Genomic DNA, 137,579 nt, shown 5'->3' on the forward strand with positions numbered 1-137,579 from the left:
TTCTATCAATTGTTCTTATCGTTTACTCCCATGCTGCGTTGCACTGTAAGATGTATCAGTGATATTATCATCACGTTCTTCCTCACCACATCCCTCTCAACATAAGCACCCTGCTACCTTCAAACCAGGGACACTGGGCTATTTCAACAAACCGTGAGTAACTCTGGAAGACTGCCTAAACTATATGCTGATCTGAGATAACTAATATTTCATTTTGTATACATGTTGTGTCTTGACCCATGGGGTCTGAGCTTGATCTGAGCTTATGTTTTTAAGAGACTATTAAAAGGTATATTTTATATTTTTGGGAAGGTGTTCTGGAATTTTCATGCCTTTTGGTTTGTCCAATGCTCATGCGGTTTTTCAACACTTCATCAATGACATCTTTCATCATCTGGTGGGCAGGTTTGTGGTGGTTTATCTGGATGATATTTAAATTTATTCTGAGGAAGGGGTATAGTGGAAACCCCGAAACGCGTTTGGTAAGGACCTGCTATATTTACGGATGAGCAACTGTATACTTGTCTTTATCCACCGTCTTTTTTAAAGAATTCAGATTGAAAGATATCCCTCTGGAATCCTACCGACTCCCTGGTGTTGCCGGACACTGGCTGTATTATACACCTTGAGATTCCTGTAAACATCTGAACGTATTACTCATCACAAACCTGGTCAATTGAGGACCATATGAACGGGTTCGTTCACAAAGGACACTAACAGCAATAGAAGCCGTCCTGAAAGGTAAAAGGCGTTTTAGCCAGCGCGGTACAGTGGGACGCCACATATACACCGCAAACCCTTCTGCCATATCGCCTTATTTTATGACTGTTTTACAGATTATATATGACCGCTTCATATTTACCAATTTTTCCTGGAATAGTGTGGGTATATTCCTGCAGGTGGAGGAACACACCTGTCGATTAATCAAACTGAACTTGAGGTGTATACACACTCACCAATAAAACCTGAGTTGCAAACACACCAAACCTTGCTGATTCTACTACTTCATGTATTTAACCCCCTTCATGTGAGAAGATCAACTGATACCATATTGTAATATATCACCACATTTAATTGGATCCATTTTATGCAGAGTTTATTTTATGTCCGTATTTGCTATATATGTCAGTTTTATATTGCTTTTATCGTATATTCTGGGCAGAGAATAAATAATATTAATTTATGACTTTATATATGCAGTATTGCAGTATTTGAGTGCTCAGCCCAATCTTTAACTTTCATTAAGTTGAAAGTACCTTCTTGGAAGTTGGGGCCAAGAATTATTGGGCCATACAAGATCTCTGCCATTATTAATCCAGTTGCTTTTCGTCTTGAGCTTCCGCAGGCTATGAAGATTCGTAATGTGTTTCACAAGTCATTGCTGAAAAGATATGTTGAACCTGCTGAACCGTCCTCCCTGCCACCACCTCCTGTCATGGTGAATGGTAATCTTGAGTTTCAGATTGCCAGGATAGTGAACTCACGTATTCTTCATGAATCTCTTCAGTGCCTCGTGCACTAGAAGGGTTACGGTCCAGAGGAAAGAATGTGGGTTCCTGCGACCGAAGTGAATGCCCGTCGCCTTGTGAGGGCCTTTCACAGGGCGCATCCTGATAAAGTCGGTCCTGGGTGTCCGGAGGCCACCCGTAGAAGGGGGGGTACTGTCACGGTCCCTCCTGTGAGAGAGGTGAGAAGATAGTATAGACTTGCTGCACGTGAGGCTATCTGACAGGTCTCTCTGTTTTCTTCTATGTATATTGTTGTTTGGCAGAATCTCACCTCTCCTCAGGTGCCGCTCCTTATCAGTAATAAGGCTCTATTTATATCCGCCTCACACTGCTGACCATGCGGTTGATAGTTTCTGCTTGGAGTTTCTAGTGCTGGTTTGTCTTGGATCTCCTGCTTCTCCATACATCTCTAAGCTAAGTACCTGTTGCCTTTGCTGTTTCTTATTATCAGTAGTGTGTTGTTTCTAGGCCTCAGGGAGATGCAGGTTCCTTCATTCTAGAAGTAACCAGCTGTCTCATCCCCTACTACCTATTCTAGGGCTCATCAGTTTATTAGGGCTTTAGGAATCCGGTGTATGAGTATTTCCACCATCAGGATCTGCTCATATTGGCAGGTGTTAGGGAAAGGCCTAGAGATTCCTAGGCGGTCACCATCCCTTCTCCTTAGCTTTTGAGGCCTAGATTTTTGTCTATTCGTTGTGGTGTGTATTTGGTGTTTTGCCTTCCCCTTAACCTGTGACAATACGATTGCTGGGGAGGAACGCTCCCCAACTGCCCCCCAGCCCCGAAGGACAATCGCCTGGCTGATCTTTTAATGTAATCCATCCTTAACCTAACGGTTACTGATGAAACAGTACCGGTTCATTTCACTGAGGCCAGGCACCTCGGTGACACGTATCTATCATCCACTATGGCATCCTTCTCATAGAGGTTAGACAATTCCTTTAAATGGGTTGTCCAGGATTTTACTATCCTGTTTACTATTACTGTGCTGAGGAAAGACCATCAATATCTCGTTGGCAGGGGTCCAAAAGACCACACCCCCATGATTAGCATTTTTTGGGTAAATCCAGTTCCAGAAATCAGCACTGGACCTACATCCCTTGCCTTTGTCTAGCTGGTTACTGAAGAGCTGCATCCACATAAGTGAATGATAACCAACTCTATCTACGACACCATGGATGGAGCTGTGTAGTTCTGGAGATGACTTCCAGCACTAGAGCCAGGGCCGGTGCAAGGATTTTTGCCAACACAAGCGAAGCTACATTTTGACTCCTTCGGTGTATGAAATAAGGGGCCACAAGGGACGTAACACGTGGCCTACTGTATAGCGTTCTCACATGCGGACCCCTCACAGTCACTAATTATCTGACGACTGACGGGACCTCAAATGCATTACTGGGATTCTCCCCTGCAGGTGATGACTTACTGCGGTACTCAGCTCAGCTGCTTTCTTAATGAACCCAGGACGGTGAGCGCAAACACAACACAGACACAGCTTGCCTCACCTCTAGTCTCTGCTTCAATTTCTTGGTCCCTCACCTCTGATTCAATTTCTTGGCGGCTGCCTGTGTCTACTCACGCCCCCCCCTGTGCAGGTGACTTGTCAGTTGTCCCTAGTGGCAGCCAGAGCGGCGCGCTGAGCCAATGAATGAATATCTATCATTCATCTATCTATGATCATCTATCTCTGCCTAAGTGCCTAGCTAGCTATGTTGCCCTGACTACGAGTCCGGCTGGGCAGCGCGGCACACGCAGGCGCAGGCTGGGTGGGCGGGCGGGTGATATCTGTTGCCCTGAGTCCCTGACTACTCTAGACTAGCCGAGCGCCGCTTGGTCTGCCCTAAGGCGGCCGCTTGGTCTGCCTTATGGTAGCGCCGGCCCTGACTGGAGCAACTCTACAAACAGCTGATCGGTGGAGATGCGGGATGGCAGAGGATAGGCTATAAATATAGTTAACTCTTGGACAACCCCTTTAAAAGGGTCATCCGATATTAGAAGGAAAGTTTTTTCACTATTGCACACAGTCTAAAGTTGTTTCTGCAGCTTCAGTACCATACATAGTCGATAGACTAGAGTGGCACTCTTTCTAGGAGAAAGTAGACCTCCACCTTCTTAAAGGGAATAATAATCCACAGTTTTCAAACCAGCACCTGGATCTAATTTAATTTATTATAGCCACTGAGTGACAGATTAAAAATTATTCATGTAACACCACCTGCTATCTGTCCTTTTTCTAATTTCTGTGTTCACCTCACTGAAGTGGACGCACATGTTCAGTTCCATCCTTCAACTGCCACTAACTGCATAAGAAGGACATGGCACAGACATTTCGTTAGGCGAAATACAATAACAGGCGGAGGAGGAGAACACAGTCCAAAACAAGAGCAACAGGCATGTGGAATGGCAGCGGGCCAGTAAGTTAATCCAAGTTGGAAATTAAATCCAGCTGCACATATATCCAGACAGCAGTGCGTTCAGAACAGACTCAGGACTTCACTATGGCTTTTCTCACCTACTTTTTGACTAGAGCCGATGTGATAATATATTTTGCAGTTTGCATTGTTTTGCTTATCTACTGGTTAAATGGATCAAAGAAGAGCAGAGCAAAGATGCCTCCCGGACCTACCCCTCTGCCCTTCATTGGTAACCTCCACCAGTTGGACCTGAAAACCCCACACCAATCTTTGATGGAGGTAAGATTCCATATTTGCCCGGGGCATCCCCAGTATGATATATATGTGTATAATTAATGATGGAACATTGTAATTTATTATTTTGAAGTTGTTAGTGCCTTGCTTTAACATCAACTCATATAAGGTTTGCTCTTTAATGGTTAAAGATGACCTATCACCAAAAAATGCAATGCAATCTGACAGCACCATGTAATAGATCAGGAGAAGCTAAGCGGATTGATATACAGTGCCTTGAAAAAGTATTCATACCCCTTTAAATTTTCAAAATTTTTTCATGTTACACCCATAAACTTAAATGTATTTTATTAGGCTTGTATGTGATAGACCGACACAAAGTAGAAGGCACTATATGTGTGAAGTGAAAAGAAAATAATAAATGGTTTTCAAAATTTTTAATAAATACAAATCTGGTCAGAGTTGATGGGAAGATGGATGGAGCTAAATACAGGGCAAAACTGGAGGAAAACCTGGTAGAGGCTGCAAAAGACTTGAGACTGGAGCGTAGATTCACCTCCAGCAGGACAACAACCCTAAGCATCCAGCCAGAACGACAAGGGAATAGTTTAGATTAAAGCATATTAATGTGTTATAATGGCCCAGTCACAGTCCAGACCTAAAGTCCATTCAGATCTATGGCAAGACTTGATCATTGCTGTTCACAGACGTTCTCCATGTAATCTGATGGAGCTTGAGCTATTTTGCAAAGAAGAATAGGCAAGAATTTCAGCCTCTAGATGTGCAAACCTGGTAGAGACAGACCCCCAAAAAATTGCAGCTGTAATTACAGCAAAAAGTGATCCTACAAAGTATTGACTCAGGGAGGCTGAATACAAATGCACACCACACTTTCCAGATTTCTATTTACTAAAAATTGTGAAAACCTTGTATCATCTTCTTTTCACTTCTCACTTACCTGCTACTTTGTGTTGGTCGATGGCATTAAATCCCAATAAAATACATTTAAGTTTGTAGGTGTAACGTGAATTTTTTTTGGAAAAGTTCAAGGGGTATGAACACTTTTTCAAAGCACTGTATAGCTTTGTAGCAGAAGATTTAGTAAAACCTGTAATTTATACATTTATACCTTTGCTTTTTCTACCTTCTGTAAATACCTTTCATGTACAGGAGGGAGGAGTTATCAGTGACTGACAGCATTGTGTGTGTAAGTGTGTATACAGAGATAGGTGTCAGTCACTGGTAACCCCTCCCTCCTGAACTGAGATATAAATGTATAAATTACAGGTTTTACTGAGTCTTTTCCCACAAAACTACGTATCAGTCTGCTCAGCTCCTCCTGCTCTATAAAATACTGCCTGTATGATTGCACTGCACTTTTTGGTGACAGGTCCTTGTCGTAAAGCCTCCCTCATCACTTCCGTCACTCACCATTAAACTTCAACTTTTATATACCAGCTCTTTCTAGCCATGGGAATCATTTCTGCATTTCCTAATAGGTAATCTAGAAGAAAGTAGTGCAGTGTGGAATGGGATATATCGTCCAGCCCTTAAGTGGTATGCATGGGTGGCAGAAAGAAACAGTTGGACACAGGCCTACTGTGAACAAGACTCCAGTGGGGCAAGAAGCCTGGTGGCTACAATAGTCTTTCAAGATGCCACAGGCTTAGTGCTTACTGGTAATGGACCAACTTGTCTATGTCTGGTGGTTGTTTACATGTTTTCTATCATTAGGGAGAAAAGGAGTGCTGCATACTGCAAGAGTAGAGATGGGCAAATGGCGGCCCATGTAGCATCTCCAAGGCCCTCATATATTGTCAGAATAGGTGTCTCTTGTCCTTCTAAAAAGGGTAATAGGAAGGAGTCCTGGATGTGGACTGGCACCTAGCAGACATATACACTATCGTGATATGCATAAATATCTCAGATGGTAATAGCATTTTAAGTTTTATCGTGGACCATGGAAGTTAGTTCTATCTGGCAATGTGACCCTCAGTCTAGAAAAGATTGTGCAAATTGGAGAATTATTAACAGTTAACATCTGAAAGGTTGCTAAAGCAAAGAACACAGACGTTGGATAAGAATCCATAATTCATCATCATCATCATCCCTGTTTACACTCGTGACCTGAATTCAACTCTACAAGAATTGATCTGAAGCCAAAACCTCAGGGACTCTCCTGATTCATATTAAACTATCTTCACAAGCGTTAGTGAGTTTCATCAGACTGTTGATTATTTGCTGATTTGAAGATATATTTGCACTGGATCAGAGAACAGGCAGATAAGAACCCTGTGGGGTATGGAGTAGGGATCAATAGTTTATGTGATTATATGAAACTTTGCAATCATTGAACTTTGAACTTCCTCACCTTCCACAAGCTTCAGAACTGTTTTCCCACATCATTTCTCTGATATATTACAATAAATAGGAGACAGGGAGGAGGGGGATGCAGCTGCAGATTCTCCCTTGTCTTTCTCAGTAAACTGTATGTTGTAGAGAGAAAGAACTGGGAGGACTTCTTTTTGACTCACAGTTCTTTGTGCACCTGTATGGGATTGCTGAGCAACAGAAAACTCCAAATTAAAGGGAAACTGTTGCCAGCTTTATGTCGCCCTCTCTGAGAAGTTGACGCTGGACTTACACAGTTCTGTGCATTGTGCAGTGGACGGAGATGGTTACTGCACCACTGCTCCTATTCTCTTCAATGCAACCAGCTCTATCCACTGTACAAGGATCAGAACCGTAGAGATCCAGGGCCAGAGCTAATCAGCTGGGTGTTTGAACGATAAGCTAACTATAGTAAAATCCTAAAATAACCCTCTAAGCCAGATTCTGTAGGCTATAGAAATGGATGTGAATCTATAGTCAGACTATGTAGCAGTTTTGCGTATGTGCTGTATGGTGGTGTGAGTGCATCCTTATTGGCTTTGTTTTAGAGTCACTGGATTTGAGAATACAATTTCTCCCTAGTAGAAAACGATTGATATCAGTTACCATTTCACTGCCAATGATGATATTTTGCAGATGTCTGAGAAGTACGGGGACGTTTTTACTCTGCATTTTGGACCCAAGAGAGTAGTGGTCATTGCCGGATACAAGGCTGTGAAAGAAGCTCTTGTCACCCAAGGTGATGATTTTGTAGACAGATCAAGCTCTCCAATCTTCGACTTAACATCAAAGAACCATGGTAAGTATATTGGGCTTTCTATGAATCCTACAATTTCTCTGAACAAGCTTGCTAGTTGGGTAAAGTATTTTACAGTCCAGTCGTCCACCTATAGAGACTGTAGGGACTATTGCTGCTTTGGCTAATTGAAGAGTCACACACGTCAATGCCAAATCAATACATTGCCCTACATGGAAACATCCCCCAGATCTCATGTTCAGTAGGTTACATGTTGTAATCCTTGGTGCACACTAGCTTCAAAGAAAGCCAACCTAAACTGAAAATGTTGGCCACTCCAAACATCTGAACCAATTTTCATGTATTTATTTTACTCACTTATCTAGTGCTGACATATTCCACAGTGCTTTACAGATATTATCACTCACAACTCACAATCTAGATTCCCTATTAGTATGTCTTTAGAGTGTGGGAGAAAACCGGAGAACCTGGAGAAAACCGCAACAAACATGGGGAGAACATACAAACTTCATGCAGGTGGTCTTGTGTTATGTAATACATGCAGATAGAAACTAGTAGTGGCCATTGTGATCTTTCTTTCTTTCTTTCTTTCTTTCTTTCTTTCTTTCTTTCTTTCTTTCTTTCTTTCTTTCTTTCTATCTTCCTTATTTTCCTTTCCTTTCCTTTCCTTTCTTTCTTTCTTTCTTTCCTTCTTTCTCTCTTTCTTCACCATCATCTATGTCATGAACATTATCAACTTAATTTTACTACCTTCCCTCCCTTCCTCTGTTCTATCTTCTTCTTCCTCTTCTTTGTTATGCTCAGCGGAGTCAAACCTGCTGTCCCACGAGACCAATTTCCTTAGAGCGCGATGTCTAAGTGAACCCCTCGTTCTTCACAATACCTCTGATGGTAAGGATAGACTTTCCCAAGGGGTGTACCAATTGCTTACTCTGAGGGGGATTGGGACACAAGGGAACTGGGACTGATTTCCAGGTGGTACGGTGCACCCAGAGGCCCCTGGGAGGACAGAGGCTCATCAGACGGAAGCATAGTCAGGATACGAAGGCTGAAGTCAAGGCTGTGAACATAGTCCTATGTCACAGGCAGGAAGCAAATAGGCAAAGTCAGTTTAAACAAGAAGCAGGGACCAGTACACAGAAAAGCAGAATCACACTAAACACCTTCACACAATAGGGCTACACAAGCTAGTGACCAAGTTGCTAAGGCATCTTCCTGTAGAAGGAGGTTCCTTTAAATACAGCAGACCAGCCATAGTCTGGAGAAGATGGGGGGGGGTGCGTTCGGCCTCACATAAGGAAGAGAGACACACCCGCCGATACCCTATATGCACACAAAGAACTCTGAGCCAAAGCGCAAGCTACGCTCAGGGCCAGGAGGAGAATGCCTTCGGCAGGAGCGCAGACCACAGCTAAGAAGCCTAATGGCCATGCCTATCAACATGGCGAACAGCAGCGGGGAGGATTGAGGAAGCCTGGCGCCCGTGCCTAAGTGCGGGGACAGAATCGCAGGCACAGGGTACCAGGTTCACATTCTTCTTTTGCCTCTTCTTTTTTTTCTTCTTCTTCTCCTTCCTCTTCTGCGATTGTCATCATCGTTAATTTCATTCTACTTCCACTCAGAGTGGACACACATTTTCAGTATGAAAGATGTACAGTATATGCTTACAAGCTAAAGCAAAATATTTTTTGATGGAAGGGAGGGTAAGGTAAGATACTTTTTGGTGAAGGTTCAGTTGGGTGGGTAAGCCATATGGTATTAACCCCTTAAGGACCAGCGCCATACATGTACTGGGCAGTTGGCAGGGAGTTGTGGACCAGTGCCATACATGTAAGGCACACTGAATGGGCAGGCATAGGAATTGCGCTCGCGCAATCAGTAGCAGGGGTCCAGCTGTTACTGGCAGCTGGGCCCCCGCTGTGTGCGCTGGCATTGGTGAAAACTCTGGTGCCCGTAGATTAACTCTTTAGATGACACAGCCAATGCGGAACGCCGCATGTATAGGATTTGTAGAGTATGTGTGTTCCCTCTCGTACCCATCAGGTTGCAATGGCGGTATCCTGATGGTTGTCGCTGTCCCTGGAAGTCTTAAAAAGCTACAGAAGCCTATAAGGCCCAGCCACCGAACTGGATCTCATAGGCACACTGTCAGTGTAATCAGGCCCCAAAAGTTAAAGTCCCATAGTTGGTCAAAAACAAAACATATTAAGAAAAATATTAGCCCCTTCCTGATTTTCCTGGAGCCATAACTTTTTATTTTTGTCATTTACATAGCCGTGTGAGGGCTTGTTTTTTGTGGGACATGTTGGGACATGTTGTATGCCTGCCCATTCAGCGTGCCTTACATATATGGCACTGGTCCACAACTCCCTTGACAACTGCCCAGTACATGTATGGTGCTGGTCCTTAAGGGGTTAATACCCTATGCCTTACACACCTAACTGAACCTTCACAAAAAAGTATCTTACCTTACCCTCCCCTTCTAAAATTCCAAATGGGGTGGGATTGGAAAAAAAATCCCACAATTCTGCCACAGTTTTGTGGGTTTTGTTTTTACTGTGTTATTTTCAAATGGTCACTAGGACCAATAGTTGTCTCTTGGTTGACACGTGTGATAGTTGAAACTAAAATGTAACATTTATTATTTATTGTAGATAAAACATTACACTGAACTGACATTTAAAATTATCAGCTATGCCTGCATGTAAATCGTGAATTTTATTATCAGTTATGGAGCCCTGGGATAGATATGGAGGTGCTACTGGTCGCTCTGCTCCCTTATTCTGCTAGGCTGCTTAATATTTAGCAGCCAAACCAGCTAGATTCTATTGCCAGCTCTGTTAATGCACAGTGCTGGGTCTCACGCGATGACTGATGTGCACTCAACTCCACATATGCTGCCTATCTGGCTACCACTGTCTTAACAGTTATCAGTGTTGAAACGCAGGCATACTCTGTCTAAAATCACATGCTCTACAGGACACTGCCCTCAGACAAATTAACTTGGCGTCTTCAGGGATATCGGCACTATGTGGTAGAACTGACTTATGCTCTTAATCCTTTGGGTCAGTTATCGAGCAAAGCTTTGAAAAATTTGATTTGGCAGCTTCGCCAAAGTTCGCCAAGTAATTTGAATCGTTCCGAATTAATTTGTCACAAATGGCTATAAATCTGGCATACCCAGCCCAATCTGTCTAATCATACTTTTCCCATTTGGTGGCCCAATCTCGGTGTGAATGCTTGGAAGGTAAACTGCAGGGAGAGTGCAGGGAAAGTGTAACGCTGTGTACATCAGTGTGCAGTGCACCAAGATTCAGAGCTAATCCCTTCTGTTAGCTGTAGATTTAATGTGTTTCAATATTACAGGTCAATGTTACCATCAGGTCTAATTTATCGCCGTGGACTTAACTGTGCAGTGCACCAAGATTCAAGTAGTTATCAGCAGTGGCAGTAACAGTGTGCACCAAGATTCATAGCTAACCCCTTCTGTTAAACAAAAATAAAAGCATATAGCACCCTTCAGTTAAACAAAAAAAAGTGTGTGTGCCCCTGCAGGAGCTGCGTCCAAATAGCTCCTTAGTGGAACAAATAAAGAAAGGGAGGAAGCACCAATAAAGTAGTGGTGAAAAAAAAAGTTCTTTTAATCCATTTTATAGGAGTCCAAACACAAGCTTTTTAATCCCTTCTGTTAGCTGTCAAATTACTGTAAATCAGTATTACAGGTCAATGTAATTAGAACAGGGCGATTTCCCCGCTCTCCACTGGGTGAAAGTGTTCCTGCCCCGGAAGCACTTGCTTTTAGCCCTCTCAGACACAGTGGTCACAGTTAACCATGGCATCTGAGGGGTTGAATGTCCGCAGTTGGCATTTCTACCGATCGCAGACATTAGCCGCTGTTGTCTGCTGTATGAAAAAGAGTGGAGCCGAAGTGCTGGTCCGGGAGCCACACAGACTGAACCCAGCAGTGTGGACCAGGTGAATATCATCACCACTGTAGGTCAACCATGTCTGGAGGTCTGGTTAAGTCTCATATAACCCCTTTATCTTACATTTGATTTCTTGTTAATGTCATTTTAAGTCTACTTTATTCCACACATTTAAACAAAAAGTTAAAACATTCCTTCCTAAAATTGTATCATTTTATCTTAATATTCTAGCTATGCTCCTACAAGGCTACTTTCTGCCCAGTATGACTAATTGATCATCTCACGTATTTCCATGTTCACTGTATTTCAGGTTTAGTATTTTCCCATGGAGAAGAATGGAAATCTATGAGGAGGTTCACACTATCAACACTTCGAGACTTTGGAATGGGGAAAAAATCTCTAGAAGGCAAAATTCAAGATGAAATAATTGCCCTCATAGAAAGTTTTAAATGTTACAATGGTAAAAATTATCCTACATTTACCAAGAACTCTATAGCTGACATCTGTATTTCTATTTCTTGGGTAGTCTTTTCCATTGACTACACTTTTCAAATTCAAAGTTATCAAGTGAGTTTTGCTAGGGTTGTAGGACTGCACTAACGCACACATATCCCCCCACACATTTGCTGCAGATTATCTATGGAGGTTCTAGAAGTGCTCTTCTGTCTCCAGCTTGATTAAGTAGTCTTCTCTGACTCAATTGTGCCTAGAAATGACCTGTTGTAATATATAATTTTTTTTATCTTTTTGTTAAATTTTTATCATTTCTATTTTTTTTTTCTTCTAGGCAAACCATTCAATCCACACTTGATAGTAAACAGCGCTGTATCCAATGTCATCTGCTCCATTATCTTTGGGGACAGGTTTGAGTATGATGACCCAACATTTCAAAAATTAATCAAAATGATAGGTGAATATGCCAAAATGACGGGTGAACCCAAAGCACTGGTGAGAAAACTTCCAAATGTTATGTATCCAGTTCCAATCTCTTAGTGAGTTATATTAGTATAGGGTCTTCAGGGGGTCATTTATTAAGGCCGTGGTTTAGATTCCTGTCTTAATCTCCCTGCGCTTGCAGCAGATGCACCAAATTTTTTGTCGATTTGCAGGCCTATATATAACTTTGGCACTTGGTGCCACCGACTGTGCAGCATGATTTAAACTACACCAGGTCCCTTGCTGGCGTAGTTTAGGACCATTTTCCCTGCCATAAATTGGCATGGAAAATAATGAATGAGACGGGTCGGCTGACCCGCCCTCTTCCACGCCATGTCTCCTTTTTCCACCACCTCGGAAAACTGGCATGAGTGGGAAAAGTCGCAGACTTTGCCACAAAACCCCTTTGCGACAACATTTTACAAAAAAAAAAAGCCAAAACAATAATAAATTACCGTGGTAGGTTGTGGTGGCTCACTAGCAAGTAGTTAAGGTATGGTGCTGCAAGCTCATATAGAGGGAATCACCCCACCCTCTCTTAAAGGCAAATGTAGTAATAGGAATATGAGCGAGCACTCATACACTTGGCAACCAGATTGACATATGCAGAAAATATTTATTAAATCCCCATAAAATACAAGTAATAAAATTTATAAGAACAATGTAGCAATAATATACAACATTACAGTCACATATATTGTGGTAGATATGATCGACACTATATTCATATGACTCAATAGTGTCGATAAATTCAATAATATATATCTCACCAAAAAACTTCAAGTATATGCTGTTATTTGGAAAGAGGGGGTATTATCTTCTAGCGCTCTATCCCAATTTGGGAAACTGAATGTCACTGAAAATGTTGTAGGTGTATTCACTGGGAGCGCAATATGTTCATAAAGTGTCCACAGGAATCCTGATAATGTGAAAAGTCTCTTATAGCATATTCTTTTAGGCTCGATATGAGCTTTGGATTGAAGAAAACTTTAAATCGATGTTTGGCTTACCGTCTAGCGTCTGCTGTCTCCCTATTGCTTCAATGGAGCTTTAAATATTTGCCGGCTTATTCAGTCGCTCCATACAGCAAGCTGGTTTAAATTTCGCAGGAGTTCCAAAGATCGCAGGAGTTGTCACTCTGTTCCGCAATTTCCTTCGGTGCAGCTTTCGACTATAAGAATAGTTAATCCTTTACTGTAGAGATTTTCTTCTGTATGGCCATACAGTATTATCGAGGCTTTTCAATGCAGGTACATCACTTGCTTCACCAATGTTCCTGCATTGAAAAGCCTCCGATAATACTGTATGGCCATACAGAAGGAAATCTCTACAGTAAAGGATTAACTATTCCTATCGTCGAAAGCTGCACCAAAGGAAATTGCGGAACAGAGTGACAACTCCTGCGATCTTTGGAACTCCCGCGAAATTTAAACCAGCTTGCTGTATGGAGCGACTGAATAAGCCGGCAAATATTTAAATCTCCATTGAAGCAATAGGGAGACAGCAGACGCTAGACGGTAAGCCAAATATCGATTTAAAGTTTTCTTCAATCCAAAGCTCATATCGAGCCTAAAAGGATCTGCTATAAGAGACTTTTCACATTATCAGGATTTTTGCGGACACTTTATGAACATATTGCGCTCCCAGTGAATACACCTACAACATTTTCAGTGACATTCAGTTTCCCAAATTGGGATAGAGCGCTAGAAGATAATACCCCCTCTTCCCAAATAACAGCATATACTTGAAGTTTTTTGGTGAGATATATATTATTGAATTTATCGACACTATTGAGTCATATGAATATAGTGTCGATCATATCTACCACAATATATGTGACTGTAATGTTGTATATTATTGCTACATTGTTCTTATAAATTTTATTACTTGTATTTTATGGGGATTTAATAAATATTTTCTGCATATGTCAATCTGGTTGCCAAGTGTATGAGTGTTCGCTCATATTCCTATTACAATAATAAATTACCGCCTTTATGTGTGGAATAATGGTCTCTGTACTGTAAAGTATCACTTTGTAGTACTTCCTTGTAGGTCATATAACAGCAGTATAGGAAGCTTTGAAATTTACTTTTCCATCTTCAGGGGCCTTTCAAGCAGATCCCCCCATTTGGTCAGATCTGTGGAGGGAAGCATGCTTACCTTCTCCTCGACACTGGATTCCTGCATTCCCCACTGCCACTGCAGAGTTCTGGTCTCCACATGTTTACATCCAATTTGATGGCCGCTGCAGCCAGTCACTGGCCACATTGGTGCCACATGCCCCTTTTCATCATATCAATAGGTCACATAAGCCAATGGAGATGTGTCACTCAGGCCAGTGATTGCTTGCAGCAGCCGTCAAACCACATGTTGATATGTGGGGACCAGAGCTCTGTAATTGCAGTGGGGGAGCAAAGATGCCAGAATCCAGTGTCGGGGAGTAGGTAGCTAATATGCTTTTCTCAACAAGTCCAGCCATGTCAGGGTTCTGCCCGAAAAGCTCTTGAAGATAAAAGACTTTGTTAAAGATGTAGGTTAGGGGAAATGACTACATTATAATAAACAGCTAAGCTACAAAACCGGTCTCCTTTACTTCTAGAAAGGTGCAGTCTTGTCCTTGGGCCAGTTCTTTCCCAATAGCACTAGGACCTGTATACAGTACTACACCCAACAAGCAGTAGAAACCATTCTGCAATAATTTTTCTGATGATGCCGCAGTGCCCCCACGTAACGGCTGGTAGGACTTACAGAATCATTTATAACAGCATCTCTTGTTTGGCAATCTGTTGCAGCACTGGGATAAAAACATATTTCTCCAAACATGCTTATTATCAGTTTGATGCACTTAGGTCAGGCCGCTCCTTTCACCTTGTGATCGTCAGGGCCAGGCTTCTGAATCCAGAGTTTATATTCCTGCTCATTCTGAACTTTCAAGTCAAGGAGACGGTCCTATCAGTGATTCCCAGCCTGCCCACCGTGACTGTATATACAGCGATAGCTGTCAATCACTGATAGGACCGTCTCTTCAAAGCCCAGAATGAGCAGGAATATAAATGTATAAAATACAAGTTTTTTTCCCGTAAAACTGTATATCCAACTCTTCAGTTCCTCCTGCTCTATAGCATGCTGTGTGCAGCTCAGACTCCATGTTCAACGTGACAGGTTCCCTTTAACAGCATCTCCAGACAGTTGTAGCACGTAACCAGAGAATCCACAGGACCCAGAACCAGAACAGTCCATAATACACCCAGCTAAAACCATCCACACTACCACAAACTATAGCCAGATACAGTGCCTCCTCCATGCTCCATCTCTTCTATCCTCCTACAGCAGTATCCTGTGAGTGACCCTCCAGCATCCACCCACATGGGGCATACTTGTTCCATGCATGAGATTGGATCTAGCTATTATCAAACATTATGTATATTTAAAGAGGTTGTCTGGCTAGTAAATGGTAAAAAAGGTAAGAATGCCATAGAAAAGCAAAATAAGTCCTACCTGACCATTCACTCGCTGCCCTGGTTCCAGTGTTTCTGGGTCTCTAGTTACTGGTCCCTCCAAATACACAGGAAATGACCTCTCAGCTAATCTCTGGCCGAGGTGGGTGCGATGATTGGCTGAGCAGTCATTTCCATGTTGAAGGAGACCAGGAAATAAAGACTAGAAAGGATCCTGGAAGGAATAGGAGCGGGGCAGTGGGGGATGACAGAGATATAATTTTTTTGTTATTCTGACTTTTTTAGGGAAAAAAAAAACGGTCTTAGGCCTCTTTCACACGGGCGTCGTGTGTGAGGGCTGGACAAGATGCGGTGCGTTGCTGGAAAATGAGCGAGTGTAAAGCGTTTTAATGCGTTTTGCACGCACCGTGAGAAAAATCTGCATGTTTGGTACCCAGACCCGAACCCGAACTTCTTCACAAAAGTTCGGGTTTGGGATCGGTGTTGAGTAGATTTTATTATTTTCCCTTATAACATGGTTATAAGGGAAAATAATAGCATTCTTAATACAGAATGCTAAGTAAATTAGGGATGGAGGGGTTAAAAAATAAAAAAATAAAATTAAACTCACCTCATCCACTTGTTCACGTAGCCCGGCTCGTCTTCTTCCTACTTCTTTGAGGGCCTGGGAGGAAATTTGGTGACGCCACTGCGCTCATCACATGGTCCATCACCATGGTTTTCAAAGAAGAAGAAAGAAGACGAGCCGGGCTACGTGAACAAGTGGATGAGGTGAGATTAATAATTTATTTAATTTTTATTTTTTAACCCCTCCATCCCTAATTAACTTAGCATTCTGTATTAAGAATGCTATTATTTTTCCTTATAACCATGTTATAATAAAGGGTCCCCATCCCGATCGTCACCTAGCAACCATGCGTGAAAATCGCACCGCTACCGCACTTGCTTGCGGATTCTTGCGATTTTCACGTAGCCTCATTCACTTCTATGGGGCCTGTGTTGCGCGAAAAATGCACAATATAGAGTTTGCTGCGATTTTTACGCAACACACAAGTGATGCGTGAAAATCACCGCTCATGTGCACATCCCCATTGAAGTGAATAGGTCCGGATTCAGTGCGGGTGCAATGCGTTCACCTCGCGCAATTCACCCGCACGGAATTCTCGCCCATGTGAAAGCGGCCTTATTTTCTCTGTTGCTTATCTAGCACCACCAAGCACTGCAGCGCTGTACAAAGGTCTATCAGTCATATAATTTTCCTACCTCTCAACTAGAAACAATTGCATAGATCATAGATCATCCTATCCATATGGTTTTTGGAGTGTGAGAGAAAACCATAGATCCCAGTGGAAAGCCGGAAAATCACTGAGAGAGTGTACAAACCAATGCTAATGTTGCTCTTGACTGAATTTGAACCCAGGACCATAGTGCAAATGCCAACCACTGAGCCACCATGCTGCACTATTATCCATACTTTAATATAAAATCTGACATAGTAGAACTTTAAAAGTCATACTACCTATACAATAATCAAGTTAAAAAAAACGGCCACTACAGAGCCGGAGGCTACCTAAGCCATCGGTGACGTCCGGCTACTACAATCCATCTGTGTGTGTCTTAAGCTATCGCTCCCGATGAAAGGCTTTATCAGCATAAGAAACGCGCCGAGCGTATACATAAGCTAGCAACACGAGTATAGATGTTACAGCAGAACGATTTATGTAGCCAACTAGGCCTCATTATTTTGATCAGGGCACCGGAGCGTACTGCGAGTAGCCTTAGATCTACGAAAGAAGACAGATGAAGGCGCTGACATATGACTAAACTGTAGGTACTGATTGACCGTATGTTGGCAGCTTAGTATACAGCCGCCCTTTAGAATATAGCTCTGAAATATGGGAACTTATCCCATTACATGGGGGCGCAGTGCAGGGCTTTGAGTCTGTATATATGAGTGTGACCGTATTAACTGTGTGTTGATGAGACTATAGCACGTTATCATACTCTTCTATTGGGACATAGGCAGTGGAGTAGTCAAGATATATTTTCAAATTGCGCCCTTATGCCTCTGATGCCCAGTCTGATAAGGATTTTGTGAACTTCCACACATTTTTTTAACTTGATTATTGAATATTGAATTATTTTAGCGATATTTATTCAGGCAGTTAATCAGATTTCACCTCCCTAAATTCGCATATCATTAATCGCTGTATAGTAACCTCATACTACCTATACCCTCGATGTCTGAAGTTGGTAGACTTAGTGCTTGCTCCCACAGACATTAAACATGTCTGCGTTTTTCTTTTCTTCTCTTTTCTTTTTTTCAAGACAATCTAAATTGAAGTTATTTGTTTCTACAGCTGTTCAATTTTTATCCCTTCATTGGAACACTCTTGGGTCTACATAAGAAAATAATACAGAATATCGAAAATCTAATAGACTTAATAAAAAAAAATGTTAAGAAAAAAAGACTAGAGTTCAACGCCAATGACATCACCGGATATATCGATGCATATCTTTTGAAACAGGAACAGGTGAGTGTCTGTAACGGGTGAGATGCCAATATGATCTTGAAGATCTTGAAGAGGAGTGTCACATCACTTATATCTGGGCCATACTTCTGGTCTAGTCAAACATACAAAAAAGCAACAAGAGGTTTAAATTAGCTCCACGTTAGAATTCCAGGAATTGCCATCCAGGACAGAGGGGCACATCTACTTACTTTTCATGACCCTTGGAAATAAATTTTACCCTCTTGATTCCCAGTTATGTAGTCCCTCTAGAGACGGTACTCACTTCGTAATGAACAAACCACAAAGTAAAGTCAACTCGCCACTCCAAATTGTCTACAATGCAAATGAGAATGGCGCACGGAGAAAGTAAATCCAGGATCAACAGCCGTAACGAATGTAGGTTCAAAAAATGATGAAAGATCCTTCAGCCCATTGATAAAACTCCAAAATGTATTGGCACACTGCTTCATGCCTGCCTGAACCAAACCACAGATGGCAGGGCAAGGAGGGAGCAGGGAACTGATGGCTTCCTGCCTCACTATTCTGTTCAGCTTTATGAGTCATAAGGAAACAGATATTGTAGAAATCTGGATACAAAACAACCGTTCTGACAGTGCTGGACAAAGGACGAAATTTAGGACTGTCCCGCTGGATCCAGAATAGTTGGGGACACGGTTTAAGTGTCATCTGTTTGTGGGTCAGCTGCAAATTACAAGATGAATTTAGTTAAAAGGTTTGAAAAGGAGAGCACTCCTCGAAACCTGAGATCCTTTGTATGCCTTAATAATAGAATTTTTTTTTTTTTATGTCATTGTGAATAATAATTTTGGAGGTGAACACTCAAGAAGACTTTTTTTTATTTTTTATTATCTGTTGAACCCACAAAGGTCAGATAAAAGACAACATTAGTGGCTAGTCATTATTCTTATTACCCCTCAGTCAGTTACCTGTGCAAATTTTTTTACGGGTTCTACCATTCACACCAAGTTGCTGTGACGTATTACATACTGATGACATGACGCCTGACCATGATGCTCGAACGTGACCTGAATTGGTGACAAAGCAGAAGATCAATAGATGTCGCATACTATATTGCCTTAATCCTTTGCACTCAGACCAATAGAAACTTAAGATTATGCAAAAAACTTACTGTTTATTAGTGATAAGCGGCATAGGCAATATTCATTTTCACGATATTCTGCAGATTTTTTGCATAATATTCGCAATAAATTAATTCATCTAGTCATTATTTTCGCGATTGCGCTTATTTTTTGTGCAATACATGCAACTTCACATTTTATCAGGTCTGAGTAGATATTACTGATTGGTGCACTAAGTATTGTTGTGACATCCCAGCACTATGTCTGTAGCTGTATGTATGGACAGCAGAGAAACAGTAATTCCTATCACACTACCTAACACCCTGCACTGGAACCTATCAGCTACACTATATCACTATCTAATCTACACTGACTATCTCCCACTAACTATCTCTATTATAAATATGAGCTAACTAACTAATGTAATTGGATAAGGAATAGGATCCAGATGAAAGCACAGAGCACAGCAATGACACTGCTGTCTCTCTCAGAACTGCAAAAAAACTGCAGAAAATGGCTGCTGGGTAGGCTCTTATATAGTTGTTATTGGTTGTTAGGGATGCCGCTAAGCTCTGCCAAAGATATTGCAGCCTTCTCATTGGCCCTCAAGCAAGAAGGGAGGTTACTGATGGGAAAAAAAAAATAGAATGTTCGCGATTAGGAATATATAGCACTATATTCTACATCTTCGCGAGTTCTCGAAGTGCCGATATTCGCGATAACAATTCGCGATTAGAATATTCGCGATCAACTGTTTATGTGAAAAATGTCTAGAACAAGATGGAAAGATCCTATAAAAGCAGAGATTTTGAGTAATCGCGCTGAGACGAACTGGAAATGCATTGTGAGTAACCTGTGGAATTTCTCATATTATGTCATTTCAGGAGTCAACAAAACCTGAGACCTATTTTCATGATGAAAATCTGTACCATTCAGTCCTCGATCTCTTTGATGCTGGTACTGAAACTACATCTACAACAATCCGTTGGGGAATTTTGTTGATGATGAAGTATCCGGAAATTCAAAGTAATTGTTGCTAGCTAGTAATTGTTGATCATTGGTAATTACATTTAGGTGCATGTTTATTTCCAAAAGCTGCATAACGTAATGTGACTGTGAATGAACACCACTGAAAACTCTCCAAATGACAACCTTTGTGAGAAGTGCACCCCTATGTTCCATCATATTCTGTGTAAGTAGATTGACCATCTTCCTTGTGAGTAAAGTTGAGCGAACCCGAACTGTAAAGTTCGGGTTCGTACCGAACTTTAGCTTTTTTTGGACCCAGACCTGAACCCGAACATTTACATAAAAGTTCGGGTTCGATGTTCGGCGATTTTTAGGGCGCTTTTTGAAAGCGTTTAACTGTGTGCCCTTAGAAGCTATCACAGCCATGCCTACTATTGGCATGGCTGTGATTGGCCAACTGCAGCATGTGACCCAGCCCCTATATAAGGCTGAGTCACATAGCGCTGCACGTCACTCTGCTATTCTTAGTGTAGGGAGAGGATGCTGCTGCTGTCAGGGACAGATCAGGGATAAATACTAAGAAGAACTGCCTTATAACTCAGTGATCTCAATCCAAGTTTTTTTAAGTCTGCACTGAGCCAACTTCTGTTAAAAATGCATTTTTTTTTTACTTCAGTTTGTCACTATGAATACCTAATCAGCAGCCATTTTATGCAGACATGCTGGTGCAGCACTATCTATCTGCATGTCTGCTAGTCCAGAAATAGAGCTTTTTTGCTGACTGTGCTTAAATTTTTTTCTTTTCATATGCTGGTCATCTTTGATTACACGTGCATAAGTGACTGTCACATTTAGGCCACAAATACGGCCATTCGTTTACTGCGGTTAAAATAAACCGTGTGTTCATATACTGCTCATTTTGAATTTAACGTACATCGAATACAGTCACATTTAGGCCACAAATACCGCTGTCATATAGAGTTAAAAAAAAAAATTGTGCAATGCCCTACATCAGGGTTTATATTGGCAGTTAATAATTTTTTACATACTTAAACAATTTTTACTTTGCTTTGTGAATGTTAACTATAAGGCAAACATCTAATAAGGGACGCGGTCATGGTCGCGGTGGTGGTGTTGGTGGAGCCTCTGGTGCAGGGAGAGGACTTGGCTGTTCTGCCACAGCTACACGTCCTACTGAACCTACTACCTCAGGTTCCATTAGCTGCCAGAATCTACAGCAATATTTGGTCGGTCCTAATGCCGTTTTAAGGATGGTAAGGCCTGAGCAAGTACAGGCACTAGTCAATTGGGTGGCCGACAGTGGATCCAGCACGTTCACTATTTCTCCCACCCAGTCTTCTGCAGAAAGCTCACAGGTTGCGCATGAAACCCATGCCCATCAGTCTGTCACATCACCCCTGTGCATATCGGGGAACCTGTCTGAGCCTCAAGTCATGCAGCAGTCTCTTATGCTGTTTGAAGACTCTGCTGGCAGGGTTTCCCAAGGGCATCCACCTAGCCCTTCCCCATGGGTGGAAGACATAGAATGCACTGGCGCACAACCACTTATGTTTCCTGATGAGGACATGGGAATACCCCCTCAGCACGTCTCTGATCCTGACGAAACACAGGTGCCAACTGCTGCGTCTTTCTGCAGTGTGCAGACCGAAAAGGAGGTCAGGGAGGAAGACTAGATGGAAGACGATGCAGGGGACGATGAGGTCCTAGACCCCACATAGAATGCAGGTCATGCCACTGACTTTCAGAGTTCAGAGTTCAGAGGCAGTGGTGAGACCGAGCCAACAGCGTAGCAAAAGTGGGAGCAGGGTGCAAAAGCAGAGCAGCCGTCGCCAAAACAGTTCACCTGCTACTGGCCACCGTCAACAGGGACCGAGCACACCAAAGGCAGCATCGAAGAGTTCCCTCGCATGGCACTTCTTCACACAATGTGCTGACGACAAGACGCGAGTGGTTTGCACGCTGTGCCATCAGAGCCTGAAGCAAGGCATTAACGTTCTGAACCTTAGCACAACCTGCATGACCAGGCATCTACATGCAAGACACAGGCTGCAGTGGAGTAAGCACCTTCAAAACCAAGAAAGGGCTCCCTCTTCTGCTGCTGCCTCGGCCTCTTCCTCCACCTCTGGAGGAACGTTGGCACCTGACGCCCAGCAAACAGAGGATGTGCCACCAACAACACCACCTCCGTCACCAAGCATCTCCACCATGTCACACAGAAGCGTTCAGCTCTCCATCTCACAAACCTTTAAGAGAAAGCATAAATTACCAACTAGCCACCCTCGATCCCTTGCCCTGAATGCCAGCATTTCTAAAATGCTGGCCTTTGAAATGCTGTCATTCAGGCTGGTGGAGACGGACAGCTTCAAACAGCTCATGTCACTTGCTGTCCCACAGTACGTCGTTCCCAGCCGCCACTACTTCTCCAGGAGAGCCGTGCCCTCCCTGCACAACCAAGTATCGGATAAAATCATGTGTGCACTGCAAAACGCCATCTGTGGCTAGGTCCACCTAACCTCAAATACGTGGACCAGTAAGCACGGCCAGGGACGCTATATCTCCCTAACTGCACACTGGGTAAATGTAGTGGCGGCTGGGCCCCAGGCGGAGAGATGTTTGGCGCACGTCCTTCCGCCGCCAAGGATCGCAGGGCATCATTCTTTGCCTCCTGTTGCCTCCTCTTCCTACTCGGCTTCCTCCTCCTCTACTACCACCTCCTCATCCGGTCAGCAACAGACCTTCACCACCAACTTCAGCACAGCCAGGGGTAAATGTCAGCAGGCCATTCTGAAACTGATGTGTTTGGGGGACAGGCCCCACACCGCGCAGGAGTTGTGGCGGGGTATAGGATAACAGACCGACGAGTGGTTGCTGCCAGTGGGCCTCAAGCCCTGCCTGGTGGTGTGCGATAATGGGCGAAATCTCGTTGCAGCTCTGGGACTAGCCGGTTTGACGCACATCCCTTGCCTGGCGCATGTGTTGAATTTGGTGGTGCAGAAATTCATTCACAACTACCCCGACATGTCTGAGCTGCTGCATAAAGTGCGGGCCGTCTGTGCGCTTCCGGCGTTCTCATCCTGCCGCCGCTCGGCTGTCTGCTCTACACCGTAACTTCGGCCTTCCCGCTCACTGCCTTATATGCGACGTGCCCACCAGGTGGAACTCCACCTTGCATATGCTGGAGAGACTGTGCGAGCAGCAGCAGGCCATAGTGGAGTTTCAGCTGCAGCACTGCAGAACAGCACCACTTCACCACCAATGACTGGGCCTCCATGCGAGACCTGTGTGCCCTGTTGCGCTGTTTTGAATACTCCACCAACATGGCCAGTGGCGATGACGCCGTTATCAGCGTTACAATACCACTTCTATGTCTCCTTGAGAAAACACTTAGGGCGATAATGGAAGAGGTTGTGGCCCAGGACGAGGAGGAGGAAGAGGGGTCATCTCTAACACTTTCAGGCCAGTCTTTTAGAAGTGGCTCAGAAAGAGGATTTTTGCAACAGCAGAGGCCAGGTACAAACTTGGTCAGCCAGGGCCCACTACTGGAGGAGGATGAGGAGGAGGAGGAGGAGGATGGGGATGAAGCATGTTCACAGCGGGGTGGTATCTAACACAGCTCGGGCCCATCACTGGTGCGTGGCTGGGGGATACGGAGGATGCAGACGATACTCCTCCCACAGAGGACAGCTTGTCCTTACCTCTGGGCAGCCTGGCAGGCACACATGAGCGACTACATGCTGCAGTTCCTGCGCAACGACTGCAGAGTTGCCCACATTTTAACGTGTGCTGACTACTGGGTGGCCACCCTGCTGGATCCCCGTTGCAAAGACAATGTGCCGTCCTTAATTCCCTCACTGGAGCATGATCGGAAGATGCGCGACTACAGGCGCACGCTGGTAGACGCGCTCCTGAGAGAATTCCCGACTGATGCCTGGGGACAAGTGGAAGCACAAGGCGAAGGCAGGGGAGGAGGAAGAGTTCGCCAACGCAGCTGTGTCAGCGCCAGCACCTCAGAAGGCAGGGTTAGCATGGCCGACATGTGGAAAAGCTTTGTCACCTCGCCGCAACAACCGCCCCCAACTTCTGATATGGAGCGTGTTAGCAGGAGGTAGCATTTGAACAACATGGTGGAACAGTACCTGTGCACACGCCTACACGTACTGACTGATGGTTCTGCCCTATTCAACTTCTGGGTCTCCAAATTGTCCACATGGCCAGAGCTTGCCCTGTATGCCTTGGAGGTGCTGGCCTACCTGCAGCCAGTGTACTCTCTGAACGTGTATTTAGCACGGCAGGAGGCGTCATTACAGACAGACGCAGCCGCCTGTCCACAGCCAACGTGGACAAGCTCACGTTCATTAAAATGAACCAGGCTTGGATCCCAGAAGACTTGTCTGTACCTTGTGCAGAATAGACATTTATACCACCATCAAACATACATTCTTGTACTCAAGTCAAGTGCAATGATTCTTTGTTTTCTTTTTTTTTTATTTGTCCCAATATTCTGGGGGCTACCTACCCCAATAAAAAATAAAAAAAACATTGTTGGCTACCTCATCCTCCTCCATTGCTGCCTTAACCTACAACACCACATTCACCGCCTCCTCAACCTCCGACTCCATATCCACCTCCTTCTCTGAGTTGCAGGTTAATAATTTGTAATTTTTAGTTATTTCCCTATCCACATTTGTTTGTAGAGCAGTTGCCATGCTCTTAAGCACATTTTACTGCCTTAAACATGCCTCTAGCCGTTTCAAGGACTATTTTAGAGCCATTTTAATAAAAAGAAATATGCAAATTTTAGTGCCCTAAATTGAAAAAATTCTTATTTTCAATTGTCGGGTGACATTTTACCATTTTTGGCGTATACAAACCCCTGCTCTGCATTGCTGACAGGGGCCTAAATCTCTCAAAATCCTCTGTTGTATTGCTGGGTGACATGAACCCCCTTTTGCCGTGAATGAACCTCTGCTGTGCCTCGGTGAATGGGGCCTAAATCTCTCAAAATCCTCTGTTCTATTGCTGGGTGACATGAACCCCCTTTTGCCGTGAATAAACCCCTGCTCTGCATTGCTGACAGGGGCCTAAATCTCTCGAAATCCTCTGTTCTATTGCTGGGTGACATGAACCCCCTTTTGCCGTAAATGAACCCCTGCTGTTCCTGGGGCCTAAATCTCTCAAAATCCTCTGTTGTATTGCTGGGTGACATGATCCCCCTTTTGCCGTGAATGAACCCCTGCTCTGCATTGCTGACAGGGGCCTAAATCTCTCAAAATCCTCTGTTCTATTGCTGGGTGACATGAACCCCCTTTTGCCGTGAATGAACCCCTGCTGTGCCTGGGTGACAAGGGCTTAAATCTCTCATAATCCTCTGTTGTATTGCTGGGTGACATGACCCCCCTTTTGCCGTGAATGAACCCCTGCTCTGCATTGCTGACAGGGAACTAAATTTAGTGAAAACATCTGTTACTGATTGGAAGATGCGCGACTACAAGCGCGCACTGATGATAGCATTCCCACCTGACAGCGGGGGCACAGTGGAAGCACAAGGCGAAGGCAGAGGAGGAGGAAGAGGTCGCCAACACAGCTGGGGCACCACCAGCACCTGAGAAGGCAGGGTTAGCATGGCCAAAATGTGGAAAAGCTTTGTCAGCCTTGGAGGTGCGGACCTGCCCTGCAGCCAGTGTATAGTGTGAACGTGTGTTTAGCACGGCAGAGAGCATTATTACAGGCCGCAGCCAATGTGGACAAGCTTACGTTTATTAAAATGAACCAGGCATGGATCCCACAGGACTTGTCCGTAGATTGTGCAGAATAGACATTTATACCGGCCTCAACCATCCATTCTTGTACTCAAGTGCACTTATTCTTTGTTTTATTTTGTTATATGTTCCAATATTTTGGGGGATACCCCAATTTAAAAATAAAAAATAACACAAATCAGTGTTGGCTACCTATTCCTCCTTCACCGCCGCTTCCACCTACACCGCTACATCGACCCATCCACCGCCTCCTCAACCTCCTACTCCTAGATCCAGATTGTTATTTTTTTATTTTTCTGTATTTTATATTATTTTAAGTCATGCTCTTAACCACATTTTGATGCCTTTTGCAGCCCTCTAGCCCTTTCCAGGACTATTTTAGAGCCATTTTAGTGCCCAAAAGTTCGGGTCCTCATTGACTTCAATGGGGTTCGGGTTCGGGGTCAAGTTCGGGTCCCTCTACTTGTGAGGACCATCCCTCTGGAAGAAATTTTTTAATAGATTTCTGGTTTATCATCTCAAAGAGGTGTCACTGTATTTTCATGACCATTCACAAATGACTATTTGGGAAGAGGCCACAAAACAGTGCAGATTTTCCCCATTTGTTGTCAAATGTTCTAGGTCCTTACCATATATAGTGGAGATGTGTGTGTGTTTTTGGTGGAGCATTTGGCTCTTGGTGAATATACGTAGCTCGTAGTGATGGGCGACATAAGCAATATTCAAATTTGCCAATTTTTAACTAAATATTCGCCGTAAATTCGCAGAATCTGCCTTGTTTTTCAGCTGAAACACTATTTGCATATCTTTCCCATATGCCAAAGTTTATGCAAATGAGTTTACATGACAAAACTGTATAGAAAGGTTATTGAATATAATGTTAGGACAATTAGAAAACTGAAAATTTTTATGCAGCCCTCCTAAGCAGTAAAAGAAGAGTTAGCTGTCATCCAATTTTTTTTTACTATTTTTGTCACCCTAATGATAATAATCTAGGTGTGCAGGTCCCCCAAGCCATCCAACTCAAATCAGGCAACTTTGAGGCTTACTGGCTCTCATTCAGATGAGAGCTGGTTTTGTTTGTCTCATAATGCACAAGGCTGCCATTGAAGGTATGGCTTGCACATATCCGGCTTTTGGCAGAAACCCTTTGTGTAAATGTCTGTTATAAGTTGTTTATTGTGTGTTATAGGTAATGATTTATTTTAAAAATAATATAGCATCTCTAAAAAAGTTATTAATAATGGGAAGGAAAATGTTTATAATAAAAGTGTATTAATGATAGGTAAAAAAATAACTATATAAAATAAAAATAAGAAAGTACTGATGATAGATAGCATAATAAGAATTAAGAGAAGCGATATATAATAAGTGAGAAAAGATTATAGGTTTGTATAGTGATAAAAAGATAGATCTTTGCGAATTCTCGAAATGCCGATATTCATGATAAAAATTTGTGATTAGAATATTCGCGCTCAACACTAAATTAGCTCGTAAGGATAAAAAAAAAAGTCCATCTAGTTTTGCATTATTAACCTGAAACATTAATCCAGAAGAAAATGAATCCTTGTCGACTTCAAGCATTACAATCAGTATAAATATAGATTAACAACCCCTCTACAGAAGTCTAGTAACCATAACTTGAAATACTATGCTATGTTGAAGAACGATATTCCGGCACCTTTTTAAATTTTTTTGAACAGTGTGAAGGAAAAAGGCTATGTGGAATAAGATGTTCAAGAACATTAGGACTCCTTTCTACTGAGTGAAGTCCATGCTTGAACTGGTCAAAAGTTTTTATTTTTTTTTCAGTATTAAAATAAGAAAAACCATAAAAATATGGTATCAACATAGTCGTACTGACCTGGAAAATGAAGACTACATGTCAGTTTTACCATATAGTTAACACCGTAAAACAAAACCCATAAAACTGCATTTTTATCCCCAATTCCACCTCTTTTTGATTTTTTTTCCAGCTTCCCACTACACCCTATGCAATATTAAATGATGCCATTATAAACTGTCACATGTCCTGCAAAAAAAAAAATAAGACCTTAAACAGTTATGTGAACCGAAAAATAACAAAGGTATGGCTTCGGGAAGACAGGGAGTGAAAAACAAAAATGCTAAATTTCACTGATATTCTGTCAACTGAGTTGTATGGGCATGTTTGAGTTAGTTTATGCTGTAATCATTTTTTTTTCTTTTACTTTACAGAGAAAATGCAGGATGAAATTAAAACACATCTTAAACCAGGACAGTTGCCAGCAGTAGAGGATAGAAAAAAAATGCCTTATACTGATGCAGTAATACATGAAGTACAGAGATTTGCCAATATTCTTCCACTGAATGTGTCACATGCCCCTTCAACTGATGTGTATTTTCGGGGATACTGCATCCCAAAAGTGAGTTCAGTAAACAAGATTCTCATAACCAGGATATTTTTTTTCAAAACAAGTATGTATTTAAATGTTAATGATAGAGACCGCAATGGGGTCTACTGCCACACCAATAATCACATATGTTGAAATGTACAAGAAAGATTATTGATGATTTATTGTTCACAGGGTACAGAGGTTATTCCATTCCTGACATCAGTTCTCAATGACAAGACTCAATGGAAAACTCCTTATGATTTTAATCCCAATCACTTTTTGGATAAAGATGGAAAGTTTGTCCGAAATGATGCATTTATGCCTTTTTCAGCAGGTTGGTAATAAAAACCCTTAAATAACTAAAGCACATAATTCTACAAGTTAGTTAAAGGGGTATTCCAGTTTTTATTTTTTAATGTATTTGTTTATATCATTCTAATGTCTGTAAAACGCTGCAGAATACACCACACCACAATGAATTTGAAATGAAACGAACAAGATGTGCTTTACCTGCAGACTGTCAGCTTTAATTTGAGGGTATTTACATCCAAATCAGGTGAACTGTGCAGGAATTACAACAGTTTGCATATGTGCCTCCCACTTGTTAAGGGACCAAAAGTAATGGGACAGAATAATCATAAATTAAACTTTTACTTTTTAATACTTGGTTGCAAATCCTTTTCAGTCAATTACAGCCTGAAGTCTGGAACGCATAGACATCACCAGACGCTGGGTTTCATCCCTGGTGATGCTCTGCCAGGCCTCTACTGCAACTGTCTTCAGTTCCTGCTTGTTCTTGGGGCATTTCCCCTTCAGTTTTGTCTTCAGCAAGTGAAATGCATGCTCAATCGGATTCAGGTCAGGTGATTGACTTGGCCATTGCATAACATTCCACTTCTTTCCCTTAAAAAAAACTCTTTGGCTGCTTTTGCAGGATGCTTTGGGTCATTTTCCATCTGCACTGTGAAGCGCCGTCCAATGAGTTCTGAGCATTTGGGTGAATATGAGCAGATAATATTGGCCGAAATACTTCAGAATTCATCCTTCTGTCCTTTTGTCAGCAGTAGTGTTGAGCGAACTTCAGTTTTAAGTTCGGCGTCTAAAGTTTGGCTTCCGGTTAGCGGAGAATCCCGATATGGATTCCAAATTCCGTTGTGGTCCGTGGTAGCGGAATCAATAATCGGCCATTATTAATTCCGCTACCACGGACCACAACGGAATTCGGAATCCATATCGGGATTCTCCGCTAACCGGAAGCCGAACTTTAGACGCCGAACTTAAAACTGAAGTTCGCTCAACACTAGTCAGCAGTCAATCCTTTCGTCAGCAGTCACATCATCAATAAATACAAGAGAAGCAATTCCATTGGCAGCCATACATGCCCACGCCATGACACTACCACCACCATGCTTCACTGATGAGGTGGTATGCTTAGGATCATGAGCAGTTCCTTTCCTTCTCCATACTCCATACTTCTCCATGGTCTCATCTGTCCATAGGATGTTGTTCCAGAACTGTGAAGACTTTTTTAGATGCTGTTTGGCAAACTCTAATCTGGCGTTCAGATCGGGAGACCTTGGGGGCCATTCAACTGGCCCACAACGACCAATCCACTTTCCAGGAAACTGTTCATCTAGGAATGCTCGGACCTGACACCCATAATGTGGTGGTGCACCATCTTGCTGGAAAAACTCAGGGAACGTGCCAGCTTCAGTGCATAAAGAGGGAAAGTGGAATGGCCCCCAAGGTCTCCCGATCTGACCCCCTTAGACTTTTATCTTTGGGGTCATCTGAAGGCAATTGTCTATGCTGTGAAGATACGAGATGTGCAGCACCTGAAACTACGAATACTGGAAGCCTGTGCTAGCATTTCTCCTGCGGTGTTGCTATCAGTGTGTGAAGAGTGGGAGAAGAGGGTTGCATTGACAATCCAACACAATGGGCAGCACATTGAACACATTTTATAAGTGGTCAGAAACTTGTAAATAACTCATGAAAGAATAAAGTCACGTTAAAACCAAGCACACCATTGTTTTTCTTGTGAAATTCCCAATAAGTTTGATGTGTCACATGACCCTCTTCCTATTGGAAAAACAAAAGTTGGATTCAAAATGGCCGACTTCAAAATGGCCGCCATGGTCACCACCCATCTTGAAAAGTTTCCCCCCTCACATATACTAATGTGCCACAAACAGAAAGTTAATATCACCAACCATTCCCATTTTATTAAGGTGTATCCATATAAATGGGCCACCCTGTAGATTGTGGGTGGTAGGGAACATGGATTCCTATTCTGCTACTAGGGTTACCATGATCTCTTTTATGAGTTCACCAGTGAAATATATGCCCCTATTACCTTCTATGGTCTCTAGGATCCCATATCTACACCCTGTACAGAATTATTAGGCAAATGAGTATTTTGACCACATCATCCTCTTTATGCATGTTGTCTTACTCCAAGCTGTATAGGCTTGAAAGCCTACTACCAATTAAGCATATTAGGTGATGTGCATCTCTGTAATGAGAAGGGGTGTGGTCTAATGACATCAACACCCTATATCATGTGTGCATAATTATTAGACAACTTCCTTTCCTTTGGCAAAATGGGTCAAAAGAAGGACTTGACAGGCTCAGAAAAGTCAAAAATAGTGAGATATCTTGCAGAGGGATGCAGCACTCTTAAAATTGCAAAGCTTCTGAAGCGTGATCATCGAACAATCAAGCGTTTCATTCAAAATAGTCAACAGGGTCGCAAGAAGCGTGTGGAAAGGCGCAAAATAACTGCCCATGAACTGAGAAAAGTCAAGCGTGCAGCTGCCAAGATGCCACTTGCCACCAGTTTGGCCATATTTCAGAGCTGCAACATCATTGGAGTGCCCAAAAGCACAAGGTGTGCAATACTCAGAGACATGGCCAAGGTAAGAAAGGCTGAAAGACGACCACCACTGAACAAGAGACACAAGCTGAAACGTCAAGACTGGGCCAAGAAATATCTCAAGACTGATTTTTCTAAGGTTTTATGGACTGATGAAATGAGAGTGGGTCTTGATGGGCCAGATGGATGGGCCTGTGGCTGGATTGGTAAAGGGCAGAGAGCTCCAGTCCGACTCAGACGCCAGCAAGGTGGAGGTGGAGTACTGGTTTGGGCTGGTATCATCAAAGATGAGCTTGTGGGGCCTTTTCGGGTTGAGGATGGAGTCAAGCTCAACTCCCAGTCCTACTGCCAGTTTCTGGAAGACACCTTCTTCAAGCAGTGGTACAGGAAGATGTCTGCATCCTTCAAGAAAAACATGATTTTCATGCAGGACAATGCTCCATCACACGCGTCCAAGTACTCCACAGCGTGGCTGGCAAGAAAGGGTATAAAAGAAGAAAATCTAATGACATGGCCTCCTTGTTCACCTGATCTGAACCCCATTGAGAACCTGTGGTCCATCATCAAATGTGAGATTTACAAGGAGGGAAAACAGTACACCTCTCTGAACAGTGTCTGGGAGGCTGTGGTTGCTGCTGCACGCAATGTTGATGCTGAACAAATCAAAACACTGACAGAATCCATGGATGGCAGGCTTTTGAGTGTCCTTGCAAAGAAAGGTGGCTATATTGGTCACTGATTTGTTTTTGTTTTGTTTTTGAATGTCAGAAATGTATATTTGTGAATGTTGAGATGTTATATTGGTTTCACTGGTAAAAATAAATAATTGAAATGGGTATATGTATTAAGGCCGATTCATTGGCCTGCATTTGTGGGAGGGGCGCCCTGCCCTATATCTGGCACGCACCTCTCTCCTGGGGACGGACGGCAGCAGTGTTCCTGTTCCGGCCGTCGGCGTCAGCGTTTCCCAGACAACAGTGCGTCACTTCCGGCCAGCGCTTCTTCCCGTACTCCGGCGTCCTGTTCCTCCTCGTGCGGCGGGTAAGTAACTACTGCCTCACCGTACGTCGCCTCGTTAGTCCGGTCGGTGGGGTCGGTCTCTCTAAGGTAGGAGAGGGACATCCCCACACCAGAACTGCCGTCTGGCAGCACGCCCCGCTCCCACGTGACTGGCACGTAGGTAGCAGGAGTCAGCGGCACTCCGGTTCTCATTCATTTATTGTCAATGATGTTAGCTACATAGGGGAGTCTTGGAGTACCGGTAAAAGGGGGGAAGTAGTAGTGAGGACATGAATGCGGGGATTAAAAGGGGGGGAGTGGGGGCTATTTTGTTACAGCTCAGCAGTGGCGCACCAGTATCCTTTGCTCCAGGTGGCATGCCGGTTTCGGTGACGTCATCTGTGGCCCGGTGAGCCCAGAGGCACTGAGGGTAGTTCTGCTGAATCCAGGCTAAACTTGGTGTAGCCTCTTAATAGTACTTTGGCGGCAGGCCACGTTTTTGCTGCCGGAGGCGTGTTTCATGGGTTTAGCAGTTGTTACCTTTCAGCTTTAATTGTACTTCGCTGAGAGATAATGATGGCTGGGAACTGGTTATGAGGGGGTACACAGATAGTGTCTTTTGAGGGTCAAAGTCTGGCACGGGCCGCCGTGCTATCAGTTAGGTAGGGGGTAATGCCGTGCAGTGTGGTGGTGAGGAGTTGGTGGGGGTAGCCCCCACAGTAACAGGCGCCCCTAGGCCTGGCTAGTAGGGGCGCGCCAGACCCTTCACATTGCTTGGCATTTTTCTTCAGTTGCTTCTGTCTCAGGTGTGCAGTTTTCGCGTTGCCTATACACCTGTCGCAATTTGCTTGCTGCTTAGGTAGTTGTGTGTTTATTTGGGCGTTGGCCCGTCAGCCATTCAGCCAACTCCACGGCACCGCGGCAATCTGACTTTCGTGTCTCGTCGCCCAGCTTCGGGCCGCTTGAACGCAGGCGTGAGCGCTGTTTAAACAAAAAAAATATATTAAAAAAAAATAAAATTTATATATACTTATTCTGCTTAATTCGTGCGAACAGGTCTATTTCTACGGTTGATTCCTTGTGCTATTCTCATATCAGCATCGTGTCCGGTTCGGTAAGGTCCTCCTTCTTTGGCTCCAATTGTTTCACTGTCACGTCTCCTCTTTTTCCTTACCTCCGCTGTCAGGTGGTCACCAGGGTTGGTTACCTTTGCATGACGGTTTCTGCAGTGCCGGTGGTGGTGTCTAGGCACGGGTGTTAGTCAAATTGGTGCTAAACAGTGTTAGTGACGGTCCGTCGTTTTTGCTTGTTTTTCAGTCTGGTCATGTCTCTCGTGTCACATATCGTGGATGCTTCTGGCGAAGTTTTGGGTTCCAGGGCATCGGAATCCGGCAGTATTCCATCTCTGCGTAATTGGACTGTGCCCAAACTCATGTCTGAACTAAACAAAAGAGGCATTCCTTTTCCGGCCGCTGCCCGGAAGGCGGAGTTGTACAGGCTGCTGGGGTCCACCCCTGCAGAGCCAAGTCATCAAGGGGTCTCTATGGCCACGGTTCAGACCTCCCTGACGCAGCTCCACGTCATGCTGAATAGCCTCACCTCCTCTATGTCTGGTGTGCAATCCAGGTTGGAGTCAGTTGAGACTAGGGTCACTACCTTATCTTCACCCGCCACTCTGTTACCGGTAGCAACGGCACCTGTTGCCAGTACCTCAGGTAACTTTGTTTCAGTGCCTAATGTCACTCCAGCCCATTTCATCCCGGCAAATATCAAAAAGGACATCCTCGATGGCAGAGACGTGAACCTAGCCTCCCTCCTAATTGCCACTCGTGACCTGTCAGACAACAGGGTCATTGCATGCGGCGATGTTTCTGTTGTCCTGAAGGGACGCGATCTCAGGCTTAGCAGGAAATTAACAATTCCGGAGTTTGTACTCGCCTTTAGTCTCTACCGAGATATCATCTGTTCAGTACGGCCAGATAGGAGAGAGGAGTTGGACCTGTATCTGTTCAGGGTCACTGAGTTGGGCTACAAGTACCATTGCTCGTTCTCCGCAAAGGCGGCAGCAGTGCTCAGTCAGTTCCAGTTTACCACCAACTGGGCTAACATTGACACAGAAATTTTCTGTAGGCACTTCGCTGGCCTTAAAGCCCCAGCGTGTTCCTCGTGCCAATCTATCTATCACACAGGAGAATGGTGTCATAATGCCGCGAGTGCCCCGAGGTCCAATTCTTCTCCCCCTATCCCTGGTCCGTCGGCTGGCGTCCAGCAGAATCCTACGGTAGACAAACTCGGCCGCCCAATCAAGTACCTGGGCAGGTCACAAATTTGTAATAACTTTAATTTCGCTACTTGCAATTATAGTCAGTGCCGTCTGTTACACATTTGCGTTAACTGTTTCCGAGCCCACCCGAAGGTTGCGTGCTCATTAAAAACCGATAAACATTACATGAGTGTGGTAAATGTAGACCTCCTTGAACTTTACTTGCAGGGGCATGAGGATGCTTCCTTTCGCGACTTTCTTGTGTCAGGCTTCACTAATGGTTTTCATACAGGTCTTGTAGCATTACCGGACGACACCTATGAGTGTAGAAACCTGCAATCTGCATCACATAACCCAGGGTCCATAGATAGACTCCTCCAGTTGGAGTTAGACAAAGGGTACATCATCGGCCCCTTTTCGTCTTCCCCGTTCGAACGCTGGAGGGTCAGCCCCATAGGGGTAGTCACGGGAAAGTTCAGCCACAAAGAAAGGTTGATTTTCGATCTGTCAGCGCCCCATGGGTTAACTACACCCAGTCTGAATTCGCTCATTCCAGCCGAGGAGGTCAGCATGGTGTACGCCTCCATCGATCAGGCTATTGCACTCATCCTTGCCACAGGCCCTGGGGCGATCCTATCCAAAGCGGACATATCCGACGCTTTCAAGTTGATGCCGATCAGGCGAGAACTATGGCGGTGGCACGGGATCAAGTGGAATTCCCTTTATCATTTCGCAACTAAGTTGACTTTCGGGTCCCGTAGCAGCCCTTGGATTTTCGATCAGCTGGCGAAAGCCTTGCATTGGATCCTTGAGAACAGGTTTGGTTGCGAACATGTCATACATTACTTGGACGATTTTTTGCTGATCGAATCTCCACAGGGCTCGCGGCGCGATCTCCAGAGCCTGTTAGCATGCTTCGCTCAATTGGGGATCCTCGTTTCCCCCAAAAAAGTGGATGGTCCTGCGACCACCATCACCTTCCTGGGCATCGTGTTAGACACAGAGAGCATGTCAGCTACTGTAGGTTGCCGGAAGATAAGTTGGTTAGGGTCCGGGCAGTCATTCACGGTTTCGTCACTGGTAGGGTCACCACCAAGGTAGAACTGCAGTCTTTGTTAGGCATGTTGAATTTTGCCATGCGCGTCATCCCTCAGGGTAGGTCTTTTGTAGCCAGATTGTTACCACTTCTCTCAGCAGCCCCCTGTCAGGATAGTCCAGTGTTCCTGGACAGTCAAGCGCAAGCAGATTTGAGCATGTGGGACCATTTCTTGAGCCGTTGGAACGGCGTGTCCATGTTTGTCCCGGCGGTCTCGCATAGCTCCCCCATCATATTCTCCAGCAGCAGGGTTAGCACTGGTTTCGCTGCTATTTTTGGCTCCCATTGGCTGAATGGGGCGTGGCCGGAGGAGTTGTGCGAGGCCGCTGGAACTACCCAGGCAATGGAGGCTAGGGACTTGTATCCCGTGGTAGCAGCGGCGCAGGTTTGAGGTAGCCTTTGGTCAGGCCGTACCGTGGTCTTTGTCTCGGATAGCCCCTCCACCGTGGCTATCCTTGACAGTGGCAAATCCAGGTCTCAACTGGCCATGTCCTTGATGAGACGTCTGGTACAGTTGTCACTCCTACACAATTTCTTGTTCTGTGGCTCCCTCGTACATGGTGCGCAGGTAGTAGCAGTCGACGCACTAGCTAAGCAGAATTACTCTTTGTTTTCTCAGGTTTGCCCCGAAGCCGATACATCGAGAACCCTGTCTCCTCATCCGTCCGCGCTCATTCTCAGCTGAACAAATACTTAGCTACGGCTCATAGGCTGTTTGCCAGGTCACTCTCGGCTAATACCGCCAGGGCGTATAACACTGGCTGGCGGTTGTACTGCAAATTCCAGCAGGAACACCCTCGAGGTGGCCTTGACCATATTGATTTCATATTATCATTTATCGGGTACTGTCATGAGCATATGCACCTGTCTCACAGCACCGTCAAAACTTACCTGTCAGGGGTCCAACATCATTTGTCCCGCTCCCATCCAGGAAGAACATCGTTGTTTTCCAGTCACATGGTCAAGGCCACGCTGAGAGGTCTACAGAACTGTACCCCAGGTGTCAGCCCCCGTAGACAGCCCATTTCCGGCCCAGTGTTCCGAGGCATGTCCGATCTGTTAGATCTAAGCCCTTTCGGAGTTCTACAAAGCCTAGTGCTCAAAACTGCCATCTACCTTGCCTTTTACGGATTCATGAGGCCGGGAGAATTCACATCACTGTCACCTAGTGGCCCCTTCCTAGCCCGCCGTCAGCTGGTCCCTAGCCTGGAGGGCTTCATCTTGTCCTTGCCTGTGACCAAGACCTCCCAGTCAGGTCCCCCCATCCAAATCAAATTCTTCCCCACTTCTCATAAATGGTGTCCGGTCCACGTCCTGCAGGAGTTATCAGGGGCACTGGCCAATCGCGGCACGGACACCCCCTTGTTACCCTTCGGGACAGCAGCTTTGTCCACCTCCCAATTCATAGCGCACACGCGTATACTCGCGGCCAACCTAGGTCTGGACCCCCTCACGGTGTCAGGGCATTCGTTCAGGATAGGGGCAGCCTCGGCCGCTTCCAGGAATCATGTGCCTACGCACATCATACGTAAGTTGGGTCGGTGGCGCTCCTCTTGTTACAGCCGATATGTTCCAAACCCCGTTAGCGAGATTTCTTGTGCCTTTCAGAATTTGGTGTTGTGATATGTCAATAAACACGCTTTGTATTCTCATGCTGGGTTTTTGGCCTCTTTCAGGTGTACTCTCGACGGTAGCGGTTATGGCACAACTCAAGCCGCTGGTTCTGTTGGGACGTACCTCAGAGGGATAGGTTCTTTCCACATATAGCCCCGGCCACAAGTATTAAGGCCGATTCATTGGCCTGCATTTGTGGGAGGGGCGCCCTGCCCTATATCTGGCACGCACCTCTCTCCTGGGGACGGACGGCAGCAGTGTTCCCCTCCCAGCCCGCCCTTTTCCTTTTACTCTCCCATAGGGTATGCCCTCTTTCAGGTGTACTCTCGACGGTAGCAGTTATGGCACAACTCAAGCCGCTGGTTCTGTTGGGACGTACCTCAGAGGGATAGGTTCTTTCCACATATAGCCCAGGCCACAAATTTGTTTTTTGTTAAGTTGACTAATAATTATGCACAGTAATAGTCACCTGCACACACAGATATCCCCCTAAAATAGCTAAAACTAAAAACAAACTAAAAACTACTTCCAAAAATATTCAGCTTTGATATTAATGAGTTTTTTGGGTTCATTGAGAACATGGTTGTTGTTCAATAATAAAATTAATCCTCAAAAATACAACTTGCCTAATAATTCTGCACTCCCTGTACAGATCACTTAACTTTTTGACAGTGGTTTTAGCAGTTGCCTTGGCCACTGGCCATGCTTCAGGCTATCCCGCTAACAAGTCTACACAGACCAGGACATCCTCATAAGTACCCACCATAGGTAGCTGTATGTAGTCCACCTGCAATTCCTGGAACAGGTAATCTGGTCATTAGGTGCACTTCCTGGGTGCTTGGGTAGGATTACCAGGGTTATGCCTTGCAAATGTGCGCATCCCTACACACATTTTGCAGCCACATTTTGAAACCCTGAAGAAAACTAGTTCTGTAAAAGTATAGTACACGTTTCCTTGATGTTGTAGACCACTGACTGGGACAGGGCGGACATCATGGGAAACAAACAACGGGGCAGGCAGACCTTAGTGTGTATATGCCACAACCCTCCTTGTATGGCACCTCCTTCCATACATACCTTTTTCTTGTGAGGGGATGTCTGGTTCTGGAGGGTCCATAGCAGTTCTGTGTCTACTAAAGGCATGGGCGATGGGGCAGCCACCATCAAGGGGAATAATGCTGCCTTTCTGGCCACCTAATCTGCCGAAGTATTCCCCAGAGATTTAGGGGTCTGCTCTTAGGTGTGTGCTGACACCTTCACCATGGCTGCCCTTTTAGATAATATCAGTGAGTCCAATAGTTGCCTTAAAGCCTCAGCATTCTTACTATTTAGGTACCCATATAAAACTAACAGTTTTCTTTTTTTTTCCTCTATACGTGTTGCACATCCTCCTGAAAAGATAAGAATGCAGCTTTTGCCTGTGAAAAAAACTAAATAATTATTCTTCAATCCTTTTATAATCTGTATTAAACAAAATAAAAATGTTAATTCATAAAAATGGCAAACAACTTCAATTAATGAGTACTTACATTTGACATAAAAACTGGCGGGTATAACACCAATAAAATCATAAATCATTTAGTTGTAAGATAAGGTTAAAATGATTAGTCACATAAAATCCTTTACTCACTGTGCGATGTGCCGTACATGGAAAAGCTCACTAGATGGTATCAAAGCTCTGCATAAAAGGTGTATATAAGATATACAGTTGCAAGAAAAAGTATGTGAACCCTTTGGAATTATATGGATTTCTGTACAAATTGGTCATAAAATGTGATCTGATCTTCATCTAAGTCACAACAATAGACAATCACAGTCTGCTTAAACTAATAACACACAAAGAGTTAAATGTTACCATGTTTTTATTGAACACACCATGTAAACATTCACAGTGCAGGTGGAAAAAGTATGTGAACCCCTAGACTAATGACATCTCCAAGAGCTAATTGGAGTGAGGTGTCAGCCAACTGGAGTCCAATCAATGAGATGAGATTGGAGGTGTTGCTTACAGCTGTCCTGCCCTATAAAAAACACACACCAGTTCTAGGTTTGCTTTTCACAAGAAGCATTGCCTGATGCGAATGATGCCTGGCACAAAAGAGCTCTCAGAAGACCTACGATTAAGAATTGTTGACTTGCATAAAGCTGGAAAGGGTTATAAAAGTATCTCCAAAAGTCTTGCTGTTCATCAGTCCACGGTAAGGCAAATTGTCTATAAATGGAGAAAGTTCAGCACTGCTGCTACTCTCCCTAGGAGTGGCCGTCCTGTAAAGATGACTGCAAGAGCACAGCGCAGACTGCTCAATGAGGTGGAGAAGAATCCTAGAGTGTCAGCTAAAGACTTACAAAAGTCTCTGGCATATGCTAACATCCCTGTTAGCAAATCTACGATACGTAAAACACTAAACAAGAATGGATTTCATGGGAGGATACCACAGAGGAAGCCACTGCTGTCCAAAAAAAACATTGCTGCACGTTTACAGTTTGCACAAGAGCACCTGGATGTTCCACAGCAGTACTGGCAAAATATTCTGTGGACAGATGAAACCAAAGTTGAGTTGTTTGGAAGAAACACACAACACTATGTGTGGAGAAAAAGAGGCACAGCACACCAACATCAAAACCTTATCCCAACTGTGAAGTATGGTGGTGGGGGCATCATGGTTTGGGGCTGCTTTGCTGCATCAGGGCCTGGACGGATTACTATCATCGAAGGAAAAATGAATTCCCAAGTTTATCAAGACATTTTGCAGGAGAACTTAAGGCCATCTGTCCACCAGCTGAAGCTCAACAGAAGATGGGTGTTGCAACAGGACAACGACCCAAAGCATAGAAGTAAATCAACAGCAGAATGGATTAAACAGAAGAAAATCCGCCTTCTGGAGTGGCCCAGTCAGGGTCCTGACCTCAACCAGATTGAGATGCTGTGGCATGACCTCAAGGAAGCGATTCACACCAGACATCCCAAGACTATTGCTGAACTGAAACAGTTCTGTAAAGAGGAATGGTCAAGAATTACTCCTGACCGTTGTGCACGTCTGATCTGCAACTACAGGAAACGTTTGGTTGAAGTTATTGATGCCAAAGGAGGTTCAACCAGTTATTAAATTCAAGGGTTCACATACTTTTTCCAACTGCACTGTGAATGTTTACATGGTGTGTTCAATAAAAACATGGTAACATTTAATTCTTTGTGTGTTATTAGTTTAAGCAGACTGTGATTGTCTATTGTTGTGACTTAGATGAAGATCAGATCACATTTTATGACCAATTTGTGCAGAAATCTATATCATTCCAAAGGGTTCACATACTTTTTCTTGCAACTGTATTAGGTGTTTAAATAAAAAAGTTAAGATTTATTTAAAAAAAACTTATGTAAAATGAGTACCATAATAAATTAAATAAAAATTTATTAAATTTGACTGGCTGTAAGGGCATAAGATGTTCACCAAAGTTATAACAGGAATAAGGGTATGTAGGCTGCACCCACACTGGATGAGATAGACTACGTAATCTGTTTTACAGTTGAGGTGATATTTTATCTGGAAAGTCGTGCCGTAGGTGGTGGAGGAGAGGGATTGGTTGTGATGTTTAATGATACTGCAGCAAAGACATCTGGTCGTCCCACAATTGAAACTACCTGGATTACATATTAGAGGCAGATTGTTGTTGGTAGCTGGTTTATGTTGTTTTAGGCGGCTAGGAGCAAGAACGCTCTTGAGGGTGGGGGTTCTCCTAAAGGTGATAGATGGCTGTTTTGGTAGAATCTTTTCCAGGTGTGGATCTGCTAGTAGGACGTGCCAGTGTTTTTTGAGGATGTTGGGTACATTATGGTGGGATTTGGAGTAGGTTTTAATTAGGGATGAGCGTACAAAACTTTGCGAGTTTGGGTACCCTGATCCGTACCTGGACTTTTTCACTGAAGTCCAAGTTCGGCATCTGGGTCCATTTATTATTTTCCATTATAACAAGCATGCTCAACTTTCAGCCCTCCAGCTGTTGCAAAACTACAACTCCCAGCATGCCCGATCAGCCTACAGCAGGGCATTGTGGGAGTTGTAGTTTTACAACAGCTGGAAGGCTGCAGGTTTAACATGCCTGCGTTATAGCATGGTTATAATGGAAAGTAATAGCATTCTTAAGACAGAATATGGCCATTTAGGGGTTAAAAAAACTCACCTCATCCACTTGATCGAGCTGCAGCAGTCTCTTCTATCCTCATTCAGCAGGACCTGCCAAAGGACATGCGATGTGCGCGATGACGTCACCGCGCTCTCCCACGTGGTGAGTTCGGTGACATCATCGCGCACATCACAGGTTTTTTGGCAGGTCCTGCTGATTGATTATAGAAGAGACTGCAGCAGCTCGATCAAGTGTATGGGGTGAGTTAGGTTATTGTTGCTATTTTTAAACCAAACTTTTATGGATTCGCTCATCCCTAGTTGTGATAAAATTATTATGTTTAAAATTCTCCTCAGTTGTGGTGGCTTTAATGCGGGGATGTAGGCAACCATCTTGGCTGCGGGTTTTACTTTGCTCCAGGGCGTCCTTAATTAATAGTTTTGGGTATCCCTTTTCAAGAAACCAACCCTGCAGTTTTTTAGACTGTGTGAGGAATGTGGCATCAATAGTGATGAGCGAGCATGCTCGGCCGAATAACTGTTCAGCTCGAGCATCGCTATGCCTGGCACATGGCGGTACTCGGCTGAGTACCACATGTGCTTGGGCGCCATGCTCGAGTCTCCTCCCTGCACGTTTGGCGCCTGCTGAGCAGCCAATAAACGTGCAGGTAAGTATTGCCATCACTGTAATGCCGGTAGCCATGTTTTCTACTGGTATTACAGTGATTGGCTGGCCAGGACGCATCATCGGGTGCTATAAAGCACCCGGTCACGCAGGTTTCGGCTCATTGCGAGTCAGGGAGAGCTGCTGTTAGGAAGAGACAGAGAGTGTAGGGAGAATTTGATCGCAAATTACTCATTTTAAAGACGTTTCAAAGACCCAAAAGTCCTTTTAAGGACTATTGTGTGTGTTGGAAGCAATTTGAAAGTGCAAAGTTGTCTCTTGGACCTGGGAGTCCAAGATGCATCCAGAAATCATCACCATGCTGTTCCCGATCCATTTTGGTGGTGTTTCTGCCACTTTCTGACATTTTCCAATGGGCCAGGCACCCTCCCCTCTTCAGAGCAGGGGGTGCCTGGTTGTCTCCCATTGACTTCCATTATACTCGGGTGCTCGGCCGAGCGCACGAATATTGCAATGTGTTTGGGCCGAACACCCGAATACTTTGGTGCTTGCTCATCACTAGGTATCATCTGTGCAATTTTTCCAGATACATTAAATTTGGCTATAGGGGATGTTGTTGAGCCATTTTTTGTGCTGATTGAGGCTGTAATGTAAACAGTTGTTACTATTTACTGATTTAAAATATGTAGAAGTGATAAAATCTGTAATGCATAATGTTGATATCTACAAATGCAATACTTGTGATGTTAAACTCTAGTGACAGTGATACTCCTGAGTTGTTGCGATTGAGTGTACTGTGGAAGGGTTCTAGAGATGCTTGTCCCCTTTCCAGATAAAAATCAGGTCATCTATATAACGTTATAACTGTCTCACCACTAACATATTTATAATTTTATTGGTGTTATATCTGCCAATTTTTGTGTCAACTTTAAGTACTCATCAATTGAAGTCCTTTGCAATTTTTATCAATGAAAGTTGTAAATTCGCCCCCCCCTCCACCCACACACATTTCCTCAAATGTTACCAGTCAATGTGACCCACTCTTTGGTTTGATGAAGTGGCCTATCTGGCCGCAAAATACGTCAGTCATAAGAGTTAATAAAGAAAATCAATCTACTCCTGCTGTCCTGCCTGGTTGCGCCACTGATCTCGTTTGTCCTACTACTGCACCATATTCTGTACTGCCATGCTTGAAGGAATATGTGTGGTAGCGCCGGCGAGATAATAACCTACATGTTGTATTGGACGCCATAAGGTGAGCCTCTAAGTAGAAGCTTTAACTTATTCCTCCTTACAGTTCTACCTATGTGCACTGCTCTCTGTGCTCTCTATTAGCTCGAGGGAATGTCAGCATTGAACATCCTTTTTGCTGCTCCCGTCGGAGCTTTAAGCACAGCCAGACAAAAAACAAACTGAAACCAACTGCACAACCTACTATAACAAACACTTCTCAGCCTTCATCTACTAGCCACCTCCTACATTCTCTCCTAAAATTTCAAGATTCAGACATCCATCCTTGCACATTAGCTTTTTTTAAACAGTTTATCACATCCTTTTTAGAGTGTCCTTTCCTGTTCTCTCTGTTCTATTTTGATCCCTAGACTTACTGTGTGAGGTCTCCATGGTCTGCTTGGTCCAATTACAGGACTTTGGCCTGGCTCACAAGGCACCTTACACCCCAAGTCTTAAGTAAACAACTGGCCTCCCAGGCTTCCTTTAGGTCCTCCTACCTCAGGCAACAGTCCTACTGGTACACCTAGTCAAGATGTTTCCACAGACCACCCTGACCACACGCTAAAGTCTATGGCAGCCTTAACAATAGTTCATTCACTCATGCACCACCTGATGTGTCTATGGTGTATTCGGGATAAAGCCCCTTTCGGCACTCTACTTTGTGGAAGATTCTCTTATCAATTTCCAAAACCTTTACCACATCCCCATAATCCCACTGGTTATGTTTTTCACACACATTCCTTAAGCAGGACAGACTCTTCTTGCCACGTACAAGAAGTCACACCTACTGGAATCCCTCATCATTCAGGGATTCTCATCCTCATATTACCTTGCAACTTCTTAGGAGGGTCTGTCCTTCCTGGTGAGCGATCCTCATCGATCCGAGTCATCTCATGTGCATTTCAGTCCCTGTTCAAGCGCAAAGTTTTCTGTGAGCAACTTCTGCTCTACTAATGAGCTGATAGCGTCAAATCAAGGATTAAGTCCAGCAGCTCAGGAAGATCATCACACGGCTTCAACCTTTATTTCAGCAAGAGTGTATATATATTTACAGACAGCATATCAGAATGGCTCTAGGCTAGGGGTGTAACTACCATACCAGCAGATCATGTGACTGTTACCGGGCCCAGAGCAAGAGGGGGCCCAGTTGAGATCATCCCTTTTTTTACTAGGGGTGAAAACTTGGTCAGGACTCTAACTTCTAAAATAGCAACTTTTAGCAAATAAGGCAGTGGAAAAAAAAGGCCCAAGGTTCATTGAAAGGGGTTTAGGCAAAAACCCTTCTATCCAGTCAAGGGGTCCTAGTTTGATCCTTGCTATAGGACACTTACATCTCTATGTACACCACTGCTCTAGGCCAATAAGCAGTGAAACTCACAAAAGTGGAGACAAGCATTTGGCCTTGAATTTGTATATCTTGTCCAAGAGATGATGTAAAATTGCAAGCATCAGCATAAGAATAAAATAGCGCATAAGAATATGGCACTGTAAGAAGAAGGAGACAAGATGGAGTGTATATGATTTCCTTCACACATATGACACCCTACACATCATGTAATTTCTAACAACACATGGCATACATGTCCTGGGTCAGCACACAGGACTCATTCACATGAAAATTAAATGACTAGTGATGGAATAATGATTCTTATTCTAGTTATTACAGGAACGACATCACTGTGAGAATTTATATTAAGGTCTGTCTCTAGGTGATGTTGTAAAATGGTTGCTTTTTCTGTTGTCATGTTGTTAATAAAGTTTAGTGTAGCAGGAAAAAACACAACACACACATACCTGTATCTACACAGACACTGATGAGAAGCGGCTGCAGCAGTAATACTGTATATAGTGTTCATGTTCTGCTCCTCAGTACACTATTTTTCACTTGTTAGATACCTGGTTAGTTAACTGAAAGCCAGATCACATGATACTTGTGAGGGTCACGTGAAAGGTCACATGACTGACGCCATGTTTAGTCCTATCCAGCTCTTCAATGGAGGCATTTTACAGGACTAAAGTAGGCCGTACCATTTTACTGAGCGGGTGACTATAATCAAACAGGAAATAATATATTCAATTTGCATTGCTGATGTTATAACTAGAGATGAGTGAAGTTATGAAAAATTCAACATGGCTGCTTTACTGAATTTCACAAAGAAATTTGATTAGTGACAAATTAGTTTGTCCCAAACCACATTTTTTTGTATGTAGCGGGTGCAATGACGAGTAACGGTGATCACGCCGCCTGCTGTCATTGAACCCCTCAGATGTCGTGATAATCGCTGATTGCGGCATTTGAGGCTGACATTTAGGCCTTTTAGTGATCAATCAGGGTAAGAAATAAAAAAATAAATACTCATTTTATTCATTGGGTCGCGTAGAGGCCACAGCGACCATCTTGATTGAAGACACCATGCAAAATCTCACAATGTAACATGATGGCGTCACAACGTCAACCGGGCACAGTGACGTCATCACTGATCTCTTTGCGTGGTATCTTCAATCAAGATGGCCACAACGGCCTCTTCGTGGGCAAATGAATGATGTGAGTATGTTTTTTTTTTTTACTGCCATTTCAAAGAAAATTGAGCGCAAGGAAATTCATCTTTTTGGCGAGTCAAATTTTTCCTGAAATTTGAATCAAAGTCAATTCTAGATCAACACTAGTTACAACCTCTACTTTAAAAACTTTGTGCCATAGTCCTATAGAGAAGCATAGCTTGAATGGAGCGCCGACTCCTTTTCAAACAGTTGATCGGCGGGGTGATATTGATGACCTATCGTTACTAGAGGCCATCAATATATATGGCCGGACAGCCCCTTTAACATTATTCAGCAATGTAACATAGCCTAAAGTATATGGCTCAGAGTCTAGAGTATCTGTCTCAGGGTAAAAGTTTGCTACCTGTGTCTGAATACCCTGACTAAGTCAGAGTTGATATCCCCATTTCCAGGATACATGCTCACCTTCAAGTGGATCCCTTGATATTCCTTAACTTTTTACCAATATTTCAGTTCCCAATGACACACATGTCCTCAAATGCTGTAAGCTCATACCCACAGGCAGCCCTACACTTGAGGATAAGCATCACCACTGGAGAGATGTTCAGTTTTGCCAAGCCCAAATGGCTGAGCCATATCTGGAAAAAAGGAAGTGTAGTCACTATGCCTGCCTTCTTCAGGAGATGGTCCTGGAATTGGCAGCATTGTTGTAATACTCTGTTAATAAATTATCATTTTGGCGCCATTCTTTACACATTACATTCTATTTCGACAGGAAGAAGAGCTTGTGCTGGAGAAAGCTTGGCCAGAATGGAACTTTTCCTGTTCTTCACCGGACTTCTTCAAGCATTTACTTTCTATCCACCACCAGGAGTTTCCAGGGAAGATTTAACTCTCAAGCCCGATGTTGGATTCACATTAACCCCTGCAAAATATATGACATGTGCCAAACTGAACTAGTAGTATATTTTGGACACAATTAACAACACAGAAGCTAACGTTGGTGTTGATTATGTTTATAAGGGGTTTTCTGTGAAAAGTATTTCTGTATTGAAATACCATCTTAATTACACATCACACACCTGTAGAATAATTTTTACGCTTACTTCTGAAGTTTTCTGGATCAACCAGCCAGGAACCTTATCATGTGATGTTTATCTTCTTAAAATCCAGCTTCTGTTGAGATGACCTCTTTTTCCAGGTTTCCAACATGATAGAGATGTGGATAACATTCTTGATCAACTAAGATTGCCCCTATATACTCCAGATCTTAGCCTTATGTACTCGATTTGGGACCAAAGCACGAAGGTTTTGCCCCACCCAAGAGGACCCCCCTCCTTAATGTGTCATATCGTAAAATAATGCACAATGAGCAGATGCCAAGTATTATCTCTTTTCTTATTTTTTTATTTTAGCCAATGAAACAATGGCATGAGCATCAGTAGAGGAACACCCTCTCTGATAATATGAAAACTGCTTAACTTCCTGTAATAAATGAGAACTGCTTTGACCCTGCCTGGTGGTTTCTTCCATGCATGTAAAATCCTTGGATTAAGACAATTTGGAGCAGTAGAGCAAATACATTTGGCTCTGATTGAGAGCAGCTTTAACAAACATGGGCTATGGAAGGGATGTCATTTCCACTGTGGACAGAGTTAGAACTATTCCTCTCCCTGACGTATGTACAAACTCCTGTATCCACCTCATCTGCACACTCACCAGGGGGAGAAAACATTCTGTCTCCTTCCATAGTATGGTAAGTATATTACAAACTTTCACCTACAGGTACAGTATGTTCATTGCAATAGAGGTGGCAATGAGGGGCCTGCTGAGTCCCAGAAAGCCCATTTTATAGATTTAATTTTGGGCCTGGAATCAGCCATCTACACTCACTGGCAGCAGATCTGCCCATGTTAAAAGACCCAAAATCTTGTTTTGCCCGTAACACAGTAGGATCGATAGTTAGTCAGCAGATGTGTACCTATGAAGCTGGCTAATCTGTTATATGTGCGCTTGGCAGCTGAAGGCATCTGTGTTGGTCCCATGTTCATATGTGTTTTAGTATATGCAAATGAGCCTCTAGGAGCAACAGGGGCATTGCCGTTACATTTGGAGGCCCTGATCTCTCTCTGTAACAGTGAGTTGTACAGGCAAGAACCACCATAATATACCAAGATGTATTGATATCTTCAAGCTGACTTTACAATGGGACATAATAAGAGATGAGCGAATTTTGAAAAAATTTGATTCCATCGGTTCGCCGAATTTTCCGAAAAGATTCGATTCGATCCGAATTAATTTGTGCCGAATCATGTTAAAAAAACAGGTACTTCCTGGCTGCAGAGAGCCTGTATAGTAGTGTAGAACACTGTGACTTGCAGTAACACACATAGGGAGTCTGCTCTGGTAGTGAAATAATACTGTGAGTCAGTATGACATGCAGATGACAGGTATCGCTCTTAGAATCACTGCACACTTCACTTATTTGGGCAGTTACGGGGCCAAAACTGACCAAATAACTCACAAGTATGAACTCAGCCTTACAGGTCGATGTTAGCGTCAGGTATAAAGAACCGTTTAGAGGCCCAAGATCCTACTATAGCGTGAAAGAGCGCACTACTTTTACACTGTCATCAGCGGATTTCACATAGATGTCTACAGAACCTGTTCTGTTAAATGCTAGTAGAGCCCCCGACAGAGTGGAGAGGGTGTCAGCAGTAAGTTTGTGTTGACATCACTGATTATTTTGCCCTTCCTCTCTTACGTCAAAACAATAACCCCCAAAAAAACGGATCCTGTCTGTTGAGCATCCGCCTTCACTCGGTCAGCATTTGGTCCCATCAGTATTGCTAATGTCCAAAAAAACAGGAGTGGATACAAAATAGAGATGTGAATGGAATATTTGCATGTCTTCTGTGTTTTGTACCCACTCCTGCTTTTGGCTACCAAATCATAAGCCAATTCTTATTGAACCATACAGGCCTTACAGCTGCTACACAGACAGGATCCGTTGTGTGTCTCATTTCCTTCTGACAGATCAGAATAAGGGTTAAATAAATGATGATGTCAACCTGGCCAAAAAGGCAAAATAGTGGCCCAGTCATGATGTAGGGAGGGTGGGAACAGCATGAGAATTGTGGCCCAATGACATAGTGTTGAGGTGGCAGCAGCCTCAGCAGACCACAGAGTGGCAAGGTGACATAGTGTGGATGTAGCAGCAGCATCAGGAGATCACATAGTGGCACAATGACAGAGTTTGGAGGTGGCAGCAGCAGCATGAGAAGGCCACAGAGTATAAAGGTGACATAATGTTAAGGTAGAAGCAGCATCAGGAGACCACAAAGTGGCAAGGTGACATAGTAAGGAGGTAGCAGCAGCATCAGGAGACTACAGAGTGGCACAATGACAGAGGGTGGAGCTGGCAGGAGCAGCATGAGGAGGCCACATAGTGGCAAGGAGACTTAGTGTTGAGGTACTAGAAGCATCAGAAGACCACAGAATGGCAAGGTGACATAGTGTGGAGGTGGCAGCAGCATCAGGAGACTACAGAGTAGAAATGTGACATAGTGTGGAGGTAGCAGCAGCATCAGGAGAACACAGAGTGGCACAACCACAGAGTGTGGAGGTGGCAGCAGCAGCATAAAGAGGCCACAGAGTGGCAAGGTGACATAATGTGGAGGTAGCAGCAGCATCATGAGACCACAGAGTGGCAAGGTGACATAGTGTGGAGGTGGCAGCAGCATCCTTCCTTAACACTATGCTGCTACCTTAACACTATGTCACCTTTATACTCTGTGGCCTTCTCATGCTGCTGCTGCCACCTCCAAACTCTGTCATTGTGCCACTCTGTGATCTCCTGATGCTGCTGCTACGTCCACACTATGTCACCTAAGAGCTTGTGTGTTCACCCTGCTACATCTGTATGCCACAAAATCTGGGTAGTTATAATTAAAGGAAATATCTGGATTTCATTTTTCTGACATTTTACATTGTTTGAGGTCAGGGAGCCCTGAAATAAGCTATGACCAAATGATGACTTCCCCCTACGGTTGGGTGTTTGTCGCAGTTGACAGGCTGCCCACAACCTTGTGTCCCTTGGGGCTCACGCACACGGCTGTTGTTTTTGTCCTCATCTAATCCACATTTTTAGCATATTGGATGTGGAAACATTTACTTTATTGGGGCTGCAAATGATGCCAACAGCACACCGTGTGCTGTCCACATCAGTATGTCTGTTCCCCAGCAACCGTAAAAAAATAGAACATTTGCTATTTTTCTCCATATTACAGACAAGGATAGGACAGTCCTATAGAGGGCTTGATGTACCTTTCCGGTATCCCTGTTTTGCGAATTGACTAGCATTTCTATAGCTTCAAATAGTTGACTTTAGATTACACTAGATCATCGCTAATGAGCATTCATAGTAAGGCTCGATAATGATGATCTGCAGCTCATTCATTGGGCAATCCCAATCTTTCAACAGATTTAAAAATCATCCTTTCAGGTGAAAGATCGTGTTGAGTAATCAGTACTCTGCTGACGGCAAACAAGGATTCAGTATGGGGAAGAGCGATGGCATAACGATAGCTCTTTCGCAGACTGAGGAGGAGATCGCTGCTTGTATAGCGAGCATACGATTGCTGGGAAGGATCGCTTCCCAACTGCCCCCCAGCCCCCACGACAATCGCCTGGCTGATTTTTTAATGTAATACCTCCTTAACCTAAGGGTTACTGACGAAACAGTACCGGTTCATTTCACCGGGGCCAGGCACCTTGGTGACACGTATCTATCATCCACTATGGCACCTTGTTCCTTCTCATAAAGGTTAGACAATTCCTTTAAATGGGTTGTCCAGGAATATACTATCCTTTTTACTATTACTGTCCTGAGGAAAGGCCATCAATATCTCGTTGACCACACCCCCACGATCAGCATTATTTAGGTAACTCCAGTTCCAGAAATCATCACTGGACCTACACAGCCCTTGCCTTTATCTAGTTAAATCGTGAACAACCCCCTTAAAAGGGTCATCCGATATAGTGTTGCTCGCCAATATTCTAATCACGTTTTTTTATCGCGAATATCGGCACAGAATTCACAAGAAATCACGAAGATGTAGAATATATTCCTAATCGCGAATATTCAAGATTTCTTTTTTCATCAGTAACCTCCCTTCTTGCTTGTGGGCCAATGAGAAGGCTGCAATACCTTTGTCAGAGCTTAGCAACATCCCTAGCAACCAATAGGAAGGTTGCCTACCCCTTACTATATAACTATTACTATTGCAGTTCTGAGAGAGAGAGAGAGAGAGAGAGAGAGAGCAGGGACATTTCTGTGCTCTGTGCTTTCATCTGGATCCTATTCCTTATCCAATTACATTAGATAGTTAGTTAGCTCATATATATAATACAGATAGTTAGTGTAGGTTAGATAGTGATATAGTGTAGCTGATAGGTTCCAGTGCAGGGTGTTGGGTAGTGTGATAGGAATTACTGTTTCTCTGCTGTCTATACATACATGCTACAGACATAGTGCTGGGATGTCACAACAATACATAGTGCACCAATCACTTTCTTAGTGGCACTCTTTCTAGGAGAAAGTAGACCTCCACCTTCTTAAAGGGAATAATAATCCACCGTTTTCAAACCAGCACCTGGATCTAATTTAATTTATTATAGCCACTGAGTGACAGATTGAAAACTATTCATATAACACCACCTGCTATCTGTCCTTTTTCTAATTTCTGTGTTCACCTCACTGAAGTGGACGCACATGCTCAGTTCCATCCTTCAACTGCCACTAACTGCATAAGAAAGGACATGGCACAGACATTTTGTTAGGTGAAATACAATAACAGGAGGAGGAGGAGAACACAGTCCAAAACAAGAGCAACAGGCATGTGGAATGGCAGCGGGCCAGTAAGTTAATCCAAGTTGGAAACTAAATCCAGGTGCTCATATATCCAGACAGCAGTGCGTTCAGAACAGACTCAGGACTTCACTATGGCTTTTCTCACCTATTTTTTGACTAGATCCGATGTGATAATATATTTAGCAGTTTGCATTGTTTTGCTTATCTACTGGTTAAATGGATCAAAGAAGAGCAGAGCAAAGATGCCTCCCGGACCTACCCCTCTGCCCTTCATTGGAAACCTCCACCAGTTGGACCTTAAAAATACCCACCAATCACTGATGGAGGTAAGATTCCATATTTGCCAGGGGCATCCCCAGTATGATGTATATGTGTCTAATTAATGATGTAACATTGTAATTTATTATTTTTGGCACATTTTGAAGTTGTCAGTACCTTGCTTTAACATCGGCTCATACAAGGTTTGCTCTTTAATGGTTACAATGCAATGCAATCTGACAGCACCATGTTATAGATCAGAAGAAGATAGGCAGATTGATATACAGTGCCTTAAAAAAGTATTCATACCCATTTAATTTTTTCATGTTACACCCATAAACTTAAATGTATTTTATTAGGCTTTTATGTGATAGACCGACACAAAGTAGCAGGTACTATATGTGTGACGTGAAAAGAAAATAATAAATGGTTTTCAAAATTTTTAATAAACAAAAATCTGGTCAGAGTTGATGGGAAGATGGATGGAGCTAAATTCAGGGCAAACCTGGAGGAAAACCTGGTAGAGGCTGCAAAAGACTTGAGACTGGAGCGTAGATTCACCTCCAGCAGGACAACAACCCTAAGCATCCAGCCAGAACGACAAGGGAACAGTTTAGATTAAAGCATATTTATGTGTTATAATGGCCCAGTCACAGTCCAGACCTAAAGCCCATTCAGATCTATGGCAAGACTTGATCATTGCTGTTCATAGACGTTCTCCATCTAATCTGATGGAGCTTGAGCTATTTTGCAAAGAAGAATAGGCAATAATTTCAGCCTCTAGATGTGCAAACCTGGTAGAGACAGACCCCCAAAAAATTGCAGCTGTAATTACAGCGAAAACTGATCCTACAAAGTATTGACTGAGGGGGGCTGAATACAAATGCACACCACACTTTCCAGATTTCGATTTACAAAAAATTGTGAAAACCTTGTATCATCTTCTTTTCACTTCTCACACACCTCCTACTTTGTGTTGGTCGATGGCATTAAATCCCAATAAAATACATTTAAGTTTGTAGATGTAACGTGAAAAAATGTGGAACTGATCAAGGGGTATGAATACTTTTTCAAGGCGCTGTATAACTTTGTAGCAGAAGATTCAGTAAAACCTGTAATTTATACATTTATACCTTTGCTTTTTCTACCTTCTGTAATTACCTTCCATGTACAGGAGGGAGGAGTTATCAGTGACTGACAGCATCGTGTGTGTAAGTGTGTATACAGAGATAGGTGTCAGTCACTGGTAACCCCTCCCTCCTGAACTGAGATATAAATGTATAAATTACAGGTTTTACTGAGTCTTTTCCCACAAAACTACGTATCAGTCTGCTCAGCTCCTCCTGCTCTATCAAATACTGCCTGTATGATTGCACTGCACTTTTTGTGTGACAGGTCCTTGTCGTAAAGCCTCCCTCATCACTTCCGTCACTCACCATTAAACTTCAACTTTTATATACCAGCTCTTTCTAGCCATGGGAATCATTTCTGCATTTCCTAATAGGTAATCTAGAAGAAAGTAGTGCAGTGTGGAATGGGATATATCGTCCAGCCCTTGAGTGGTATGCATGGGTGGCAGAAAGAAGCGGTTGGACACAGGCCTAATGTGAACAAGACTCCCATGGGGCAAGAAGCCTGGTGGCTACAATAGTCTTTCAAGATGCCACAGGCTTAGTGCTTACTGGTAATGGACCAACTTGTCTATGTCTGGTGGTTGTTTACATGTTTTCTTCATACTGCAAGAGTAGAGATGGGCAAATGGCGGCCCATGTAGCATCTCCAAGGCCCTCATATATTGTCAGAATCGGTGTCTCTTGACCTTCTAAAAAGGGTAATAGGTAGGAGTCCTGGATGTGAACTGGCACCTATCAGACATATACACTATCGTGATATGCATAAATATCTCAGATGGTAATACCATCAAGTTTTATCGTGGACCATGGAGTTAGTTCTATCTGGCAATGTGACCCTCAGGCTAGAAAAGATTGTGCAAATTGGAGAATTATTAACAGTTAACATATGAAAGGTTGCAAAAGCAAAGAACACAGACGTTGGATAAGAATCCATAATTCTTCATCATCATACCTGTTTACACTCGTGACCTGAATTCAACTCTACAAGAATTGATCTGAAGCCAAAACCTCAGGGACTCTCCTGATTCATATTAAACTATCTTCACAAGCGTTAGTGAGTTTCATCAGACTGTTGATTATTTGCTGATTTGAAGATATATTTGCACTGGATCAGAGAACAGGCAGATAAGAACCCTGTGGGGTACGGAGTAGGGATCAATAGTTTATGTGATTATATGAAACTTTGCAATCAGTAAACTTTGAACTTCCTTACCTTCCACCAGCTTCAGAACTGTTTTCCCACCTCATTTCTCTGATATATTACAATAACTAGGAGACAGGGAGGAGGGGGATGCAGCTGCAGATTCTCCCTTGCCTTTTTCGTTAAACTGTATGTTGTGGACAGAAAGGTGCAGAACTGGGAGGACTTCTTATTGACTCACAGTTCTTTATGCACCTGTATGGGATTGGTGAGCAACAGCAAACTACAAATTAAAAGGAAACTGTTGCCAGCTTTATGTCGCCCTCTCTGAGAAGTTGGTGCTGGAGTTACACAGTTCTGTGCATTGTGCAGTGGACGGAGATGGTTACTTCACCACCGCTCCCATTCTTTTCAATGCAACCAGCTCTATCCACTTTACAATGATCAGAACTGTAGAGATCCAGGGCCAGAGATAATCAGCTGGGTGTTTGAACGATAAGCCAACTATAGTAAAATCCTGGAATAACCCTTTAAGCCAGATACTGTAGGCCAGTGGTGGCGAACCTATGGCACGGGTGCCAGAGGCGGCACTCAGAGCCCTCTCTGTGGGCACCAGCACCCCGGAAAAAGTCTATGGTGTACCAATATGCCTTAGAGTTTTCCTGCTATTCTTCAGCCCAGGACGCACTATGGACGGCACAGGCAGCGCATTGAATGTAGGGAGGATATTATAGCTATCACTGCTGTAGGCTTTAGAAATGGATGTGAATCTATAGTTGGACTATGTAGCAGTTTTGCGTATGTTCTGTATGGTGGTGTGAGTGCATCCTTATTGGCTTTGTTTTAGAGTCACTGGATTTGAGAATACAATTTCTCCCTAGTAGAAAACGATTGATATCAGTTACCATTTCACTGCCAATGATGATATTTTGCAGATGTCTGAGAAGTACGGGGACGTTTTTACTCTGCATTTTGGACCTAAGAGAGTAGTGGTCATTGCCGGATACAAGGCTGTGAAAGAAGCTCTTGTCACCCAGAGTGATGATTTTGTAAACAGATCAAGCCCTCCACTCTTCGACTTAATATCAAAGAACCATGGTAAGTATATTGGGCTTCCTATAAATCCTACAATTTCTCTAAACAAGCTTGCTAGTTTGGTAAAATATTTTATAGTCCAGTCGTCCACCTATAGAGACTGTAGGGACTATTGCTGCTTTGGCTAATTGAAGAGTCACCCACGTCAATGCCAAATCAATACATTGCCCTACATGGAAACATCCCCCAGATCTCATGTTCAGTAGGTTACATGTTGTAATCCTTGGTGCACACTAGCTTCAAAGAAAGCCAACCTAAACTGAAAATGTTGGCCACTCCAAACATCTGAACCAATTTTCATGTATTTATTTTACTCACTTATCTAGTGCTGACATATTCCACAGTGCTGTACAGATATTATCACTCACAACTCACAATCTAGATTGCCTATCAGTATGTCTTTAGAGTGTGGGAGGAAACCGGAGAACCTGGAGGAAACTGCCACAAACACGGGGAGAACATACAAACTTCATGCAGGTGGTCTGGTATTCTGTAATACATGCAGATAGAAACTAGTGGCCATTGGGATCTTTCTTTCTATCTTCCTTTTTTTCTTTTCTTTCCTTTTCTTTCTTTCTTTCTTCTCCATCATCTATGTCATGAACATTATCAACTTAATTTTACTACCTTCCCTCCCTTCCTCTTTTCTATCTTCTTCTTCTTCCTCTTCTTTGTTATGCTCAGCGGAGTCAAACCTGCTGTCCCACAAGACCAATTTCCTTAGAGCGTTATGTCTAAGTGAACCCCTCGTTCTTCACAATACCTCTGATGGTAAGGATAGACTTTCCCAAGGGGTCTACCAATTGCTTCCTCTGAGGGGGATTGGGACACAAGGGAACTGGGACTGATCTCCAGGTGGTACGGTACACCCAGAGGCCCCTGGGAGGACAGAGGCTCATCAGACGGAAGCACAGTCAGGATACGAAGGCTGAAGTCAAGGCTGTGAACATTTAAACAAGAAGCAGGGACCGGTACACAGAAAATCTGAATCACACTAAACACCTTCACACAATAGGGCTAGACAAGCTAGTGACCAAGTTGCTAAGGCATCTTCCTGTAGAAGGATGTGCCTATAAATACAGCATACCAGCCATAGGCTGGAGAAGATAGGGGGGGGTCTGCGTGTGGCCTCACATAAAGAGGAGAGACACACCCCCAGATACCCTATATGCACACAAAGAACTCTGAGTCAAAGCGCAAGCTCCGCTCAGGGCCAGGAGGGGAATGCCAGCGGCAGGAGTGCAGCCCACAGCTAAGAAGCCTAATGGCCATGCCTATCAACATGGCGAACAGCAGCGGAGAGGATTGAGGAAGCCTGGCACCCATGCCTAAATGCGGGGACAGAATCGCAGGCACTGGGTACCAGGTTCACATTCTTCTTTTGCCTCTTCTTCTTTTTTTTTCTTCTTCTTCTCTTCTGGGATTGTCATCATCGTCAATTTCATTCTACTTCCACTCAAAGTGGACACACATTTTCAGTATGAAAGATGTACAGTCGTGGCCAAAAGTTTGGAGAATGACAAAAATATTAGTTTTCACAAAGTTTGCTGCTAAACTGCTTTTAGATCTTTGTTTCAGTTGATTCTGTGATGTAGTGAAATATAATTACACGCACTTCATACGTTTCAAAGGCTTTTATCGACAATTACATGACATTTATGCAAAGAGTCAGTATTTGCAGTGTTGGCCCTTCTTTTTCAGGACCTCTGCAATACGACTGGGCATGCTCTCAATCAACTTCTGGGCCAATTCCTGACTGATAGCAACCCATTCTTTCATAATCACTTCTTGGAGTTTGTCAGAATTAGTGGGTTTTTGTTTGTCCACCCGCCTCTTGAGGATTGACCACAAGTTCTCAATGGGATTAAGATCTGGGGAGTTTCCAGGCCATGGACCCAAAATGTCAACGTTTTGGTCCCCGAGCCACTTAGTTATCACTTTTGCCTTATGGCACGGTGCTCCATCGTGCTGGAAAATGCATTGTTCTTCACCAAATAGTTTTTGGATTGTTGGAAGAAGTTGCTGTTGGAGGGTGTTTTGGTACCATTCTTTATTCATGGCTGTGTTTTTGGGCAAAATTGTGAGTGAGCCCACTCCCTTGGATGAGAAGCAACCCCACACATGAATGGTCTCAGGATGCTTTACTGTTGGCATGACACAGGACTGATGGTAGTGCTCACCTTTTCTTTTCTGGACAAGCCTTTTTCCAGATGCCCCAAACAATGGGAAAGAGGCTTCATCAGAGAATATGACTTTGCCCCAGTCCTCAGCAGTCTATTCACCATACTTTCTGCAGAAGATCAATCTGTCCCTGATGTTTTTTTTGGAGAGAAGTGGCTTCTTTGCTGCCCTTCTTGACACCAGACCATCTTCCAAAAGTCTTCGCCTCACTGTGCGTGCAGATGCGCTCGCACCTGCCTGCTGCTATTCCTGAGCAAGCTCTGCACTGGTGGCACTCCGATCCCTCAGCTGAATCCTCTTTAGGAGACGATCCTGGCTCTTGCTGGACTTTCTTGGACGCCCTGAAGCCTTCTTAACAAGAATTGAACCTCTTTCCTTGAAGTTCTTGATGATCCTATAAATTGTTGATTGAGGTGCAATCTTAGTAGCCACAATATCCTTGCCTGTGAAGCCATTTTTATGCAACGCAATGATGGCTGCACGCGTTTCTTTGCAGGTCACCATGGTTAACAATGGAAGAACAATGATTTCAAGCATCACCCTCCTTTTAACATGTCAAGTCTGCCATTTTAACCCAATCAGCCTGACATAATGATCTCCAGCCTTGTGCTCGTCAACATTCTCACCTGAGTTAACAAGACGATTACTGAAATGATCTCAGCAGGTCCTTTAATGACAGCAATGAAATGCAGTGGAAAAGTTTTTTTGGGATTAAGTTAATTTTCATGGCAAAGAAGGACTATGCAATTCATCTGATCACTCTTCATAACATTCTGGAGTATACGCAAATTGCTATTATAAAATGTTAAGCAGCAACTTTTCCAATTTCCAATATTTATCAAATTCTCAAAACTTTTGGCCACGACTGTACAGTGCTGCCCATAATTATTCATACCCCTTGCAAATTTAGACTTAAAGTTACTTTTATTCAACCAGCAAGTAATTTTTTGACGGGAAATTACATAGGTGTCTCCCAAAAGATAATAAGACGATGTACAAGAGACATTATTGTGGGGGAAAAAAACATTTCTCAGCTTTTATTTACATTTGAGCAAAAAGTGTCCAGTCCCAAATTATCCATACCCTTCTCAATAATCAATAGAAAAGCCTTTATTGGCTATTACAGCAATCAACGCTTCCTATAATTGCAGACCAGCTTTTTGAATGTCTCCACAGATATTATTGCCCATTCATCTTTAGCAATGAGCTCCAAACTTTTCAGGTTGGAGGGTCTTCTTGCCATCACCCTGATCTTTAGCTCCCTCCACAGATTCTCAATTGAATTCAAGTCTGGACTCTTGCTGGGCCACTCCAAAACGTTAATGTTGTTGTCTGCTAACCATTTCTTCACCACTTTTGCTGTGTGTTTTGGGTCATTGTCCTGCCGAAATGTCCACTGGTGCCCAAGGCCAAATTTCTCTGCAGACTGCCTGAATCCTCATGTACTGCTCTTTTTTCATGGTGCCGTTTACTGTGATTAGGTTCCCTGGTCTATTGGCTGAAAAACAGCCCCAAAGCATTAGGTTCCCACCACCATGTTTGAAGGCTTGAAGGCTTGGGTTGAAGGCTTCTCTTTTTTTACGCCAAATGAAGGAAACATCATTGTGACCAAACAATTCAATTTTTGTTTCATCTGTCCATAACACAGAAGACCAGAAGTCGTCTTCTTTGTCCAGATAAGCTTTTGCAAAGGCCAAGCTAGCTTTTGTGTGCCTTATTATTTGCTGGTTGAATAAAAGTAATTTTAAGTCAAAATTTGCCTGGGGTATGAATAATTATGGGCAGCACTGTATATGCTTACAAGCTGAAGCAAAAGATTTTTTGATGGAAGGGGAGGGTAAGGTAAGATACTTTTTTGTGAAGGTTCATTAGGGTGGGTAAGCCATATGGTATTAACCCCTTAAGGACCAGCACCATACATGTACTGGGCAGTTGGCAGGGAGTTGTGGACCAGTGCCATACATGTAAGGCACACTGAATGGGCGGGCATAGGAATTGCGCTCGCACAATCAGTAGCAGGGGTCTAGCTGTTACTGACAGCTGGGCCCCTGTTGTGTCTGCTGGCATTGGTGAAAACTCCCGTAGATAAACTCTTTAGATGCCAGAGCCAATGCGGAACGCTGCATGTATAGGATTTGTAGAGTATGTGTGTTCCTTCTCGTACCCCATCAGGTTGCAATGGCGGTATCCTGAGTCTACAGAAGCCTATAAGGCCCAGCCACCGAACTGGATCTCATAGGCACACTGTCAGTGTAATACTGTCAGTGTAATGCATTGTACACAGTTGGCATTTCTACCGATCGCAGACATTAGCCGCTGTTGTCTGCTGTATGAACAAGAGTGGAGCCGAAGTGCTTGTCCGGGAGCCACGCAGACTGAATCTAGCAGTGTGGACCAGGTGAATATCATCACCACTGTAGGTCAACCTTGTCTGAAGGTCTGGTTTAGTCTCAGATAACTCTTTAGATGCCACAGCCAATGCGGGATGCCGCATGTATAGGATTTGTAGAGTATGTGTGTTCCCTCTCGTACCCCATCAGGTTGCAATGGCGGACGGTATCCTGATGGTTGTCGCTGTCCCTGGAAGTCTTAAAAAGCTACAGAAGCCTATAAGGCCCAGCCACCGAACTGGATCTCATAGGCACACTGTCAGTGTAATACTGGCAGTATAATGCATTACAATACAGCATGTATTGTAATACATTGTAGAAGGCATCAGGCCCCCAAAAGTTAAAGTCCCATAGTTGGTCAAAAACAAAACGTAATAAAAAAAATATTAGCCCCTTCCTGATTTTCTTGGAGCCATAACTTTTTATTTTTGTCATTTACATAGCCGTGTGAGGGCTTGTTTTTTGTGGGACATGTTGTACGCCTGCCCATTCAGCGTGCCTTACATATATGGCACTGGTCCACAACTCCCTTGACAACTGTCCGGGTTAATACCATATGGCTTACACACCTAACTGAACCTTCACAAAAAAGTATCTTACCTTACCCTCCCCTTCTAAAATTCCAAATGGGGTTGAATTGTAAAAAAAATCCCACAATTCTGCCACAGTTTTGTTGGTTTTGTTTTCACGGCGTTCACTATGTGGTAGAACTGACTTATGCTCTTAATCCTTTGGGTCAGAAAACAAGCAAAGTTTTAAAAAAATTAATTTGGCAGCTTCGCCAAAGTTCGCCAAGAAATTTGAACCGTTCTGAATTAATTTGTCACAAATGGCTATAAATCTAGTATACCCAGCCCAATCTGCCTAATCATACTCTTCCCATTTGGTGGCCCAATCTCGGTGTGAAGGCTTGGAAGTTAAACTGCAGGGAGAGTGCAGGGAAAGTGTAACGCTGTGTACATCAGTGTGCAGTGCACCAAGATTCAGAGCTAATCCCTTCTGTTAGCTGTAGATTTAATGTGTGTCAATATTACAGGTCAATGTTACCATCAGGTCTAATTTATCGCCGTGGACTTAACTGTGCAGTGCACCAAGATTCAAGTAGTCAGCAGCAGTGGCAGTAACAGTGTGCACCAAGATTCATAGCTAACCCCTTCTGCTAAACAAAAAGAAAAGCATATAGCACCCTTCAGTAAAGCAAAAAAAATATGTGTGTGCCCCTGCAGGAGCTGTGTCCAAATTGCTCCTTAGTGGAACAAAATAAAGAAAGGGAGGCAGCACCAATAAAGTCGTTGTGAAAAAAAATGTTCTTTTAATCCATGTTATAGGAGTCCAAACACAAGCTTTTCAATCCCTTCTGTTAGCTGTCAAATTACTGTAAATCGGTATTACAGGTAAATGTAATTAGAACAGGGCGATTTCCCTGCTCTCCACCGGGTGAAAGTGTTCCTGCCCCGGAAGCACATGCTTTTAGCCCTCTCATATGCAGTGGTCACATTTGATCATGGCATCTGAGGGGTTAAATGTCCGTAGTTGGCATTTCTACCGATCGCAGACATTAGCCGCTGTTGTCTGCTGCATTAAAAAGAGTGGAGCCGAAGTGCTGGTCCGGGAGCCACACAGACTGAATCCAGCAGTGTGGACCAGGTGAATATCATCACCACTGTAGGTCAGCCATGTCTGGAGGTCTGGTTTAGTCTCAGATAACCCCTTTAACTTACATTTGATTACTTGTTGATGTCATTTTAAGTCTACTTTATTTCACACATTTAAACAAAAAGTTATAACATTCCTTCCTAAAATTGTATCATTTTATCTTAATATTCTAGTTATGTTCCTACAAGACTACTTTCTGCCCAGTATGACTAATTGATCATCTCAAGTATCTCCATGTTCACTGTATTTCAGGTATAATATTTTCCCATGGAGAAGAATGGAAATCTATGAGGAGATTCACACTATCAACTCTTCGAGACTTTGGAATGGGGAAAAAATCTCTAGAAGGCAGAATTCAAGATGAAATCATTGCCCTTATAGAAAGTTTTAAATGTTACAATGGTAAAAATTATCCTACATTTACCAAGAACCCTATAGCTGACATCTGTATTTCTATTTCTTGGGTAGTCTTTTCCATTGACTACACTTTCCAAATTCAAAGCACACATATCCCACCACACATTTGCTGCAGATTACCTATGGAGGGTCTAGCAGTGCTCTTCTGTCTCCAGCTTGATTAAGTAGTGTTTTCTGACTCAATTGTGCCTAGAAATGACCTGTTGTAATATATAATATTTTTTATCTTTTTGTTAAATTTTTATCATTTCTATTTTTTTTTTCTTCTAGGCAAACCATTCGATCCACACCTGATAGTAAACTGTGCAATATCCAATGTCATCTGCTCCATTATCTTTGGGAAGAGGTTTGAGTATGAAGACCCAACATTTCAAAAATTAATCAGAATGTTAGATGAATATGCCAAAGTGACGGGTGAACCCAAAGCACTGGTGAGAAAACTTCCAAACGTTATGTATCCAGTTCCATTCTCTTAGTGAGGTTCATTAGTATAGGGTCTTTAGGGGGTCATTTATTAAGGCCGGTGATTTAGATTCCTGTCTTAATTTTTTGTAGATTTGCAGGCCTATATATAACTTTGGCACTTGGTGCCTCCAACTGTGCAGCATGATTTAAACTACAACAGGTCCCTTGCTGGCGTAGTTTAGGACCATTTTCACTGCCATAAATTGGCATGGTAAATAATGAATGAGACGGGTCGGCTGACCCGCCCTCGCCCACGCCATGCCTCCTTTTTCCACCACCTCGGAAAACTGGCATGAGTGGGAAAAGTTGCAGTCTAAGCCACAAAACCCCTTTGCGACAAAATTTTACAACAAAAAAATGCCAAGACAATAATAAATTACCTCCGTTATGTGTGGAATAATGGTCTCTGTACTGTAAAGTATCACTTTGTAGTACTTCCTTGTAGGTCATATAACACCAGTATAAGAAGCTTTGTTATTAACTTTTCCATCTTCAGGGGCCTTTCAAGCAGATCCCCCCATTTGGTCAGACCTGTGGAGGGAAGCATGCTTACCTGCTCCTCGACACTAGATTACTGCATTCCCCACTGCCACTGCAGAGTTCTGGTCTCCCCATGTTTACAGCCAGTCATTGGCCACATTGGTGCCACATCCCCTTTTCATCATATCAATAGGTCACATAAGCCAATGGAGATGTGTCACTCTTCAGGCCAGTTATTGCTTGCAGCAGCCGTCAAACCGCATGTTGATATGTGGGGACCAGAGCTCTGTAATTGCAGTGGGGGAGCAAAGATGCCAGAATCCAGTGTCGGTGAATAGGTAGCTAATATGCTTTTCTCCACAAGTCCAGCCATGTTTGGGTTCTGCCTGAAAATCTCTTGATGATAAAAGACTTCTTTAAAGATGTAGGTTAGGGGAAATGACTACATTATAATAAACAGCTAAGCTACAAAACCGGTCTCCTTTTCTTCTAGAAAGGTGCAGTCTTGTCCTTGGGCCAGTTCTTTCCCAATAGCAATAGGTGCTAATAGCACTAGGACCTGTATACAGTACTACACCCAACAAGCAGTAGAAACCATTTGCAATAATTGCTCTGATGATGCCACAGTGCCCCCACGTAACGGCTGGTAGGGCTTTCAGAATCATTTATAACAGCATCTCTTGATGCACTTAGGTCAGGCCGCTCCTTTCACCTTGTGATCATCAGGGCCAGACTTCTGAATCCAGAGTTTATATTGCCGCTCATTCTGGACAATCAAGGAGACGGTCCTATCAGTGATTCACAGCCTGCCCTCTGTGACTGTGTATACAGCGATAGCTGTCAATCATTGATAGGACTGTCTCTTCAAAGCCCAGAATGAGCAGGAATATAAATGTATTTAATACAAGTTTTTTTGAAATAAAACTGTATATCCAACTCTTCAGTTCCTCCTGCTCTATAGCATGCTGTGTGCAGCTCAGACTCCATGTTCAACGTGACAGGTTCCCTTTAACAGTATCTCCAGACAGTTGTAGCACGTAACCAGAGAATCCACAGGACCCAGAACTAGAACAGTCTATAATACACCCAGCTAAAACCATCCACACTACCACAAACTATAGCCAGATACAGTGCCTCCTCCATGCTCCATCTCTTCTATCCTCCTACAGCAGTATCCTGTGAGTGACCCTCCAGCATCCACCCACATGGGGCATACTTGTTCCATGGAAGAGATTGGATCTAGCTATTATCAAACATTATGTATATTTAAAGAGGTTGTTTGGCTAGTAAATGGTAAAAAAGGTAAGAATGCCATAGAAAAGCAAAATAAGTCCTACCTCACCATTCACTCGCTGCCCTGGTTCCAGTGTTTTTGGGTCTCCTGTTCTCTAGTTTCTGGTCCCTCCAAATACACAGGAAATGACCTCTCAGCTAATCTCTGGCAGAGGTGGGTGCGGTGATCGGCTGAGCAGTCATTTCCTGGTTGTTGAAGCAGACCAGGAAATAAAGACCAGAAAGGATCCTGAAAGGAATGCGAACGGGGCAGTGGGGGATGACAGAGATATAATTTTTTGGTCATTCTGACTTTTTTAGGGGAAAAAAACTGTCTTAGGCCTCTTTCACATGGGCGTTGCGTGTGAGGGCTGGATAAGATGCGGGTGCGTTGCGGGAAAATGAGCGATTTTTCTGTACGAGTATAAAGCGTTTTAATGCGTTTTGCACGCCCGTGAGAAAAATCTGCATGTTTGGTACCCAAACCCGAACTTCTGTTGTGTAGATTTTATTATTTTCCCTTATAATATGGTTATAAGGGAAAATAAAAGCATTCTTAATACAGAATGCAAAGTAAATTAGGGATGGAGGGGTTAAAAACTAAAAAAATATAATTAAACTCACCTCATCCACTTGTTCGCGTAGCTCGGCTCGTCTTCTTTCTTTTTCTATGAGGACCTGGGAGGAAATTTGGTGATGTCACTGCGCTCATCACATGGTCCATCACCATGGGGAATGACCATGTGATGGACCATGTGAGGAGCGCAGTGACGTCACCAAAGGTCCTCTTCCTCCCAGGTCCTCAAAGAAGAAGAAAGAAGACGAGCCGGGCTACGTGAACAAGTGGATGAGGCGAGTTTAATTATTTATTTAATTTTTATTTTTCAACCCCTCCATCCCTAATTAACTTAGCATTCTGTATTAAGAATTCTATTATTTTCCCTTATAACCATGGACCTCTGATGAAGCTAGTTGGAGACTAGCGATACGCGTGAGGAATTTTCTTTCCTGCTTGTCCTACTGAAGGGTTGTTCATTATTATCTCTCCTCCTGTGTTACCACTGTGCTACCGGATAAGTATATTATTTTGGTCCTATGGATGTATTTTGTTCATGTTAGCACCATATTACTCATGGTATCCTTGGATGATGTTTGTCCCATTTTCATCATTTTCTCCCTCCAGTGGGATTAGGTTGTTATTGTCCATGGTTTTAAATTTTGTGTCTTCAATAAATTATCATTGATTCTTGGAGGTGCGGCTGTTATTGGTATTTCTCTCAGTTCAGTTCATGCTTATTTTTATACCAGGCCTGCACTCCTTCACTTCATTATCGGTGTGCCCCCCGCTATTTATCATCATATTCCCTTATAACCATGTTATAAGGGAAAATAATAAAGATCGGGTCCCCATCCGGATCGTCATCTAGCAACCATGCGTGAAAACCGCACCACTGCCGCACTTGCTTGCGGATTGTTGCGATTTTCACGCAGCCTCATTCACTTCTATGGGGCCTGCGTTACGCGAAAAATGCATAATATTGAGTTTGCTGCAATTTTCACGCAACACACAAGTGATGCGTGAAAATCACCACTCATGTGCACAGCCCCATTGAAGTGAACGGGTCCGGATTCAGTGCGGTGCAATGCGTTCACCTCATGCATTGCACCAGCGCGGAATACTCGCCCATGTGAAAGCGGCCTTATTTTCTCTGTTGCTTATCTAGCACCACCAAGCACTGCAGCGCTGTACAAAGGTCTATCAGTCATATAATTTTCCTACCTCTCAACCAGGAACAATTGCATAGATCATAGATCATCCTATCCATATGGTTTTTGGAGTGTGAGAGAAAACCATAGATCCCAGTGGAAAGCCACACAATCATTGAGAGAGTGTACAAACCAATGCTAATGGTGCTCTTGACTGAATTCGAACCCAGGACCATAGTGCAAATGCCAACCACTGAGCCACCATGCTACACTATTATCCATACTTTAATATAAAATCTGACATAGTAGAACTTTAAAAGTCATACTAGCGATACAATAATCAAGTTAAAAAAATGGCCACTACAGAGTCGGAGGCTACCTAAGCCATCGGTGACGTGCGGCTACTACAATCCATCTGTGTGTGTCTTAAGCTATCGCTCCCGATGAAAGGCTGATGTTTATCAGCATAAGAAATGCGCCGAGCGTATACATGAGCTAGCAACACAAGTATAGATATTACAGCAGAACGATTTATGTAGCCGACTAGGCATCACTATATTGATCAGGGCACCGGAGCGTACTGCGAGTAGCCTTAGATCTACGAAAGAAGGCAGATGAAGGCGCTGACATATGACTAAACTGTATGTACTGATTGACCGTATGTAGGCAGCTTAGTATACAGCCACCCTTTAGAATATAGCTCTGAAATATAGGAACTTTTCCCGTTACATGGGGGCGCAGTGCAGGGCTTTGAGTCTGTATATATGAGTGTGACCTTATTAACTGTGTGTTGATGAGACTATAGCACGTTATCATACTCTTCTATTGGGACATAGGCAGGGGAGTAGTCAAGATATATTTTCAAATTGCGCCCTTATGCCTCTGATGCCCAGTCTGAAAAGGATTTTGTGAACTTCCACACATTTTTTTAACTTGATTATTGAATAAAGTTTATTTTAGCGATATTTATTCAGGCAGTTAATCAGATTTCATCTCCTTAAATTTGCATATCATTAATCGTTGTATAGTAATCTCATACTACCTATACCCTCGATGTCTGAAGTTGGTAGACTTAGTGCTTGCTCCCATAGACATTAAACAAGTCTGCGTTTTTCTTTTCTTCTCTTTTCTTTTTTCAAGACAATCTAAATTGAAGTTATTTATTTCTACAGCTGTTCAATTTTTATCCCTTCATTGGAACACTCTTGGGTCTACATAAGAAAATAATGCAGAACATCGAAAATCTAATAGACTTTATAAAAAAAAATGTTAAGAAAAAAAGACTAGAGTTCAACGCCAATGACATCACCGGATATATCGATGCATATCTTTTGAAACAGGAACAGGTGAGTGTCTTTAACGGGTGAGATGCCAATATGATCTTGAAGATCTTGAAGAGGAGTGTGACATCACTTATATCTGGGCCATACTTCTGGTCTAGTCAAACATACAAAAAAGCAACAAGAGGTTTAAATTAGCTCCACGTTTGAATTCCAGGAATTGCCATCCAGGACAGAGGGACATATCTACTTACTTTTCATGACCCTTGGAAAAAAAAATTACCCTCTTGATTCCCAGTTATGTAGTCCCTCTAGAGACGGTACTCACTTCGTAATAAACAAACCACAAAGTAAAGTCAACTCGCCACTCCAAATTGTCTTCAATGCAAATGAGAATGGCGCACGGAGAAAGTAAATCCAGGATCAACAGCCGTAATGAATGTAGGTTCAAAAAATGATGAAAGATCCTTCATTCCATTGATAAAACTCCAAAATGTATTGGCACACTGCTCCATGCCTACCTGAACCAAACCACAGATGGCAGGGCAAGGAGGGAGCAGGGAACTGATGGCTTCTGGCCTCACTATTGTATTCAGCTATATGAGTCATAAGGAAGCAGATATTGTTGAAATCTGGACACAAAACAACCCTTCTGACAGTGCTGGACAAAGGACGAAATTTAGGACTGTCCCGCTGGCCCTCAAGCAAGAGGGGAGGTTACTGATGAAAAAAAATATAGAATGTTCGCGATTAGGAATATATAGCACTATATTCTACATCTTCGAGAATTCTCGAAGTGCCGATATTCGCAATAACAATTTGTGATTAGAATATTTGCAATTAACACTACTGTTTATTTGAAAAATGTCTAGAACAAGATGGAATGATCCTATAAAAGCAGAGATTTTGAGTAATCGTGCTGAGACGAACTGGCAATACATTGTGCGTAACCTGTGGAATTTCTCATATTATGTCATTTCAGGAGTCAACAAAACCTGAGACCTATTTTCATGATGAAAATCTGTACCATTCAGTCCTCGATCTCTTTGATGCTGGTACTGAAACTACATCTACAACAATCCGTTGGGGAATTTTGTTGATGATGAAGTATCCGGAAATTCAAAGTAATTGTTGCTAGCTAGTAATTGTTGTTTATTGGTAATTACATGTATGTTTATGTTTATTTCCAAAAGCTGCATAACGTAATGTGACTGAGAAGTGCACCCCTATGTTCCATCATATTCTGTGTAAGTAGATTGGCCATCTTCCTTGTGAGGACCATCCCTCTAGAAGACATCTTTAAATAGATTTCTGGTTTATCATCTCAAAGAGGTGTTACTGTATTTTCATGACCATTCACAAATGACTATTTGGGAAGAGGCCACAACAGTGCAGACTTTCCCCATTTGTTATCAAATGTTCTAGGTCCTCACCATATAGAGTGGAGATGTGTGTGTGTGTGTTTTTGGTGGAGCATTTGGCTTTTGGTGAATATACGTAGCTCATAGTGATGAGCGGCATATGCAATATTCGAATTCACAAATTCTTAACTAAATATTTGCCATAAATTTGCAGAATCTGCCTTGTTTTTCAGCTGAAACACTATTTGCATGTCTTTCCCATATGCCCAAATTTATGCAAATGAGTTTACATGTCAAAATAGTATGGAAAGGTTATGAATATAATGTTAGGACAATTAGAAAACTGAAAATTTTTATGCAGCCCTCCTAAGCAGTAAGAGAAGAGTTAGCAGGCATCCCAATTTTTTTTTTACAATTTTTGTCACCCTAATGATAATGATCTAGGTGTGCAGGTCCCCCAAGCCATCCAACTCAAATCAGGCAACTTTGAGGCTTACTGGATCTCAGTCAGATGAGAGCTGAATTTGAATGTCTCATAATGCACAAGGCTGCCATTGTAAGGTATGCTAATTGTTCCTGTCTTATGGATAGGTTGTTGGCTTGCACATATCTGGCTTTTCACAGACACCCTTTGTGTAAATGTCTGTTATAAGTTGTTTATTGTGTGTTATAGGTAATGATTTATTTTAAAAATAATATAGCATCTCTAAAAAGAAGTTATTAATAATAGGTAGGAAAATACTTATAATAAAAGTGTATTAATGATTGGTAAAATATTAACTATAAAGAATAAGAAAGTATGGATGATAGATAGCATAATAAGAATTAAGAGAAGCTATATATAATAAGTGAGAAAAGATTATAGGTTTATATAGTAATAAAAAAAATCTAGAATATTCGCTATTACGAACATATAGCATCATATTCTAGATCTTTGTGAATTCTCGAAGCGCCGATAGTCACGATAAAAATTAGCGATTAGAATATTCGCGTTCAAAACTAATAGCTCGTAAGGCTGAAAGAAGAAAAAAAAAAGTCCATCTAGTTTTGCTTTATTAACCCGCAACGCTGATCCGGAAGAAAATGAATCCTTGTCGACTTCAAGCATTACAATCAGTATAAATATAGATTAACAATCGATCTCCAGAAGTCTAGTAACCATAACTTGAAATACTATGCTATGCTAAAGAACGGTATTCAGGCACCTTTTTTTTTTTTTTTGAACAGTGTGAAGGAAGAAAGCTATGTGGAATAAGATGCTCAAGAACATTAGAACTCCTTTCTACTGAGTAAAGTCCATGCTTGAACTGGTCAAAAGATTTTTATTTTTTTCAGTATTAAAATAATAAAAACCATAAAAATATGGAACAACATAGTCGTACTGACCTGGACAATGAAGACTACATGTCAGTTTTACCATATAGGGAATACCGTAAAACAAGACCCATAAAACTGCATTTTTATCCCCAATTCCACCTCTTTTAGATTTTTTTTCCAGCTTCCCACTACCCTATGCAATATTAAATGATGCCATTAGAAAGTGCCACATGTCCTGCAAAACACGAAACAAGTCCTCAAACGGTTATGTGAACCGAAAAATAACAAAGTTATGTCTTCAGGAAGACAGAGACTGAAAAACAAAAATGCAAAAATTTAAAATTGCTCCGATAATCTGTCAAGTGAGTTGTATGAGCATGTTTGAGTTAGTTTATGCCGTAAAAATTTTTCATTTTTTTCTTTTACTTTACAGAGAAAATTCAGGATGAAATTAAAACACATCTTAAACCAGGACAGTTGCCAGCAGTAGAGGATAGAAAAAAAATGCCTTATACTGATGCAGTAATACATGAAGTACAGAGATTTGCCAATATTGTTCCAGTGAACCTGTCACATGCCCCTCCAACTGATGTGTATTTTCGGGGATACTGCATCCCAAAAGTGAGTAAACAAAATTCTCATAACCAGGAAAAAAAATATCCAAACAAGTATGTATTTAAATATTAATGATAGAGACCGCAATGGGGTCTACTGCCACTCCAATAATCACATATGTGGAAATGTACATAGTAAAGAAATATTATTGATGATTTTTTGTTCGCAGGATACAGAGGTTATTCCATTCCTGACATCAGTTCTCAATGACAAGACTCAATGGAAAACTCCCTATGATTTTAATCCCAATCACTTTTTGGATAAAGATGGGAAGTTTGTCCGAAATGATGCATTTATGCCTTTCTCTGCAGGTTAGTAATAAAAACCCTTAAATAACTAAAGCACATAATTCTACAAATTAGTTAAAGGGGTATTCCAGTTTTTATTTTTTAATGTATTTGTTTATATTATTCTAATGTCTGTAAAACTCTGCAGAATATAGTAGTGCTATATAAGTGCATAAAATAAATAAATAAAATAAATACCGTATATACTCGAGTATAAGCCGACCCGAGTATAAGCCGAGGCCCCTAATTTTACCCCCAAAAAAGGGAAAAATTGACTCGAGTATAAGACTAGGGTGGGAAATGCAGCTATAATGCAGAGTGTATGTGTATATAATGCACACACTCTACATTATATACACACATATGCAAGAGGGTGACTCAGATTGATGGGAGTCTGACTCTGACTCCCTGTATTTAATGCAGAGTGTGTGCATTATATACACACACACTCTGCATTAAATACAGGGAGCCATCCACAGATCTCCCCCCGAAACAGTGCCATCCACAGACCTCCCCCCTAAACAGTGCCATCCACAGATCCCCCCCTCCCCTAAACAGTGCCATCATGGGGGGGGGGGGATCTGTGGATGGCACTGTTTAGGGGCGATCTGTGGATGGCACTGTTTAGGGGGGAGATCTGTGGATGGCACTGTAGGGCGATCTGTGGATGGCACTGCCATCCACAGATCCCCCTACAGTGCCATCCACAGATCCCCCTCCCCGACGCTCACAGCAGTATATTTATAAACTAATCAGTACTTTAACTCTAATCATTGCTCATTGCTGAGCTCTTTACTCTGATTATTTGGATATCGATTCTTACTTTGTCTTAGCTCCGGTAATAGCAGGCAGTGCGGGGGGCGGCGCTCACTCACTGACGTCACGAGTATGCTCCTCTCACTAGGCGGCGCAGGCCCCCCGCACTGCCTGCTATTACCGGAGTTATTAGACAAAGTAAGATATCGAAATAAATAATCCAGGGCTTTACTCACTATCTCCTGGGGGGCCCCGTGACCGCTGCGACCCCTATAGCTACGCCACTGTTGGTCTGTATTATGGCAATGTAAGTTGCCATAATACAGACCTAGACTCGAGTATAAGACGAGGGGGCTTTTTGAGCACAAAAATATGTGCCAAAAAACTCGTCTTATACTCGAGTATATACGGTAATAGGAAATCATACAATTTTCTAATATATATTTTCTAGTATTTAAAATTCTGCATACATACCTTTCTTACTGTACATCAGACAGTTGACCCCTATATGCAGTAGAATGGTATAGCCCATGTATGAGTCCTGTGTAATGTATCCATGGTCCAATTGAAACAAGGCATCAGTCATATGTGAGCGAACTGTGACCCACGAGCAACTTGCAGTTGCTGGGGAAAATACAGTCCTGTCCTTGGGAAACTGCCCAAAAGTAATTCATATGGAGACAGTTTCTCCTTTCCTCTCAGGATGACTTAGACCAAGGACAAGGCAGTAGGTAGACAGCCCACCCAGGGCAACTAGTTTGTGTATGGTAGGGAACATGGATTCCTATTCTATTACTAGGGTTATCATGATCTCTTTCATGAGTTCACCATTGAACTATATGCCCCAATTACCTTCTATGGTCTCTAGGATTCCATATCTACAGATCACTTAACTTTTTGAAAGTAGTCTTAGCAGTTGCCTTGGCCACTTGCCATGCTTCAGGCTATCCTACTAACAAGTCTACACAGACCAGGACATCCTCATAAGTACCCACCATAGGTAGCTGTATGTAGTCCACTTGCAATCCCTGGAACAGGTAATCTGGTCATGAGTGGACTTCCTGGGTGCTTGGGTAGGATTACTAGGGTTATGCCTTGCAAATGTGCACATCCCTACACACATTTTACATCCACATTTTGAAACCCTGAAGAAAACTAGTTCTGTAAAAGTATGGTGCACATTCCCTTATTGTTGTAGACCACTGACTGGGACAGGGCAGACATCATGGGAAACAAACAACGGGGCAGGCAGACCTTAGTGTGTATATGCCACAACCCTCCTTCTCTTTGTATGGCACCTCCCTCTAACCATACCTTTTTCTTGTCTGGTTCTGGAGGATCCATAGCAGTTCTGTGTCTACTACAGGCATGGGCGATGGGGCAGTCACCATCAAGGGGAACAATGCTGCCTTTCTGGCCACCTAATCTGATGAAGTGTTCCCCAGAGATTTAGGAGTCTGCTCTTAGGTGTGTGATGACACCTTCACCATGGCTGCCCTTTAAGTAATATTAGTGAGTCCAATAGCTGTCTTAAAGCCTCAGCATTCTTACTATTTAGGTACACATACAGTCCTGATCAAAAGTTTAAGACCACTTGAAAAATGGCAAAAAATCTTATTTTACATTGTTGGATCTTAACAAGGTTCCAAGTAGAGCTTCAACATGCAGCAAGAAGAAATGAGAGTGAGACAAAACATTTTTTGAGCATTCAATTAATTGAAACTAACAATTAAACTGAAACAGGCTGTTTTTCAGCTGATCGAAATTTTAGGACCACATACCTTTAAAAGGCAAAATCTGTGCAAAGATGTGGATTCATTGTCATTTTCTGTCAGGTATTCACACGTTGTGATGGCAAAGGCAAAAAAACTCTCCCTTTTTGAACGTGGTCGGGTTGTTGAACTGCATAAGCAGGGTCTCTCACAGCGCGCCATCGCTGCTGAGGTGGGACGCAGTAAGACAGTCATTTGGAATTTCTTAAATGATCCTGAGGGTTATGGAACAAAAAAGTCAAGTGGAAAACCCAAAAAAAGTCATCAGCACTGAGCCAGAGGATCCAATTGGCTGTCCGTCAAGACACTGGACGATCCTCGACCCAAATTAAGGCCCTTCCTGGTGCTGACTGCAGCCCCATAACCATCAGACGGCATCTGAGACTGAAGGGCTTCAAAATCAAAAAATTTCTTCAAAGACCTCGTCTCCTTGAACGCCACAGAACTGCTTGTTTGGACTTTGCAAGAGAGCACCAAACATGGGACATTCAAAGGTGGAAGAAAGTTTTATTCTCTGATGAGAAAAAATGTAACCTTGATGGTCCTGATGGTTTCCAATGTTACTGGCATGGCAAGCAGATCCCACCTGAGATGTTTTCTACGCGCCACAGTGGAGGGGGAGTCATAATGGTCTGGGGTGCTTTTTCCTTCAGTGGAACAATGGAGCTTCAGAAAGTGCAGGAGCGTCAAACGGCCGCTGGCTATGTCCAGATGTTGCAGAGAGCATTCCTCATGACGGAGGGCCCTCGTCTGTGTGGTAACGACTGGGTTTTTCAACAGGACAACGCTACAGTATACAATGCCCGCAGGAGGAGATTAACATTACTCTTTTGGCCCATCCTGCGTGCTCCCCTGATCTAAATCCAAATGAGAACCTTTGGGGATGGATGGCAAGGGAAGTTTACAAAAATGGACAACAGTTCCAGACAGTAGATGGCCTTCGTGCGGCCGTCTTCACTACTTGGAGAAATGTTCCCACTCACCTCATGGAAACGCTTGCATCAAGCATGCCGAAACAATAACGGCGGAGCTACTCATTACTGAGTTCATGTTTGGAAGTTGGATTTCTGTTTTGGGGGGGGGGTTTTGGAGGTGTGGTCCTAAACTTTTAATCAGCTGAAAAACAGCCTGTTTCAGTTTATTCATTGTTTTCATTAAATTGAATGCTCAAAAAATGTTTTGTCTCACTCCCATTTCTTCTTGTTGCATGTTGAAGCTCTACTTGGAACCTTGTTAGGATCCAGCCATGCTAAATAGGATTTTTTGCCATTTTTCAAGTGGTCTTAAACTTTTGATCAGGACTGCATAAAACTAACACATCCTCCTGAAAATATAAGAATGTAGCTTTTTCCTGTGAAAAAAAAACTAAATAATTAATCTTTAATCTTTTAATTCTTGTGTATAATCTGTATTAAACAAAATAAAAATGTAAATTCATAAAAATGGCAAAGAACGTCAATTAATGAGTACATAAATGTAACATAAAAACTGGCAGGTATAACACCAATAAAATCATAAATCTGTTAATTCTAAGATAAGGTTAAAACTATTAGTCACATAAAATCCCGTTACGCACTGTGCGATGTGCCGTACATGGAAAAGTCCACTAGATGGTATCAAAGCTGTGCATAAAAGGTGTATATAAGATATGTTAGGTGTTTAAATAAAAAAGTTAAGATATATAAAAAAACTTATGTAAAATGAGTACCATAATAAATTAAATAAAAATTTACAAAATTTGACTGGCTGTTAGGGCATAAGATGTTCACCAAAGTTATAACAGGAATAAGGGTATGTAGGCTGCACCCACACTGGATGACATAGACTACGTAATCTGTTTTGCAGATGAGGTGATAATTTATCTGGAAAGTCGTGCCGTAGGTGGTGGAGGAGAGGGATTGGTTGCGATCTAAATGATACTGCAGCAAAGACATCTGGTCATCCCACATTTGAAACTACCTGGATTACATATTAGAGGCAGATTGTTGTTGATAGCTGGTTTATGTTGTTTTAGGCGGCTAGGAGCAAGAACCCTCTTGAGGGCGGGGGGCTTTCCTAAAGCTGGTATAGGGCTGTTTTGGTAGAATCTTTTCCAGGTGTGGATCTGCTAGTAGGACGTGCCAGTGTTTTTTGAGTATGTTGGGTACATTATGGTGGGATTTGGAGTAGGTTGTGATTAGGGATGAGCGTACAAATCTTTGCGAGTTTGGGTACCCGGATCCGAACCTAGACTTTTTCACTGAAGTCCGAGTTCGACATCCGGGTCATTTTATTATTTTCCGTTATAACAAGCATGCTCAACCTGCAGCCCTCCAGCTGTTGCAAAACTACAACTCCCAACATGCCCGAACAGCCTACAGCAGGGCATTGTGGGAGTTGTAGTTTTACAACAGCTGGAGGGCTGCAGGTTTAGCATGCCTGCATTATAACATGGTTATAATGGAAAATAATAGCATTCTTAAGACAGAATGCAAAAGAATATGGCCATTTAGGGGTTAAAAAAAACTTACCTCATCCACTTGATCGAGCTGCAGCAGTCTTTTCTATCCTCATTCAGCAGGACCTGCCGAAGGACATGCGATGTGCGCCATGACGTCACCGCTCTCTCCCACGTAGTGAGCTCGGTGACGTCATCGCGCACATCACAGGTCCTTTGGCAGGTCCTGCTGATTGAATATACAAGAGAATGCTGCAGCTTGTTCAAGTGTATGAGGTGAATTAGGTTTTTGTTGCTATTTTTAAACCCTAAATGGCCACTTTTGCATTCTGTTTTATGACTGCTATTATTTTCCGAACCAAAACTTTGACCTGAAGTTTGGCCGAACCCGGCGAACCTGAACTTTCACGGATTCGCTCATCCCTAGTTGTGATAAAATTATTGTGTTTAAAATTCTCCTCAGTTGTGGTGGCTTTAATGCGGGGATGTAGGCAATCATCTTGGCTGTGGGTTTTACTTTACTCCAGGGCGTCCTTAATTAATCATTTTGGGTATCCCTTTTCAAGAAACCTACCCTGTAGTTTTTTAGACTGTGTGAGGAATGTGGTATCATTAGTAATGAGCGAGCATGCTCGGCCGAATACCTGTTCAGCTGGAGCATCGCTATGCTCCGCAAGTACCACATGTGCTCGAGCGCCATGCTCGAGTCTCCTCTCCACACATTTGGCGCCTGCTAAGCAGCCAAAAAAAGTGCAGGTAAGTATTGCCATCACTGTAATGCCAGTAGCCATGTTTTTCTACAGTGATTGGCTGGCCGGGACGCGTCATCGGGTGCTATATAGCACCAGGTCACGCGGGTTCGGCTCATTGCGAGTCAGGGAGAGCTGCTGTTAGGAAGGGACAGAGAGTGTAGGGAGAATTTAATCGCAAATTACTCATTTTAAAGACTTTTCAAAGACCCAAAAGTCCTTTTAAGTACTATTGTGTGTGTTGGCAGCAATTTGAAAGTGCAAAGTTGCACTTTTTTTAAAATATAATTTACATATATTTCCCAGAATCTGACCACATTTTTGCTGTCTGCGGTTTAATCCGTTAATCTCAGTGCTCTGCATTTGAACACCGTCAGTGGTTGTTAGGGCCATATATTGGGAAAAGGTGGAAAAAAAAACTTATTTCCCAGAATCTGACCACATTTTTGCTGTCTGCGGTTTAATCCGTTAATCTCAGTGTTTTGTATTTGAATACCATCTGTGGTTTTCAGGGCCATATATTGGGGAAAAAGTTAAAAATATATACCTTATTTTTCGCTTTATAAGCGCTCACTAGTATGTATTAGGAGCATGGAGTGAAGCGCCGCAAGCGCAGGTAACATTTACCCTCCCTGGTCTGCGCCACGACTCCTCTTCAGCTGTCGCGCTCCCATCTTTCTGGCCTGCGCTGCACTGTCCTGACCCCGTACAGCGTCAGGACGTAGTGTGCGCACTATGACCTGACGCTGCACGCAGTCATGTCAGGCCGGGAAGATGGGAGCACGACAGCTGAAGAGGGGCCGCGGAGCAGGACAGGTTAGATGTACCTGATCTGAGGTCTGGGGTACTGATGGGCTATTCTGAGGTCTGGGGGTACTGATGGGCTATTCTGAGGTCTGGGGGTACTAATGGGCTAATCTGAGGTCTGGGGGTACTGATGGGCTAATCTGAGGTCTGGGGGTACTGATGGGCTAATCTGAGGTCTGGGGGTGCTGATGGGCTAATCTCAGGTCTGGTGGTACTGATGGGCTAATCTCAGGTCTGGGGGTTCTGATGGGCTAATCTCAGGTCTTATTGGGGGTACTGATGGGCTAATCTCAGGTCTTATAAGGCTCTGAGTGGGCTGATATGAGGTCTGATGAAAAATATTTTTTCTTATTTTTCTACTCTAAAATCTGGGGTGCGTGTTATCATCGAGTGCGTCTTATAAAGTGAAAAATACGGTACATATTTCTCAGAATCTGAGAATCTGGTTTTCAGGGCCATATATTGGGAAAAGGTGAAAAAAAAATATATATACATATTTCCCAGAATCTGACCACATTTTTGCTGTCTGCGGTTTAAGACGTTAATCTCAGTGCTCTGCATTTGAACACCGTCTGTAATTTTCAGGGCCATATATTGGGAAAGAGTGAGAAAAAAATATATATACATATTTTCCAGAATCTGAACACATTTTTGCTGTCTGTGGTTTAATCCGTTAATCTCACATGCTCTACATTTGAACACCGTCTGTGGTTTTCAGGGCCATATATTGGGAAAAAGTGAAAAAAAATATATATACATATTTCCCAGAATCTGACCACATTTTTGCTGTCTGCGGTTTAATCCATTAATCTCAGTGCTCTGCATTTGAACACCGTCAGTGGTTGTTAGGGCCATATATTGGGAATAATATAGTTATAAATATAAACAACATCATAAAACAGTGTCTATACTGCAGATTCAAATAATCTGTGGCTAAAATAGTGTCAAAAATCTGTGCTGTTCTTTGTCATATACTGTACTGCATCTGAGAACGGTGTCTTTTGTAGACAGCAAAAAAAACTGCGTCATAACCAGTAACAAATCCATAAATATGATGAAGGTGAGCACTAAGAGACGGGGAAGTGGGCATGATGCTGATGGTTCACGCAGAGGCCTTGGCACTGGGCACAATAAAACTGTGCCTGCTGCCAGTGCAGCATAAAAAAAATTAAGAAAACCGTACCCAACTTCATGTCCAACTTAACTGGGCAGCGCACGGCAACACTATCCAAGGCGGACCAGTGCGAACAGTTGGTCGGTTGAATTGCTGAAGATAATGCATCCAGTCGGTTAAGCACCACCCTCTCTTCCACCAAGTCCAGTCCCTGTAGCTAAGAGTCTGGTCAACCGAATCCTCATTCAGATCATCCTTCCTCCCACCATAGAGAGGCTTGCCAAGCGAGTGATCCCACACTCGGATATTCCGAGGAGCTCTTTCCAGCGCCACTATTACATTTGGCCCTCGCGCCCAGCACGCTTGAAGACGGACCTGAGATATTGTGCCCTGATTACCAACCTCTTGAGCCTTCACAGACTCAAGAAGATGACGGTGGTGAACGGCAATCATTTCGTTCGCGAGGTGGATGATAATGAGACACAGTTGTCAATCACTGAGGATGTGGTTAGGTCAAGACAGGAGGATGAGCAGAGTGAAGAAGTGGAAGAGGAGGTGGTGGACGATGAGGTCATTGACCCAACATGGGAAGGTGAAAAGCCGAGCAAGGACAGCAGTACAGAGGGGGAAGGATCTGCAGCACCGCAACAGGCTGGAAGGGGCAGTGGGGTTGCAAAAGGGAGAAGTTGGCCCACACAATACAGGCCCGCAACCGTTACACCGAGCACCCCCATGCGTAAATCAACCTTTCGAAGGCGTAGGTGTTCCGCAGTATGGCACTTTTTGGAGGAAAGTGCAGAGGACAAAAGAGTGGTAGTTTTCTGCCTGTGCCGTACCAAAATGAGCCGGGGCGTGAACACTAGCAACCTCACCACCACCAGCATGATCCGCCACATGGCATCCAAGCACCATAATAAGTGGGCCGAAAGCCTGGGTCCACAATCTGGGTCTGCAGTTCACACCACTGCCTCCTCTTCCCTTGTGTTACATGCTGTCCAATCTCCTGTCCAAGATGCAGGCCCGGATACCTCTCGCCCATTACCTGGACCTTTGCATGAGCCATCAGCAACAACATCCACATCCGTGTCCCAGCGCAGCATCCAAATGTCCATACCACAGTCATTTGAACGTAAGCGCAAATACCCACCCACAGGCCATAGCGCTAAACTGCCAACTTTCAAAATTAATGGCCCTTGAAATGTTGCCATTTAGGTTTGTGGATACTGAGGCCTTTCGCAGCCTGATGTCGGTGGCTGTCCTTCGGTACGCAGTCCCCAGCAGCCACTATTTTTCACTGTGCTGTGTCCGCCTTACACCAGCATGTGTCCCAGAACATCACCCATGCCATGATCAACGCAGTTACTGGGAAGGTCCACTTAACCACGGACACATGGACAAGTGCTGGTGGCCAGGGACCCTACATTTCCCTGATCGCACACTGGGTGAATGTTGTGGAAGCCGGGAGTGAGTCATACCCTGGGATGGCACAGGTGCTACCCACGCCCAGGATTGCAGGCCCTACGTCCATCAGGGTCTCCGCCAGCAGCTATGTTACTGTCTCCAACCCCCACTTCTCCTCCTCCGCCTCATCCTCCTCCACTTCCACCTCCAGCACCAGTCAGCCATCAGTCGCTATCTGGAAGCAGTGTAACATTGCTGTGGGTAAGCATCAACAGGCCGTGCTGAAGCTTATCTGCTTAGTGGACAAACAGCACACCGCCACAGAGCTTTGGCAGGGTATAAGGGACCAGACCGAGGTGTCTCTCGCCACTCAACCTACAACCAGGCATGGTTGTGTCTGACAATGGCCGTAACTTGGTGGCGGCTTTGGAGTTCGTCAAACTGACACACATCCCATGCCTAGCCCACATCTTAACTTAGTGGTTCAGCGGTTTATCAAAACATACCCCAATTTGCCAGAGCTACTAGTGAAGGCGCGCCGCATATGTGCCTATTTCCGCAAGTCATCCACAGCTTCAGCCGGTCTGTCAACGCTGCAGCAGCGCTTGTGTTTTCCAGCTCACCGACTGTTGTGCAACGTGAGCACGCGCCTGAACTCTACGTTCTACATGTTGGCCAGGTTTTGTGAGCAGCAGTGGGCAGTTGTGGAATACCAGCTGCAACATCGTCGTCGCCTTTCGAGTCAACTGCCACTATTCACAAGCGAGGAGTGGGCATTGATGTCAGACCTGTGTGAGGTTTTAAAAAACTTTGATGACTCCACACAGATGGTTAGTGGCAATAACTCTATTATCAGTGTAACCATCCCACTGCTGTGTCTACTCAAACAATCACTGCTCACAATTAAGGACGAAGCTCTGAATGTGGCAGACGAGGAAATGGGGGAGGACATCACACAGGGTAATACCCAGACCACCCACAGTTCGTCTTCTCAGCGCGAATTGGACCATGAAGAGGAGGAGGAGGAGCTGGAGACAGTTGCCTCTGCTACAGAGGGTAGTGGCATGGAACTATAATTCCATCTGTTCAGCGTGGATGGGCAGAAGAGAAGAAGAGGAGGAGGAGGAAGAGGAGATGGAGAGTCATCCTGATGTCGACATCGACATCTTGCCTGTTGGTACTCTGGCACACATGGCAGATTTCATGTTAGGCTGCCTTTCCCACGACCCTCGCTTTATGCGCATTTTAAATAAAATGGATTACTGGGTGTTCACCCTTCTCGGCCCCACTACAAAGAGAACTTCTCATCTCTCATTCCTGTGGTGGAGAGGACAAGAAAAATGGTGCAATACCAGAGAGATTGCTCTGGAATTTTCAATCTGACAATGCTGGTGGCAGAGTCCGTACTTCCTTAGGCAACCGGGGAAGGGAGACAATGGGAACACACAGCAGTTCCAACAAAGCCAGGGAAACACTCTTCAAGGCATGGGACACTATCATGACACCCCACCAGCAACCTCACTCTGAAGCGCGGCCTAGTGGTACAAGGAGGGAACAGTTTTGGAAGATGGTGAAGGAATACATAGCAGACCATGTCAGCGTCCTAAATGATCCCTCAGTGCCTTACAACTACTGGGTGTCCAAGCTGGACAAGTGGCACGAACTTGCGCTCTACGCCTTGGAGGTGCTGGCCTGCCCTGCCGCCAGCGTTTTGTCTGAGAGTGTATTTAGTGCTGCTGGTGGCATCATAACAGATAAGCGTATCCACTTGTCCACTAGCAATGCTGACAGGTTAACTCAGATAAAAATGAACAAGGCCTGGATTGCCCCTGATTTCTCAGCTCCACCAGAGAAGAGCTGAGCTGAGGATGAACATAAAGGCAATTTCAATCTATCATTTATAATGTACAGTCGTGGCCAAAAGTTTTGAGAATTACATAAATATTGGAAATTGGAAAAGTTGCTGCTTAAGTTTTTATAATAGCAATTTGCGTATACTCCAGAATGTTATGAAGAGTGATCAGATGAATTGCATAGTCCTTCTTTGCCATGAAAATTAACTTAATCCCAAAAAAAACCTTTCCACTGCATTTACATTGCTGTCATTAAAGGACCTGCTGAGATCATTTCAGTAATCGTCTTGTTAACTCAGGTGAGAATGTTGACGAGCACAAGGCTGGAGATCATTATGTCAGGCTGATTGGGTTAAAATGGCAGACTTGACCTGTTAAAAGGAGGGTGATGCTTGAAATCATTGTTCTTCCATTGTTAACCATGGTGACCTGCAAAGAAACGCGTGCAGCCATCATTGCGTTGCATGGGGTGAAAACTTGGTCAGGACTCTAACTTCTAAAAGAACAACTTTTAGCAAATGAGGCAGTAGAAAAAAAAGACCCAAGGGTCATTGAAAGGGGTTTAGGCAAAAACCCTTCTATCCAGTCTGGAGGGCCTGGTTTGATCCTTGCTATTGGACCCTTACAGCTCTATATACACCACTGCTCTAGGCCAAAAAGCTGTGAAACTCATGAAAGTGGAGACAAACATTTGGCCTTGAGTTTGTATATCTTGTCCAAGAGATTATGTAAAATTGCAAGCATCAGCATAGGAATAATGGCGCATGAGAATATAGCAGACAAGATGGAGTGTATATGATTTCCTTCACACATATGACACCCTACACATCATGTAATTTCTAACAACACAAGGCATACACGTCCTGGGTCCACACAGAGGACTCATCCACATAAGAATTAAATGACTAGTGATGGAATAATGATGTTTTTTTGTGGTTATTACAGGAACGACATCACTGTGTGAATTTATATTACAGTCTGTCTCTAGGTGATGTAAAACATTTGCTTTTTCTGTTGTCATGTTGTTAATAAAGTTTAGTGTAGCGGGAAAAAACACAACACACACATACCTGTATCTACACAGACACTGATGAGAAGCGGCTGCAGCAGTAATACTGTATATAGTGTTCAGGTTCCGCTCCTCAGTACACTATTTTTCACTTGTTAGATACCTGGTTAGTTAACTGAAAGCCAGATCACATGATACTTGTGAGGGTCACATGAAAGGTCACATGACTGACGCCATGTTTAGTCCTATCCAGCTCTTCTATGGAGATATTTTACAGGACTAAAGTAGGCCGTACCATTTTACTGAGCGGGTGACTATAATCAAAGTTGAAATAATATATTCAATTTGTGTTTCTGCTGTTATAACTAGAGATGAACAAAGTTATGAAAAATTCAACATGGCTGCTTCACCGAATTTCACAAAGAAATTTGATTAGTGACAAATTAGTTTGTCACAAACCACATTTTTTTGTATGTATCGGGTGCAATAACGAGTAACGGCGATCACGCCGCCTGCTGTCTTTAAACCCCTCAGATGTCGTGATAATCGCTGATTGCGGCATCTCAGGCTGACATTTAGGCCTTTCAGTGATCAATCAGGGTAGGAAATTTAAAAAAAATACTCATTTTATTCATGGGGTCACTTAGAGGCCATAGCGACCATCTTGATTGAAGACACCATGCAAAATATCGCAAAGTGACATGATGACGTCACAACGTCAACCGGGCGCAGTGACATCATCACCGATCACTTTGCGTGGTATCTTCAATCAAGATGGCCACAACTGCCTCTTCATGGGCAAATGGATGAGGTGAGTATGTTTTTTTTTTTAGTGCAAGGAAATTCAGCTTTTTGGCGAGTCAAATTTTTCCTGAGATTTGAATCGAAGTCAATTCTAGGTCAACACTAGTTACAACCTCTACTTTACAAACTTTGTGCCATAGTCCTATAGAGAAGCATAGCTTGCATGGAGCGCCGACTCCTCTTCAAACAGTTGATCGGCGGGGTGATATTGATGACCTATCGTGACTATAGGTTATCAATATATATGGCCAGACAACCCCTTTAACATTATTCAGCAATGTATCATAGCCTAAAGTATATGGCTCAGAGTCTAGAGTATCTGTCTCAGGGTAAAAGTTTGCTACCTGTGTCTAAATACCCCGACTAAGTCAGAGTTGATACCCCCATTACACTGAGTTTCCAGGGTACATGGTCACCTTCAAGTGGATCCCTTGATATTCCTTAACTTTTTACCAATATTTCAGTTCCCAATGACACACATGTCCTCAAATGCTGTGGGCTCATACCCACAGGCAGCCCTACACTTGAAGATAAGCATCACCACTAGAGAGATGTTCAGTTTTGCCAAGCCCAAATGGCTGAGCCATATCTGGAGAAAAGGAAGTGTAGTCACTATGTCAACCTTCTTCAGGAGCTGGTCATGGAATTGGCAGCATTATTGTAATAAAAGTATCATTTCGGCACCTTTAATTCTTTACACATTACATTCTATTTCTACAGGAAGAAGAGCTTGTGCTGGAGAAAGCTTGGCCAGAATGGAACTTTTCCTGTTCTTCACCGGACTTCTTCAAGCATTTACTTTCTATCCACCACCAGGAGTTTCCAAGGAAGATTTAATTCTCAAGCCCGATGTTGGATTCACATTAACCCCTGCAAAATATATGACATGTGCCAAACTGAACTAGTAGTATATTTTGGACACAATTGACAACACAGAGGCTAACGTTGGTGTTGATTATGTTTATAAGGGGTTTTCTGTGAAAAGTATTTCTGTATTGAAAAGCCATCTTAATTACACATGACACACCTGTAGAAAAAATGTTATGCTTACTTCTGAAGTTTTCTGGATCAACCAACCAGGAACCTTATCATGTGATGTTTATCTTCTTAAAATCCAGCTTCTGTTGAGATGACCTCTTTTTCCAGGTTTCCAACATGATAAAGATGTGGATATCATTCTTGATCAACTAAGATGGCCCCCATATACTCCAAATCTTAGACAACGCCTTATGTACTCGATTTGGGACCAAAGCACAAAGGTTTCGTTCTACCCAAGAGGACCCTCCTCCTTAATGTGTCATATATGACGTATGCTGTACTGATGTTAGTGTGAAGCCATTACGATATGGCGCTGGCACCAAGATATTTACATAGTTAACATACCAAAGTTAGTAAAATAATGCACAATGAGCAGATGCCAAGTATTATCTCTTTTCTTATTTTTTTATTTTAGCCAATGAAACAATGGCATGAGCATCAGTAGAGGAACGCCCTCTCTGATAATATAAAAACTGCTTAACTTCCTGTAATAAATGAGAACTGCTTTGACCATGCCTGGTGGTTTCTTCCATGCATGTAAAATCCTTGGATTAAGACAATTTGGAGCAGTGGAGCAAATACATTTGGCTCTGATTGAGAGCAGCTTTAACAAACATGGGCTATGGAAGGGAAGTCATTCCCACTGTGGACAGAGTTAGAACTATTCCTCTCCCTGACGTATGTACAAACTCCTGTATCCACCTCATCTGCACACTCACCAGGGGAAGAAAACATTCTGTCTCCTTCCATAGTATGGTAAATGTATTCCAAACTTTCACCTACAGGTACAGTGTATTCATTGCAATGGAGGTGGCAATGAGGGGCCTGCTGAGTCCCAGAAAGCCCATTTTATAGATTTAATTTTGTGCTTGTAATCAGCCATCTACACTCACTGGCAGCAGATCTGCCCATGTAAAAAGACCCAAAATCTTGTTTTTGCCCGTAACACAGTAGGATTGATAGTTAGTCAGCACATGTGTACCTATGAAGCTGGCTAATCTGTTATATGTGCGCTTGGCAGCTGAAGGCATCTGTGTTGGTCCCATGTTCATATGTGTTTTAGTATATGCAAATGAGCCTCTAGGAGCAACAGGGGCATTGCCGTTAGATTTGGAGGCCCTGATCTCTCTCTGTAACAGTAAGTTGTACAGGCAAGAACCACCATAATATACCAAGATGTATTGATGTCTTCAAGCTGACTTTACAATTGGACATAATTAGAGATGAGCGAATTTTTCAAAAATTTGATTCGGTCGGTTCGCCGAATTTTCCAAAAAGATTTGATTCGATCCGAATTAATTAGTGGCGAATCATGTTAAAAAACAGGTACTTCCTGGCTGCAGACAGCCTGTACAGTGGTGTAGAACACTGTGCCTTGCAGAAACACATATAGGGAGTCTGCTCTGGTAGTGAAATAATACTGTGAGTCGGTATGACATGCAGATGACAGGTATCACTCTTAGAATCACTGCACACTTCACTTATTAGGGCAGTTACGTGGCCAAAACTGACCAAATAACTCAAGTATGAACTCAGCCTTACAGATCGATGTTAGCGTCAGGTATAAAGAACTGTTCAGAGGACCAAGATACTACTATAGAGTGAAAAAGGGCACACCTTTTACACCGTCGTCAACTGATTCCACATACATGTCTACAGAACCTGTTCTGTTAAGCGCTTATACAAGTAGAGACAGAGTGGAGAGAGTGTCAGCAGAAGGTTTGTGTTGACATCACTGATTATTTTGCCCTTCCTCTCATCTGTCAAAACAATAACCCCCAAAAGAACGGATCCTGTCTGTTGAGCATCCGGCTTCACTCGGTCAGCATTTGGTTCCATCAGTATTGCTAATGCCAAAAAAAAACAGGAGTGAATCCAAAATAGAGATGACACGTAAATGGAATGTTTGCATATCTACTGTGTTTTGTACCCACTCCTGCTTTTGACTACCAAATCATAAGCCAATTCTTATGAGATCATACAGGCCTTACAGCTGCTACACAGACAGGATCCGTTGTGTGTCTCCTTTTTCCTTCCTTTTTGACAGATCAGAAGAAGGGTTAAATAAATGATGATGTCAACCTGGACAAAAAGGCAAAATAGTGGCCCAGTCATGATGTAGGGAGGGTGGGAACAGCATGAGAATTGTGGCCCAATGACATAGTGTGGAAGTAGCAGCAGCATCAGGAGACCACAGAGTGGTACAATGACAGAGTTTGGAGGTGGCAGCAGCAGCATGAGAAGGCTACAGAGTGGAAAGGTGACATAGTGTTGAGGCCTCAGGAGACCACAGAGTGGCAAGGTGACATAGTGTGGAGGTGGCAGCAGCATTAGGAGACCACAGAGTGGCAAAATGACATAGCGTGAAGCTGGCAGCAGCATCAGAAGACCAAAAAATGGCAAGGTGACATAGTGTGGAGGTGGCAGCAGCATCAGAAGACCACAGAGTGGCACAATGACAGAGTGTGGAGCTGGCACATGTCCTATTTTTGTCTATATTACGGACAAGGATTGGACAGTCCTATAGAGGGCTGGAAGTACCCTTCCGGTATCCCTGTTTTGTGAATTGACCAGCATTTCTATAGCTTCAAATAGTTGACTTTAGATTACACTGGCAGATTGTCTGCTAGATCATCGCTAATGAGCATTCATAGTAAGGCTCGATAATGATGATCTGCAGCTCGTTCATTGGGCAATCCCAATCTTTCAACAGATTTAAAAATCATCCTTTGCAGGTGACAGATCATGTTGAGTGATCAGTCCTCTGCTGCCGGCAAACAATGATTCAGTATGGGGAAGAGCGATGGCATAACGATAGCTCTTTCCCAGACTGAGGAGGAGATCGCTGCTTGTAGAGCGAGCAGACGATTGCTGGGAAGGAACGCTTCCCAACTGCCCCCCAGCCCCCACGACAATGGCCTGGCTGATCTTTTTATGTAATACATCCTTAACCTAAGGGTTACTGATTAAACATATCTATCATCCACTATGGCACCTTGTTCCTCCTCATAGAGGTTAGACAATTCCTTTAAATGGGTTGTCCAGGATTTTACTACCCTTTTTGCTATTACTGTCCTGAGGAAAGGCCATCAATATCTCGTTGGCAGGGGTCCAAAAGACCACACCCCCACGATCAGCATTTTTTGGGTAACTCCAGTTCCAGAAATCAGCACTGAACCTACACAGCCCTTGCCTTTGTCTAGCTGGTTACTGAAGAGCTGCACCCACCTAAGTGAATGATAGCCAACTCTATCTACGACACCATGGGTGGAGCTGTGTAGTTCTGGAGATGACTTCCAGCCCTGGAGCAACTCTACAAACAGGAGATGCGGGATGGCAGAGGATAGGCTATAAATATTTAAATCGTGGACAACCCCTTTAAAAGGGTCATCCGATATAGTGTTGCTCGCGAATATTCTTATTGCGTATTTTTATCGCAAATATCGGCACTTTGAGAATTCACGAGAATTCACGAAGATGTAGAATATATTCGCAATCACGAATATTCAAGATTTTTTTTTCCCATCAGTAACCTCCCTTCTTGCTTGTGGGCCAATGAGAAGGCTGCAATACCTTTGTCAGAGCTTAGCCACATCCCTAGAAACCAATAGGAAAGTTGCCTACCCCTTGCTATATAAGACACTCCCCAGCAGGCATTTTCTGCAGTTTTTTGCAGTTCTGAGAGAGAGAGCAGTGACATTGCTGTGCTCTGTGCTTTCATCTGGATCCCATTCCTTATCCAATTACATTAGATAGTTAGCTCATATATATATAATACAGATAGTTAGTGGGAGATAGTCAGTGTAGGTTAGATAGTGATAAAGTGTAGCTAATAGGTTCCAGTGCAGGGTGTTAGGTAGTGTGATAGGAATTACTGTTTCTCTGCTGTCCATACATACATGCTACACAAATAGTGCTGTGATGTCACAACAATACTTAGTGCACCAATCAGTAATATCTACTTAGACCTGATAAAATGTAAAGTTGCATGTATTGCGCCCAAAATATGAGCATCATTAGTGCTGATTTTCGCAATCGCAAATATATTGGAGCACAGTGCTGTAATGAAAAATCACGAAAGTTGCTGCCAACCATTTTCTCCAGTCTCAGGAAACTTCTAGGAACTTGAAAAAAAAGCAAACGTGAGGCACGCCTGTATTGCTTGCACAATATGAGCATATTACATTACCGATTTTCCCAATCAAGAATATAATGACTGGAGATCACAAATTGGTGAATTTGCAAATTCGTGGTGAATATTAGGTCAAAATTTCACAAAATATCTTGAATTCGAATATCGCCTATGCTGTTCATTACTAATCCGATATTAGAAGGAAAGATCGGCTTTTCCACTGTTGCACACAGTCTATAGTTGTTTCTGCAGATCATTCATATTTGAATGTGAATAAGGCTGAGCTTCAGTACCATACATAGTCGATAGACTAGAGTGGCAGTCTTTCTAGGAGAAAGTAGACCTCCACCTTCTTAAAGGGAATAATAATCCACAGTTTTCAAACCAGGACTTGAATCTAATTTAATTTATTATAGCCACTGAGTGACTGATTAAAAACTATTCATATAACACCACCTGCTATCTGTCCTTTTCTAATTTCTGTGTTCACCTCACTGAAGTGGACGCACATGCTCAGTTCCATCCTTCAACTGCCACTAACTGCATAAGAAAGGACATGCCACCAAACATTTCGTTAGGTGAAATAAAATAACAGGAGGAGGAGGAGAACACAGTCCAAAACAACAGCAACAGGTATGTGGAATGGCAGCGGGCCAGTAAGTTAATCCAAGTTGGAAATTAAATCCAGGTGCTCATATATCCAGACAGCAGTGCGTTCAGAACAGACTCAGGACTTCACTATGGCTTTTCTCACCTACTTTTTGACTAGAGCCGATGTGATAATATATTTTGCAGTTTGCATTGTTTTGCTTATCTACTGGTTAAATGGATCAAAGAAGAGCAGAGCAAAGATGCCTCCCGGACCTACCCCTCTGCCCTTCATTGGAAACCTCCACCAGTTGGACCTGAAAACCCCACACCAATCATTGATGGAGGTAAGATTTCATATTCGCCAGGGGCATCCCCAGTATGATGTATATGTGTCTAATTAATGATGTAACATTGTAATTTATTATTTTTGGCACATTTTGAAGTTGTTAGTACCTTGCTTTAACATCAGCTCATACAAGGTTTGCTCTTTAATGGTTAAAATGCAATCTGACAGCACCATGTTATAGATCAGGAGAAGCTAAGCGGATTGATATACAGTGCCTTGAAAAAGTTTTCATACCCCTTTAATTTTTTTCATGTTACACCCATAAACTCAAATGTATTTTATTAGGATTTTATGTGATAGACCGACACAAAGTAGCAGGTACTATATGTGTGAAGTGAAAAGAAAATAATAAATGGTTTTCAAAATTTTTAATAAACAAAAATTTGGTCAGAGTTGATGGGAAGATGGATGGAGCTAAATACAGGGCAAACCTGGAGGAAAACCTGGTAGAGGCTGCAAAAGACTTGAGACTGGAGCGTAGATTCACCTCCAGCAGGACAACAACCCTAAGCATCCAGCCAGAACGACAAGGGAACAGTTTAGATTAAAGCATATTTCAGACCTAAAGCCCATTCAGATCTATGGCAAGACTTGATCATTGCTGTTCATAGACGTTCTCCATCTAATCTAATGGAGCTTGAGCTATTTTGCAAAGAAGAATAGGCAATCATTTCAGCCTCTAGATGTGAAAACCTGGTAGAGACAGACCCCAAAAACCTGCAGCTGTAATTACAGCGAAAAGTGGTCCTACAAAGTATTGACTCAGGGAGGCTGAATACAAATGCACGCCACACTTTCCAGATTTCTATTTACTAAAAATTGTATTATCTGCTTTTCACTTCTCACATGCCTGCTACTTTGTGTTGATCGATGGAATCAATTCCCAATAAAATACACTTAAGTTTGTAGGTGTAACGTGAAAAAATGTGGAAAAGATTAAGGGGTATGAATACTTTTTCAAGGCACTGTATAGCTTTGTAGCAGAAGATTCAGTAAAACCTGTAATTTATACATTTATACCTTTGCTTTTTCTACCTTCTGTAATTACCTTTGCTCAGCTCTTCCTGCTCTATAAAATACTGCCTGCAGATTACACACCTCAGCACTTCCGTCACTCACCATTAAACTTCCATTTTATTTATACCAGTGGTTATATATTGTCAGAATGGGTATCTCTTGTTTTTCTAAAAAGGGTAATAGGTAGGAGTCCTGGATGTGGACTGGCACCTATCAGACATATACACTATCGTGATATGCATAAATATCTTAGATGGTAATACCATTTTAAGTTTTATTGTGGACCATGGAGTTAGTTCTATCTGGCAATGTGTCCCTCAGTCTAGAAAAGATTGTGCAAATTGGGGAATTATTAACAGTTAACATCTGAAAGGTTGCAAAAGCAAAGAACACAAACGTTGGATAAGAATCCATAATTGTTCATCACTATTATCCCACCATCCCTCTCGTGACCTGAATTCAACTCTACAAGAATTGATCTGAAGCCAAAACCTCAGGGACTCTCCGGATTCGTATTAAACTATCCTCACAAGCTTTAGTAAGTTTCATCAGACTGTTGATTATTTGCTGACTTGAAGATATATTTGCACTGGATCAAAGAGCAGGTAGATGAGAACCCTGTGGGATATGGACTAGGGATCAATAGTTTATGTGATTATATGAAACTTTGTAATCATTTAACTTTGAATTTCCTCACCTTCCACCAGCTTCAGAACTGTTTTTCTACATCTGTGTCCTCACAAAATGTATCCTTATGTATTACAATAAATAGGAGACAGGGAGGAGGGGGATGCAGCTGCAGATTCTCCCTTGCCTTTTCCATGAAACTGTATGTTGTGGACAGAAAGGTGCAGAACTGGGAGGACTTCTTATTGACTCACAGTTCTTTGTGCACCTGTATGGGATTGGTGAGCAACAGCAAACTACAAATTAAAAGGAAACTGTTGCCAGCTTTATGTCGCCCTCTCTGAGAAGTTGGCGCTGGAGTTACACAGTTCTGTGCATTGTGCAGTGGACGGAGCTGGTTACTGCACCACCGCTCCCATTCTCTTCAATGCAACCAGCTCTATCCACTTTACAATGATCAGAACTATAGAGTTCGAGGGCCAGAGATAATCAGCTGGGTGTTTGAACGATAAGCCAACTATACTAAAATCCTGGAATAACCCTTTAAGCCAGATACTGTAGGCTATAGAAATAGATGTGAATCTATAGTCGGACTATGTAGCAGTTTTGCGTATGTGCTGTATGGTGGTGTGAGTGCGTCCTTATTGGCTTTGTTTTAGAGTCACTAGATTTGAGAATACAATTTCTGCTTAGTAGAAAACGATTGATATCAGTTAACATTTCACAGCCAATGATGATATTTTGCAGATGTCTGAGAAGTACGGGGACGTTTTTACTCTGCATTTTGGACCCAAGAGAGTAGTGGTCATTGCCGGATACAAGGCTGTGAAGGAAGCTCTTGTCACCCAGGGTGATGATTTTGTAGACAGGCCAAGGTCTCCACTCTTCGACTTAACATCAAAGAACCATGGTAAGTATATTGGGCTTCCTATGAATCCTACAATTTCTCTAAACAAGCTTGCTAGTTTGGTAAAATATTTTACAGTCCAGTCGTCCATCTATAGAGACTGGAGGGACTATTGCTGCTTTGGCTAATTGAAGAGTCACACCCATCAATGCCAAATCAATACATTGCCCTACATGGAAACATCCCCCAGATCTCATGTTCAGTAGGTTACATGTTGTAATCCTTGGTGCACACTAGCTTCAAAGAAAGCCAACCTAAACTGAAAATGCTGGCCACTCCAAACATCTGAACCAATTTTCATGTAATTATTTTACTCACTTATCTAGTGCTGACATATTCCACAGTGCTGTACAGATATTATCACTCACAACTCACAATCTAGAGTCCCTATCGGTATGTGTTTAGAGTGTGGGAGGAAACCGGAGAACCTGGAGAAAACTGCCACAAACATGGGGAGAACATACAAACTTCATGCAGATGGTCTTGTATTATGTAATACATGCAGAAAGAAAGTAGTGGCCATTGTGATCTTCCTTTCTCTTTCTCTCTTTCTTTCTTCTCCATCATCTATGTCATGTACATTATCAACTTAATTGTACTACCTTCCCTCCCTTCCTCTTTTCTATCTTCTTCTTCCTCTTCTTTGTTATGTTCAGTGGATGCAAACCCGCTGTCCCACGAGACCAATTTCCTCAGAGGGCGATGTCTAAGTGAACCCCTCGAGGAGCGGACCAAGTGCTACCTCTGAGGGGGATTGGGACACGAGGGAACTGGGACTGACCTCCAGGTGGTACGGTACACCCAGAGGCCCCTGGGAGGACAGAGGCTCATCAGACGGAAGCGTAGTCAGGATACGAATGCTGAGGTCAAGGCTGGCAGCAATAAGGCGAACTCTGTGAACATAGTCCTATGTCACTAAACACCTTCACACAATAGGGCTACACAAGCTAGTGACCAAGTTGCTAAGGTGCCTTCCTGTAGAAGGAGGTGCCTTTAAATACATCCTGAAGACCAGCCATCGGCTGGAGAATATAGGCGGAGTGTGCGTGTGGCCTCACATAAGGAGGAGAGACACACCTGCATATACCCTATATGTACACAAGGAACTCTGAGCCAAAGCGCAAGCTCCGCCCACCGAACTGGTGGCACACTGTCAGTGTAATACTGGCAGTGTAATGAATTACAATACAGCATGTATTGTAATGCATTGTAGAGGGGATGAGGCCCCCAAAAGTTAAAGTCCCATAGTGGGTCATAAACAAAACGTAAAAAAAAAGGTTAACCCCTTCCTGATTTTCCTGGAACCATAACTTTTTATTTTTGTCATTTATATAGCCGAGGGGGGGGGCCTGTTTTTTGTGGGACAAGTTGTACTTTATAATTCTACCATTTATTATGGCAATGTAGAGGGAAGCTGGAAAAAAATTCCAAATGGGGTGGAATTGAAAAAAAAATTAAAAAACGATTCCGCCACAGTTTTATGGGTTTTGTTTTTACGGCGTTCACTATGCGGTAGAACTGACTTATGCTCTTCATCATTTGAGTCAGTACTAGAGACCAGGAAAGTTTTGAAAAATTTGATTTGGCAGCTTCACCAAAGTTCACCAAGAAATTTGAATCGTTCCGAATTAATTTGTCACAAATGGCTATAAATCTGGTATACCCAGCCCAATCGGTCTAATCATACTCTTCCCATTTGGTGGCCCAATCTCAGTGTGAAGGCTTGGAAGGTAAACTGCAGGGAGAGTGCAGGAAAAGTGTAACGCCGTGTACATCAGTGTGCAGTGCACCAAGATTCAGAGCTAATCCCTTCTATTAGCTGCAGATTTAATGTTTGTCAATATTACAGGTCAAAGTTACCATCAGGTCTAATTTATCGCCATGGATTTAACTGTGCAGTGCACCAAAATTCAAGTAGTCAGCAGCAGTGGCAGTAACAGTGTGCACCAAGATTCATAGCTAACCCCTTCTGTTAAACAAAAAGAAAAGCATATAGCACCCTTCAGTAAAGCAAACAAAAAAATGTGTGTGCCCCTGCAGGAGCTGTGTCCAAATGGCTCCTTAGTGGAACAAAATAAAGAAAGGGAGGCAGCACCAATAAAGTAGTGGTGAAAAAAAATGTTCTTTTAATCCATGTTATAGGAGTCCAAACACAAGCTTTTCAATCCCTTCTGTTAGCTGTCAAATTACTGTAAATCAGTATTACAGGTCAATGTAATTAGAACAGGGCGATTTCCCCGCTCTCCGTCGGGTGAAAGTGTTCCTGCTCCGGAAGCACATGCTTTTAGCCCTCTCAGACGCCGTGGTCACATTTGACCATAGCATCTGAGGGGTTAAATATCCGCAGTCAGCATTTTTACCGATCGCAGATATTAGCCGCTGTTGTCTGCTATATAAGGGGGGGGGCCGAAGTGCTGGTCTGGGAGCCACACAGACTGAATCCAGCAGTGTGGACCAGGTGAATATCATCACCACTGCAGTCAGCCATGTCTGGAGGTCTGGTTTAGTCTCAGATAACCCCTTTAACTTATTGATGTAATTTTAAATCTACTTTACTCCACACATTTAAACAAAAACTTAAAATATTCCTTCCTAAAATTGTATCATTGTATTCATTTAATATTCTAGCTATGTTCCTACAAGACTACTTTCTGCCCAGTATGACTAATTGATCATCTCACGTATTTCCATGTTCACTGTATTTCAGGTATAATATTTTCCCATGGAGAAGAATGGAAATCTATGAGGAGGTTCACACTATCAACACTTCGAGACTTTGGAATGGGGAAAAAATCTCTAGAAGGCAGAATTCAAGATGAAATCATTGCCCTTAGAGAAAGTTTTAAATGTTACAATGGTAAAAATTATCAGGGGCGTAGCTATAGGGGGTGCAGAGGTAGCTGTCGCTACCGGGCCCAGGAGCCTGAGGGGGCCCAAAAACCCTTGTGCCACATAAGACACTGACATTATAGAAAGTGCATGCTTTTCAATTTACACCTCTGGCTGGAGGGAAAGGGTTAGGTCAAGAATTTGGCATGAGGGGGTGCCCTTTCAATGTTTGCCTCTGGCAGCAGGAAGGCTATGTGCTCACCTGCCCCTTGCCAACAAGCACTAAAGGAATGGGGGCCCAAGCTGAACTCTTGCACCAGGGCCCGTGAGCCTTTAGCTACGCCCCTGAAAATTATCCTACATTTACCAAGAACCCTATACCTGACATCTGTATTTCTAGCTTTTCGGTAATCTTTTCCATTGACTACACTTTCCAAATACAAAGCCATCAAGTGAGTTTTGCTAGGATTCTAGGACTGGACTATGGAGGTTCTAGCAGTGCTCTTCTGTCTCCAGCTTGATTGAGTAGTGTTTTCTGACTCAATTGCGCCTAGAAATGACCAGTTGTAGTGTATCATATTTTTTTAAATCTTTTTGTTTAATATTTATCATTTCAATTTTTTTTCTTCTAGGCAAACCATTTAATCCACACTTGATAGTAAACAGCGCTGTATCCAATGTCATCTGCTCCATTATCTTTGGCAACAGGTTTGAGTATGATGACCCAACATTTCAAAAATTAATCAGAATGTTAGATGAAAATGCCAAAATGGCGGGTGAACCCAAAGCACTGGTGAGAAAACTTCCAAACGTTATGTATCCAGTTCCAGTCTCTTAGTGAGTTTCATTAGTATAGGGTCTTTAGGGGGTCATTTATTAAGGCAGGTGATTTAGATTCCTGTCTTAATCTCCCTGCGCTTTCAGCAGATGCGCTAACATTTTTGTAGTGGTGCAGGCCTATATGTAACTTTGGCACTTGGTGCCGCCGACTGTGCAGCATGGTTTAAACTGCACCAGGTCCCTTACTGGCGTAGTTTAAGACCATTTTACTTGACATAAATTGGCATGTAAAATGATAAATGAGACGGGTCGGCTGACCCGTTCTCGCCCACGCCATCCCTTCTTTTTTCACCAACTCAGAAAACTGGCGTGAGCAGGAAAAGTCGCAGACTTTGTGTCACTACCAGAGCTTTGAGACGGTCTCACAGCTCTGTTTCTCCACCCCTGTGATGATGTCACTACCAGAGCTTGGAGGAGTTCTCACTGCTCTGTTTCTCCGCCCCTGGGATGAGGTCATTACTTTCTGTTTCCCTCCTTCCAGCTGTTCCTCCTATGTTTGATTTCTCTGCCTTTAAATCACCCCTCCTTCTTTTGTAGAGTGTGGATTATATTTCTCATTTGAGTTGTAGCTCTTGCTTGAGTATCTTCACTTGTATGCTATCATTTCACTGGACCTTTGTTCTGCTGCAGCAAGTACTCCGGATATTGCCACCTGTCTTTGGATCCGTCTTCTCTGCTGCCGCAGCACCTTCAGCTAAGTGTGCAGACATTGTAGTGTATCTGTTTGTTTTCTGACCGGATCCGAGGCGACCACGGTTCCCTCCATATACTGAGCAGGGCACCGGTGGCCGTGCCCCTTCCACTATTGTAGGGGTTACAGTGGTCATCAGTTTTAGGTACGCGGGCATGCCTCGTTCCACCATTAGGATCCGGGTATGTGCTTAGCAGCATAGGGAAAGCTTTGACGGTCTGACAGGGGTCACCCTTTATCCTCCCTAGTTTGGGTCCGGTCAGTGGCTCTATTTTCTGTGTATGCTCTAGTTGCTCACTTACAGCCGTGACACTTTGCCACAAAACCCCTTTGCGACAAAATCTGCAACAAAAATATGCCAAAAACAATAATAAATTACCTCTTTTATGTGTGGAATAATGGTCTCTGTACTCTAAAGTATCACTTTGTCGTACTTCCTTGTAGGTCATATAACACCAGTATAAGAAGCTTTGTTATTAACTTTTCCATCTTCAGGGGCCTTTCAAGCAGATCCCCCCATTTGGTCAGACCTGTGGAGGGAAGCATGCTTACCTGCTCCTTCACACTGGATTCCTGCATTCCCCACTGTCACTGCAGAGTTCTGGTCTCCACATGTTTACAGCCAGTCATTGGCCACATTGGTGCCACATCCCCTTTTCATCATATCAATAGGTCACATAAGCCAATGGAGATGTGTCACTCTTCAGGCCAGTGATTGCTTGCAGCAGCCGTCAAACCACATGTTGATATGTGGGGACCAGAGCTCTGTAATTGCAGTGGGGGAGAAAAGATACCAGAATCCAGTGTCCGGGAGAAGGAAGCTAATATGCTTTTCTCCACAAGTCCAGTCATGTGGGGGTTTTGCCCGAAAAGCTCTTGATGATAGAAGACTTCTTTAAAGATGTAGGTTAGGGGAAATGACTACATTATAATAAACAGCTAAGCTACAAAAACAATCTCCTTTTCTTCTAGAAAGGTGCAGTCTTGTCCTTGGGCCAGTTCTTTCCAAATAGCAATAGGTGCTAATAGCACTAGGACCTGTATACAGTACTACACCCAACAAGCTGTAGAAACCATTCTGCAATAATTGATCTGATGATGCCACAGTGCCCCCACGTGACGGCTGGTAGGGCTTTCAGAATCATTTATAACAGCATCTCTTGTTTGGCAATCTGAGAAATCCATATTTGTCCAAACATGCTAATTATCAGTTTGATGGACTTAGGCTAGGCCGCTCCTTTCACCTTTTGACAGTCAGGGCCAGGCTTCTGAATCCAGCTCACACCTGGCCCTATGATGTTGCACAAGTGCCTTATACCAAAGTTTATATTCCTGCTCATTCTGGACTTTCCAGTCAAGGAGACGGTCCTATCAGTGATTCACAGCCTGCCCTCCGTGACTGTGTTTACAGCGATAGCTGTCAATCACTGATAGGACCGTCTCTTCAAAGCCCAGAATGAGCAGGAATATAAATGTATAAAATACAAGTTTTTTCAAATAAAACTGTATATCTAACTCTTCAGTTCCTCCTGCTCTATAGCATGCTTTGTGCAACTCAGACTCCATGTTCAACATGACAGGTTCCCTTTAAAAGTATCTCCAGACAGTTGTAGCACGTAACCAGAGAATCCACAGGACCCAGAACCAGAACAGTCCATAATACACCTAGCTAAAACCATCCACACTACCACGAACTATAGCCAGATACAATGCCTCCTCCATGCTCCATCTCTTCTATCCTCCTACAGCAGTATCCTGTGAGTGACCCTCCAGCATCCACCCACATGGGGCATACTTTTTCCATGCATGAGATTGGATCTAGCTATTATCAAACATTATGTATATTTAAAGAGGTTGTCTGGCTAGTAAATAGTAAAAAAAGGTAAGAATGCCATAGAAAAGCAAAATAAGACCTACAGTACCTCACCATTCACTCGCTGCCCTGGTTCCAGTGTTTCTGGGTCTCCTGTTCTCTAGTTACTGGTCCCTCCAAATACACAGGAAATGACCTCTCAGCTAATCTCTGGCAGAGGTGGGTGCGGAGATCGGCTGAGCAGTCATTTCCTGTGTGTTGATGGAGACCAGGAAATAAAGACCAGAAAGGATCCTGGACGGAATAGAACCAGGGATAGTGGGGGATGACAGAGATATCATTTTTTTGTCATTCTGACTTTTTTAGAGACTGGTCCTATTTTCTCTGTTGCTTATCTAGCACCACCAAGCACTGCAGCGCTGTACAAAGGTCTATCAGTCATATAATTGTCCTACCTCTCAACTAGGAACAATTGCATAGATCATCCTATCCATATGGTTTTGGAGTGTGAGAGAAAACCATAGATCCCAGTGGAAAGCCACACAATCAGTGGAAGCACCTGAGTGTACTGCGAGTAGCCTTAGATCTTTTATATTCATTTCAATCAAGGGACTAATATATTTTAACCAGCATCATAAATAAAGTTTTGTTGTTTTTGCTTTTTAAACCATCAATCCCTTTAAGTGAGTTAGTCTATATCTGAGACGGTAAATATATGTACCCGTTTTTTTTTGTGACCATCATTAATCTCATACTACCTATACCCTCGATGTCTGAAGTTGGTAGACTTAGTGCTTGCTCCCATAGACATTAAACATGTCTGCATTATTCTTTTCTTTTTCTTTTTTTTTTCAAGACAATCTAAATTGAAGTTATTTATTTCTACAGCTGTTCAATTTTTATCCCTTCATTGGAACACTCTTGGGTCTACATAAGAAAGTAATGCGGAACATCGAAAATCTAAAAGACTTTATCCAAAAAACTGTAAAGAAACAAAGACTGGAGTTCAACGCCAATGACATCACTGGATATATCGATGCATATCTTTTGAAACAGGAACAGGTGAGTGTCTGTAACGGGTGAGATGCCAATATGATGTTGAAGATCTTGAAGAGGAGTGTCATCACTTATATTGGGAGCATCTGGGCCATACTTCTGTTCTAGTCAAAACATACAAAAAAGCAACAAGAGGTTAAAATTAGCTCCACATTAGAATTCCAGAAATTGCCATTCAGACAGAAGGGCATATCTACTTACTTTCCATGACCCTTGAATTTTTTTTTTACCCTCTTGTTTCCTAGTTATGTAGTCCCTCACTTCGTAATGAACAAACCACAAAGTAAAGTCAACTCACCACTAGTGTTGAGCGAGCATGCTTGGACGAATACCAGTTTGGCTCAAGCATCGCTATGCTCGGCACATGGCGGTACTCGGCCAAGTATCGCATGTGCTCGAGCTCAATGCTCGAGTCTCCTCCCCGCACGTCACCTCCCCGCTAAGCAGCCAATAAAAGTGCAGGTAAGTACTGCCCTCACTGTAATGCCAGTAGCCATGTTGGCTACTGGCATTACAGTGATTGGCTGTCCGGAACATGTCACCGGGTGCTATATAGCACCCGATGACGCATGTTCGGCTCATTCTAAGTCAGGGAGAGCTGAGCATAAGAAGGGACAGAGAGTGTAGGGAGTTGTAATTGAATATTTTTTTTTTACAAAAACTTTTCTTAGACCCAAAAGTCTTTGTAAGGACTATTGGGTTTCACAGCAGCAATATGTGTTTGTAGCGCATAGAAGACAGACAGTGTAGTGAGTGTAATAGGAAGGTTTTTATACAAAAACTTTTCAGAGACCCAAAAGTCCTTTTAAGGACTATTTTGTGTGACAGCAGCAATATACAGTGTAATAGGCTGCTACGAACAGTTAAATTATCCGCACCACATCTCCTGTGTAAAGTGTGCGCATCCCTAAAATATTAGTGACATCCAGTGCACTTTTTCCGTAGATGTTGTCCGCTGCGGACAGTTAAATTATCCGCACCACATCTCCTGTTTAAAGTGTGCGCATCCCCAAAATATTAGTGACATCCAGTGTACTTTTTCCGTAGATGGTGTCCACTTCTGACAGTGACCTTACCAGGGCCACATCTGTTGTGTAACGTGTGCACTTCTAAAATATATCTGTGACATACAATTTAATTTTTCCATAGATGGTATCCGCTTCTGAATGACCTTACCAGGGCCACATCTGCTGTGTAACGTGTGCGCTTCAAAAAAAATTCTGTGACATAAAATTTTATTTTTCCATAGATGGTGTCCTCTTCTGACAGTGACCTTACCAGGGCCACATCTGCTGTGTAACATGTGCGCTTCTAAAAAATTTCTGTGACATAAAATTGAATTTTTCCGTAGACGGTGTCCTCTTCTGACAGTGACCTTACCAGGGCCACATCTGCTGTGCAACGTGTGCTCTTCAAAAAAAATTCTGTAACATACACTGTACTTTGTCAGCTTTGCAACCTTTCTCCCCCCAAAACACAAAGACTTTGGTTTCCTGGAAGCAGCTCGGCGGGTCATGGGAATAACGCCGTCAGATCGCCGGTCGTCATCGTCTATGGTCGGAACTACGACGGTATCTGATCGTCTTCAAACCTCCGGCTTTCGTTTTTGATTAATGAAAATATTTTTGGCAAATGCTTTCGCTTTGGTTAGTCTTGCGCTGGTCCAAGAACTTCACCTTTAGTGGCGCAATAGGGATGCCCTGCTTTGAACACTGTCATTTTTTTCAATGGTCAGCTAAGCAGCAGGCACTCTCCCATAATTTTCTAAATGGTCAGCTCAGCAGCAGGCCCCTAACCATAATGTTTTAGAGGGTCAGCTCACCAGCAGGCCCTCGCATATAAGTTTTTACAGGGTCAGCTCACCAGCAGGCCCTAACCTACAATCTTTTACAGGGTCAGCTCACCTGAAGGCCATCGCATATAATTTTTTAGAGGGTCAGCTCACCAACAGGCCCGCACCTAAAATCTTTTACAGGGTCAGCTCACCAGCAGGCCCTCGCATATCATTTTTTAGAGGGTCAGCTCACCAGCAGGCCTTCACCTACAATGTTTTACAGGGTCAGCTTACCTGAAGTCCCTCACACATAATGCTTAAGAGGGTCAGCTCACCTGCAGGCCCTCACTTACAACCTTTTGGAGGGTCAGCTCAATAGCAGGCCTTCACCTACAATCTTTTACAGGGTCAGATTACCTGAAGGCCCTCACATATAATGTTTAGGAGGGTCAGCTCACCTGCAGGCCCTCACTTACAACCTTTTAGAGGGTCAGCTCACCAGCAGGCCTGCACCTAAAATCTTTTACAGGGTCAGCTCACCAGCAGGCCCGCACCTCAAATCTTTTACAGGGTCAGCTCACCTGAAGGCCATCACATATAATGTTTTAGAGGGTCAGCTCATCAGCAGGCCCTCACCTACAACTTTTTCGAGGGTCAGCTCACTAGTAGGCCCGCACCTAAAATATTTTACAGGGTCAGCTCACCAGCAGGCTCTCGCATATAATTTTTTATAGGGTCGGCTCACCAGCAGGCCCTCGCATATAATTTTTTACAGGGTTAGCTCACCAGCAGGCCTTTACCTACAATCATTTACAGGGTCTCACCAGCAGGCCCGTACCTAAAATCTTTTACACAGGGTCAGCTCACCTGCAGGCCCTCACCTAATTATAACTAATAGGTAATTTGCGCGCATGCTGCCTTGCTTGGATGTGGTAGTCGTAGCTGTTTGTCAGGCTCGCTCTCCGGAATCAAACCATGATTCCCCCGTTACCCATGGTCTACATGGTTTGGGCTGAAAATAACATCGAAAGATGATAGGGAAGACATCCAAATGCATCGTCCACGTCACGGGGACGTGCGATCGACCCCAGGTTATCTTGAGTCACCAAAGCGGCAGCAGGCCCTCGCCCATAATGTTTTAGATAGTCAGATCAGCAGGCCCTTGCTCCAAATGTTTTTGATGGTCACCAGCAGGCCATCAATCATAATTTTTCAAGGCTGTGTATGATGCCCTCCTTTATGTGTAACAAAGGGTGTATTGGAGTGCCAGTTCCTTGTAATTTTTTGCAGCCCTTTCCCTTAGTGCATAGGTTTTATGACTGTAGGAGTCCAACTACATGAACAATTGTACCACAGTGTGAATGAGGCCCTCCTTTATGTGATATACAGGTTGTATCGGGGTGCATCTTCCTTATATTTTTTGGCAGGACTTGCACTTTATGTACAAATAAATATACAGGAAATAATTTTTCCTATAAATCGATTTTATCTTCGGTTTGGTGCCTGGGAGTCCAAGTTACATCCAGGCATCCTCCCCATGCTGTTCTCGAACCATTTTGGTGGTGTTTCCATCAATTTCTGACCTTTTCCTATGAACCAGGCACCCTCCCCTCTTCAGAGCAGGGGGTGCCTGGTTTAATGCCTGGGTTCTCCCATTGACTTCCATTATACTCGGGTGCTCGGAAGAGCACCCGAGCATCCCGATGTGTTTGTCCCGAGCCCCCAAATAATCGAGCACTATGGTGCTCGATCAATACTACTCACCACTCCAAATTTTCTTCAACGCACATGAGAATGGTGCATGGAGAAAGTAAACCCAGGATCAAAAGATCCTCGAGCCCATTGATAAAACTCCAAAATTTATTGGCACACTGCTTCATGCCTGCCTGAACCAAACCACAGATGGCAGGGCAAGGAGGGAGCAGGGAACTGATGGCATCCTGCTTCACTATTGTATTCAGCTATATGAGATATAAGGAAGCAGATATTGTTCAAATCTGGACACAAAACAACCGTCCTGGTAGTGCTGGACAAAGGCCGAAATTTAGGACTGTCCCGCTGGATCCAGAATAGTTGAGGGCATGGTTTAAGTATCACCTGTGTATGGGTCAGCTAAAGTTTTGACAAGTTTAGAGAGTGGTGCGGGCCCGAACAACTCTGTAGGAAGCCATAGTGGGGCCAGTGTGGACTATAGGAACCCATCAGCTCTGGGTGCAAGCTCGTGGAAGGTACATAGTGGTAAATTGACTGCCCTGTGGCCTGAGAGTAATCTGGTCCTGTAAGTCAGTGGATTAAGTGAAAACATTAGGGAAAGATCAAAGGATCCCTGTAGTTAGACGTTCGGAAGAGAATTCTCCACCTGTGTACAGTGAAAGTGCAACTGGAAGGCTGCAAATTACAAGATGAAGTTAATCAAAAGGTTTGAAAAGGAGAGCACTGCTCGAAACCTGAAATATTTTGTATGCCTCAATAATAGAGGTTCTTCTAAAAAAATTGTTTTGGAGTCATAAAAAATAGTTTTGGAGGTGAACAGGCAGTGCCACGACATTTTTTTAACTTTTTTGTGAATTATCTGGTGAACCCACTAAGGTCAGATAAAAGATAGCATTAGTGGCTAGCCATTATTATTATTACCCCTCAGTCAGCTACCTGTACACATTTTTTTACGGGTTCTACTATTCACACCAAGTTGCTGTGACGTATTACATACTAATGACATGACACCTGACCATGATGCTCGAACGTGACCTGAATTGGTGACAAAGCAGAAGATCAATAGATGTTGCATACTATATTGCCTTAATATCTGTAAAGAATAAATCAAGGCAACTGGACGTACTGTAGATTTCTTGAAAACGTTTCACTCGTTCTTCCAACGAGCTTTCTCAATTCTGAGTGACTGTACAAAAATTCTGGGAATAAATATGTAACTGAATCAACATCTGGTAATTATGCCCAGCATTGGGTCAAAGGTGTTGATTGCATTATCCTAATTGGAGTCAGTAGGTGATAAAGACTTCCCAGAAAAAGTTGTCAAGACAACATTGTATGTGGCAGACAATAGATGTCTAACCCCCCCACCTCTATTCAAGCTTGGCTTCTCCATTTTTTACGTAGATGGCCTCCTTCACGCCTCGTTTGTACCAATCGAACTCCTTATCCAAAACACGTACTTGACTGTCTTCAAAGGTGTGGCCTGTTCCTTTTAGATGTAAGTACACGGCTGAATCTTGACCAGAGGTCGATTGGTACAAACGAGGCGTGAAGGAGGCCATCTATGTAAAAATGGAGAAGCCAAGCTTGAATAGAGGTGGGGGGGTTAGACATCTATTATCTGCCACATACAATGCTGTCTTGACACCTTTTTCTGGGAAGTCTTTATCACCTACTGACTCCAATTAGGATAATGGGATCAACACCTTTGACCCAATGCTGGGTATAATTACCAGATGTTGATTCAGTTACATATTTATTCCCGGAATTTTTGTACAGTCACTCAGAATTGAGAAAGCTCGTTGGACGAACGAGTGAAATGTTTTCAAGAAATCTACAGTACGTCCAGTTGCCTTGATTTATTCTTTACAGATATACCATGACCTGAATAATTGAGAACCTTCACAGATATATTGCCTTAATCCTTTGCACTCAGACCACTAGAATCTTAAGATTATACAAAACAATTACTGCTTAAGTGAAAAATGTCCAGAACACGATGGAATGATCCTATAAAAGCAGAGATAGGGATTAATCGTGTTGAGACGAACTGACAATGCATTGCGAGTAACCTGTGCAATTTCTCATATTATGTGATTTCAGGAGTCAACAAAACCTGAGACCTATTTTCATGATGAAAATCTGCAATATTCAGTCCTGGATCTCTTTGATGCTGGTACTGAAACTACATCTACAACAATCCGTTGGGGAATTTTGTTGATGATGAAGTATCCAGAAATTCAAAGTAATTGTTTCTAGCTAGTAATTGTTGATCATTGGTAATTACATGTAGGTGCATGTTTATTTCCAAAAGCTGCATAACGTAATGTGACTGAATGAACAACACTGAAAACTCTCCAAATGACCATCTTCCTTGTGAGGACCTTCGCACTAGAAGACATTTTTAAATAGATTTCTGGGTGGTCATCTCAAAGAGGTGTCACTGTATTTTCAAGACCATTCACAAATTACCATTTGGGAAGAGGCCACAACAGTGCAGATTTTTTCCCATTTGTTGTCAAATGTTCTAGGTCCTTACCATATACAGTGGAGATGTGTGTGTTTGTTTGGTTGAGCATTTGGCTTTTGGTGAATATAGCTCGTAAGGCTAAAAAAATAAAAATACCAAAGTCCACCTAGTTTAGTATTATCATCCTGCAAAGTTCATCCAGAGGGAAATGAATCCTTGTCGACTTCAAGCATTACAATCAGTATAAATATAAATTAACAACCCCTCTCCAGAAGTCTAGTAACCATAACTTGAAATACTATGCTATGCTGAAGACGGTATCCTTTAGATTTTTTTTTGAACAGTGTGAAGGAAGAAAGCTATGTGGAATAAGATGCTCATGAACATGCAGACTTCTTTGTACTGAGTGGAGTCCAAGCTTGAACTGGTCAAAAGTTTTTATTTTTTTCAGTATTAAAGGGAACCTGTCACTGGTATTTTAGGTATAGAGCTGTATCAAATCGTTTTTTTTACACAATAAAAGCACACAGAGCTATGGGGACTGGGTATTGCGGATGTGCTAGCGGCCATCTAGCAACCCATGTCCTCAGCTCTATACCCAAAATCCTGGTGACAGGTTCCCTTTAAAATAAGAAAAACCATAAAAATATGGTATCACCATAGTTGTACTGACCTGGACAATAAAGACTACATGTCAGTTTTACCATATAGTGAACACCGTAAAACAAAACCCATAAAAATTCATTTCTATCCCTAATTCCACCCCTATTGAATTTTTTTTCCAGCTTCCCACTACACCCTATGCAATATTAAATGAGGCCATTAGAAAGTGCAACATGTCCTTCAAAAAAACACAAGTCATCAAACGGCTTGTGAACCGAAAAAGAAAACAAAGTTATGGCTTCGGGAAGACAGGGCGTGAAAAACAAACATGCAAAAATAGAAAATTGCTCCGATAATCTGTCAACTGAGATGTATGGGCATGTGTGAGTGAGTTTATGATGTAATAAAATATTTTTTTCTTTTACTTTACAGAGAAAATACAGGATGAAATTAAAACACATCTTAAGCCAGGACAATTGCCAGCAGTAGAGGATAGAAAAAAAATGCCTTATACTGATGCAGTAATACATGAACTACAGAGATTTGCCAATATTGTTCCACTGAATGTGTCACATGCCCCTCCAACTGATGTGTATTTTCGGGGATACTTCATCCCAAAAGTGAGTTCAGTAAACAAAATTCTCATAACCAGGATATTTTTTTTCCAAACAAGTATGTATTTAATTGTTAATGATAGAGACCGCAATGGGGTCTACTGCCACTCCAATAATCACATATGTGGAAATGTACATAGTAAAGAAAGATTATTGATGATTTATTGTTCACAGGGTACAGAGGTTATTCCATTCCTGACATCAGTTCTCAATGACAAGACTCAATGGAAAACTCCCAATGATTTTAATCCCAATCACTTTTTGGATAAAGATGGGAAGTTTGTCCGAAATGATGCATTTATGCCTTTCTCAGCAGGTTGGTAATAAAAAACCCTAAAATAACTAACGCACATAATTCTACATGTTAATTAAAGGGGTATTTCAGTTTTTATTTTTTTATGTATTTGTTTATATTATTCAATGTCTGTAAAACGCTGCAGAATATAGTAGAGCTATATAAGTGCATAAAATAAATAAATAAAATAAATAATAGGAAATCATACAATTTTCTAATATATATTTTCCAGTATTTAAAATTCTGCATATATACCTTTCTTACTGTACATCAGACAGTTGACCCCTTTATGCAGTAGAATGGTATAGCCCATGTATGAGTCCTGTGTAATGTATCCATGGCCTAATTCAAACAAGGCATCAGTCATATGTGAGCGAACTGTGACCCACGAGCAACTTGCAGTTGCTGGGGAAAGTACAGTCCTGTCCTTGGGAAACTGTCCAAAAGTATTTCATATGGAGACAGTTTCTCCTTTCCTCTCGGGGTGACTTGGACCAAGGACAAGGCAGTAGGTAGACAGTCCACCCAGGGCAACTACTTTGTGTATGGTAGGGAACATGGATTCCTATTCTGTTACTAGGGTTACTACCAGTGAACTATATGCCCCTAATACTTTTTATGGTCTCTAGGATCCCATATCTACAGATCACTTAACTTTTTGACAGTTATTTTAGCAGTTGCCTTGGCCAATGACCCTGCTTCAGGCTATCCCACTGACAAGTCTACACAGACCAGGACATCCTCATAAGTACCCACCATAGGTAGCTGTATGTAGTCCACCTGCAATCCCTGGAACAGATAATCTGGTCATGAGGTGCACTTCCTGGGTGCTCGGGTAGGATTACCAGGGTTATGCCTTGCAAATGTGCGCATCCCTACACCAATTTTGCAGCCACATTTTGAAACCCTGGGGCAAACTAGTTCTGTAAAAGTAAGGCACACGTTCCCTTGATGTTGGAGACCACTGACTGGGACAGGGCGGACATCATGGGAAACAAACAACGGGGCAAGCAGACCTTAGTGTGTATATTCCACAACCCTCCTTGTATGGAACCTCCCTCCATACATACCTTTTTCTTGTGAGGGGATGTCTGGTTCTGGAGGGTCCATAGCAGTTCTGTGTCTACTACAGGCATGGGCGATGGGGCAGCCACCATCAAGGGGAATAATGCTGCCTTTCTGGCCACCTAATCTGACGAAGTATTCCCCAGAGATTTAGGGGTCTGCTCTTAGGTGTTTCTAAAAATGTGAATTCATAAAAATGGCAAAGAATTTCAATTAATGAGTACTTAAATTAGACATAAAAACTGGCAGGTATAACAAATAACACCAATAAAATCATAAATATGTTAGTTGTAAGATAGGGTTAAAATTATTAGTCACATAAAATCCCGTTACGCACTGTGCGATGTGCCGTACATGGAAAAGTCCACTAGATGGTATCAAAGCTCTGCATAAAAGGTGTATATAAGATATATTAGGTGTTTCAATGAAAAAGTAAAGATATATAAAAAAAAAAAACTTATGTAAAATGAGTACCATAATGAATTAAATAAAAATCTATAAAATTTGACTGAATGTAAGGGCTTAAGTTGTTCACGAAAGTTATAACAGGAATAAGGGTATACAGGCTGCACCCACACTGGATGAGATAGACTACGTAATCTGTTGAGGTGATAATTTATCTGGAAAGTCGTGCCGTAGGTGGTGGAGGAGAGAGATTGGTTGCGATCTAAATGATACTGCAGCAAAGACATCTGGTCATCCCACATTTGAAACTACCTGGATTATATATTAGAGGCAGATTGTCGTTGGTAGCTGGTTTATGTTGTTTTAGGCGGCTAGGAGCAAGAACGCTCTTGAGGGTGGGGTCTCTCCTAAAGGTGGTACAGGGCTGTTTTGGTAGAATCTTTTCCAGGTGTGGATCTGCTAGTTGGACGTGCCAGTGTTTTTTGAGGATGTTGCGCACATTATGGTGGGATTTGGAATAGTTTGTGATTAGAGATGAGTGTACCAAACTTTGCGAGTTTGGGTACCCGGATCTGAACCTGGACTTTTTCACTGAAGTTTTTGCGATTGAGTGTACTGTGGAAGGGTTCTAGAGATGCTTGTCCCCTTTCCAGATAAAAATCATGTCATCTATATAATGTTATAACTATCTCACCACTAACATATTTATAATTTTATTGGTGTTATATCTGCCAATTTATGTGTCAACTTTAAGTACTCATCAATTGAAGTCCTTTGCAATTTTTATCAATGAAAGTTGTAAATTCGCTCCACCCACACACATTTCCCCGCATTTTTTTTGCTTTAAATGTCAAATATTACCTGTCAATGTGACCCACTCTTTGGTCTGATGAAGGGGCCTGTCTGACCCCAAAATGCATCACTCATAAGAGTTAATAAAGAAAATCAATCTACTCCTGCTGTCCTGCCTGGTTGTGCCACTGATCTTGTTTGTCCTACTACTGCACCAGATCCTGTACTGCCATGCTTGAAGAAATATGTGTGGTAGAGCCGGCGATATAAAAACCTACATGCTGTATCGGACGTTGTGCTCCTAGCACAACGCCATAAGGTGAGCCTCTCTAAGTAGAAGCTTTAACTTATTCCTCCTTACAGTTCTACCTATGTGCTCTGCTCTCTGTGCTCTCTTCTAGTTCAAGGGAATGTCAGCATTAAACATCCTTTTTGCTTTTCCCGTCGGAGCTTCAATCACAGCCAGACAAAAACTAACTGAAACCAACTGCACAACCTACTATAACAAACACTTCCACTTTTCTGTAGTGTGTTCTCAGCCTTCATCTACAAGCCACTTCTCTCCTGAATTTTCAAAATACAGACATCCATCCTTGCATGTTAGCTTTTTAAAAAAAAGTTTATCACATCCTTCTTAGAGTGTCCTTTCCTACTCTCTCTGTTCTCTTTAGATCCCCTGACTTACTCTGTGAGTTTCCCATGGTCTGCCTCGGTCCAATCACAGGACTTTGGCCTGGCTCACAAGGCAATTTACACCCCAAGTACTAAGAAAACAACTGGCCTCCCAGGCATCCTTATGGTCCTCATACCTCGGACAACAGTCCTTCTGGTACACCAAGTCAGGATGTTTCCACAGACCACCCTGACCACATGCTAAAGTCTATGGCAGCCTCAACAATAGTTTCATTCACTCATGCGCCACGTGATATGTCTATGGTGTATTCGGGATAAAGCCCATTTCGGCACTCTACTTTGTGGAAGGTTCCCTTATCAATTTCCAAATCCTTTACCACATCCCCAGAATCCCACTGGTGATTTTTTTCACACACTCCTTAAGGGGGACAGACTCTTCTTGCCATGTACAAGAAGTCAAACCTACTGGAATCCCTCATCATTCAGGAATTTTCATTCAGGGATTCTCATCCTTATATTACCTTGCAGCTGCTTAGGAAGGTCTGTTCTTCCTGGTGAGCGATCCTCATCGATCCGAGTCATCTCATGTGCCATCCAGTCCCTGTTCGGGCGCAAAGTTTTCTGTGAGCAACTTCTGCTCTACCAATGTGCAGATAGCGTCAAATCAAGGGTTAAGTCCAGCAGCTCAGGAAGATCATCACAGAGACACAAGGAGGTGTGTTCTCCACAAACGACTCCAACCTTTATTTCAGCAAGAGTGTATATATAGTTACAGACAGCATATCAAAATGGCTCTAGGCAAGGGGTGTAACTACCTTAGAGGCAAACTATGTGACTGTTATGGGGCCCAGGGCAAGAGGGAGTCCACTTGGGATCATCCCCTCTTTTTGTGTGGGTGAAAACTTGGTCAGGACTCTAACTTCTAAAAGAACAACTTTTAGCAAACGAGGCAGTGGAAAAAATGGCCCAAGGGTCATTGAAAGGGGTTTAGGCAGAAACCCTTCTGTCCTCTCTGGAGGGCCTGGTTTGATCCTTGCTATTGGACCCTTACAGCTCTGTGTACACCATTGCTCTAGGCCAAAAAGCAGTGAAACTCACGAAATTGGAGACAAACATTTGGCCTTGAGTTTGTATATCTTGTCCAAGAGATTATGTAAAAATGCAAGCATCAGCATAAGAATAATTGTGCATGAGAATATGGCAGACAAGATGGAGTGTATATGATTTCCTTCACACATATGACACCCTACACATCATGTAATTTCTAAGAACACATGGCATACATGTCCTGGGTTTGCACACAGGACTCATCCACATGAAAATTAAATAGGACTAGTGATGGAATAATGATGTTTATTGTAGTCATTACAGGAACAACATCACTGTGTGAATTTATATTAAGGTCTGTCTCTAGGTGATATTGTAAAATGGTTGCTTTTTCTGTTGTCATGTTGTTAATAAAGTTTAGTGTAGCGGGAAAAAACACAAGACACACATACCTGTATCTACACAGACACTGATGAGAAGCGGCTGCAGCAGTAATACTGTATATAGTGTTCATGTTCTGCTCCTCAGTACACTATTTTTCACCTGTTAGATACCTGGTTAGTTAACTGAAAGCCAGGTCACATGATACTTGTGAGGGTCACATGAAAGGTCACATGACTGATGCCATATTTAGTACTATCCAGCTCTTCTATGGAGATATTTTACAGGACTAAAGTAGGCCGTACCATTTTACTGAGCGGGTGACTATAATCAAACAGGAAATAATATATTCAATTTGCGTTGCTGATGTTATAACTAGAGATGAGCAAAGTTATGAAAAATTCAACATGGCTGCGTCACCGAATTTCACTAAGAAGTTTGATTAGCAGCGAATTAGTTTGTCACAAACCGCATTTCTTTGTATGTAGCGGGTGCAATGACGAGTAACGGTGATCACGCCGCCTGCTGTCATTGAACCCCTCAGATGCCTTGTTCATCCCTGATTGTGGCATCTGAGGCCGACATTTAGGCCTTTCAGTGGTTAATCAGAGTAAGAAATAAAAAAAATATACAAATTTTATCTATTGGGTCGCGTAGAGGCCATAGTGACCATCTTGATTGAAGACACCATGCGAAATCTTGCGATGTGACATGACGTCACAACGTCAATCGGGGGCAGTGGCGTCATCACTGATCTCTTTGTGTGGTACCGTATCTTCAATCAAGATGGCCACAACGGCATTTTCGTGGGCAAATGGATGAGGTGAGAATGTTTTTTTGTTTTTACATCCATGTCAAAAATAATTGAGCGCAAGGAAATTCAGCTTTGTGGTGAGTCAAATTTTTTCTGAAATTTGAATCAAAGTCAATTCTAGATCAACACTAGTTACAACCTCCCCTTTACTTTACAAACTTTGTGCCATAGTCCTATAGAGATGCATAGCTCGCATGGAGCGCCGACTCCTCTTCAAACAGTTGATCGGCGGGGTGATATTGATGACTTATCGTGACTATAGGTCATCAATATATATGGCCGGACAGCCCCTTTAACATTATTCAGCAATGTATCATTGCCTAAAATATATGATTCAGAGTCTAGAGTATCTGTCTCAGGGTAAAAGTTTGCTACCTGTGTCTAAATACCCCGACTAAGTCAGAGTTGATATCCCCATTACACTGAGTTTCCAGGATACATGCTCACCTTCAAGTGGATCCCTTGATATTCCTTAACTTGCTACCAATATTTCAGTTCCCAATGACACACATGTCCTCAAATGCTGTAAGCTCATACCCTCAAGCAACCCTACACTTGAAGATAAGCATCACCACTGGAGATATGTTCAGTTTTGCCAAGCCCAAATCGCTGAGCCATATCTGGAGAAAAAGAAGTGTAGTCACTATGCCTGCCTTCTTCAGGAGCTGGTCCTGGAATTGGCAGCATTGTTGTAATACTCTGTTAATAAAGTATCGTTTCGGCACCATTAATTCTTTACACATTTATTCTATTTCTACAGGAAGAAGAGCTTGTGCTGGAGAAAGCTTGGCCAGAATGGAACTTTTCCTGTTCTTCACTGGACTTCTTCAAGCATTTACTTTCTATCCACCACCAGGAGTTTCCAGGGAAGATTTAACTCTCAAGCCCGATGTTGGATTCACATTAACCCCTGCAAAATATATGACATGTGCCAAACTGAACTAGTAGTATATTTTGGACACAATTAACAACACAGAGGCTAACGTTGGTGTTGGTTATGTTTATAAGGGGTTTTCTGTGAAAAGTATTTCTGTATTGAAAAGACATCTTAATTACACATCACACACCTGTAGAATAAAGTCTGTTTTACGCTTACTTCTGAAGTTGTCTGGATCGACCAACCAGGAACCTAATCATGTGATGTTTATTTTCTTAAAATCCAGCTTCTGTTGAGATGACCTCCTTTTCCAGGTTTCCAACATGATAGAGATGTGGATATCATTCTTGATCAACTAAGATGGAGCCCATATACTCCAGCTCTCAGACAACGCCTTATGTACTCGATTTGGGACCAAAGCACGGAGGTTTTGCCCTACCCAAGAGGACCTTCTTCCTTGATGTGTCATATATATTACGTATGCTGTACTGATGTTAGTGTGAAGCCATTACAATATGGCGCTGGCACCTAGATATTTTCATAGTTTGTCTGATTAAGAGCAGCTTTAACAAACATGGGCTATGGAAAGGATGTCATTTGCACTGTGGACAGAGTCAGAACTATTCCTCTCCATGTCATGTGTACAAACCCCTGTATCCACCTCATCTGCACACTCACCATGGGTAGAAAACACTCTGTCTCAATCCACAGTATGGAAAGTATATAACAAACTTTCACCTACAGGTACAGTATGGAGGTGGCTATGAGGGGCCTTCTGAGTCCGAGAAAGCCTGTTTTATAGATTTAATTTTGTTCCTGTAATCAGTCATCTACGCTCACTGACCGCAGATCTGCCCAGGTAAAAAGACCCTAAATCTTGTTTTGCCTGTAACACAGTAGTACATATATTGTCCTTGACCGTAGTTACAGCTCCACACCTTGTCGCTGCCGTGCACTTTGGCAGACACCGACAGGCTCAAGGACTGGCCCACCTTCTGTTCTACATATGTGTGTGCAGGACTGGTACTGTCTTTTTGGCAAAGAAATGACAGCTTGGGACTTTCCACCTCGGCTCGGCACAAGCCATCAGTTCTCTGAAAGGTGCAGAGTCCAGCACTTGGAAAGGGAGGGACTGCAGCACCAGCAACTTGGTTAGGAGCAGGTTCAGCTTCTGCGCCGTTGGATGAGTGCATGCATACTGCTGTCTCTTGGCAATCGCTTCAGTGTTTGATTGCTGACAGAATGACTGACTAGGAGAAGGAGGAGCAGGAACATCAGGCCCAGCAGATGATAGGAAGGACAGACAGCTCCCTTCGGCTGAGGTGGTGGAGCCTTGACTGCCTGAAATCGGGTTCGTGCCACTGGGTGACGCAGGAGTTGCTACAGCAGGCTGGACCACCACATTGGAGCCACGGTTCTCCCAGGCCACTTTATGGTGACGCTGCATATGTTGACACAGGGACATGGTGCCCTGGCCACACTTCACCTTCTGCCCACAAATTTGACAAATGGCCATGTTCAAATCCCCCGGAGGCTTAACAAAAAACTGCCACACCGCCAAGTAGGTGATTTTACCCCCAACACTCCGCACTGACTGACTGCTACAGCCTCTGCCTCCGTAAACCCCTGAGCCACTACTTTCCTGGCCGGTAGGCTCCTGCAAAGTGGGTGGTCTTCCCCAGGCATGTTTGACTCCCGACCTCCCACTGCTGCCACCTTGCTGACTCCCGGTCACGCTACCGATTTTCTGGCTCCACCGCTGCCTCACGGGCAAGCTGCCACCCTCTTCTCCCGATGGTGATGAAGCCCCTAATTACACTGGCTGCTAATTTTGATCGGCTACATCATCATCATCGAGTACTGTCTGCACATCACTGATGTTATCCTCAACGGTCTCTGTGTCAGGAGCCTGACCATTCGCAACACCAGCTCCCATGCCACTCTCCTTATCACTAGTTGCCTGCCTACCAGAGGAAGCGGCGGATGTCTCCTCCAGATCTTTGCTGGGCAGTAGCTGCTGACTGTCCTCTATTAGCTCATCCTCACTGTATCGTGGAGCTGAGCCCATAGCATATAGTACTTCTCTGGCTCAGGGAACAGAAAAGGACAGAGGCAGGTCGAGGACAGGTGAGGGCACAGGGCCTGCTCCCGGGCCATGCCAACTAAGGGTTGTGTCTGACGAACCCACTGACTCTTGGCTGGGTGTGTCTGATGTCACTTGCGACTAAGTCGAAGATTGAGTTAGCCATCAACCACCAAGAACCGCTGGGTTGCTGGTCAAGACATGACCGCTAGCTGACACTGGGAGCTCAGACCTCTCAAAATGACCCCTACTGCCACGCCCCCTTACTCTGCTGTGACCTGTGCCTGTGCCAGAAACATTTAGGGGTGTGCTTCTCCCCTGTGCAGGGCCTGGCACTTCTCTGTCTGACATACTGTTAGATCAAATAAGTAAATAAAAAGGAAATTAATACATGCCAAAAAGGGCTGTAATTTTCTCACTTCACCACACAACGGCTAATAAGCCCCTTCCCCCCCCCCACTAATACACGACAAAAAAATAATTTAGAACATATAACTGCGGCCGTGACTTTTTTTTTGCCACTGACACACTCCATAAAGGGCTGCAATTTTCTCACTTCACCACACAACAGCAAAAAAGCCCTTTTTCTTTTTCCCCACTAATACATGCCAAAGGTAGGCTTTAGAACATATAACTGCAGCCGTGAACAGCAAATAAAGTTGTTGTTTTTTTGCCACAAATACACGCCAAAAAGGGCTGTCATTTTCTCACTTCACCACACAACGGCTATAAAACTCCCTCCCCCCCCCCCCCCCACTAATACACGCCAAAAAAAGGCTTTAGAACATATATATAACTGCACCGCACAAGGGCTTATAAGACCCCAATAACGAGAACGGTTTGCTGAAAGCAGCAGTATAACAGCAATTTGGATCCCCAGTCAGTGCAGCAAGGTGTAATAGGATTGTTCCTATTACCCAGGCTGTAACCTCCCCTACTGAACCCTGTTCTGCTTTAATACTGTGGAATTATTCCTCCCTATCCTTTCCCTGAACTTCTAATGCTCTTTCCCTAAACTTCTTTTGAGCAAAATATAAGTTTTCAAGTCTTTCCTAGCACTGTCCCTAGCGCCTGCTGATGTCTCTCCTAAGTACACTGGAAAATGGCTGAATCCAAGATGGCTGAGGCTATTTATAGGGCTGTGACATCATTGTGGGTGATCCCTCGTTCCCTGAGTTCCTTGCTCCATATCCTAACATGTGTAGAAGCCATGTGTAAAGCGTGAGGAAATTCAGATTCGGTGCGAATCGATTAATTCCTGAAATTCGTATCGAATTCCATTTTGTCAGCTTCGATTTGCTCATCTCTAGAGTTAATTCATGGCAATTCTTTCAATTTGTGAGCAGAACCAAAGGTATGCAAAAATGTGACACCGGGGCAGTTATCTGGCATGGTCGGGCATGATTCAAAGTGGTTCTTAACTTCCTGAAATAAACTCAGCCAGAAGAAGAAGCTTTGAAGAATCTTCTCCTGTGTCTTTTTAGTCACCAAGTGTCCTCCAGATACTTAATTATGGGGCCATATGAATAAGTACATTCCTGGGCTTAGGTATCAGAAGCTGTTCAACAAGTTCACTTTTAGGATCTAGTTTCTGAGATACTCTTTTTATGGTCATCATCGTCCTGACCATTTATCAATGTGGGATCTCTCCTTTGGGCATAAATAAAGCTATCTTGGGAAATTTCCAGGTCATGTACAGTTGGACCAGGGGTAAGAGTTTCTTCCTCTCCAGCTCTGGCCTGAAATAGAATACTATCACACTCTCCATGGATTTATGCTGATAAATCTAAATTCTTAGGCTACTTTCACACTAGCGTTAATATTTTCCAGTATTGAGATCCGTCATAGGGTCTCAATACCAGAAAAAACGCTTCCATTTTGTCCCCATTCATTGTCCATGGGGACAAAACGTAACTGAACAGAACGGAATGCTCCAAAATGCATTCTGTTCCCTTCCCATACCGGAGAGCACACCGCAGCATGCTGCGGTTTGCTTTCCGTCCTGGGATGCGGAGCAAAACGTCATGACCGTCATCCGTCGTGACCCACAATGCAAGTCAATGGGGACGGATCCGTTTTCTCTGACACAATCTGACACAATAGAAAACGGATTAGTCCCCCATTGACTTTCAATGGAGTTCATGAAGGGTTCCATCTTGGCAATGTTACAGATAATACAACCGGATCCGTTCATAACGGATGCAGACTGTTGTATTATCAGTAACGGAAGCGTTTTTGCTGAACCCTGCCGCATCCAGCAAAAACGCTAGTGTGAAAGTAGCCTTAGATACCATGGTCACTAATGATGGCAACATTTACATTTTCTGGGATCGGAATTATCTACAATACTAGCTGCTATAGGTAGAATTCAGCTGTGTAACATAGCCGGCACCCTCTGTGTGTGCTCATGTTCTCAGTGGAAAAAAAATCTTCTAAAACTCTTTATAAATGTGGTGTTAGACTTTTGCACCAAAATTCTGGAGCATTTGTAATAGTAAACCTGTCCCATCATGTGTGCATTACCATTTTTTTCAGTCTGTGGTAAAAAGCATAGCATTTTCTCCAACTCTGGATACGATGATAATGTAAGGGAGGCAGATAGCGACATATCACTCATAACCCGTAATGAATAGAATTATTTCTGCAGTTGCTACAGTGGAGAAAAGATACCATTGAGTATGACGTTGTAATAAGGAAATAAAGTAACTCCCGGACAATAACATGTGCAGTAATTTAGGAACCGTGAACATGTAACTGAACTGCCAGACATATGACTGTGATAATGGAAGAATTCATAATGACTCCGACCAGATATATTAAGGAAATAAAGTGGAAGTTAATGGTATATTGCCAAAAAATGTCAAAACGTAAAAAATAAATCAATAGTCTTATTATTCATTAGTGTTTCATAAATATTCTAGAAAGTAAAACACAAAATGAATCTGCTACGAAGAGGATGTGGATCCGTTGATCCACAGATTTGGCTTGGGACTACTTCTAAGAGCATTATCTAAGCCCCCCCCCCCCTACTGTCTCCCTTTAACCCCTGTACAGGGATCTGGATTTCACTACTATCTCTTGGAGTAGTCTCTGTTCAGGTGACGGCTAACCCATGGGGACACTGGTGTGAATCACTGAGGGTGTACTTTGCTGTGTATGAGTGGCTGAAGTGCATGCAAAGTTTCCTGGCCATTTTTAGGATGTCTTGCAGATGGGTGGAAGACACCAGAAACCGCTTGACAACCAGATTGAACACGTGTGCCATGCAGGTCGCAAGGATCAGCCCTCCTTGACGCAGCGCCGACACCATGTTCTTCCCGTTGTCCGTAGTGTTGAGCGTGAATATTCGAATCGTGATTTTTAATTGCGAATATCGCCACTTCAAGAATTCGTGAATATTTAGAATATAAAGCTATATATTCGTATTTGCGAATAGTGTTGAGTATTCTTATCGCGAATTTATCGCGAATATATTACATTGCCGATTTTTGCAATCAAGTAAACAATGACTGGGGATCACATTCACCCAGTGGGCCGTAAAGGACATGTATTGTCCCTGACCGTAGTTACAGCTCCACACGTCGGCGATGCTTCGCACTTTGGCAGACACCGACACGCTCAAGGACTGGCCCACTTTCTGTTCTACATGTGTGTGCAGGGCTTTTACTGCCATTTTGGCAAAGAAATGATGGCTTGGGACTCTTCACCTCGGCTAGGCACAAGCCCTCCTTGACGCAGCGCCGACACCATGTTCTTCCCGTTGTCCGTAGTGTTGAGCGTGAATATTCGAATCGTGATTTTTAATTGCGAATATCGCCACTTCAAGAATTCGTGAATATTTAGAATATAAAGCTATATATTCGTATTTGCGAATAGTGTTGAGTATTCTTTTCGTGAATTTATCGCGAATATATTACATTGCCAATTTTTGCAATCAAGTAAACAATGACTGGAGATCACGAATTCTCGAATTTGCGAATTTATGCCCAATATTCGTCCAAAAATTCACGAAATATTGCGAATTCGAATATTGCCTATGCCGCTCATCACTAGTTGTCGGTCACCATGGTTCCGATTTTGAGTTGTAGCTTGAGCCAGGATTTGATTTCTTGATGAAGGACATGGAGCAGTTCCTCTCCTGTGTGACTCTGTTCGGCCAGGCAAACGAGGAGCAGAACAGCATGACATCGCCGTGCCCTGCACATGTGGTATGCTGGAAGGGCACTGTGAATTGACCCTGAAGTGGAGGCTGAGGACACGGTGGAGGATGAGGAGGCAGAGGCTGACATTGTTGCAGGATCAACGGCGTGAGAACGTGGAGGCGGAAGCGACCTCACCTGGTCAAGTTGCTGATGTGGCTGTGCAGGAACCACATTCACCCAGTGGGCCGTAAAGGACATGTATTGTCCCTGACCGTAGTTACAGCTCCACACTTCGGCGATGCTGTGCACTTTGGCAGACACCGACACGATCAAAGACTGCCCCACCTTCTGTTCTACATGTGTGTGCAGGGCTTTTACTGCCATTTTGGCAAAGAAATGATGGCTTGGGACTCTTCACCTCGGCTAGGCACAAGTCATCAGGTCTCTGAAAGGTGCAGAGTCCACCAATTGGAAAGGGATGGACTGCAGCACCAGCATGAGCACATTCAGCTTCTGCACCGTTGGATGTGTGCACGCATACTGTTGTCTCCTGGCAATCGCTTCGGTGATCGATTTCTGATGGAATCACTGACAAGAAGTAAGAGGAGGAGGAGGAGCATTAGGACCAGCAGATAATGGGAATGACAGACTGCTCCCTTCGGCTGAGGTGGTGGAGCCTTGACTGCCTAAAACCGGGTGCAGGCCTCTGGGTGATGCAGTGGTTGCTGCGGCAGGCTGGACCACCACATCGGAGCCACAGTTCTCTTAGGCCACTTTATGGTGACGCTGAATATGTTTACGCAGGGTCGTGATGTCAACATCGGCACCCTGGCCACTCTTCACCTTCTGCCCACAGATTCTACATATGGCCATGTTCACCTCCTCCAGCGGCTTAACAAAAAACTGCCACACCGCCGAGTAGGTGATTTTACCCCCAACACTACTCATTAACTTACAGAAAGTGCTAAGCAGGTGGCTCACTCTGATTTGTCACGACAGGTGCACAGGTTCAAAAAACACCCCTTAGTTCTGGTAGATAGATATAGATTTGGATAGAACCGGCACTCAAAACAATTGGAATAAGCGTGGAAGTAAATTAAAATTATTTATTAAACAGTAAGCATTAATTATGCTATATTCTGTGTACATCAGAGTAAAAATTCGTAAAAATGACATAAAAAACATAAAAAATATATATACCAAATATATATCTCCAATATAGAGGGGTCTCAAATGCTGGGCACAGCAGACTGCATCCGTGTCCCTCCCAGTTGGGTAAGGCTATTAGATCGCAGGCGTCTATGCCAAAGCAGAATATTTGAGATATACACCGTGGTACATAGCATAAAATACTATATTTGAGGGGATTCAATGGCAGGTATCCCACATAATACTAATTAGATAAATTGCTCCAACGTGTAGGGTAGGGAATCTAAGATAGTCGGATGTGGTCTGTATTTTGGACCATGAATGGATCGTCCGAAACACGTAACAGTCTCAGATTCAAAGTCACTTGTCCAGCACGTCTGTAATCACAGTGCCTGTGCCGTCTCTCATGCAGAGAATCGGTGTAGTTCCTCTGAACTAAGTGTTACTCACTGTGTCTCCGTATAGGATCACTCGATTGGATCTGCGGCGGAATTTCTACCGTGGCGTCCCACGCTTCAGCTTTTTCTCCGCTGTGTTTGTGTTGGATCCGGTTAGTAGTAGGATCCCGTCTCTACTCTCGCGAGAGACCTGTGTTGGACCTGTGTTAGCTATTTCAGCTGTTACACTTCAGTGAGTCTTACAACACTTGCAGATCTTCTATAGGTGGATATATTCTCTCCGTCCTTTTAGTACATGGCCATGTACTGCTGAGATGATTCTTTCACAGGTAATACGCCCAGACGCGTTTCGAGATACCTTATCTCTTCCTCAGTGGGTATGACCTGTGAACACTGCTCTTGTGTGTTATATACTCTCATCTCAATTAGTTGATTACTTTCACCTGTTCCAAAGCTTGTATCAGGACATAGACGCTTTGCTTTTCATTTACCCTTTCATTTCCATATAGTGTTTCCATCTTAGAATCCTCTTTCAGTAGTATTAATGGTATCAAACATAAATAAGTATATTCATATATGATAGCTATACACTCAGATATAGAATAAAAAATGTGAACAAATATAAAAAATATATAAAAGACATATAAAAAAAGACATATAAAAAAGTGGATGAACCACTGTTCAGTAATGTATATTAGCTACCCACATTTGGATATTAATCCCCATACTCCTAAGGGCTGGTTCGCTAAATCTCAGGATACTATTGAGATTTTATTGTAATATAATCCTCATTTTATTAATAATCCTCATTTTTAATATGTTTACCTTCTTACATCTTTTTCTATATTATTTTTGTTCCTTATTTCAATATGATTTATACCTGTAATTTTCTTACATTTTTCTGAAAATTGCGTTTTTTTATTGCAGTTTTCCTTGTGCGGTTTTTTTATGTGCGTTTTTTCTGGGGATGCGTTTTTTTGAAAAAATTCAAAAAGGTTTTTTTCTATTTATATATATATATATATATATATCTCACATGGTTTTATCCTCATTCTAATTAAGGGATTTTCAATTCCATAGGTGTTATTATATTTTCTATTTCTCAAAGTTATACCTTCATCTTCACAATCCATCTCTATTTTCATCTATGCTGCTGTGGATAACTGACATATTATAATCTAAATAAAGCCAAAAATCTCCAAATCTGAGTTCAACCCCGCTGGGAGGAGACTGCCAAAATCATAGATTCTTCTGGACTCAGCCCGTGACATTCTCATAATGTGATTTCCTCCCCTCCAGTGTATGTCCACCTTCTCCAGGGCCACAAAAGAGAAGCCCTTGGGGTCACTGTTGTGTGACAATTTAAAGTGTTTGGATAGAGAATGGTTCTCATATCCTTTTCTGATGTTATTTAGATGTTCTGTTATTCTTACTCTCAAGGGTCTTTTAGTTCTGCCAATGTATTGTTTCTGGCAGGGGCACTGGAAAAGGTAGACAACACTGGAGGAGTCACATGTCAGGCAACCCTTAATATCCAAACTAAATTCATTCTGAGTGGATTGGACCTTACTTATCTTTTTTGGGAATGTTGAGTTTTTACACCCGAACATCTCCCACATCTATAGAACCCATTCATATTCAGCCATTTTTGGAGTGTAGGTGCTTCTTTTTTCTTGTGATTATTTATTGTGGGTGCTAATTTTAAACCTAGGTTGGGTGCCTTAGTGAAAGTGATAAGTGGGGAAGTGTGCAACATGGGTCCAATGACCTTATCTCTTAATAGAAAGTGCCAGTGTTGGTTTATGATGTGCCGTATTTGTTTAGATTGTGAACTGTAGGGTAAGATTATTCTCAATTCCCCTTCCTTATTTGTGTTTTTGTGAATATTTGGCTGAAAGAAGGTTTCTCTCTCTGTTTCCCTTATTTTTACCAGAGCATCTGTCAGGATTTTTTCGGGGTAACCTTTACATTCAAACTGTTCTTTCATTTTGAGGGCCTCAATTTCAAAGTCCACTTCCTCGGTACAATTTCGCTTTATACGGCGGAATTGTCCTGAGGGAATATTTAGTAGCCACTGGGGCAGGTGACAGCTTGTGAATGGTAAAAAAGCTGTTTTTTGCTGTTGGTTTGTAATGGGTATTACACCTGTATTTGTTGTCACATTGTGTAATCTGGATGTCCAGAAACTCTATAGATGTTTCTTTAATTTTGGACAAAAAAATTAAATTTTTGTCATTGTGATTCAGGGCCTCTAAGAATTCTTGCAATTGATGTTCATCCTTTCTCCATACAAACAGGACGTCATCTATGTAGCGACGCCATAGGGCCAGGTCCGTCCCCAGTTTGGGGGTGATGTTTTCATGTTCCCACTGTGCCAAAAATAAATTTGCATAACTGGGGGCGAACCTGGTCCCCATGGCCGTGGCCCTGGAGAAGGTGGACATACACTGGAGGGGAGGAAATCACATTATGAGAATGTCACGGGCTGAGTCCAGAAGAATCTATGATTTTGGCAGTCTCCTCCCAGCGGGGTTGAACTCAGATTTGGAGATTTTTGGCTTTATTTAGATTATAATATGTCAGTTATCCACAGCAGCATAGATGAAAATAGAGATGGATTGTGAAGATGAAGGTATAACTTTGAGAAATAGAAAATATAATAACACCTATGGAATTGAAAATCCCTTAATTAGAATGAGGATAAAACCATGTGAGATATATATATATATATAAATAGAAAAAAACCTTTTTGAATTTTTTCAAAAAAACGCATCCCCAGAAAAAACGCACATAAAAAAACCGCAAATGGAAAACCGCAATAAAAAAACGCAATTTTCAGAAAAATGTAAGAAAATTACAGGTATAAATCATATTGAAATAAGGAACAAAAATAATATAGAAAAAGATGTAAGAAGGTAAACATATTAAAAATGAGGATTATTAATAAAATGAGGATTATATTACAATAAAATCTCAATAGTATCCTGAGATTTAGCGAACCAGCCCTTAGGAGTATGGGGATTAATATCCAAATGTGGGTAGATAATTATTGACTACATGATGGCGATATATAAAAACATTTCCCCACAATGTAGGAATTCAAATGTCTGCCAATATACATTACTGAACAGTGGTTCATCCACTTTTTTATATGTCTTTTTTTATATGTCTTTTATATATTTTTTATATTTGTTCACATTTTTTATTCTATATCTGAGTGTATAGCTATCATATATGAATATACTTATTTATGTTTGATACCATTAATACTACTGAAAGAGGATTCTAAGATGGAAACACTATATGGAAATGAAAGGGTAAATGAAAAGCAAAGCGTCTATGTCCTGATACAAGCTTTGGAACAGGTGAAAGTAATCAACTAATTGAGATGAGAGTATATAACACACAAGAGCAGTGTTCACAGGTCATACCCACTGAGGAAGAGATAAGGTATCTCGAAACGCGTCTGGGCGTATTACCTGTGAAAGAATCATCTCAGCAGTACATGGCCATGTACTAAAAGGACGGAGAGAATATATCCACCTATAGAAGATCTGCAAGTGTTGTAAGACTCACTGAAGTGTAACAGCTGAAATAGCTAACACAGGTCCAACACAGGTCTCTCGCGAGAGTAGAGACGGGATCCTACTACTAACCGGATCCAACACAAACACAGCGGAGAAAAAGCTGAAGCGTGGGACGCCACGGTAGAAATTCCGCCGCAGATCCAATCGAGTGATCCTATACGGAGACACAGTGAGTAACACTTAGTTCAGAGGAACTACACCGATTCTCTGCATGAGAGACGGCACAGGCACTGTGATTACAGACGTGCTGGACAAGTGACTTTGAATCTGAGACTGTTACAGGTGTTGGACGATCCATTCATGGTCCAAAATATAGACCACATCCGACTATCTTAGATTCCCTACCCTACACGTTGGAGCAATTTATGTAATTAGGATTATGTGGGATACCTGCCATTGAATCCCCTCAAATATAGTATTTTATGCTATGTACCACGGTGTATATCTCAAATATTCTGCTTTGGCATAGACGCCTGCGATCTAATAGCCTTACCCAACTGGGAGGGACACGGATGCAGTCTGCTGTGCCCAGCATTTGAGACCCCTCTATATTGGAGATATATATTTGGTATATATATTTTTTATGTTTTTTATGTCATTTTTATGAATTTTTACTCTGATGTACACAGAATATAGCATAATTAATGCTTACTGTTTAATAAATAATTTTAATTTACTTCCACGCTTATTCCAATTGTTTTGAGTGCCGGTTCTATCCAAATCTATATCTAACTACTCATTAACTGACTGCTACCGCAGCTGCTTCTGTGAACCCGTGCACCACTACTTTCCGGGCAGGTAGGCTCCTGTGAAGCGGCTGGTCTACCGCTGGCACGTTTACCGACCTCCCACTGCTGCCTCCCTGCTGACTCCCAGCCACTCTAGCTACTTGCTGGCTCTGCCACTGCCTCATGGGCAAGCTGCCACCCTCTTATCCCGATGATGAAGCCCCTTCGTCATCCGGCTTTCAAGTGTGGTCAGCTACAGTACATCATTATCATCATCGAGTACTGACTGCATGTCACTGATGTCCTCCTCAACCGTCTCTGGGTCAGGAGCCTCAAAGCTCGCAACACCAGCTCCCACGTCACTCTCCTCATCACTACTTACCCGCCTAGTGGAGGAAGCAGCGGATGTCTCCCCCACATGTTGGCTGGCCTCTGCCACTCCCCTGTGCAGAGCCAGGCACTTCTTTGTCTGACATACTGTTAGATCAAATAAATAAAAAGGAAATTAAAACACCAAAAAAGTCTGTTATTTTCTCACTTCACTACACAACGACTAATAAGCCCATTTTTTCCCTACTAATACATGCCAGAAAGGGCTGCAATTTTCTCACTTTACCGCACAACAGCAAATACTTTTTTTGTGCCACTAATACACGCAAAAAAGGGCTGTAGAACATAAAACTGCACCGCTAAACGGCAAATATATTTTTATTTTTTCCATTTATACACTCCACAAAAGTGCTTTATAACATATAACATTTAGAACATATATATTTTTATTTTGCCATTAATACATGCCAAAAAAGGCTTTAGAACATATTACTAAACCGCTGAACGGCAAATATATATTTTCTTTTACTGCTAATACATGCCACAAAAGGCTTTAACAAATATAACTACACAGTTGAACAGCAAATATATTTTTGTTTTGCCACTAATACACAGCAAAAATAGTTTTAAAAATATAATTGCACCACTGACCGGCAAATATATTTTTTCTTTCTCCGCTAACACACGCCACAAAAGGCTTTAAAACATATAAGTGCACCGCTGACCGGCAATTTTTTTTTTGTTTTGCCACTAATACACAACAAAAATGGCTTTAGAACATATAACTGCATCGCTGAACGCTAAATATATTTTTGTTTTGCCACTATTACACTTCAAAAATGACTTTAAAACAGATAACTGCACCGCTGAACGGCCAATATATTTTTTCTTTTTCTGCTAATACACGCCACAAAAGGCTTTAGAACAGATAACTGCACCGCTGACCGGCAAATATATTTTACTTTTGCCACTAATACAAGACAAAAATTACTGTAATTTCCGCACTTCACCACACAACGCCTAATAAGCTCTTTTTTCCCACTAATTCAAGCCAAAAAATGCTTTAGAACATATAACTGCACCGCACAAGGGCAAATAAGATGTAGAAATATTTCCTTGCAATAAACCCTTTTAATGTCTGTTTCAAACAGCACTTGCACCCTAATAAGAATGGTTTGCTGGAATTACAGAACTGTATAATGGAAATTTGGATCCGCAGTCAGTGCAGCAAGGTGTCATAGGATTGTTCCTATTACCCAGGCTGTAACCTCCCCTACTGAACCCTGTTCTACATAAACACTATTGAATGATTCCTTCCTATCCTTTCCCTACACCTTGAGTAATTTTTCCCTGCACTTGTAAATTGCTTTTTTAGCACAACAAGTCTTTCCTAGCACTGTCCCTAGCGCCTGCAGGCGTCTCTCCCTGCGCTAAGTACACTGGTAAATGGCAGAATCTAAGATGGCTGATGCTATTTATAGGGCTGTGACATCACAGGGCTGGCTGGCTGCTGATTGGCTGCATGCATGGCATTAAGGGTGATCCTGCCTTACCAGAGTTCCTTTTTCCATGTCCTCAGACGTGCAGCAGACATTTTAGGAAAAAATGCGAGTCGTTACTACGAAGCGCTAGAAAATTCGCCTTCGGTGCAAATCAAATTGTTCCTGAAATTCAGATTGAATTCTACTTCGTCAACTTCAATTCGCTCATCTCTAATTGTGTCAAATGTGCATAGCGAATTAAACTTAGCTGTCTCTATAGTAAACTTTCCTATATGATTGCTAGAATTAGCGAAGTTGATGAATAGGTAGCTAAAACGAAGATGCAGAATACTTCGTTATCTTCGTTTTGTGGAATATGACGAATACATTCGTTATATTCGTTTTGTGGAATATGACGAATACATTCGTCATATTCGCTAATTCTACCAAGCCAACCATAGTAAACCAGGTCCAAGTTGAAATCGCAATTCAATTAATTCAAGTTATAATAATCGAATTTCGATTTTAACTTAGCACTGCTATATTCCATATTAGGCTAGAATTAAATATAGCAGTGCTAAGTTAAAATCGAAATTCGATTATTATAACTTGAAATAATAGAATTTCGATTTTTCACGTAATTCTCAAATCCGACAGTACATTCTAGTATATGGAGACGTTCCCATGGTGATGGGGACGCTCCATGAGCACGAAAGTCGGCAGAAGTGGCAACGGGCACTGACTGGAGCAGCCAGGAAGCCAGGAATCCAAAGGACAGGTAAGAACAACTTTAGCGAAGTGGGAAAGAAAAAAATATAACAATAAAAAAATTAAAAAAAAGAATATTCGAAATATCGAATTTATATCACTATATTCGAAATATTCGCGAATTAGCGAAGTGCCAATATTCGCGGAAAAAATTTGATATTCGAATATTCACGCTCAACACTACTTCTAAATCTCCACTGGCAGCAGGATTTCCTTTGTAAAGAAGAAAGACGGAACTCTTAGGCCATGTCTGGGACTTCCGTGAGCTCAATCGGATTACAGTCCGTAATCCGTACCTCCTTCTTTTGATTCTTGACTTGTTTAATCAGATTGTTGCTGCCAAGGTGTTCTCCAATTGGATTTAAGGGGGCATATAATCTGGTTAGGATCAAGGAAGAGGATGAATGGAAGACTGCGTTTAATACCCAGAGGGTCATTTTGAGAAATCTGGTCATGCCGTTTGGGTTAACTAATGCTCCTGCAGTTTTCCAACATTTTGTTAATGATATCTTTCATCATCTGGTGGGGAGGTTTGTTGTGTATTTGGATGACATACTAATTTATTCTTCAGACATGGACACTCAACAGGATCACGTGAGACAAGTGTTACAGATCCTAAGAGAGAATAAATTGTATGCTAAGTTGGAGAATGTGTATTTGCAGTTTGGCTTACCTACTCTCATCTTCAGGTATGGATCCTGAGAAGGTCCATGCTGTGTTGGACTGGGATTGATCCGAAAATCTGAAAGCGCGTTTGTGGTTTTTGGGTTCACCAACTATTACCGTAAATTCATTTTGAACTACTCAACTGTGGTTAAAACTTAACGGACATGACTAGGAAAAGGATCGGAAGTCTCAGTCTGGTCTGATGAGGCATTACAAGCCTTTTCAGCGGTGAAAGAATGTTTTGCTTCTGCTCCGATACTGGTGAAACCGGATGTGTCACAGCATTCATTGTGGAAGTTGACGCATCTGAGGTAAGGGTAGAAGCAGTCCTTGTCACAGGGTCCTTAACCTAGTAAATGACGCCCATGTGCATTCTTCTCTCAAAACTATCGGCGGCAGAGAGGAATTATGACGTGGGTAATTAGAGAATTGCTAGCCCCATTAAATTGTCTTTTGAGGAAATGGCGTCATTCATTGTGTAAGGAGAATTCATCCAATTACTGTGCTCACTGATCACAAAAATTGGCTAACCCTGGAGTCGGCTAAGCTACTGAACGCAAGGCAGCCAGATGGTCGTTGTTTTTTGCTAGATTTAATTTCATTGTCACCTATCGCCCTGGGGTTAAGAACGTTAAGGTTGATGCTTCTATCGCGTAGCTTTCCTAGGAAGGGGGGGGGTGATTCGGAAGATCCGGGTCCAATATTGTCTGAAGAGGTAGTAATATCCGCCCTATACCCTGACCTTGAGGCAGAGGTGTTGGAGGCCCAGGGAGATGCACCGGATTTTTGCCCTCCAGGGAAGTTGTTTGTTTCTACTGATTTACATCCCAAGGTGTTCAAGGAACATCACTGTACAGTTCTCACAGGACATCCCGGGAGCAGATTCACCGTCAATCTCATCTCTCGTAGATTTTGGTGGCCAAGGTTGCATAAGTGTGTTGAGGACTATGTGTCAGCTTGTGGTACTTGTGCTTGTCCTAAGGTGACACATACTTGGCCTTTCGGATCTTTACATCCGTTGCCCGCCCCGTCCCGACCTTGGACTCATTTATCCATGGATTTTATCACAGATTTGCTGAATTCTTCAGGAAAAACAGTGATTCTGGTGGTTGTTGATCGCTTTAGTAAAATGGCACACTTTATAGCATTGCCAGGTCTACCTAATGCTAAAACTCTTGCACAAGTTTTTGTCGACAACATCATAAAAAAAAATGGTATTCCTTCTGATGTGGTGTCTGATAGGGGGACTCAGTTTGTTTCCAAATTCTGGAAGGCGTTCTGTACTCGTCTGGGGGTACAATTTTCCTTCTCTTTGGCCTTGCACCCTCAGTTGAACGGACAGACTGAACGCACTAATCAGAATCTGGAGACTTATTTGAGTTGTTTTGTCTCAGAGAATCAGGAAGAGTGGTCTTCATTTTTGTCTTTAGCCGAGTTTGCCATAAATAACCATGGAGTCCACTGATAAGTCCCCGTTATTTGGGGCATATGGGTTCCACCAGCAATTTGGCACATTTTCTGGTATACCTGAAGAGGAACAATTTTCCTCCTCTTTGTCATCTATTGTCACAAGGGTGTCAAGAGCCACGCCTGACTCCGTTATACCCGGGGTCAGGAAGTCGCAGCGGGTGGCTGCACGCTCTATGTCTAAAGACAGTACTGTTTATTAATGGTAGCTTTCTGGGTTTGCCTTGCAATCCTTTTTGGCTCACTCAGGGATCCGTAGCTTCTGCTCCTCAGCTGTTTCTTGTCCAGCAATCCCAACCTCCTTATATTCCCATCTCTCACTTCTCTGGTTGCCAGATATAGAGCTTTCTGCCTGGACTTCTATACTGACCCACTGGAGCTGTGTAGCTGTGTTCCCTGGTTGTTGTTCCAGAAAGTTACCCTCCGGATCCCTGTTGGGCCTTGGTGGTCTGCTGTTGTCGCCCACCTGGGATTATATGTTTGTCTGTATTGTCTGTCCTCTCCTTGGTGTTTTCCTCTTAGTGTCAGTGGTGCGGACTAGTGATCCCACCGCCCCGTTCACTACATAGGGCTCATCATAGGGAAAGCCAGGGTTTAGGCACGTGATCGGCGTACGGGTGAGGAACCTGTCTAGGGACGTCAGGGCAGTCAAGTGCCAGCTGCAAGGTGAGTCAGGGGTCACCATCTTTCCCTCGCCCTTGGACAGGGCCTTCCCATTTCACTCCCTTTGCGTGACGCCGGTCATTACATCTATTTAGGGGAAAATTCTAAATAATCTGAAAAAGATGGGAAACAAGTATGGCTGACAAGAAACGTATGAATGGCCCAGACCTAAGAGTGGGTGATTCTGTGTGGCTGTCCACAAGAAACATTAATTTGAAAGTACCTTCTTGGAAGTTGGGCCCAAGGTTTATTGGTCCATACAAGATCACTGCCATTCTTAACCCAGTAGCCTTTTGTCTTGAACTTCCTAAGGCTTTGAAGATTCATAATGTGTTCCATAAGTCGTTGTTGAAGAGATATGTCAAAACTGTTGAACCGTCCTCCTTGCCTCCCGCTCCTGACATGGTGGACGGTAATTTGGAATTTCAGATAGCAAGGATAGTTGACTCCCAAATTCTCCGTAGATCCCTCCAGTATTTCATTTACTGGAAGAGTTACAGACCAGAGGAGAGGATGTGGGTTCCAGCGGCCGACGTTAATGCTAGTCGGCTGGTGAAAGCCTTTCACAGAGCTCAACCAGATAAGGTCATTCCTGGGTGTCAAGAGGCCACCTGTAGAAAGAGGAATACTGTCACGGTCTCTAACGTGACAGGTGTCAGAAGATCTAAGAGTCTGGCTGCACGGCATGTGATCTGACAGCCTCTTTGGTTTCACTGGGTTTTAGTGCTGTTGATGGTATGACCACACCTCTTGTCTCAGGTGTAGTTTAGTGGTCATTACTACTCCTCTATTTAGTCTGGCTTCACCCATCAGGCTATGCTGTTGATAGCTTTAGTTTGGTGTTGGAAGTGCTGATGTGTGGTCCTCTCCTGAGTTCCTGCTCATCCATTTACTTCAGAAGTTAAGTGTTACTTCCCTTTCTTATTTGGTTGTTTCCCCTCTGCCTTTTGTTTCTAGGCCTCAGAGAGATGCTGGTTCTTTCATATTGGAAGTAACAGGCTGTCTCTAGCCAAGACACTACTCCAGGGCTATTCAAGGTTTCCAGAATCTGAGGTTCCAGTGTATGAACATTCCTACCCTCAAGGTCCGTTCATACGGATAGGAGTCAGCTTTAGGATTAGGGTTTCCATAAGTGGTGACCGTTTTTCCTTCCCTAGCTTTGAGGCCTCGTTCCTTTTCCCTCCCCTCCTGTTGTCGGTGTGGTGTTCCCTTCCCCATTTTTACATGACAATTACTGACCAAATGCTGCCCGAGTGAAGACGGATTCTCCACAGACAGTATCTGTTTTTTGTGGGTTATTGTTCTGATGGATCAGAGTAAAGGCAAAATAATCAGTAACGTCAACACAAACTTACTGCTAACACCCTCTCCACTGGGGGGGCTCTACTTGTATAAGCGTTTAATAGAACAGGTCCTGTAGTCATATATGTGGAATCAGCTGACGATGGTGTAAAACGAGTGTGCTTCTTCTTGGCACTAACATCGACCTGTAAGGCTGAGTTCATACTTGAGTTATTTGGTCAGTTTTGGCCCCGTGACTGCCCAAATAAGTGAAGTGTGCAGTGATTCTAAGAGCAATGCCTGTCATCTGCATGTCATACGGACTCAGTATTATTTCACTACCAAAGCAGACTCCCTATGCATGTTACTGCAAGGCACGGTGTTCTACACCACTATAAAAGCTCTCTGCAGCCAGGAAATAGCTGTTTTTTAACGAGATTCGCCATGAATAAATTCGGATCGAACCAAATTTTTCTAAAAAAAATGTGGCAAACCGGTGAATGGAATTTTTTTAAAAATTGCTCATCTCTAAAGATGATTACTGGAAAAATCTACATCAGAGGAGACATAACCTGGGAGGTACTGGATGTGAGAAGTATGTGCTGCTGTATAGCAAATACAGTAAAATGTGATGTGCAGGGGGAGGGTCGACTTAGCAAATTGGGCCATATTCATTGGGGCTTAAGCCCTGGATCTTATCAGTCCCTAGCAACATCCCTGGTCAATTGTACTGCATGGGGCAGAGATGCAGACATTTTATTGTAAAGGAGGACAAAGGGAATACTTTTACTCTGTTAGGAACAAAAGAGGGTATTATTACTATTTAGGACACTATTACCATCTGAGGCACTATCCAATAGATGACGAGTGGGGAGTTGTGGAGGATACTGAAAATAAGCCAGAAATATCTGTGTGTTAAACTCTGCAGATATATGTGTCACTGATGATGTTACAGATAGCTGGAAGTTATGGATAAACGTCCGACTGGCTTGATCCCAAACTAAGGAGCATAAAGGTGACCCCTATAAAACCCTAAGAGCTCACCCTGACTGCTAAGCACATACAAGGGTCTCAGAGGTAGACAATTGCATGCCCTCGTACCTAGACTGTGTGACACCTGAAAACCCTATAATAGTGAGGGGACACGACCACCAGCTCCCTGCACTTAATACGGAGGGAGTCAGGGTCACCTAGAATCAAACCAGCAAGGAAACACAATACATGAAAGGACTTATCTGAACAAGCAGCAACAGAAGTCTCCAGCAGTGAACACTTCAATCCAGGAAGTAGTATAAACCGCAAAGTGAGGCAGTATGGGAGGGAATATAAAGGAAAGAGGATTAGTCTAAATAGGTGACACCTGGGAGAAGGAAATGAGATGACAAAGTGAAACCAAAACAAAGAACATCATGCAAGAGGTAGAAAAGGACGTCTGTCAGACCTTCTCAAAGAAGTGGCGGTGACAATATGTCATTGGCTGGAATGAGTCTTTATGGTGGTATCGACAAGATGGAGAAGGGAACATTGTTGACACCAGTAAATCACTGGAAATCACTTATATAGCCTGTAGAATACTTGTGTAGAAGAGATGATCAATTGGTATGCTTCACCCTCACTTACCAGTACCTGGGAGTGGATATCTATTGTATGTCACAAAATCTGTATAGGTATAATTAAAGGAAATAACTGGATTTAAATTTTAGGGTACTTTCACACTAGCGTTTTTCTTTTCCGGCGCTGAGTTCCGTCCTAGGGGCTCAAATCCGGAAAAGAACTGATCAGTTTTATCCCCATGCATTCTGAATGGAGAGTCAGTCCTTCAGGATGCATCAGGATGTCTTCAGTTCAGTCTTTTTGACTGATCAGGCTTTTCAGAAAAACGTAGCATGCAGTATTTTTACCTCCGGCCAAAAAGCCTGAACACTTTGACTGAACGCCGGATCAGGCCTTTTTCCCATTGACTTGCATTAACGCCGGATCTGGCACTGTGTGTTCAGTCAAAACGGATCCGGCTTTTGCATGTTAAACCCGAAAAATGTGAAAAAAAAGTTAAAGTCCATAAATGGCGGATCCGTTTTTTCCAATGCATTTTTTCATTGTGATCAAAATCCTGATCAGGATTCAAATGTAATCCGTTTTCACACGTTTTTCCGGATCCGGCGGGCAGTTCCAGTGTCGGAATTGAACGCCGGATTAAAACAACGCTAGTGTGAAAGTAGCCTAACATTGTTTGTGGTCAGGGAACCCTGAGATAAGCTATGACCAAATTATGACTTCCTCTTACGGATGAGTGTGTGCGGCAGTTGAAAAGTTAAGATTTTAAGCCAAATTGCACACTACAAAAAGTCTGCCGTGTAACCTCAGATTTAAGTGACTATCTGGAGCACCTCGACTCTCATTGATGTATGACTAGCATTTCTACAGCTTCATATGGTTGACCGTAGAAAATCATAGAAACTCAGCACATTGCAGGTCAATATTAGACACAGAGCTAACACAAAAGCTGCAACAAGTTAGAAACCGCTCCTGAAACAATCTGTAACAAGGAAAACAAAGATAAGACTTGGAGCTGCTGAAAACTAAAGGAATCCTTTGTGCCCCCATCCACATATAATCACAGACACACCTAAAATTCAACAATGCCTTCAGTAGTCTTACTCCCTTTAAAGTATTCAATAAAAACTTATTGAAGATTAAAGAAGCATAGAATGGCTATCCTCAGGAAAGGTCATCAGTATCTGATTGGTGGAGGACCATCACCCAGCACCCCCACCAACCAGCTATTCTGTGCTTGGCTTTTCTGAGCAGCAAAAGTGCCAGTATAAGAAATGTCAGGTACCATCAGGAGGGGTCTTTTTTAACTATGGGTGTGCCCTTTTTCATGTAGACCACTAGTGGGAAAGACCTAGAGCACCAGAGAAATTGTCTGAAAAGTCAGAAATTGAGGCCATAAGTTATTAAAAGAGGAAAATTGCTTTTAACCTTATGCCTCCATAATTCTTTGCAGATGACTATGCATTTGCCTAAAGGGGTTGTCTCACCTCGACAATTGATTGCATATCACTGAGATCGCTAGGATATGGCACCAATGTCAGATAGGCGCTGGTCTTTCCCATAACTGTCTCTAGAACAGAGCCCTAAGGTTTTAGAGAGCACTCAAGTTTGTAGGAGTGCCGAAAAATGTACTGTGAAAGGACAGCCACCACATCATTCCCTTCTGTGGAACTTCCAGAAATAGCCGAGCAAGCACTCGACTATTTTCGGCACAACCATATAATGGAGGGCGGCCTTGCATGCATGGTGCACTTTTTTTAAATTTTGGGAGCTTTGTTCTAGAGACAGGTGCAGGTTCCAGAGCTAATCCTAACAATATGTCACCAATATTCATGATGAACCTTTAAAGGTGTGGTCTTGCATTTTACTATACCGTTTACTATGACTGTCCTGAGGAAAGGCCATCAATATCTCATTGGCAGGGGTCCAAAAGACTGCACCCCCACCAATCAGGTTTTTCTGGGTAACTTCAGTTCCAGAAATCTGTATCCGACCTACACAGTCCTGTCCATTGTGTAGTGGATGAAGCTGGTTACTGAAGAGCTGAACACGTCTAAGTGAATGATAACCAACCCTACCCTCGAAACAATGGATGAAGCTGTCTAGTTCTGGAGATGGCTTCCAGCACTGGAGCAACTCTTCAAATCAGCTGATTGGTGAGGTTGCGGGATGGCAGAAGATAGGCCATCAATATTTAAACCATGGACAACCCCTTTAAAATCATCATCCGATATTAGTATTTAATAGTGTTGAGCTCGAATATTCGAATAGCGAATATTAAACGCGAATATCGCAACTTCGCGAATATTTCGAATATAGTGCTATATATTCGCTATTTCGAATATTCGTCATTTTCTTACATCTGAAAACATGATTCCTCCATGCTTCTTTCTTGTGGGTCAATGAGTCATTGGCCCACAAGCAACTTAAGCAGGGAGGAATCATGTTTTCATATGGGAAAAAAAAAGACGAATATTTAAAAAACTAATATATAGCAATATAGTGAATATATTCGTTATTTAGAATATTGGCATTATTTTTTCCTATCTGTACAGTTGTTTGCATACTCCTCCCCGACAAGCGTTCCCATCACCATGGGAACGCCTGTGGGTTAGAAAATACCATCGGATCTGAGTTTTCCCTGAGATTGTGAAAACTTAGGTCCGATGGTATATTCTACCCCACAGGCGTTCCCATGGTGACGGGGACGCTTGTCAGGGAGCAGTATGCCAAAGTGGAATAACAGTACACATTGAAAAAAAAAGACGAATATTCTAAATAACGAATATATTCACTATATTGCTATAACTTTGTTTTATAATATTCGTCATATTCGTCATATTCAAAAAAATGAACTTATAGCAATATATAGCGAATATTCGTAAAATACACATATAGACTGTAATTTAGCTAATATAGTGCTATAATAATTTTTTTATAGTCTAATTTTCTTTGTCTCTTCTGAACTTCAGTTTTGAAAAAAATTGACACTATAAAAAAAATATACTATAGCACTATATTAGCTAAACTGCAGTCTATATGTGTATTTTACGAATATTCGCTATATTGCTATAACTTCGTTTTAACTTCGTTTTATAGAACATGAGTTATAGCAATATAGCGAATATTCGTAAAATACACATAATAGCCATAGCCAACCAATAGGAAAATTGCCTTATACAGTTAAAAGAAAATCGAAATAAAAAAAGCTAAATAGAATAATGACGAATATTCGATTTTGACGAATATAAGACGAATATTCAATCGAATATTCGCGAAATATCGCAAAATTGAATATGGCACCTCCCGCTCATTACTAGTCTTTAGTTAGCACTACAGATCAGTGATGGCCAAGTCGCATTGTTCGCCAAGCGAACACATGCGGGCTGCCATCTTGACTCACAAGTCCGGCGATGCATAAGTATGCCCTTACCCGTGCCAGTGCCGCGAGCCGGTCTGAAATCAAATGCGGTCACAGGGAGCAGGCAGTTCCGAGAACAGCCGCCGGGGGCCTTCATCAGGTTGTTCTCGGAACTGCCTGCTCCCGGTGACCGCATTTGATTTCAGACCGACTCGCGGCACAGGTAAGGGCTTACCTGTGCATCGTCGGACTTGTGAGTCAAGATGGCAGCCCGCATGTGTTCGCTTGCGAACGCTTGCAGCCACTTTTGTCTGATATTCTGTATCAGACAGAAGTGGCTGCTTCGAGGCCCGGGCTGACAAGGGGCCAGGTGCCCGACAGCGTGTCAGTCAAGTTTAATCTTTTATATTTATATGCAAATTACCTTCCTAAGGCGCCTAAAGGGCTGTCCCTCCGGCCGCTTGTGCCCAGCCATGCCCATTATCGCCAAGCCCACCACCGCCCCGCTGTTAATTATTCACTGCTGTCCTCGTCTTTTTTTTTTTAGAAGTGTGCCGTAGTCTCGCGCATGCGCTGATGTTACTCACGTCCGGGCCCATGCAGTGTCCTGGCAGCAGCCTCAAGTAGTGTAATCATGCATGCGCCAGCTTTCTCCGCTTTCTTGAGGCTGCTGCCAGGACACCGCGCGGGCCCGCACGTGAGTAACATCGGCGCATGCGCGAGACCACGGCACACTTAGAAAAAAAAAAAAAGACGAGGACAGCAGTGAATAATTAATAGCGGGACGGCGCTGGGCTTGACGATAATGGACACAGCTGGGCACAAACGGCCGGAGGGACAGCCCTTTGGGCACGTTAGGAAGGTAGTTTTCATATAAAATAAAAAAGATTTTTATCAAAAATAAAAAGGACAGGTGGGGGTAAAAATAGTATATCAAAAATTGGGCGGGGGCTGGGGGGGCCCATACAAAAATTTGCTGTGGGGCCCAGGCACTTCTAGTTACGCCCCTGGTTGTCATGTATTATATGATGTCCGATTTCAAACCTTTTTTTTACGTCAGTCATGGAATAACCCATCTAAAATAGACAATTTTAAGCCGTAGACATAATGTTCATCATAATACAGCCAGATATCGATTCATATCCTCACATTACTTTGAGAACTTTATACTCTGGAAAAGGTACAAATACTGCAACAAATAAAATAATTATGCAATTCATGTTCCCTTAT

At 42.8% G+C, this 137,579-nt stretch overlaps 2 protein-coding genes across 6 annotated transcripts; both read left to right on the plus strand.

The window, feature by feature from the left end:
* Positions 1-3,870: 3,870 nt before the first annotated feature.
* Positions 3,871-46,744, plus strand: LOC121008289 (cytochrome P450 2K1-like). The gene is made up of 9 exons (XM_040440736.1): positions 3,871-4,204; positions 7,187-7,349; positions 11,544-11,693; positions 12,021-12,181; positions 17,988-18,161; positions 20,125-20,266; positions 28,207-28,394; positions 28,557-28,698; positions 46,468-46,744. The coding sequence occupies exons 1-9, from the start codon at positions 4,010-4,012 to the stop codon at positions 46,650-46,652; spliced, it is 1,500 nt and encodes a 499-aa protein (XP_040296670.1). The 5' UTR covers positions 3,871-4,009; the 3' UTR covers positions 46,653-46,744.
* A 4,811-nt stretch (positions 46,745-51,555) lies between these two features.
* LOC121007378 (cytochrome P450 2K1-like) lies at positions 51,556-112,909 on the plus strand. Of its 5 annotated transcripts, none has more exons than XM_040439263.1 (9): positions 51,556-51,890; positions 91,820-91,982; positions 94,687-94,836; positions 95,441-95,601; positions 99,041-99,214; positions 104,799-104,940; positions 106,201-106,388; positions 106,557-106,698; positions 112,575-112,909. In XM_040439263.1, the coding sequence occupies exons 1-9, from the start codon at positions 51,696-51,698 to the stop codon at positions 112,757-112,759; spliced, it is 1,500 nt and encodes a 499-aa protein (XP_040295197.1). In that variant the 5' UTR covers positions 51,556-51,695; the 3' UTR covers positions 112,760-112,909. The 5 variants fall into 5 exon arrangements, with proteins under 5 accessions (XP_040295197.1, XP_040295195.1, XP_040295199.1 ...); XM_040439261.1 differs by lacking the exons at positions 91,820-91,982; positions 94,687-94,836; positions 95,441-95,601; ... (3 more) ...; positions 106,557-106,698; positions 112,575-112,909 and adding exons at positions 55,032-55,194; positions 61,671-61,820; positions 62,106-62,266; ... (3 more) ...; positions 70,502-70,643; positions 84,042-84,874 and having other exon boundaries at positions 51,578-51,890; XM_040439265.1 differs by lacking the exons at positions 51,556-51,890; positions 91,820-91,982; positions 94,687-94,836; ... (4 more) ...; positions 106,557-106,698; positions 112,575-112,909 and adding exons at positions 54,341-54,364; positions 55,032-55,194; positions 61,671-61,820; ... (4 more) ...; positions 70,502-70,643; positions 84,042-84,874.
* Positions 112,910-137,579: the final 24,670 nt, after the last annotated feature.

Source organism: Bufo bufo, chromosome 7 (genome assembly GCF_905171765.1).
Source record: "Bufo bufo chromosome 7, aBufBuf1.1, whole genome shotgun sequence".
NCBI lineage: Eukaryota > Metazoa > Chordata > Amphibia > Anura > Bufonidae > Bufo > Bufo bufo.

Coding starts and splice junctions, on each gene's coding strand:
- LOC121007378 (XM_040439263.1), top strand. CDS start 51,696: ATGGCTTTTCTCACCTATTTTTTGACTAGATCCGATGTGATAATATAT. Junction 91,983..94,686: donor CTTAACATCAAAGAACCATG/GTAAGTATATTG, acceptor ACTGTATTTCAG/GTATAATATTTTCCCATGGA. Junction 104,941..106,200: donor GAAGTATCCAGAAATTCAAA/GTAATTGTTTCT, acceptor TTTACTTTACAG/AGAAAATACAGGATGAAATT.
- LOC121008289 (XM_040440736.1), top strand. CDS start 4,010: ATGGCTTTTCTCACCTACTTTTTGACTAGAGCCGATGTGATAATATAT. Junction 7,350..11,543: donor CTTAACATCAAAGAACCATG/GTAAGTATATTG, acceptor ACTGTATTTCAG/GTTTAGTATTTTCCCATGGA. Junction 18,162..20,124: donor ATCTTTTGAAACAGGAACAG/GTGAGTGTCTGT, acceptor ATGTCATTTCAG/GAGTCAACAAAACCTGAGAC.